The sequence below is a fragment of the Gadus morhua genome, chromosome 12 (assembly GCF_902167405.1).
Source record: "Gadus morhua chromosome 12, gadMor3.0, whole genome shotgun sequence".
In the NCBI taxonomy this organism is placed as follows: domain Eukaryota; kingdom Metazoa; phylum Chordata; class Actinopteri; order Gadiformes; family Gadidae; genus Gadus; species Gadus morhua.
The window spans coordinates 16,033,363-16,177,541 of record NC_044059.1 but is presented as its reverse complement, the minus strand read 5'-3'; the positions used below and the strand labels follow the sequence as shown (position 1 = coordinate 16,177,541).

The 144,179-nt window shown below is 45.6% G+C and overlaps 1 protein-coding gene and 3 long non-coding RNA genes across 4 annotated transcripts; 1 reads left to right on the top strand and 3 right to left on the bottom strand.

Annotated features, from left to right (window-relative positions):
- Positions 1-18,505: 18,505 nt before the first annotated feature.
- LOC115555171 (uncharacterized) lies at positions 18,506-19,725 on the bottom strand. Its single transcript, XR_003978835.1, has 3 exons — positions 19,577-19,725; positions 18,856-18,973; positions 18,506-18,766 (listed from the first exon to the last, which is right to left on the bottom strand). It is a non-coding gene; the product is annotated as an uncharacterized LOC115555171 (long non-coding RNA).
- A 234-nt stretch (positions 19,726-19,959) lies between these two features.
- Positions 19,960-20,584, bottom strand: LOC115555170 (uncharacterized). Its single transcript, XR_003978834.1, has 3 exons — positions 20,448-20,584; positions 20,185-20,253; positions 19,960-20,055 (listed from the first exon to the last, which is right to left on the bottom strand). It is a non-coding gene; the product is annotated as an uncharacterized LOC115555170 (long non-coding RNA).
- Positions 20,585-51,861: 31,277 nt separating this feature from the next.
- On the top strand, positions 51,862-53,032 carry LOC115555168 (uncharacterized). Its single transcript, XR_003978833.1, has 2 exons — positions 51,862-52,386; positions 52,869-53,032. It is a non-coding gene; the product is annotated as an uncharacterized LOC115555168 (long non-coding RNA).
- A 16,526-nt stretch (positions 53,033-69,558) lies between these two features.
- nrd1b (nardilysin b (N-arginine dibasic convertase)) lies at positions 69,559-142,053 on the bottom strand. Its single transcript, XM_030371859.1, has 31 exons — positions 141,902-142,053; positions 141,110-141,325; positions 140,640-140,904; positions 140,427-140,508; positions 140,073-140,226; positions 133,715-133,788; positions 133,545-133,640; positions 133,231-133,353; positions 132,949-133,006; positions 132,737-132,810; positions 132,453-132,522; positions 132,268-132,345; positions 96,641-96,761; positions 96,501-96,559; positions 96,325-96,379; positions 96,076-96,180; positions 95,672-95,795; positions 84,090-84,176; positions 83,725-83,844; positions 79,746-79,797; positions 79,304-79,454; positions 78,977-79,104; positions 76,185-76,347; positions 75,764-75,795; positions 75,414-75,552; positions 75,138-75,185; positions 74,909-74,961; positions 74,713-74,796; positions 70,583-70,790; positions 70,191-70,280; positions 69,559-70,109 (listed from the first exon to the last, which is right to left on the bottom strand). The coding sequence occupies exons 2-31, from the start codon at positions 141,301-141,303 to the stop codon at positions 69,900-69,902; spliced, it is 3,297 nt and encodes a 1,098-aa protein (XP_030227719.1). The 5' UTR covers positions 141,304-141,325; positions 141,902-142,053; the 3' UTR covers positions 69,559-69,899.
- Positions 142,054-144,179: the final 2,126 nt, after the last annotated feature.

The window sequence follows — 144,179 nt, the reverse complement described above, 5'->3', positions numbered from 1 at the left end:
GGTTTCCCCTTGATGGTTTCCCTCGAGTTTAAAGAATATTCCTTTGGCCAATTAGAAGATATACAATTTCCTTGTTTATTGCGCCCCCTAATGGCGAATTTTTCCGATTTTTTTATCGAACGACGTTAAGGTTAACACCAACATGTGTGTAAAATTTGGACTCGATCCGATGTCTAATTTTGGATTTCTTTGGATTTTTGATATTCCACGTCTAATTTAGCTAATAAACCAATATTCAAAACGCTACCGTTTCGTCGTCAAAGGTCGCATCAAAAAAGTGTTTCATGCATTCTTTGCGTGTGCGTCTGAAGATGTCGTGTGCAAAGTTTGGTGTCGATTGGTCAAGAAATGTGGGAGGAGTAGGGAAAAAACAGTTTTGCGGTTTTCGCGATTTTGCGAAAAAAAATTATAGACGCAAATGGGCGTGGCCTAGGCCAAAAGATGCAGCAGACTCCAGTGCATCTGTGTGTACCAGTTTTTGGACTGTGGGAGATTCGGTGTGGGAGTTATAGCCCCAAACGCGTATTCCTTGGTATAGCGCCACCTAGTGACCGGCGTGTCTGGATTTGGTTAACTGAGTAGCGGTGCCGGACCTGAATCTAGTCATGCAATTGGCGTGTCGTCACCATTTACGGTTTGGGCTGTGGTACCACTTCTAAGGGGAGGTAGTATAAAAATAATAATAATCCTTACAAAAACAATAGGGATCCAACCTGTTGGCTTGGACCCCTAACTAGAACTGCAAGCAGTTATGCAGGGGTCCAAGAAGTGTGCATTTTGCCGGCACAACGCGACAAGAAATGTGCATTTCGCCGGCACAACGCGAAGCAAGTATTCAAAACGCTACCGTGAACAACATGTGGATACAAAGGTTTTGACTGTGGGAGCTTCGGTGTGGGAGTTATAGCCCAAAACGCGTTTTCAGAACATTCCATTGGCCAAATAGGAGATAGACAATGTCGTTGTTTTTTGGCGCCGCCCTGTGGCGAAATTTTAATTTTCCAAAGACAATTTTCCTTTGCCAAATAACTCCCGCCCACATTAATAATTCTTGGCCATATTTTCTATATAGATTCGAGTTTGCCCCTTGATGGTTTCCCTTGAGTTTGAAGAACATTCCTTTGGCCAATTAGAAGATATACAATTTCCTCCTTTATTGCGCCCCCTAATGGCGAAATATTCCGAATTCTTTATTGAACGCCATTAAGGGTAGCACCGACATGTGTCTAAAATTTGGACTTGATCCGATGTCTAATTTTGGTATTTTCTGAATTTTTGCGTATCGACGTAAAACGTAGCTAATAAACAAATATTCAAAACGCTACCGTTTCGTAGTCGAAGGTCGGATAAAAAAGTGTTTGAGTTTTTCTTTTCGTGTTCGTCTGACGATGTCGTGTGCAAAGTTTGGTGTCGATTGGTCAAGAAATGTGGGAGGAGTAGGGAAAAAACAGTTTTGTGGTTTTCGCGATTTTGCGAAAAAAAATTATAGACGCAAATGGGCGTGGCCTATGTCAAAAGATGCAGCAGACTCCAGTGAATATGTGGGTACAAGTTTTTGACTGTGGAAGGTTCGGTGTGGGAGTTATAGCCCCAAACGCGTATTCCTTGGTATAGCGCCACCTAGTGGCCGGCATGTCTGGATTTAGTCGTCTGCGTAGTCCGAAGAGATTTGGATCTGGTCATGTAATTGGCGTGTGTGCACCATTTACGGTTTGGGCTGTGGTACCACTTTTAGGGGGGTAAGTATAAAAATAATAGGAAGAAAAATCCTTACAAAAACAATAGGGATCCAACCTGTTGGCTTGGACCCCTAATAACTAGAACTGCAAGCAGTTATGCAGGGGTCCAAGAAGTGTGCATTTCGCCGGCACAACGCGACAAGAAATGTGCGTTTCGCCGGCACAACGCGAAGCATGTGTTCAAAACGCTACCCTGAACCTGTGGATACAAAGGATTTGACTGTGGTAGGAGTAGCGAGAAGTCAGTGTAGCGTTTTCGCGGCGAAATTTTTTAGAAGATATACAATTTCCTCGTTTATTGCGCCCCCTAATGGCGAAATTTTCCGAATTTTTTATCGAACGACATTAAGGCTAGCCCCGACATGTGTGTAAAATGTGGACTCGATCCGATCTCTAATTTTGTTTTTTTTGGATTTTTGATTTTCCACGTCAAATTTAGCTAATAAACCAATATTCAAAACGCTACCGTTTCGTCGTCGAAAGTCGGATCAAAAAACTGTCTGAGGGTTTCTTTGCGTGTGCGTCTGAAGATGCCGTGAGCAAAGTTTGGTGTTGATTGGTCGAGAAATGCTGCAGGAGTAGCGAAAAAACAGTTTTGCGGTTTTCGCGATTTTGCGAAAAAAAATTCCAGACGCAAATGGGCGTGGCCTATGCCAAAAGATGCAGCAGACTCCAGTGCATCTGTGTGTACAAGTTTTTGGACTCTGGGACGTTCGGTGTGGGAGTTATAGCCCCAAACGCGTATTCCCTGGTATAGCGCCACCTAGTGGCCGGCATGTCTGGATTTGGTCGTCTGCATAGTCTTCACGTACCTGGATCTAGTCATGTAATTGGCGTGTGTGCACCATTTACGGTTTGGGCTGTAGTACCACTTTCTTGGTAGGAAGTATAAGAACTAGAACTGCAAGCAGTTATGCAGGGGTCCAAGAAGTGTGCATTTTGCCGGCACAACGCGACAAGAAATGTGCATTTCGCCGGCACAACGCGAAGCAAGTATTCAAAACGCTACCGTGAACAACATGTGGATACAAAGGTTTTGACTGTGGGAGCTTCGGTGTGGGAGTTATAGCCCAAAACGCGTTTTCAGAACATTCCATTGGCCAAATAGGAGATAGACAATGTCGTTGTTTTTTGGCGCCGCCCTGTGGCGAAATTTTAATTTTCCAAAGACAATTTTCCTTTGCCAAATAACTCCCGCCCACATTAATAATTCTTGGCCATATTTTCTATATAGATTCGAGTTTGCCCCTTGATGGTTTCCCTTGAGTTTGAAGAACATTCCTTTGGCCAATTAGAAGATATACAATTTCCTCCTTTATTGCGCCCCCTAATGGCGAAATATTCCGAATTCTTTATTGAACGCCATTAAGGGTAGCACCGACATGTGTCTAAAATTTGGACTTGATCCGATGTCTAATTTTGGTATTTTCTGAATTTTTGCGTATCGACGTAAAACGTAGCTAATAAACAAATATTCAAAACGCTACCGTTTCGTAGTCGAAGGTCGGATAAAAAAGTGTTTGAGTTTTTCTTTTCGTGTTCGTCTGACGATGTCGTGTGCAAAGTTTGGTGTCGATTGGTCAAGAAATGTGGGAGGAGTAGGGAAAAAACAGTTTTGTGGTTTTCGCGATTTTGCGAAAAAAAATTATAGACGCAAATGGGCGTGGCCTATGTCAAAAGATGCAGCAGACTCCAGTGAATATGTGGGTACAAGTTTTTGACTGTGGAAGGTTCGGTGTGGGAGTTATAGCCCCAAACGCGTATTCCTTGGTATAGCGCCACCTAGTGGCCGGCATGTCTGGATTTGGTCGTCTGCGTAGTCCGAAGAGATTTGGATCTGGTCATGTAATTGGCGTGTGTGCACCATTTACGGTTTGGGCTGTGGTACCACTTTTAGGGGGGTAAGTATAAAAATAATAGGAAGAAAAATCCTTACAAAAACAATAGGGATCCAACCTGTTGGCTTGGACCCCTAATAACTAGAACTGCAAGCAGTTATGCAGGGGTCCAAGAAGTGTGCATTTCGCCGGCACAACGCGAAGCATGTGTTCGAAATTGAGAAACGGCGTATGCCAAAAGATGCAGCTGACTCCAGTGAATCTGTGGATAGAAAGGTTTTGACTGTGGGAGGTTCGGTGTGGGAGTTATAGCCCAAAACGCGTTTTCAGAACATTCCATTGGCCAATTAGGAGATGTATTATTTCGTCGTTTTTTTGCGCCCTCTTGTGGCGAAATTTTCCAAAGACAATTTTCCTTTTCCAAATAACTCCCGCCCACAATAATAATTCTTGACCATAATTTTTAAATAGACTCGGGTTTGCCCCTTGATGGTTTCCCTTGAGTTTGAAGAACATTCCTTTGGCCAATTAGAAGATATACAATTTCCTTGTTTATTGCGCCCCCTAATGGCGAAATATTCCGAATTCTTTATTGACCGCCATTTAGGGTAGCACCGACATGTGTCTAAAATTCGGACTTGATCCGATGTCTAATTTTGGTATTTTTTGAATTTTTGCGTTTCGGCGTAAAACGTAGCTAATAAACCAATGTTCAAAACGCTACCGTTTCGTCGTCGAGGGTCGGATCAAAAAAGTGTTCAAGCGTTCTTTGCGTGTGTGTCTGAAGATGCCGTGTGCAAAGTTTGGTGGCGATCGGTCAAGAAATGCTGCAGGAGTAGGGAAAAAACAGTTTTGCGGTTTTCGCGATTTTGCGAAAAAAATTTCCAGACGCAAATGGGCGTGGCCTATGCCAAAAGATGCAGCAGACTCCAGTGCATCTGTGTGTACAAGTTTTTGGACTCTGGGACGTTCGGTGTGGGAGTTATAGCCCCAAACGCGTATTCCCTGGTATAGCGCCACCTAGTGGCCGGCATGTCTGGATTTGGTCGTCTGCATAGTCTTCACGTACCTGGATCTAGTCATGTAATTGGCGTGTGTGCACCATTTACGGTTTGGGCTGTAGTACCACTTTCTTGGTAGGAAGTATAAGAACTAGAACTGCAAGCAGTTATGCAGGGGTCCAAGAAGTGTGCATTTCGCCGGCACAACGCGAAGCATGTGTTCGAAATTGAGAAACGGCGTATGCCAAAAGATGCAGCTGACTCCAGTGAATCTGTGGATAGAAAGGTTTTGACTGTGGGAGGTTCGGTGTGGGAGTTATAGCCCAAAACGCGTTTTCAGAACATTCCATTGGCCAATTAGGAGATGTATTATTTCGTCGTTTTTTTGCGCCCTCTTGTGGCGAAATTTTCCAAAGACAATTTTCCTTTTCCAAATAACTCCCGCCCACAATAATAATTCTTGACCATAATTTTTCAATAGACTCGGGTTTGCCCCTTGATGGTTTCCCTTGAGTTTGAAGAACATTCCTTTGGCCAATTAGAAGATATACAATTTCCTTGTTTATTGCGCCCCCTAATGGCGAAATATTCCGAATTCTTTATTGACCGCCATTTAGGGTAGCACCGACATGTGTCTAAAATTCGGACTTGATCCGATGTCTAATTTTGGTATTTTTTGAATTTTTGCGTTTCGGCGTAAAACGTAGCTAATAAACCAATGTTCAAAACGCTACCGTTTCGTCGTCGAGGGTCGGATCAAAAAAGTGTTCAAGCGTTCTTTGCGTGTGTGTCTGAAGATGCCGTGTGCAAAGTTTGGTGGCGATCGGTCAAGAAATGCTGCAGGAGTAGCGAAAAAACAGTTTTGCGGTTTTCGCGATTTTGCGAAAAAAATTTCCAGACGCAAATGGGCGTGGCCTATGCCAAAAGATGCAGCAGACTCCAGTGCATCTGTGTGTACAAGTTTTTGGACTCTGGGACGTTCGGTGTGGGAGTTATAGCCCCAAACGCGTATTCCCTGGTATAGCGCCACCTAGTGGCCGGCATGTCTGGATTTGGTCGTCTGCATAGTCTTCACGTACCTGGATCTAGTCATGTAATTGGCGTGTGTGCACCATTTACGGTTTGGGCTGTAGTACCACTTTCTTGGTAGGAAGTATAAGAATAACTAGAACTGCAAGCAGTTATGCAGGGGTCCAAGAAGTGTGCATTTCGCCGGCACAACGCGAAGCATGTGTTCGAAATTGAGAAACGGCGTATGCCAAAAGATGCAGCTGACTCCAGTGAATCTGTGGATAGAAAGGTTTTGACTGTGGGAGGTTCGGTGTGGGAGTTATAGCCCAAAACGCGTTTTCAGAACATTCCATTGGCCAATTAGGAGATGTATTATTTCGTCGTTTTTTTGCGCCCTCTTGTGGCGAAATTTTCCAAAGACAATTTTCCTTTTCCAAATAACTCCCGCCCACAATAATAATTCTTGACCATAATTTTTCAATAGACTCGGGTTTGCCCCTTGATGGTTTCCCTTGAGTTTGAAGAACATTCCTTTGGCCAATTAGAAGATATACAATTTCCTTGTTTATTGCGCCCCCTAATGGCGAAATATTCCGAATTCTTTATTGACCGCCATTTAGGGTAGCACCGACATGTGTCTAAAATTCGGACTTGATCCGATGTCTAATTTTGGTATTTTTTGAATTTTTGCGTTTCGGCGTAAAACGTAGCTAATAAACCAATGTTCAAAACGCTACCGTTTCGTCGTCGAGGGTCGGATCAAAAAAGTGTTCAAGCGTTCTTTGCGTGTGTGTCTGAAGATGCCGTGTGCAAAGTTTGGTGGCGATCGGTCAAGAAATGTGGGAGGAGTAGGGAAAAAACTGTTTTGCGGTTTTCGCTATTTTGCGAAAAAAAATTCTGGACGCAAATGGGCGTGGCCTATGCCAAAAGATGCAGCAGACTCCAGTGAATATGTGCGTACAAGTTTTTCACTGTGGGAGGTTCGGTGTGGGAGTTATAGCCCCAAACGCGTATTCCTTGGTTTAGCGCCACCTAGTGGCCGGCATGTCTGGATTTTGTCGTCTGCGTAGTCCGAAGAGATCTGGATCTAGTCATGCAATTCGCGTGTCGGCACCATTTACGGTTTGGGGTGTGGGCATAGTTTCAGGGGGGTAAGTATAATAATAAAAAAATCCTTACAAAAACAATAGGGATCCAACCTGTTGGCTTGGACCCCTAATAATCCTTACAAAAACAATAGGGATCCAACCTGTTGGCTTGGACCCCTAACTAGAACTGCAAGCAGTTATGCAGGGGTCCAAGAAGTGTGCATTTCGCCGGCACAACGCGACAAGAAATGTGCGTTTCACCGGCACAACGCGAAGCACGTGTTCAAAACGCTACCCTGAACCTGTGGATATAAAGGTTTTGACTGTGGGAGCTTCGGTGTGGGAGTTATAGCCTAAAACGCGTTTTCAGAACATTGGCCAAATAGGAGATAGACAATGTCGTCGTTTTTTGGCGCCGCCCTGTGGCGAAATTTTCCAAGGACAATTTTCCTTTGCCAAATAACTCCCGCCCACATTAATAATTCTTGGCCATATTTTCTATATAGACTCGGGTTTGCCCCTTGATGGTTTCCCTTGAGTTTGAAGAACATTCCTTTGGCCAATTAGAAGATATACAATTTCCTCGTTTATTGCGCCCCCTAATGGCGAAATTTTCCGAAATTTTTATCGAACGACATTAAGGTTAGCACCAACATGTGTGTAAAATTTGGACTCGATCCGATGTCTCATTTTGGATTTCTTTGGATTTTTGATTTTCCACGTCTAATTTAGCTCATAAACCAATATTCAAAATGCTACAGTTTCGTCGTCAAAGGTCGGATCAAAAAAGTGTTTTTCATGCATTCTTTGCGTGTGTGTCTGAAGATGTCGTGTGCAAAGTTTGGTGTCGATTGGTCAAGAAATGTGGGAGGAGTAGGGAAAAAACAGTTTTGCGGTTTTCTCGATTTTGCGCAAAAAAATTATTGACGCAAATGGGCGTGGCCTATGCCAAAAGATGCAGCAGACTCCAGTGAATATGTGCGTACAAGTTTTTGACTGTGGGAGGTTCGGTGTGGGAGTTATAGCCCCAAACGCGTCTTTCCTTGGTATAGCGCCACCTAGTGGCCGGCGTGTCTGGATTTTGTCGTCTGAATAGTCTTCACGGACCTGGATCTAGTCATGCAAACGACATTAAGGTTAGCACCAACATGTGTGTAAAATTTGGACTCGATCCGATGTCTAATTTTGGATTTCTTTGGATTTTTGATATTCCACGTCTAATTTAGCTAATAAACCAATATTCAAAACGCTACCGTTTCGTCATCGAAGGTCGGATCAAAAAAGTGTTTCATGCATTCTTTGCGTGTGTGTCTGAAGATGTCGTGGGCAAAGTTTGGTGTCGATTGGTCAAGAAATGTGGGAGGAGTAGGGAAAAAATAGTTTTGCGGTTTTCGCGATTTTGCGAAAAAAAATTCTAGACGCAAATGGGCGTGGCCTATGCCAAAAGATGCAGCAGACTCCAGTGAATATGCGTGTACAAGGTTTTGAATGTGGGAGGTTCGGTGTGGGAGTTATAGCCCCAAACGCGTCTTTCCTTGGTATAGCGCCACCTAGTGGCCGGCGTGTCTGGATTTTGTTATCTGAGTAGCGGTGCCGGACCTGGATCTAGTCATGCAATTGGCGTGTCGGCACCATTTACGGTTTGGGCTGTGGACCCACTTTTAGCGCGGGAAGTATAATAACTAGAACTGCAAGCAGTTATGCAGGGGTCCAAGAAGTGTGCATTTCGTCGGCACAACGCGACAAGAAATGTGCGTTTCGCCGGCACAAAGCGAAGCATGTGTTCAAAACGCTACCCTGAACCTGTGGATACAAAGGATTTGATTGTGGTAGGAGTAGCGAGAAGTCAGTGTAGCGTTTTCACGGTGAAATTTTGTAGAAGATATACAATTTCCTCGTTTATTGCGCCCCCTAATGGCGAATTTTTCCGAAATTTTTATCGAACGACATTAAGGTTAGCACCAACATGTTTGTAAAATGTGGACTCGATCCGATGTCTAATTTTGGATTTCTTTTGATTTTTGATATTCCACGTCTAATTTAGCTAATAAACCAATATTCAAAACGCTACCGTTTCGTCGTCAAAGGTCGCATCAAAAAAGTGTTTCGTGCATTCTTTGCGTGTGCGTCTGAAGATATCGTGTGCAAAGTTTGGTGTCGATTGGTCAAGAAATGTGGGAAGAGTAGGGAAAAAACTGTTTTGCGGTTTTTGCGATTTTGCGAAAAAAAATTATGGACGCAAATGGGCGTGGCCTATGCCAAAAGATGCAGCAGACTCCAGTGAATAAGTGGGTACAAGTTTTTGACTGTGGGAGGTTCGGTGTGGGAGTTATAGCCCCAAACGCGTATTCCTTGGTATAGCGCCACCTAGTGGCCGGCATGTCTGGATTTGGTCGTCTGCCGTCATCTCACGTACCTGGATCTAGTCATGCAATTGGCTTGTGTGCACCATTTACGGTTTGGGCTGTGGTCCCACTTCTACGGGGGAATAATAACAAACACTACAAAAACACAATAGGGATCCAACCTGTTGGCTTGGACAAAAACAATAGGGATCCAACCTGTTGGCTTGGACCCCTAACAAGAAGTGTGCATTTCGCCGGCACAACGCGACAAGAAATGTGTGTTTCGCCGGCACAACACGAAGCAAGTATTCAAAACGCTACCGTGAACAACATGTGGATATAAAGGTTTTGACTGTGGGAGCTTCGGTGTGGGAGTTATAGCCTAAAATGCGTTTTCAGAACATTGGCCAAATAGGAGATAGACAATGTCGTCGTTTTTTGGCGCCGCCCTTTGGCGACATTTTCCAAAGACAATTTTCCTTTGCCAAATAACTCCCGCCCACATTAATAATTCTTGGCCATATTTTCTATATAGACTCGGGTTTGCCCCTTGATGGTTCCCTTATAGTTTGAAGAACATTCCTCTGGCCAATTAGAAGATATACAATTTCCTCGTTTATTGCGCCCCCTAATGGCGAAAAATACCGTTTTTTTTATTGAACGCCATTAAGGTTAGCACCAACATGTGTGTAGAATTTGGACTCGATCCGATGTCTAATTTTGTATTTCTTTGGATTTTTGATATTCCACGTCTAATTTAGCTAATAAACCAATATTCCAAACGCTACCGTTTCGTCGTCAAAGGTCGCATCAAAAAAGTGTTTTCATGCATTCTTTGCGCGTGCGTCTGAAGATGTCGTGTGCAAAGTTTGGTGTCGATAGGTCAAGAAATGTGGGAGGAGTATGGAAAAAGCAGTTTTGCGGTTTTCGCGATTTTGCGAAAAAAAATTATTGACGCAAATGGGCGTGGCCTATGCCAAAAGATGCAGCAGACTCCAGTGAATCTGTGCGTACAAGTTTTTGAATGTGGGAGATTCGGTGTGGGAGTTATAGCCCCAAACGCGTCTGTCCTTGGTATAGCGCCACCTAGTGGCCGGCGCGTCTGGATTTGGTTATCTGAGTAGCGGTGCCGGACCTGGATCTAGTCATGCAATTGGCGCGTGTGCACCATTTACGGTTTGGGCTGTAGTCCCACAAGTACGGGGGGAAGAATAATAATAATAGGAAAAATCCTTACAAAAACAATAGGGATCCAACCTGTTGGCTTGGACCCCTAATAATCCTTACAAAAACAATAGGGATCCAACCTGTTGGCTTGGACCCCTAACTAGAACTGCAAGCAGTTATGCAGGGGTCCAAGAAATGTGCATTTCGCCGGCACAACGCGAAGCATGTGTTCAAAACCAATTGGCGTGGCCTATGCCAAAATATGCCACTGACTCCAGTGAATCTGTGCATATAACGTTTTTGACTGTGGGAGCTTCGGTGTGGGAGTTATAGCCCAAAACGCGTTTTCAGAACATTCCATTGGCCAGTTAGGAGATATATTATTTCGTCGTTTATTTGCGCCTCCTTGTGGCGAGATTTTCCAAAGACAATTTTCCTTTGCCAAATAACTCCCGCCCACATTAATAATTCTTGGCCATATTTTTTATATAGACTCGGGTTTGCCCCTTGATGGTTTCCTTATAGTTTGAAGAACATTCCTTGGGCCAATTAGAACATATACAATTTCCTCGTTTATTGCGCCCCCTAATGGCGAAAAATACCGTTTTTTTTATTGAACGCCATTAAGGTTAGCACCAACATGTGTGTAGAATTTGGACTCGATCCGATGTCTAATTTTGTATTTCTTTGGATTTTTGATATTCCACGTCTAATTTAGCTAATAAACCAATATTCCAAACGCTACCGTTTCGTCGTCAAAGGTCGCATCAAAAAAGTGTTTCATGCATTCTTTGCGCGTGCGTCTGAAGATGTCGTGTGCAAAGTTTGGTGTCGATAGGTCAAGAAATGTGGGAGGAGTATGGAAAAAGCAGTTTTGCGGTTTTCGCGATTTTGCGAAAAAAAATTATTGACGCAAATGGGCGTGGCCTATGCCAAAAGATGCAGCAGACTCCAGTGAATCTGTGCGTACAAGTTTTTGAATGTGGGAGATTCGGTGTGGGAGTTATAGCCCCAAACGCGTCTGTCCTTGGTATAGCGCCACCTAGTGGCCGGCGCGTCTGGATTTGGTTATCTGAGTAGCGGTGCCGGACCTGGATCTAGTCATGCAATTGGCGCGTGTGCACCATTTACGGTTTGGGCTGTAGTCCCACAAGTACGGGGGGAAGAATAATAATAATAGGAAAAATCCTTACAAAAACAATAGGGATCCAACCTGTTGGCTTGGACCCCTAACTAGAACTGCAAGCAGTTATGCAGGGGTCCAAGAAGTGTGCATTTCGCCGGCACAACGCGACAAGAAATGTGCGTTTCGCCGGCACAAAGCGAAGCATGTGTTCAAAACGCTACCCTGAACCTGTGGATACAAAGGATTTGACTGTGGTAGGAGTAGCGAGAAGTTAGTGTAGCGTTTTCGCGGCGAAATTTTGTAGAAGATATACAATTTCCTCGTTTATTGCGCCCCCTAATGGCGAAATTTTCCGAAATTTTTATCGAACGACGTAAAGGTTAGCACCAACATGTGTGTAAAACTTGGAGTCGATCCGATGTGTAATTTTGAATTTTTCGGGATTTTGGATATTCCACGTCTAATTTAGCTAATAAACCAATATTCAAAACGCTACCGTTTCGTCGTCAAAGGTCGCATCAAAAAAGTGTTTCCTGCATTCTTTGCGCGTGCGTCTGAAGATGTCGTGTGCAAAGTTTGGTGTCGATTGGTCAAGAAATGTGGGAGGAGTAGGGAATAAGCATTTTTGCGGTTTTCGCGATTTTGCGAAAAAAAATTATAGACGCAAATGGGCGTGGCCTATGCCAAAAGATGCAGCAGACTCCAGTGAATCTGTGCGTACAAGTTTTTGAATGTGGGAGATTCGGTGTGGGAGTTATAGCCCCAAACGCGTCTGTCCTTGGTATAGCGCCACCTAGTGGCCGGCGCGTCTGGATTTGGTTATCTGAGTAGCGGTGCCGGACCTGGATCTAGTCATGCAATTGGCGCGTGTGCACCATTTACGGTTTGGGCTGTAGTCCCACAAGTACGGGGGGAAGAATAATAATAATAGGAAAAATCCTTACAAAAACAATAGGGATCCAACCTGTTGGCTTGGACCCCTAACTAGAACTGCAAGCAGTTATGCAGGGGTCCAAGAAGTGTGCATTTCGCCGGCACAACGCGACAAGAAATGTGCGTTTCGCCGGCACAACGCGAAGCACGTGTTCAAAACGCTACCCTGAACCTGTGGATATAAAGGTTTTGACTGTGGGAGCTTCGGTGTGGGAGTTATAGCCTAAAACGCGTTTTCAGAACATTGGCCAAATAGGAGATAGACAATGTCGTCGTTTTTTGGCGCCGCCCTGTGGCGAAATTTTCCAAGGACAATTTTCCTTTGCCAAATAACTCCCGCCCACATTAATAATTCTTGGCCATATTTTCTATATAGACTCGGGTTTGCCCCTTGATGGTTTCCCTTGAGTTTGAAGAACATTCCTTTGGCCAATTAGAAGATATACAATTTCCTAGTTTATTGCGCCCCCTAATGGCGAAATTTTCCGAAATTTTTATCGAACGACATTAAGGTTAGCACCAACATGTGTGTAAAATTTGGACTCGATCCGATGTCTCATTTTGGATTTCTTTGGATTTTTGATTTTCCACGTCTAATTTAGCTCATAAACCAATATTCAAAATGCTACAGTTTCGTCGTCAAAGGTCGGATCAAAAAAGTGTTTTTCATGCATTCTTTGCGTGTGTGGCTGAAGATGTCGTGTGCAAAGTTTGGTGTCGATTGGTCAAGAAATGTGGGAGGAGTAGGGAAAAAACAGTTTTGCGGTTTTCGCGATTTTGCGCAAAAAAATTCTAGACGCAAATGGGCGTGGCCTATGCCAAAAGATGCAGCAGACTCCAGTGAATATGTGCGTACAAGTTTTTGACTGTGGGAGGTTCGGTGTGGGAGTTATAGCCCCAAACGCGTCTTTCCTTGGTATAGCGCCACCTAGTGGCCGGCGTGTCTGGATTTTGTCGTCTGAATAGTCTTCACGGACCTGGATCTAGTCATGCAATTGGCATGTCGGCAACATTTACGGTCTGGGCTGTGGTACCACTTTCTTGGTAGGAAGTATAAGAATAACTAGAACTGCAAGCAGTTATGCAGGGGTCCAAGAAGTGTGCATTTCGCCGGCACAACGCGACAAGAAATGTGCGTTTCGCCGGCACAACGCGAAGCAAGTATTCAAAACGCTACCGTGAACAACATGTGGATATAAAGGTTTTGACTGTGGGAGCTTCGGTGTGGGAGTTATAGCCTAAAACGCGTTTTCAGAACATTGGCCAAATAGGAGATAGACAATGTCGTCGTTTTTTGGCGCCGCCCTGTGGCGAAATTTTCCAAAGACAATTTTCAATTTTCCAAAGACAATTTTCCTTTGCCAAATAACTCCCGCCCACATTAATAATTCTTGGCCATATTTTCTATATAGACTCGGGTTTGCCCCTTGATGGTTTCCCTTGAGTTTGAAGAACATTCCTTCGGCCAATTAGAAGATATACAATTTCCTCGTTTATTGCGCCCCCTAGTGGCAAAATTTTCCGAAATTTTTATCGAACGACATTAAGGTTAGCACCAACATGTGTGTAAAATTTGGACTCGATCCGATGTCTAATTTTGGATTTCTTTGGATTTTTGATATTCCACGTCTAATTTAGCTAATAAACCAATATTCAAAACGCTACCGTTTCGTTATCGAAGGACGGATCAAAAAAGTCTTTCATGCATTCTTTGCGTGTGTGTCTGAAGATGTCGTGTGCAAAGTTTGGTGTCGATTGGTCAAGAAATGTGGGAGGAGTAGCGAAAAAACAGTTTTGGGGTTTTCGCGATTTAGCAAAAAATATTCCCAGACGCAAATGGGCGTGGCCTAGGCCAAAAGATGCAGCAGACTCAAGTGCATCTGTGTGTACAAGTTTTTGGACTCTGGGAGGTTCGGTGTGGGAGTTATAGCCGCAAACGCGTATTCCTTGGTATAGCGCCACCTAGTGGCCGGCGTGTCTGGATTTTGTCGTCTGAATAGTCTTCACGGACCTGGATCTAGTCATGCAATTGGCATGTCGGCACCATTTACGGTCTGGGCTGTGGTACCACTTTCTTGGTAGGAAGTATAAGAACTAGAACTGCAAGCAGTTATGCAGGGGTCCAAGAAGTGTGCATTTCGCCGGCACAACGCGACAAGAAATGTGCGTTTCGCCGGCACAACGCGAAGCAAGTATTCAAAACGCTACCGTGAACAACATGTGGATATAAAGGTTTTGACTGTGGGAGCTTCGGTGTGGGAGTTATAGCCTAAAACGCGTTTTCAGAACATTGGCCAAATAGGAGATAGACAATGTCGTAGTTTTCTGGCGCCGCCCTGTGGCGAAATCTTCCAAAGACAATTTTCCTTTGCCAAATAACTCCCGCCCACATTAATAATTCTTGGCCATATTTTCTATATAGACTCGGGTTTGCCCCTTGATGGTTTCCCTTGAGTTTGAAGAACATTCCTTCAGCCAATTAGAAGATATACAATTTCCTCGTTTATTGCGCCCCCTAATGGCGAAATTTTCCGAAATTTTTATCGAACGACATTAAGGTTAGCACCAACATGTGTGTAAAATTTGGACTCGATCCGATGTCTAATTTTGGATTTCTTTGGATTTTTGATATTCCACGTCTAATTTAGCTAATATACCAATATTCAAAACGCTACCGTTTCGTCGTCAAAGGTCGCATCAAAAGAGTGTTTCGTGCATTCTTTGCGTGTGCGTCTGAAGATGTCGTGTGCAAAGTTTGGTGTTGATTGGTCGAGAAATGTGGGAGGAGTAGCGAAAAAACAGTTTTGCGGTTTTCGCGATTTTGCGAAAAAAAATTCTAGACGCAAATGGGCGTGGCCTATGCCAAAAGATGCAGCAGACTCCAGTGAATATGTGTGTACAAGGTTTTGAATGTGGGAGGTTCGGTGTGGGAGTTATAGCCCCAAACGCGTCTTTCCTTGGTATAGCGCCACCTTGTGGCCGGCGTGTCTGGATTTTGTTATCTGAGTAGCGGTGCCGGACCTGGATCTAGTCATGCAATTGGCGTGTCGGCACCATTTACGGTTTGGGCTGTGGGCCCACTTTTAGCGCGGGAAGTATAATAAAAAAATCCTTACAAAAACAATAGGGATCCAACCTGTTGGCTTGGACCCCTAATAACTAGAACTGCAAGCAGTTATGCAGGGGTCCAAGAAGTGTGCATTTCGCCGGCACAACGCGACAAGAAATGTGCGTTTCGCCGGCACAACGCGAAGCATGTGTTCAAAACGCTACCCTGAACCTGTGGATATAAAGGTTTTGACTGTGGGAGCTTCGGTGTGGGAGTTATAGCCTAAAACGCGTTTTCAGAACATTGGCCAAATAGGAGATAGACAATGTCGTCGTTTTTTGGCGCCGCCCTGTGGCGAAATTTTCCAAGGACAATTTTCCTTTGCCAAATAACTCCCGCCCACATTAATAATTCTTGGCCATATTTTCTATATAGACTCGGGTTTGCCCCTTGATGGTTTCCCTTGAGTTTGAAGAACATTCCTTTGGCCAATTAGAAGATATACAATTTCCTCGTTTATTGCGCCCCCTAATGGCGAAATTTTCCGAATTTTTATTCGAACGTCGTTAAGGGTGGCGCTAACATGTGTGTAAAACTTGGAGTCGATCCGATGTGTAATTTTGGATTTTTTTGGATTTTTGATTTTCCACGTCTAATTTAGCTAATAAACCAATATTCAAAACGCTACCGTTTCGTCGTCGACGGTCGGATCAAAAAAGTGTATACGGTTCCTTTTCGTGTGTGTCTGAAGATGTCGTGTGCAAAGTTTGGTGTTGATCGGGCGAGAAATGTGGGAGGAGTAGCGAAAAAACAGTTTTGCGGTTTTCGCGATTTTGCGAAAAAAAATTATGGACGCAAATGGGCGTGGCCTATGCCAAAAGATGCAGCAGACTCCAGTGAATATGTGGGTACAAGTTTTTGACTGTGGGAGGTTCGGTGTGGGAGTTATAGCCCCAAACGCGTATTCCTTGGTATAGCGCCACCTAGTGGCCGGCATACCTGGATTTTGTCGTCTGCATAGTCTTCAGGGACCTGGATCTATTCATGCAATTGGCGTGTCGGCACCATTTACGGTTTGGGCTGTGGGCACACTTTCTTGGTAGGAAGTATAATAATAATAAGAAAAATCCTTACAAAAACAATAGGGATCCAACCTGTTGGCTTGGACCCCTAATAATAATCCCTACAAAAAAAATAGGGATCCAACCTAACCCTTGAACTGATGTCATTCAGGTTGTGTGTATGATACATGCCAAATAAACATATCTACAGAAACTGGAGCTTGTCAGCTTTCAAATGAAGTATCATACATCCATCTAGGACTTAGGGTTACTGTGTTATAAGCTTTTCCATTTGGGTATGTGTATAGGCGAAAAAAACCAAAATACTGCCGGGCCTTAACAGGCTAGGGTAGGAGTTAGCTATATTTATAATGTACATGTGATGTACTCAGCAGGTTATGTTGCCCACCGCGGTGAAGTTAGTTTTAGGTTGGATATTCGACGGATATTCAGTCCAGTTCCAGCCGCGACTTCAGAGATTTGCCCGACAATAGCAGCAGGAGAACGGTTAGCGCACCTCGCAGAGCCTCGCGGTGAATCGCTGGAAACTGATTTAGGGACCGTCAATAAATTACTTCACGTAAATATATCAATACAAAATACTTAAAAGTATTTTCAATAGCTTCCATGCCATGTGACCCAGTGACTCCAAACCAGTATCCAATTGTAGAACTAAACTCTAAGAAGAGGACACACCACTTTTTATGGTATTTTAGTGCTTTCTCTATTTTATATGAATATTAATATGCAGGAATGATCATATTTCTTTCAATAGCTTCCATGCCATGTGACCCAGTGACTCCAAACCAGTATCCAATTGTAGAACTAAACCCTTAGAATAAGACACACCACTTGTTATAGTATTTTATTCCTTCCTCTATTTTATATGAATATTAATATGCAGGAATGATCATATTTCTTTCAATAGCTTCCATGCCATGTGACCCAGTGACTCCAAACCAGTATCCAATTGTAGAACTAAACCCTTAGAATAAGACACACCACTTGTTATAGTATTTTATTGCTTCCTCTATTTTATATGAATATTAATATGCAGGAATGATCATATTTCTTTCAATAGCTTCCATGCCACGTGACCCAGTGACTCCAAACCAGTATCCAATTGTAGAACTAAACCCTAAGAATAAGACACACCACTTGTTATAGTATTTTATTCCTTCCTCTATTTTATATGAATATTAATATGCAGGAATGATCATATTTCTTTCAATAGCTTCCATGCCATGTGACCCAGTGACTCCAAACCAGTATCCAATTGTAGAACTAAACCCTTAGAATGAGACACACCACTTGTTATAGTATTTTATTGCTTCCTCTATTTTATATGAATATTAATATGCAGGAATGATCATATTTCTTTCAATAGCTTCCATGCCACGTGACCCAGTGACTCCAAACCAGTATCCAATTGTAGAACTAAACCCTAAGAATAAGACACACCACTTGTTATAGTATTTTATTGCTTCCTCTATTTTATATGAATATTAATATGCAGGAATGATCATATTTCTTTCAATAGCTTCCATGCCACGTGACCCAGTGACTCCAAACCAGTATCCAATTGTAGAACTAAACCCTAAGAATAAGACACACCACTTGTTATAGTATTTTATTGCTTCCTCTATTTTATATGAATATTAATATGCAGGAATGATCATATTTCTTTCAATAGCTTCCATGCCACGTGTCTTAAGGATCAGCACAATCAAATAAATCAAATCAAACAAACAAAGTAAAATATAATAAGTAAAGACTAGGCTACATTCAGCCAAACCAAAGTCCTTTGGTAATGCTAATGGTCGGTAATGGTTTGGTAATGGTCGACACCATACCTCACGTAACTGAGGGACTAGGACAGCACATCATAGTTTCTGTCCCTCTCGCCTCCCCTATCCAACTAACACACATCGCTTATCTGTTAAGGTACGGCCACACTGCACGCGCGTTGGCGTTGAAAATCAGCATTTTTGCATGGGGAACCATTGGTGCAGGCGCGTAGACGTGTTACACACGTTAAAGCGGTGCGTTAGTGGCGTTAGACGCTGCTTGACACAGCGGTGCGACGTTGTACTTGTAAAACAGTGAATAAACAAACACCGTGCAGCAATCACTTATTTCCTAAAAATGATTATGCTTTATGCAGCGGCAATACGCCTTTAGCTTTGATATTTCAGCGCAACTGCGTAATTGAAAGACTAGGGAAATGTTTGGTGCGGCCACAATACGGACGCGTGAGGACGCGCCAATAGCGGCGGCGTCAGAGTCTACATCACAATTCTACATTGGAACTGCTGCTTCACAACAACTCACCCAGTCTGTAATGGGAGGTCCAGATCCCGGAGGCTTCACGGCTGCACACATTGCGCAACAAGTGTGCTCATCAAAGACTGAAACAAAATAGTAGAATTTTTTTTTATTTATTCATTTACATAGTATATTGTAATTATACTATATGTGTGCTTTACAGTATATGTACCTGATGCCTTTAGGATTTCGAGAGCCAGATCTCTCCTCTCCTTTTTCATGGCCTTTTTGGATGTCTCAAATTTAACATCTGGGATCTGAGGAAATGCCTCCATCACTGCTTTTGCCATCTAAACAAAAAACACTTCTGTGGGTGTTTCTCCATTGGATATTAAATACACAGATACTGACATCAAACATGGGAAACATTTTACTGAAGAATTTGACTAGAATGTGACTAGAATGCCTCCCAAAACATTTAACCGATTTGTAACTTGTCAACTGTGGCAACCCGGCCGTTGCCAATTAAGAAGATGAGGAGCACCTGAGGAACCGGTGGAGAAGCAGCTTAAATAGCCTGCTGCTCCACTCATTCGGGGCTCTCTCAGCCATGTGGCTCGTGCTGAGAGGGAGCGACGGTCGCGGGAGAAGCCGGGAGCGGGAGCCATGCTGACCTCACGACGGACCGGACCCGGAGATCCCTCACCCTTTTTACCCCATAAGTGGAAGAACTTTCGTTGTCTTTTGTTTTACTTTTTTTAAGTGGTTATACGCAATAAAAACCATTGACCTACACCCTATTTGGTCTGTCTCCTTCGGAAACCTCAGCCGCCGACGATCGGGGTTGCCACACAACACATTGCATTTTACGTTTGCCTAATGTTATGAAATGTAATAATCTTTCACACACATTTCGTACATGACATAATGAACACAAAATCTCTTTAGCTTACCTTGACAACAATGACACCGCAGCTACTTCCATCCTGTTGAACTGGGTGGCTCATAACTCCCCCTTTCCACCTAATATCCAACCAGTCTTCTTTGCCATGGCGTGTCCTCCGCATCCTTAAGTATTCCCTGAATAACGTTAATTTTAATACACTTTAAATAGGGATTTTGTTACAGTTGGTAACTTAAGTGAATAAACAAAGTTTGATGGACTGGTGCAGATCAGCCATAAATGTTACTCACTGAATACTTACCTCTACACAATTCTCATTTACAGCAGTTGTCAGTGTTGTATGTGAATATTAATGTAAATAACTGTTATTCACTTTAAACATTTAGATATATTTGTATTAGAATTTTCAAAACTAGCTGAAATGTTGATTTACTGTATTCTTTTAGCAGCATGTTCAGAGTCCTCAAGCTCTGATGACAATCGTGCTGGATCCATCAGAAATACTGTGCTGGTTTCTGCATTAATGTACTGTGACAGAACAAAGAGGAACATAACTATTAATATTACACTAATAGTTCAGTGGTGTGCATTAAAAGACTAATAATACAGAATACAAAAGTATCAAATAAAAAAACCAACAATAAAATAATTACAAACCAGTAAGTTCCAGTGGTTGCCGTTGACTAGCACAAATGACAGAACAGCTTCATAGTTGTCAAAGTTTACCTACAAGACCAAAAGGATGAAAACAAACACATAGAGAGGCTAAAATAATCAATAATCTCAGGTAATGTACTTGATTTGAATTTTGACTTGTTGATTCTCAGACAATTTTTTATTCCATGTAGCTAATATGACCGTGAACCCACCCCCACATCATCACCATGCACAAGCAGACCTACAATCACCAAACACATTACCTTTGGTAAACTGTGACGAGGTAGTTCAGTTCTGTCACTGAACAAAATCCCACCTGCTGAGTAGTGATTCATAATGTAGACGGTGTCCACCACATTGAATGTGTGGGCAGCAACATGAAACAGGCCCTCAATAACCTGGCAAAAACAACAAGATAAAATAAATAAATGATAATTATCCAATTAATAAACTTTCTAAAATTGGCTGTACTTTCCAGCATTTTAAGAGTATCAAAGTATCTGAACACTCTTGATATAAGTCTTAAAATGCTAGATAAAGTAAATGTCACAGTGCCGAGTGAAACTGATACTTAAAATCACACAGTCACGTACCTCCCCTGTCAACCACTGGTATGGTCGAAGTGAGCATAGCTCACTATGGTGGATAAGGATGCTGCGCCCCTTAATCTGTGAAGGGAGTAGTGCAACAACCATTTCTGTGTCCCTCTTTTTCCACAGTAATGTTAACTGCAAGAAAGAACTACAAGGAAATGCCAATTTAATATTGACACTAGAAATGAAAAGGTCTTGGAAAACAAAGCCTTATCTTTGGAAAACGGCACAATTCTAGCATATACATAATATATATATTAGCATATAATATTTTTCCTTTTAGTGCTACCATGACAAAGTTTCCACTAGGCAATATAACATTTGAACCGGCAGCCCTTTAAGCGGATACACAACTTAGGTGGTTTCAGATGTAGTTTAAAAATCAAGCTTGTGCTGCTACAAAACAGTTTTGTCTTTTATACCCAACTTTGTAAGGTTGGAGGGAGAATTGTCTTGTTTTGTCACAGTATGTATACATACATACTACAATACACTACATGTTGTGTATTGTGCAGATTAAACAATTACTCAACTTATGTATGTGCTCTCTATTTGATTGTATTGCCGTTATTTCTCTTTCCTACTTTGGGACCACAATAAGAATAAGAATGGCATTTTGTGTTTATCTTTTCAAGTTTTGCCTTTCATAGCAGAGCTGCAATGTCAAATTGTTCTGTTCAAATAAATTTAGATCAAATAAAATGTTTGCCTTTATTTGAATCTGATACTGCCACGAAATATATACTATATCTATGTATCTAAAGAACCATTTAAACACATATTAAGTGTTAAACAATATTTACCTGTGCATCTTTAACTTGTTGATCCTGAGCCTCTTTTCTTTTCTTCACTTCTTTGGCATGTAGGCTCCTGGGGTTTGGTAGTTTTTCTGGTGGATTGAAGTACTTGGACTTGGACTTGGACTGACCTGTAGAGCTGTCCCGCTTCTTCCACTGTTCTTCATGGTCATCATCTGGCCTGCGAGAACTTGTGACTGTTTTATCCAGAATCTGAATTGGCAGATTATGTTGCTCAACGTGCTCTACATATCTTCCCTGCATTGAGGCAAACATTTTGGATATGAACTCTGCAGGTCTCAGGTACTTTTTTTTTAACAAGATAGAGTGTTTGACCAAACCAAACCAGAGTTCAACATGGCAGTTGGTATCCCTGGTTTTTTCTCTTCCATTTGTTTCGATGGTTGTGCATTTTCCATGCCGTGACAGATCCCCAAGCAACAAACCACCCCACAATGGGAAAATTCCCATATAGTTTTTAAACAGCACATTGATGACACCAGGACAGAGGTAATGGTTGTTTATGCCAATGCCAACAGGATCTTCTGTTAGGATGTCACACTGTGCTTGGTCACGACTGGCTTGAAAAGCATGCGTAAAAGGTGACTTTCCAACAGCACTGTTAGCAGATTTCTCAGTGTTGCTTTCCTCCTCTCCCATCACATGTCCACTTTCTTCCAGCTTTATGTCCTGGATTTTCAAAACACACTTGTCGAGGTATGTTTTGCTCTGTTTCACCAAATGAGTGTACTCCTCTGCATCAAAAAGCACACACATATGATAAAAAACCTCATGGGCCACCTGCATACTTGTGCAGTTCAGGAGGTAAGCAAAACTGAATGTTGCATATTCTTGTATGCCTCTGTCTCCTGTTTTCCTGCCAAATGCTTGTGACACAGCCTTCATGATATGTGCAGAGCACAGATGCAGCACAGTGAACTTGGGAATCTGTTCACTTTGTCCAGACACTATTCCAAATGCTCTGATGAGGTACATTGAAATATTCTCCTTGTTGAAGGACAGAAGCACGCTGTTAATTAGAGCCCAACTATAATCAGTCTCAACCTGTGTTATTCGTCTTTTTGTTGTATGTGACAACTTCCTCTGGAATTCCATTAGCCAATAGGAAATGGATGGAATGGAATGGCTGTTGGTTATGAGTTCTGTGACGGGCAAAGGAGGCTTATCCTTGCCCATGCCTGGCAAAACTAGAGCATAATACAGTACCCTTTTGTTTTGGTCAGGAATTTTCTGCACCACACCACCTGTAGCATCAAGGTAGAGGGCGGTTGGTGTTTGTTTTAAATGTTGAGCTAAAATATTGATTCCAGTATCAGTTTGTAAATGTACAGCAAAAGGATCAATTTGCAGGCGCTGAAGATAGCCTTTTGAGGATGCATGACTGCTGCTCTCTTCAATGACCTTTTGTGTAAGCATGAGTTCAAGCATTACATCATCATGGAGCCTTGCACTCTTTTTAACCTCAGATGAAATTGTCTTTAAGACATCCTTGGTGAGGCTTCTGGTGAAATTACCAGCCATGATCTCTTCCACAGGTGTGTTTTTTAACATGCTGTAATAATAATTGCTGACACCATTGATTACAGCTTTAGCAATCTTTCCTCTTCGTAGGTATTTGGCTGGCCTAAATTTTCTTTGGTTGTTACGGTGTCTGACTTCACCAAAGCGCAAAACTTTAAAACATATTCTTTTATCCGTTGATTTTGGGCTGCTTTTTTTTGAAAAACTGTAGACAGCCTTGCATCATTCAAATGTACAGCGTGCTGAGGCACGGAAAAATGGGGATTTTATTTTACGGCTGTAACTTGTCTTCACATGCTGATACTTGAAAGCAAGTGTACAAGATGGATTTTCTTTTAAAAATTCATCATACAGTACATCAGTCCATGGAGGACGTAGACGTTTCTGCCCATGTTTTGGTTTTAATTTGTTCCATTGTTTTCTAGTGATTGTAATTCTGAACATTTTTGGCCCTGCTTTGCACCTTCTGTAGCCTGTTTGTTGATCTGATTTAGTGCATTTTGATTCTTTTCCTTTCCTTTTCCTTTTTTGCTTAGTCTGGTCCACAGTCTCCTGACATTCCTCTCTGCTCTCTTTTACACTGTCGCTGTCAGTCTGAATATATATTTCTTCATCTGCATTGTCCCTGTCTTCTTCACTTGATGGTGTCTGCTCTTCTTCACCTTTCTTGCTCAAACTTTCTCCATCCTGCTCAGTAGCCTGAAATCCTTCTCTCTTATTTGTTTGGGTCTGTGTATTGTTTATTTCGGGACCTTCTCTGTTCTCAACAGTCTCTAGATCAGACAATATATACATGTCTCTACCATCTGTACTGTCCCTGTCTTCTTCACTTGATGGTGTCTGCTCTTCTTCACCTTTCTTGCTCAAACTTTCTCCATCCTGCTCAGCACCCTGAAGTCCTTCTCTCTTCCTTTTCTTGGTCTGTGCATTGTTATTTTCAGGACCTTCTCTGTCCTCAACAGTCTCTGTATCAGACAGTCTACTCATGTCTCTACCATCTGTACTGTCCCTGTCTTCTTCAATTGTTGGTGTCTGCTCTTCCCCTTCATCTTCCTTATTGTCCCTTTCTCCATCCTGCTCAGTACCCTTTCGTCTTGTTCTCTGCCTTTTCTTTTCTAAAAATTAGGACATTGTTGGAGATATTATAATGGAGATATGGCTAACAAGATACTTACAACACCATTTAATTTGTAAATTGAGTCAAAGTATAAATGACAATATGACAATAGATAATAATAACAAGAATAAGAATAATTAATTGTATTTTTAGGGCGCCTTTCATGACACCAAAGGTCACCTTACAATGCATAGATAAAAACAGTAAACAGTAGCAGTAAAAAATAGGGGTGCAACGGATCACAAAACTCCCGGTTCGGATTGTGTCACGGTTTTTGAGTCACGGGTCGGATCATTTTCGGATCAACAACAACAATAAAGATAACAAGACAAATGTGACTTTAAATAAAATCTTCAAATGTGTAAAAACAAAATAAAGTGAAAAATTAGGTAATAATTCAATTCAAAAGGATAGTCAATATTTAAAAAATTGCAATCCGAGGCATTATTCCTTCTTCTTTTTAACATGGATACTAAATAATCCCTAACCATGATTTTACAATTCAGGATGTCTGCATTGCCTTGGGAGAGTGTTGACTCTAAACGCTCCCCACATCTTCTTTTTTTTCATCAAGTATGGTAGCGAAATACAGTTCCTGTCGTGTTTTACTTGGCATTTTGTAAATCCATTGATTTCGGTTGGAAGACTCATTGCTCATAGCAAAGGAAGGTTGGTTGTAGTCTTTTCGCTCGGTTCTAGCCCTACTGTTGATACGGAGAAACGAGCGAAAAAACTACAACCAAACATAAACATATCCGCTTCCGGTTCCGGTTTCCGTTTAAATGGGATTTACGGAACGCCAAATAAAACACAACAGAAACTGTATTTCGCTACGATACTTCATGATGTTGTTAATACCGGAATTGTCCTTTAAACATGCGCTGATCATGTGAACGAACAACTGTTTTTTTTTATCAGCCGATCCGCGGATCACTTGCGTCCCGAACCTTGAGGGTTGATCACGGGAAACCCGTGAACCGTTGCACCACTAGTAAAAAAGTATCACATCAATAAAGACAGGAAAACAAGAGACATGAGAATGAAGGATAGGAGGAAAGTGCACGGAACAATGATCATGCACCCTAGAGCATGCGTCATGGCAAACACGATTCTAACCAGGCACGGCGTTATGGGTGGGCCCGACGGACCAGGGACCAACCACTGTTTAACGGGCCCACCCGAAACTTTTCTTGAAAAAATAAATAAAAATCTTCTGAAATGCTTCATTTTTTCAATTCAGCAACCTTTGTTGATATCGATGCTTGATCCGATTTGCGCAAAAGGGGAATTATCTTCGTGGATAACCGTGATTGGCGTTATTATCTCGTAGTATAGGCTACAATTGAATGCATCTTCTTTGTAGGCCTATTATAAGCCAAGCTCAGTCTGTTGCTAATGATATCGAAATATTGTTGAAAACTTAAAACAATTAAAAAGAAATCTGAAATATTCTGCCTCATGTTATACGAGCATAAACAAACTATGTGGGAAATATTCGATTCCTGACCACTTTTACAGTCTATAGGCCTTAGGTCTACAGACCTAATGGCCTAAAGCCATTACGCACAGCCAGGTGCGTAATGGAGATTCCAAAGCGCCCTTTGGTCAAAACCGATTTTTACACGGCCGGACCCTACTGGCGGTTTCTTTTTTATGTAAATGCGATAAGACGCTCCCCGGTACAAGAGGGGGTGCGGGGGGGGGGCTTGGTTTTTAATTTAAGGACCACACACAATTGGTCTGGCCCATCCACAACTCGAATCCTGGCGCCGTGCCTGATTCTAACTCCATACTCAACAAAGTAAATTAAGAACAGTAGGGTTACCTGCATGAAGCACAGCTGTGCGGACTCCTCTTCTGTCTTCATCCCAGATGACCCTTAACCACTTTAAACATTTGTGGTAATTGCCTTTTGTGGTGTTTGCCAAGGCAAGTGAAATTGAGGACCACTGCTCAGATGTAACATTTACTTTAAATCTGTGATCAATAAAGGACCTGAGAACAACATCCGTACCACCAGCTTTTTGCCAAAGGTCTGTAGCTCTTTTTCTCTAGCCTTCTTTGAAGCGCACCATTTTCAGCAAGTCTGACTGCCTGCTTCTTACGAAGTTCTCTGTGATTTTCCAAGTTCGGGTTCATTATCGCCACCTAATGATGGTAATAATTATTACATATCTTGCTTCCTCCAGCAATGGTGAAACACATATAGCCTTATACATATGCTATTATACATATATAGATATTAGTGCTGTCAGTTAAACGCGTCATTAACGGCGTTAACGCAAACCAATTTTAACGGCGTTAATTTTTTTAGAGCGTGATAAACGCCATTTATTTATTTAAAAAAAAGAAGAAAAAAAAAGAAGCAGTATCCTGACTGCTACGTTCAAGGGATTATGTTTGTATGTTCATCGTTAAATTGCACTAAAGGCTTTTTTTTGTATCGTCCTGTTTTGATCAATATATGCCAATGTTGTTATCAATAAAAAAACATTTGCAGAAGGCAAGCCGATGCACTTCTCCATGTTGATAAGAGCATTAAAATGAGAAAAATGAATGGGACAAAGAAATCAAGGGATATTTAGCATAGAAAAAAATAATCGTGAGTTAACTAGGACATTAATGTGATTAATCGCGATTCAATATTTTAATTCCTTGACAGCAATATATATATATATATATATATATATATATATATATATATATATATATATATATATATATATATATAGTATAAATAATAGACACACACAAAATAATAGATGGACACAAATTGCTGCTTGAAAATATGTGAACCTCTTGAGCGTTATTTTAATTATTATTATAATTCTATATTGAATCAGAATCAGTTTACTTTTACAATTGGATACTGGTTTGGAGTCACTGGGTCACATGGCATGGAAGCTATTGAAAGAAATATGATCATTCCTGCATATTAATATTCATATAAAATAGAGAAAGCACTAAAATACAATACAAAGTGGTGTGTCTTATTCTTAGGGTTTAGTTCTACAATTGGATACTGGTTTGGAGTCACTGGGTCACATGGCATGGAAGCTATTGAAAGAAATATGATAATTCCTGCATATTAATATTCATATAAAATAGAGAAAGCACTAAAATACAATACAAAGTGGTGTGTCTTATTCTTAGGGTTTAGTTCTACAATTGGATACTGGTTTGGAGTCACTGGGTCACATGGCATGGAAGCTATTGAAAGAAATATGATAATTCCTGCATATTAATATTCATATAAAATAGAGAAAGCACTAAAATACAATACAAAGTGGTGTGTCTTATTCTTAGGGTTTAGTTCTACAATTGGATACTGGTTTGCAGACATGGGGGACTCGAGTCACATGACTTGACTCGAGTCAGACTCGAGTCGCAAATTTGAGGACTTGAGACTTGCTTGACAAACACTGATAAAAGACTCGACTTGACTTTGACTTGGTCTTCATGACTTGAGACTTGACTTAGACTTGAGACAGATGACTCGAAATGACTTTTCTAAAGTTAGATTATAGGTTGGATATGTGATTTGCGATATGCCAGCAGATTTTGAAAAGACGCAACTCAAACGGTCCTACCCACTCTACTTCAACGCTGACTCTGACTCCACCCATTCCAAGTACATGGACGCTCAATCACACAAGAGCGCGAACACAGATGCGCGAGAGTGGGCCAGGGCAGGCTAGCTAGGTTGGAGTTTAGGGTTGTATTCTAGCGCTAGGTCGAAATGTGGATTAGCTAGTAAACTAGCTCCAGTAGCTACCGCAGGATAACAACAAACAGAAGCTTGCTCTGGGTCACGAGCTTTGAGTACGTGCACGTGCACGAAGAGGTCTCGCGCGGGGGGGGGGGGGGGGGGAGTGCAGTACGACCTTTTGATTGACGTACTTACTGTCCAATGCCACTCGGTGTTTCTGAAAATCATTGGCAGGAGTTTTTCGAGCCCTGCCCGTTCCACAGATGATTAACTTGTTTAATTTTCATGTCAGTAGGCTACTTCTAACTCAGTGGTTTTAAGTGTCTTTTTGTCAAGGTGGAGGTACGAGTTATAGCAGTCCCTGCATCAAGTGCACCTGTTGAACGTGTGTTCAGCCATGGTGGGGTGATAATGTGACCGCATCATTCAGAACTCAGTGACAAAGTACTGTCAAATTATTTTTTTTGCAAATGCAATGCATTGTAAGTCGATGTATGTTGCGAGGCAGCAGGATTGCTACCAGCTTTCAGCTTTCTTGTGTATTACTATTTCCCCTTCCTACAGTATGTGTAGGTGATATTACTTTTGAAATATTATTTTTTTTCATGTCTGATGCCATGTGTTGCAAATAATATTCTACATGTAGGGAGATTGAGTGATTGACTTGAACTGTTGTCGTATACAGCTACCTAGAGGTTATATTTGATTCTGTTCATAGGTTGGAGGTAATGATCATAAAAAACATTTTCAAACTATGCAAATAATGGTTTTGGAATGTTTTGAATAGTTTGAGTTATTGTTATTGTTAAGACATTGTTATTGTTAATGTTGAAATAAAACTCAACTTATGAACCACTCTCCTTACCAATTTTTAAATGTGGAAACTGGGTTAGATCATCAGATTTTTGTATGACTTGACTTGTGACTTGCTTGACCTGAGCAATGACTTGACTTGTGACTTGCTTGATTCTCACCACAGTGACTTGGGACTTGCTTGAGACTTGAAGGTTATGACTTGAGACTTGCTTGTGACTTGCACATGAATGACTTACCCCCACCTCTGCTGGTTTGGAGTCACTGGGTCACGTGGCATGGAAGCTATTGAATGAAATATGATCATTCCTGCATATTAATATTCATATAAAATAGAGGAAGCACTAAAATACCATAAAAAGTGGTGTGTCTTATTCTTAGGGTTTAGTTCTACAATTGGATACTGCTTTGGAGTCACTGGGTCACGTGGCATGGAAGCTATTGAATGAAATATGATCATTCCTGCATATTAATATTCATATAAAATAGAGGAAGCACTAAAATACCATAAAAAGTGGTGTGTCCTATTCTCAGGGTTTAGTTCTACAAGTGGATACTGGTTTGGAGTCACTGGGTCACATGGCATGGAAGCTATTGAATGAAATATGATCATTCCTGCATATTAATATTCATATAAAATAGAGGAAGCACTAAAATACCATAAAAAGTCGTGTGTCCTATTCTCAGGGTTTAGTTCTACAATTAGATACTGGTTTGGAGTCACTGGGTCACATGGCATGGAAGCTATTGAAAGAAATATGATCATTCCTGCATATTAATATTCATATAAAATAGAGAAAGCACTAAAATACAATACAAAGTGGTGTGTCTTATTCTGAGGGTTTAGTTCTACAATTGGATACTGGTTTGGAGTCACTGGGTCACGTGGCATGGAAGCTATTGAATAAAATATGATCATTCCTGCATATTAATATTTATATAAAATAGAGGAAGCACTAAAATACCATAAAAAGTGGTGTGTCTTATTCTCAGGGTTTAATAATACAATTAGATACTGGTTTGGAGTCACTGGGTCACATGGCATGGAAGCTATTGAATGAAATATGATCATTCCTGCATATTAATATTCATATAAAATAGAGGAAGCACTAAAATACCATAAAAAGTGGTGTGTCCTATTCTCAGGGTTTAGTTCTACAAGTGGATACTGGTTTGGAGTCACTGGGTCACATGGCATGGAAGCTATTGAATGAAATATGATCATTCCTGCATATTAATATTCATATAAAATAGAGGAAGCACTAAAATACCATAAAAAGTGGTGTGTCCTAATCTTAGGCTTTAGTTCTACAATTGGATACTGGTTTGGAGTCACTGGGTCACGTGGCATGGAAGCTATTGAAAGAAATATGATCATTCCTGCTTATTTATATTCATATAAAATAGAGGAAGCACTAAAATACCATAAAAAGTGGTGTGTCCTATTCTCAGGGTTTAGTTCTACAATTGGATACTGGTTTGGAGTCACTGGGTCACGTGGCATGGAAGCTATTGAATGAAATATGATCATTCCTGCATATTAATATTCATATAAAATAGAGGAAGCACTAAAATACCATAAAAAGTGGTGTGTCCTATTCTCAGGGTTTAGTTCTACAAGTGGATACTGGAAATATGATAATTCCTGCTTATTAATATTCATATAAAATAGAGGAAGCACTAAAATACCATAACAAGTGGTGTGTCTTATTCTCAGGGTTTAATAATACAATTGGATACTGGTTTGGAGTCACTGGGTCACATGGCATGGAAGCTATTGAAAAAACTGCAAGTATTTTGTATTGATATATTTACGTGAAGTAATTTATTGACGGTCCCTAAATCAGTTTCTAGCGATTCACCGCGAGGCTCTGCGAGGTGTGCTAACCGTTCTCCTGCTGCTATTGCCGGGCAAATCTCCGTGAAGTCGCGGCTGGAACTGGACTGAATATCTGTCGAATATCCAACCTAAAACTAACTTCACCGCGGTATTTTGCCCAACAGTCACGGAAGGAGCGGAGGTCCTGAGCGATGAGCTGGCGTATAGGCTTCGAGACGGACTTCAAGGCTGGTTCCCAGATGGACGGAGTAGTAAAAGGTAAGTAAAAATAATCTGTATTATATTTAAAATAATCGAGAATTTTTAACCGTCTGTGGTAAATGTGTAGATCTCGTCTCAACAGGTCACGGTCTGGGAGTGACGGTGTCGCGATGAAGGTGAGGCCTCGTTCGAGGATCTCCTGTTCTGACGGGGACAGATGAAGAGCAGAAAGGTTAGTGACGTTAGATATTGAGGACGGAGGGGACGGCGCTGCGCCTGGTGGTCTAGCTATAAATCCAGCTGTCTTAGCCAGTCATCCAGCATAAAATTTGCTGTTTCTGGAGTCCAATGGATATTGTCATTGGTAGTCTGGAATTTTAGCGTTGACAAGGTGTTGAGATAGCCAGCACGTGAGTCTACCCCCTCGATATTATCCCTCACAAAGTCATTAAAGGACTTGACGCAACGGAGTTGGGTGGGGGATAGCCTGATAGATACCGTTATCAGGGGAATTACAATGCGAGCCTGAGGGAATGTTTCTCTGGCCGTCCTAATTAGACGTTGTGTGTCCTTAATTATTGTGATGGGAGTCTGTTGTCTCAGGCAGTTGTTTATGCCGATAGACAATAGGATGAGCTTAGTTTCGGACCTGGGAGATGTATGTTTCTGCAGGATAGCTGTTAAATGTCTTAGTGTGGCTCCTGGGAAGCTATCAATCTGTATGTCGTCCATCTTTCTTTTCGGGATGCGGGCCAGGTTGGAGCGCCCGTGAAAATTATGTTTTTTCTAATAGCCAGGGACCACATGGTGGCTTTGCGGTTTGTAGGGGGGTGTATGGAGGGCTGGTGGAAGGAAGCACTAAGCCTAGGGGACGAGAAAAGGGAAGGAGAAGTCGTGGTTTGGCGACTCGGACCTTTCCCCACTGGGGCCAGGGCAACAACCGTAGGAGTGGTCAGAGGAGGAGTGAGGGGGCAAGGGTGAATCTCCACAAAACCTGTGAGTGCGTCAGAGTTCTGAATTGAACCATTCTTATTAATGATTATCTTGTTCACTGTAATGGAAGGTGGTATCGCCTGACCAGGAGGTGGAGTGGTCAGTGCCGGCGAGGAGGACGACGGACAGAGTCGCTTCCGGGTCGCGGCACCTGCGAGGGAGAGACGGTTGGGTCTAGGGGCTGAGGAAGTGGGAATGGGGACTGGGGGCTCCGGGTCCGGCGCGTGAGAACCAAGGCTCGTCTCCAGGACGCAAGGAGGGTCAACGACTGCCGAGGGGGTCCGCACCGGTGGGACGACCGGAGGAGGACGTGGCCTGGTCACTGGTAAGCGCTGTGGGCTTTGTGGTAGCGGGACGCGGCTAGGTCGCGGTGGTTGAGGGGTAGATGTAGAAAAACGTCGGGTTGAGTTAGGGAATAGAGTTGGAAGGGTAAGAAGGGAAGGAATAGTTAGTGGCCTGGAGGGTAGCATTAAAGTGTTTCGATGCTTAAAAGGTGCCATGGAGGACTGTGGTCGACTGGGAAGTGGTGGAAAGGCCCCAAGGTCCGAGAGGAGTAGCGGAGTGGCAGGCGGTGGTGGATCAGGGGCAGACAGCAGCAGCCGAAGTGCGGAGATGGAAGACGGAGTTAGGCATCTGCCATAACGCTGGTGGGCCCACCGGAGGGCTCTGTCGAGGGCCTCATTGTTAAATGGCCCCAGGTGAGTACGGATCTTAGCTATAGTGTGTGTATAATGTTGTATTAAGGTTTTTAAATTTATAATCATGTACTCCAATGTGTTATCTTTGATCTGGTTTAAGACCAGATCATCAGGTGCCGCCGGTTTAATGAATGCTGAGAGTTGAGCCACTTTCCTAGCCATCCCTAATGGTGGGATACCTGTTCTGATAGATTCTTCTAGAATTTCTGTATGGTGGATAGATTGTAATATTTGAAAATAATGTTTGATTAATTTCGGGTCTAGATCGGTTGAAGGACTCGTGCCGACCGGAGTCAATTTTATGAGTCTCTGTGGGTCTGTAAGGTGAGTGGGCCTACCCAATAGGCTAAACCTATTTCTAAAATCATTAGCCATTTCGTTAAAAACTAAAAATGGAATGAAAATAAAAAAGGCCCAGGCCTATTAAAAGAAAGAGGAGGGGGTTTGGGAGTAGGAGTTTAAAAAGGAAAGGGTTAGGGTTAGGGTTAGGGTTAGGGTTAGAGTTAGATGGTTGTTGTTAGACGTCGATCGTTAATTGTTGACTGTCCTAACCTGCCAGTGCCTCCTACAGTCTCCTCGGCTCTCCTTCCCTCCCTACCACCATTGCCTGCTCTCCTTCTGAGTCCCACTGGGACCTCTGCTACATGGAATGCACCGCCGCATGGTCTTCACTGTTCCAACGCAGGTTATATTGCTGTTTATGTGCTATGACCTCATGTGCTGCTTGTGCTTCTACCTTGTACATACTTATCTGGTATTTATTTATTTATACATTATGAGGTTGAGATAAGTTCCCTCCCTTACACCATCACCAATTCTTTCTCTGAACCCCACTGGGACTCCAGCTACATGGATTGCATTACCACATGGTCTTCACTGTTCCAATGCAAGTTATATTGCTGTTTATGTGCATGACCTCATATGCTGCTTGTGCTTCTACCTTGTACATACTTACTGCTCTCTCTCTGAGTCCCACTGGGACCTCGGCTACATGGACTGCACCATCGCACGGTCTTCACTGTTCCAATGCAGGTTATATTGCTGTTTATGTGCTATGACCTCATGTGCTGCTTGTGCTTCTACCTTGTACATACTTATCTCTCATTTGTTTATATATATTTATATATTATGAGGTTTAGATAACTTCCCCCCATTACACCATCACCAATTCTTTCTCTGAGTCCCACTGGGACCCCAGCTACATGGACTGCACTACCACATGGACTTCACTGTCCAAATGCAAGTCATATTGCTGTTTATGTGCTATGACCTCATATGCTGCTTGTGCTTCTACCTTGTACATACTTACTGCTCTCTCTCTGAGTCCCACTGGGACCTCGGCTACATGGACTGCACCATCGCACGGTCTTCACTGTTCCAATGCAGGTTATATTGCTGTTTATGTGCTATGACCTCATGTGCTGCTTGTGCTTCTACCTTGTACATACTTATCTCTCATTTGTTTATATATATTTATATATTATGAGGTTTAGATAACTTCCCCCCATTACACCATCACCAATTCTTTCTCTGAGTCCCACTGGGACCCCAGCTACATGGACTGCACTACCACATGGACTTCACTGTCCAAATGCAAGTCATATTGCTGTTTATGTGCTATGACCTCATATGCTGCTTGTGCTTCTACCTTGTACATACTTACTGCTCTCTCTCTGAGTCCCACTGGGACCTCGGCTACATGGACTGCACCATCGCACGGTCTTCACTGTTCCAATGCAGGTTATATTGCTGTTTATGTGCTATGACCTCATGTGCTGCTTGTGCTTCTACCTTGTACATACTTATCTCTCATTTGTTTATTTATATATTATGAGGTTTAGATAACTTCCCCCCATTACACCATCACCAATTCTTTCTCTGAGCCCCACTGGGACCCCAGCTACATGGACTGCACTACCACATGGTCATCACTATCCCAAGGCAAGTCATATTGCTGTTTATGTGCTATGACCTCATATGCTGCTTGTGCTTCTACATTGTACATACTTACTGCTCTCTCTCTGAGTCCCACTGGGACCCCGGCTACATGGACTGCACTACCACATGGTCTTCACTGTTCCAATGCAAATTTCATTGCTGTTTATGTGCTATGACCTCATATGTTGCTTGTGCTTCTACCTTGTACATACTTTCTGTTATTGATTTACATGCTGGGAGATTAAGATAACTTCCCTCCCCTACACCATCGCATGCTCTCTCTCTGAGTCCCACTGGGACCTCGGCTACATGGACTGCACCATTGCACGGTCTTCACTGTTCCAATGCAGGTTATATTGCTTTTTATGTGCTATGACCTCATGTGCTGCTTGTGCTTCTACCTTGTATATACTTATCTGCCATTATTTACATGTTGGGAGGTTAATACTACTTCCCTCCCCCGCACCATTACCTGTTCTTTCTCTGAGTCCTACTGGGACCTCTGCTACATGGTCTGCATCGCCGCATGGTCCTCACTTTTCCAATGCAGATTATTTTCTGTTTATGTGTTATGGCCTTATGTGCTGCTTGTGCTCCTACCTTGTGCATACTTACCTACTCATCCTCCACATGTTGTTAGGTTCATGTGCTGTATTTTGATCCATTTATCAAGTGTGATCCCGTTGTGAGTACCCACCTGCCTTTGGTCCTTTAAGCTTGTGTTTCATGTTTCATGTTAGTATTTGTGCCCCCTCCCTCAGAACTGTGCCCCTCGCCTTGGCCCCTACCTCAACTCACCTGGCCCCGTCCCCCTTTGACTTCTACCACAGACCGAACCATCGCTAGGATTCTTATCCTCCTCCCTGGCCCCCATCCTGACCTCTCCCTAGCTGACTTTGACCTTTACCCTGACTCCCCTGATCCTTACCTACCCTTCCCCATCCCCTATCCTAACCCCAACCTCCTCCCTCACCTGACCCCTACCCTAACCCCACCCTCCCTGGCCCTAAACATAACCTCTCCCGCCCCCCACCCTAACCCCAACCCCCCTCCCTTACCAGGCCCTAACCCCAACCCCACCCTCTTTGGCCCTAACCCTAACCTTTCCTGCCCCCACCCTAACCCTAACCCTAACCCCCTCCCTTACCAGGCCCTAACCCCAACCCCACCCTCTCTGGCCCTAACCCTAACCTCTCCCACCCCCCACCCTAACCCTAACCCCCTCCCTCACCAGACCCTAACCCCAACCCCACCCTCTCTGGCCCTAACCCTAACCTCTCCCATCCCCTGCCCTAACCCTAACCCCAACCCCAACCCCTACCCCCACCCCCCAACACTAAACCTATCCTCTCCCACCCCTGACCCTAACCCCAACCTTTCCCTTCCCTACCCCACAAAAACCCCCTTACACGACTTCCAACCCAGCCCCCGGCCCCCCACAAAGGATCCCCCTTTATTATTTTTCTTACCATATTTGTGTCATTTTATTCTGCCCCCATGCCCCAGCCCCAGTCCCCCTTCGTCCCCCTACTCTTTTTTATTTTTCATATATTTAAGCCATTAACAAACAATAATGCGGTTTAATTTGGTTTCCAATTGCACCCTTGGTATTTATTCAATTGATGTCCTATGGGCCCCCCCTTCCCTGCCATTCCTTTATTTATTCCCCATCCCCTACGCACCTGAAAGGTGCTTTAATGTACCCTCCAAACCCGGAGGGTTGTTTGATTTAACCCACCGTTATATAAAAAGCCTTTGATCTGGGCCTATTTGGCGACACCTAATGGCCGCGTAGAGCTAAGACACTCTGGGGCCATTTTGGCCCGTACTCTTTTTAAGTTCTTGGCTCGGATGGTAACCCTTTGTGTTTGGTTCTCCGTGGGTTTGTTTCGTGTTCTGCCTTTACTAATTATCGCTACGCATTTGAATTTCTGTCACCCTTAATACCGCCCTTATTTAATTAATATGATTACGTTTCTGCCCATGGGGGCCGCCATCTTGGATCCCCCACCACGGTTCTCCAGCTCCATCTCCTGGATGTTCAATGGTAGTGTAACATATAAATATAACACTATACACTTTCAGTTACGGTGCGGTTCAATTCGAATTTACGATCCTTCCCTTCACCACAGCATTTATTTATTTATTTACCCCTTTAATTATGTAATCTAAATATGTATACCATGTGTTTATAAGGATGCTCCTGATGTTTGAACCGTTTTTACGGTCACTTTATTACTTAATATAATATTCGGGGCACGTTCCGGATTTTTTTATGCTTTTATTCTTTTCTGTTATTTGTTTTTGTCCTCCACTGCAATAATTTAATGCAACGGCGTCATTTTATTATGTGTTTATTTTTGATTCTGTCGCGAGCTGTCCTCCCAACGCCGCCCGGTCTGGGGACAACCAGCAACCACTACTGGCGACTCCGGAAGGTGCAGGCACCGTGGTCCCTCTCACTCCACCTGCTGGTGACTGGGAGACACAACCACATTAAGATACATTGTTGCATTAGGCACAATTACATTCGAAAATCTGACCTCTCTATTGGCCCAATTCAAAGCTTATCCTCCTGACCTCCAATTGACTCTTCATCTGACCCCCCGATTGGCTCTCCACCCCAAATTTCTAATTTGTGGTGTTGCACTGGCCCCCCCATTGGACACCTCTGCCCCAGACGTCAAATGTCCCCTCCCTCTATTGTAACTGTCTATAAAAGTATTTGTTTCTGTGCTGTCTTATTCGTGCTTAGTTACCTCGGCTTGATAGGATTCTCGATCATACGGTCTGTCTCTATTGCTATTTAAAATGTACCTGATGAAGTCAATTTATTGACGAAACGTTGTACTAGCCTGCAGCAGCCAAATTTCCTGAAATAAAAACGGATATTGGCTGGATCACACTTGTCTTATTTAAAAACCTACAGTTTAGCATAGTTTCGTTCCGCTATCGTTCAAGCTCCTACACTGCTAGAGGAGAACAATGCATCCCGACTACCACCCAGCCGATGGGGAGTGGACCCTGGTCCAACGGGGCCGTAGAAGACGGTCTCCTCGTGAACCCACCCACCCCCCTCCGTTGATGAGCCTTTCCACGTGGGCTGCACCTGTCCCGGAGGATCGTTTCCGCCGACGTGATGACGGGCGTGAACGCCTCTTGGCCCCGCGCCACTCGTCTCCAGGGCGAGGTGAGCAACACGCCAGGCCCGAAAGGTACTGGTCTCCCCACGGGCCTGCTCGCCACCACTACCACGGATCCTGGTCTGAGGCCTACAGACCGGTCTACGCGCCTCCCCACCGACCGGCCTACTCGCCTCCCCGCAGACCGGCCCACTCGCCTCCTCACCGACCGGCCTACTGTCCTCCTCGCCGTTATGCCTACTCACCTCCTCACCGGGCGATGCAGAGGCCTCCCCAGCGCCACGCGCCTGAAGCGCGTCGGGCTCCTCGCCGCCCTGCCTGGGCCCCGGGCCCCCCCGCCGGACCCCGGAGAGCACAGCCACAGGTGAGGCCTCCACCCCCACGTCCTGACCCGCGACCCCGAGACCGGCCCCGACCTCCACGACGTCCGGAACCTCCGGTGGCTAACGCGGCGCGCACTGGGTCTGCGCGTCCGCCTCCACCCAGTCAAGCGCCGCGCGCACGCGCCCCTGCCGCTCAACTCTCCGACGATCCGGACTTCAGGCGCAAGAACAGGCTGATCCTGGCGGCCTTGAAGGCCTCTCACCACCTCGCCAACTGCGAGGGTCCTGAGCCCCTGCCCGTTGTTGCCAGGTTCGCTGAGAATTTGAGGGTCTCCATACGCCCTGCGGTCCCCAACGCTGCTACCGCGCAACTCATAGATGGCAACGCACGCAACTGGGAGCACACCACGAGATGCTGGTGCTCCGCGACCACTACAAGGCTGCCTTAGATGAGAAGGTTAGTGCGCTCCTCCTGTTGTCAGACCCCATCTGGCGCCCCAACTTCGTTGTGGCGTTGGCCTGGGCTCAACGTCATTTCGGAGAACGCCTGCGCCCGGAGACGGTGGAGGCGCTGCGCTCTCGCCTCCGAGACACATTGGACACCCCGGTTCGACTGGTCCAGCTGTTCCCGGACATCGCGCCTGGCGCTGCGCTGCCGCGCTTCAACCCACCTGATGCATCGCCGCCGCCTGCCCCCGGCTTCCGGACCCCTGGGCCCGGTCCGGTTGACCTCAACATGGGGGCGGGGCCTGCTGACCGGCGTTCCAGGCTGCCGTCACCCACCTTTTCGTTGGCCTTCTCCTCTTCTCCGTCTTCTCCGCCTCTGTGCCCCCCCATCCCCCCAGCCTCCCCCCCTTCCTCCTCTTCGTCTCCTGTGCCCCCCACCCCCTCTCCTCCACGACCTGCAGTCCCGGGACCCCCTCGGAGCAACACACCGCTGGCCCGCAGGACCAGGCTCGCGTCCTGCCGCCTCCGCAGACGCACCGCAGCCACGCGCGCTCCGGGACCCTCCTCGCCATCCTCCGCACCTGCGCCTCTGCACGGGGTCCTGACGCCCGCTGCTGTTCCGGTCAGGGTCATCTCTCCGACTCCCTCTTCCTCTCTTCCTCTACCGCCCTCCGGCTCGACACCCACGCATGGGTTAGCCCGGGCCAACGCTGAGAGGAACGACGCGGCTGCTGACGCGCGGGGCCCCGCCAGCCCCGCCCTCCCGATCTCTACCCCGACTGTGACTCTCGCCAGACCCACCCGTCACCCCAGCACGGGTAAGAAATGCCAGGAATGGCGCTTGCAGTCGAGGAAACCGCTTCTGGTTATAGGGGATTCTAATGTCACGCGCTTCGCCGAATATGGCTTACCTGGTCTTCAGATCGACGGCTACCCTGGCGCGTCCTTTCGTCATGCCTCCGCGGTTCTGGCGAAGACCGCCGTCGACCCCAAGGTCCGCAAACTGGTTCTGGCGTTCGGAATCAACGAGAGGGGTAACAAAACAGAACGGGTTTGTGTGGGTAATCTTCAATCCGCAGTCAAATGGGCGCGCATCGCGTTCCCTTGCGCAGCGATCCTCATCCCGGAGATTAATTACTCTCGCGCGCTCCCGTTCAGGGAACAGGAGCTTCTCTCAAAATTAAATACCTTTATCTCCACCCGCTATGAATCCATCCCCGCTCTGCCCAAGAAGTCCTTTGTGACTGAGAGGGACAATGTCCACTGGTCTCGGGACACGGCAGCGCTCCTCTTTAGCCAATGGGTTAAGTTTTTAAACTGAGCGCTCCCGTGTCCCGAGACACGCCTCGAGGGAGCCGCTCCGTTATAAATCTCTCTCCGTCTTTCCGATTGACCGCGGCGCAGTTTTCCCTTCTTGACAAAGGACTCACGTTCATCCCTTCGACCGACATAAACCCCTGTGAGCTTTACCAACAGGTCCGCTCGGATTTACAACAATATCACCGTAGGGTTAAACTCGCTGTTTACTTTAGAGATCACCCCCCGTCTGAGAAAACACCCTTTACTTACAAGTCGTCGTGGGTTCCGCCAGATGATGATATCCCAGTTGAGGTGACGCGTCTGATCAGTGATGACCTCCTGTACTACGCTGACTCCTTTAGGATCAACCCGGCCCCCGCTAACCTCCTCCCCGAGGAGTCGGAGGCTCTCCGACAACTGATTGGAAACAAAAGCATAGTCATCAAGCCCGCCGATAAAGGCAGCGCTGTTGTCATCATGGATAGGTCTCAGTATATATGGGAGGGCCATAGGCAGCTGCACGATGCGCGCTATTACTAAAAACTTGAGGCTCCCATATATACTGAGACCGTTCCGATGATCTTTGAATTGATTCACTCCCTTTGGAGAAAAAAATACATTACGCACAAACAACGCGATTACCTTCTAGGGGATGCCCAACCCAGGCCCAGGCTCTTCTACATGTTGCCCAAAATACATAAAGAGCCTGTGGCCTGGAGTGAGCCCTTTAAAATCCCCCCGGGACGACCCATCGTCTCTGACTGCAGCAGCGAGACATACCAAACGGCAGAGTTTCTCGATCATTACCTTTATCCTTTGTCTATCTCCCACGCGAGCTACGTGAAGGATACCTATGATTTCGTTACCAAGGTGCGTGCTCTCCGGATCCCCACGCACGCCTTCCTCTTTACGATGGACGTTGACAGCTTATACACCAATATTGATATTGCTGGGGGCATGCGCGCCGTGCGCAATGCTTTTAATCTTAACCCTGACGTCACGCGCCCTGATGACGAACTCCTCCGCCTGCTTGAGATTAACCTTACTAGGAATGATTTCCTCTTTGACGACCAATTCTTCCTTCAGGTTAAGGGTACGGCTATGGGGAAGAAATTCGCCCCCTCCTACGCTAATCTCTTCATGGCCCAATGGGAAACCTCTGCGCTCGCCGCCTGCCCGCTGCAACCTCTCTCCTACATGCGCTATTTAGACGACATCTGGGGCGTTTGGCAACACTCAGAATCGGAATTCCAACTTTTCTTAAAAATCCTCAACACACACGATCCATCCGTCACACTTAAATCATGTCAACACCTCTCCTCGGTCGATTTCCTGGACACCACCACGTTTAAAGGTCCTGACTTCGCGATGTCCCTCACTCTAGACGTCAAGGTCTACTTCAAACCCACTGACACGCATGCGCTCTTGCATGCGAACAGCTTCCATCCCAAACACACATTCGCTGGACTCCTTATGTCGCAACTCTTACGGTTTCAACGCATCTGCTCCAGAACTTCTGACTTCTGGGCGGCTGTCAAAATTCTATTTCAAGCCCTTTCTCTTAGGGGTAGCCTACTCGCGCTCGGCCCACCGTCTCTCCCTTAAGGAGTTTAAATTAGTGCGTCCACCCGTTGAGGGACAGCGCATCCCCTTGGTAACGACCTACTCCACCTCCTCCTCTCGCCTGACCCGATGTGTCAGAAATAATTTCCAGTGTCTTCTGGACTCCACCACCTACCTTCCTGGTTATAATATTATTGCGGCCTACCGTCGGAACAAAAATATAAGGGATCTTCTAATTAGGGCCAAACTACGGCCCCTGGTGGAGCCTAAAGTTGACAGACGCTCCTATTTTTATAATTTCGTTCCGTGGGCCCACAACAAAAATAATGGAGATGTCTTTCCCACTGACCGGCACTCGGACATCAACACCAAAAATTGTGTGTACCTCATCCGTTGCCTCGCATGCGATCTCCAATATGTGGGGGAAACGGGAAACACCATACGTGTCCGTTTCCACCAACACAAACACAACATCAAACGCAAAAAGGACACTCACCTTCCTTTGGTTGCGCATTTTGTGGAGCACGGATGGCTGGCCCTTTCCGCGTCGGTGCTCGAAGCCAACCCTTTCTGGTCTGCTGCTCAACGGCGCAGAGCTGAGAGGCTTTGGATTGACAGGCTGGGGACCTGGCAACCCCTTGGTTTGAACGTTGGGGTGGGTAGGGGACCACCGGGGGGACGTCTGATGATGGCCCGTGTCGTTAATTGTTGACTGTCCTAACCTGCCAGTGCCTCCTACAGTCTCCTCGGCTCTCCTTCCCTCCCTACCACCATTGCCTGCTCTCCTTCTGAGTCCCACTGGGACCTCTGCTACATGGAATGCACCGCCGCATGGTCTTCAACTTCCAACGCAGGTTATATTGCTGTTTATGTGCTATGACCTCATGTGCTGCTTGTGCTTCTACCTTGTACATACTTATCTGGTATTTATTTATTTATACATTATGAGGTTGAGATAACTTCCCTCCCTTACACCATCACCAATTCTTTCTCTGAACCCCACTGGGACTCCAGCTACATGGATTGCACTACCACATGGTCTTCACTGTTCCAATGCAAGTTATATTGCTGTTTATGTGCTATGACCTCATATGCTGCTTGTGCTTCTACCTTGTACATACTGACTGCTCTCTCTCTGAGTCCCACTGGGACCTCGGCTACATGGACTGCACCATCGCACGGTCTTCACTGTTCCAATGCAGGTTATATTGCTGTTTATGTGCTATGACCTCATGTGCTGCTTGTGCTTCTACCTTGTACATACTTATCTCTCATTTGTTTATTTATATATTATGAGGTTTAGATAACTTCCCCCTATTACACCATCACCAATTCTTTCTCTGAGCCCCACTGGGACCCCAGCTACATGGACTGCACTACCACATGGTCTTCACTATCCCAAGGTTATATTGCTGTTTATGTGCTATGACCTCATGTGCCGCTTGTGCTTCTACCTTGTACATACTTATCTCTCATTTGTTCATTTATATATTATGAGGTTTAGATAACTTCCCCCCATTACACCATAACTAACTCTTTCTCTGAGTCCCACTGGGACCCCGGCTACATGGACTGCACTACCACATGGTCTTCACTGTTCCAATGCAAATTTCATTTCTGTTTATGTGCAATGACCTCATATGTTGCTTGTGCTTCTACCTTGTGCATACCTTTCTGTTATTGATTTACATGCTGGGAGATTAAGATAACATCCCTCCCCTACACCATCGCATGCTCTCTCTCTGAGTCCCACTGAGACCTCGGCTACATGGACTGCACCATTGCACGGTCTTCACTGTTCCAATGCAGGTTACATTGCTTTTTATGTGCTATGACCTCATGTGCTGCTTGTGCTTCTACCTTGTATATACTTATCTGCCATTATTTACATGTTGGGAGGTTAATACTACTTCCCTCCCCCACACCATTACCTGTTCTTTCTCTGAGTCCTACTGGGACCTCTGCTACATGGTCTGCACCGCCGCATGGTCCTCACTTTTCCAATGCAGGTTATTTGCTGTTTATGTGTTATGGCCTTATGTGCTGCTTGTGCTCCTACCTTGTGCATACTTACCTACTCATCCTCCACATGTTGTTAGGTTCATGTGCTGTATTTTGATCCATTTATCAAGTGTGATCCCGTTGTGAGTACCCACCTGCCGTTGGTCCTTTAAGCTTGTGTTTCATGTTTCATGTTAGTATTTGTGCCCCCTCCCTCAGAACTGTGCCCCTCGCCTTGGCCCCTACCTCAACTCACCTGGCCCCGTCCCCCTTTGACTTCTACCACAGACCGAACCATCGCTAGGATTCTTATCCTCCTCCCTGGCCCCCATCCTGACCTCTCCCTAGCTGACTTTGACCTTTACCCTGACTCCCCTGATCCTTACCTACCCTTCCCCATCCCCTATCCTAACCCCAACCTCCTCCCTCACCTGACCCCTACCCTAACCCCACCCTCCCTGGCCCTTAACATAACCTCTCCCGCCCCCCACCCTAACCCCAACCCCCCTCCCTTACCAGGCCCTAACCCCAACCCCACCCTCTTTGGCCCTAACCCTAACCTTTCCCGCCCCCACCCTAACCCTAACCCTAACCCCAACCCCACCCTCTCTGGCCCTAACCCTAACCTCTCCCACCCCCCACCCTAACCCTAACCCCCTCCCTCACCAGACCCTAACCCCAACCCCACCCTCTCTGGCCCTAACCCTAACCTCTCCCACCCCCTGCCCTAACCCTAACCCCAACCCCAACCCCTACCCCCACCCCCCAACACTAAACCTATCCTCTCCCACCCCTGACCCTAACCCCAACCTTTCCCTTCCCTACCCCACAAAGACCCCCTTACACGACTTCCAACCCAGCCCCCGGCCCCCCACAAAGGATCCCCCTTTATTATTTTTCTTACCATATTTGTGTCTTTTTATTCTGCCCCCATGCCCCAGCCCCAGGCCCCCTTCGTCCCCCTACTCTTTTTTATTTTTCATATATTTAAGCCATTAACAAACAATAATGCGGTTTAATCTGGTTTCCAATTGCACCCTTGGTATTTATTCAATTGATGTCCTATGGGCCCCCCCTTCCCTGCCATTCCTTTATTTATTCCCCATCCCCTACGCACCTGAAAGGTGCTTTAATGTACCCTCCAAACCCGGAGGGTTGTTTGATTTAACCCAGCGTTATATAAAAAGCGTTTGATCTGGGCCTATTTGGCGACACATAATGGCCGCGTAGAGCTAAGACACTCTGGGGCCATTTTGGCCCGTACTCTTTTTAAGTTCTCGGCTCGGATGGTAACCCTTTGTGTTTGTTTCTCCGTGGGTTTGTTTCGTGTTCTGCCTTTACTAATTATCGCTACGCATTTGAATTTCTGTCACCCTTAATACCGCCCTTATTTAATTAATATGATTACGTTTCTGCCCATGGGGGCCGCCATCTTGGATCCCCCACCACGGTTCTCTAGCTCCATCTCCTGGGGCCGGTTGCACCAACTGGGCGTAACCCTGGTCGTAACTACGCCTGGTCGTAACTTGGCGTTCTAAGTCCAACCTAACCGTTACGCCGGTTGCACCAACTGGGCTTAGCGTTCTTTTCACTAAGACCAGGCGTAAATCCTACGCCTGGTCAGGGGCAGGCGGTAGAGTTGAAATTCCAGGCTGTTTCTATAGCAATTACATCCAATCCAATGCAGCTTTACCACCATCCTTGCAACGCTTCGCTAAACTGCATTTCAAAGCACAGCCGGCGATATGATCAGTGTTCACAGATCGACTGCCTGTCGGGAAGATATCGCTGGCCGATTAGTCCGTTCTCAACTTATAATCAGTTGTGAATGTTGTTTTAACTATGTTTATATGTTTTATATAGGCCGACACATTAAACAAATCTCTCCTACAGAACCATTCCCGTCTAAATGCCTGCTCGTCGTAAACCACACATTACAAATACATATTTTAATTATATTCGTTTGCAGTGTTTTATTGTTAGGCATTAACACAATTGATGAATGACAATGAGTGAACGAATGAATTATTTATTTCGGTGTCCAACAGCATGTCAAGTAAAATAGTAAACAGCTGTTGTCAAGAGGTATCCTAGCAACGCGGTGATATGCGCATACCATGGAACATTCACATGGCCGCGCATGGCTAAGACCGGGCATAGTTAAGACCAGGCGTAAGTCCCGTTGGTGCAACCGGCGTTAGTTCCATTCTAACGCCAGGTCGTAACTAAGACCTACTTAGCAGTTACGACCAGGCTTAGTTACGCCCAGTTGGTGCAACCGGCCCCAGGTTGCTTGATGGAACGTATGATTTCGCCACTGACTGCGGAGAACGAAGACGCTCTGCGGCCATTTTGGTCCGAACTCTTTTTAAGTTTTCGGTTCAATTTGATAACCCTTTGTGTTTTGTTCTCCGTTGATTCGTTTCGTGTTATACCTTCACTATTTATCGTCACACATTGGCATTTCTGTGACCCCCAATACCGCTCTTATTTAATGTTATGTTTACGCTTCTACTTACGGAGGCCGCCATCTTGGATCTCCAACCTGAATATAACTTGGAGTCACTCAGCACCCCCTGTTGGTGACTCGAATTGATTATATTACCACGGTTCTCCAGCTCCATCTCCTGGATGTTCAATGGTAGTGTAACATATAAATATAACACTATACACTTTCAGTTACGGTGCGGTTCAATTCGAATTTACGATTATGTAATCTAAATATGTATACCATGTGTTTATAAGGATGCTCCTGATGTTTGAACCGTTTTTACGGTCACTTTATTACTTAATATAATATTCGGGGCACGTTCCGGATTTTTTTATGCTTTTATTCTTTTCTGTTATTTGTTTTTGTCCTCCACTGCAATAATTTAATGCAACGGCGTCATTTTATTATGTGTTTATTTTTGATTCTGTCGCGAGCTGTCCTCCCAACGCCGCCCGGTCTGGGGACAACCAGCGACCACTACTGGCGACTCCGGAAGGTGCAGGCACTGTGGTCCCTCTCACTCCACCTGCTGGTGACTGGGAGACACAACCACATTAAGATACATTGTTGCATTAGGCACAATTACATTCGAAAATCTGACCTCTCTATTGGCCCAATTCAAAGCTTATCCTCCTGACCTCTAATTGACTCTTCATCTGACCCCCCGATTGGCTCTCCACCCCAAATTTCTAATTTGTGGTGTTGCACTGGCCCCCCCATTGGACACCTCTGCCCCAGACGTCAAATGTCCCCTCCCTCTATTGTAACTGTCTATAAAAGTATTTGTTTCTGTGCTGTCTTATTCGTGCTTAGTTACCTCGGCTTGATAGGATTCTCGATCATACGGTCTGTCTCTATTACTATTTAAAATGTACCTGATGAAGTCAATTTATTGACGAAACGTTGTACTAGCCTGCAGCAGCCAAATTTCCTGAAATAAAAACGGATATTGGCTGGATCACACTTGTCTTATTTAAAAACCTACAGTTTAGCATAGTTTCGTTCCGCTATCGTTCAAGCTCCTACACTGCTAGAGGAGAACAATGCATCCCGACTACCACCCAGCCGATGGGGAGTGGACCCTGGTCCAACGGGGCCGTAGAAGACGGTCTCCTCGTGAACCCACCCACCCCCCTCCGTTGATGAGCCTTTCCACGTGGGCTGCACCTTTCCCGGAGGATCGTTTCCGTCGACGTGATGACGGGCGTGAACGCCTCTGGGCCCCGCGCCACTCGTCTCCAGGGCGAGGTGAGCAACACGCCAGGCCCGAAAGGTACTGGTCTCCCCACGGGCCTGCTCGCCACCACTACCACGGATCCTGGTCTGAGGCCTACAGACCGGTCTACGCGCCTCCCCACCGACCGGCCTACTCGCCTCCCCGCAGACCGGCCCACTCGCCTCCTCGCCGACCGGCCTACTCGCCTCCTCGCCGTTATGCCTACTCACCTCCTCACCGGGCGATGCAGAGGCCTCCCCAGCGCCACGCGCCTGAAGCGCGTCGGGCTCCTCGCCGCCCTGCCTGGGCCCCGGGCCCCCCCGCCGGACCCCGGAGAGCACAGCCACAGGTGAGGCCTCCACCCCCACGTCCTGAGCCGCGACCCCGAGACCGGCCCCGACCTCCACGACGTCCGGAACCTCCGGTGGCTAACGCGGCGCGCACTGGGTCTGCGCGTCCGCCTCCACCAAGTCAAGCGCCGCGCGCGCGCGCCCCTGCCGCTCAACTCTCCGACGATCCGGACTTCAGGCGCAAGAACAGGCTGATCATGGCGGCCTTGAAGGCCTCTCACCACCTCGCCAACTGCGAGGGTCCTGAGCCCCTGCCCGTGCCTGAGAATTTGAGGGTCTCCATACGCCCTGCGGTCCCCAACGCTGCTACCGCGCAACTCATAGATGGCAACGCACGCAACTGAGAGCACACCACGATGCTGGTGCTCCGCGACCACTACAAGGCTGCCTTAGATGAGAAGGTTAGTGCGCTCCTTCTGTTGTCAGACCCCATCTGGCGCCCCAACTTCGTTGTGGCGTTGGCCTGGGCTCAACGTCATTTCGGAGAACGCCTGCGCCCGGAGACGGTGGAGGCGCTGCGCGCTCGCCTCCGAGACACATTGGACACCCCGGTTCGACTGGTCCAGCTCTTCCCGGACATCGCGCCTGGCGCTGCGCTGCCGCGCTTCAACCCACCTGATGCATCGCCGCCGCCTGCCCCCGGCTTCCGGACCCCTGGGCCCGGTCCGGTTGCCCTCAAAATGGGGGCGGGGCCTGCTGACCGGCGTTCCAGGCTGCCGTCACCCACCTTTTCGTTGGCCTTCTCCTCTTCTCCGCCTCTGTGCCCCCCCATCCCCCCAGCCTCCCCCCCTTCCTCCTCTTCGTCTCCTGTGCCCCCCACCCCCTCTCCTCCACGACCTGCAGTCCCGGGACCCCCTCGGAGCAACACACCGCTGGCCCGCAGGACCAGGCTCGCGTCCTGCCGCCTCCGCAGACGCACCGCAGCCACGCGCGCTCCGGGACCCTCCTCGCCATCCTCCGCACCTGCGCCTCTGCACGGGGTCCTGACGCCCGCTGCTGTTCCGGTCAGGGTCATCTCTCCGACTCCCTCTTCCTCTCTTCCTCTACCGCCCTCCGGCTCGACACCCACGCATGGGTTAGCCCGGGCCAACGCTGAGAGGAACGACGCGGCTGCTGACGCGCGGGGCCCCGCCAGCCAGCCCCGCCCTCCCGATCTCCACCCCGACTGTGACTCTCGCCAGACCCACCCGTCACCCCAGCACGGGTAAGAAATGCCAGGAATGGCGCTTGCAGTCGAGGGAACCGCTTCTGGTTATAGGGGATTCTAATGTCACGCGCTTCGCCGAATATGGCTTACCTGGTCTTCAGATCGACGGCTACCCTGGCGCGTCCTTCCGTCATGCCTCCGCGGTTCTGGCGAAGACCACCGTCGACCCCAAGGTCCGCAAACTGGTTCTGGCGTTCGGAATCAACGAGAGGGGTAACAAAACAGAACGGGTTTGTGTGGGTAATCTTCAATCCGCAGTCAAATGGGCGCGCATCGCGTTCCCTTGCGCAGCGATCCTCATCCCGGAGATTAATTACTCTCGCGCGCTCCCGTTCAGGGGACAGGAGCTTCTCTCAAAATTAAATACCTTTATCTCCACCCGCTATGAATCCATCCCCGCTCTGCCCAAGAAGTCCTTTGTGACTGAGAGGGACAATGTCCACTGGTCTCGGGACACGGCAGCGCTCCTCTTTAGCCAATGGGTTAAGTTTTTAAACTGAGCGCTCCCGCGTCCCGAGACACGCCTCGAGGGAGCCGCTCCGTTATAAATCTCTAATACATAAAGAGCCTATGGCCTGGAGTGAGCCCTTTAAAATCCCCCCGGGACGACCCATCGTCTCTGACTGCAGCAGCGAGACATACCACACGGCAGAGTTTCTCGATCATTACCTTTATCCTTTGTCTATCTCCCACGCGAGCTACGTGAAGGATACCTATGATTTCGTTACCAAGGTGCGTGCTCTCCGGATCCCCACGCACGCCTTCCTCTTTACGATGGACGTTGACAGCTTATACACCAATATTGATATTGCTGGGGGCATGCGAGCCGTGCGCAATGCTTTTAATCTTAACCCTGACGTCACGCGCCCTGATGACGAACTCCTCCGCCTGCTTGAGATTAACCTTACTAGGAATGATTTCCTCTTTGACGACCAATTCTTCCTTCAGGTTAAGGGTACGGCTATGGGGAAGAAATTCGCCCCCTCCTACGCTAATCTCTTCATGGCCCAATGGGAAACCTCTGCGCTCACCACCTGCCCGCTGCAACCTCTCTCCAGACCCGGCGCCAAGGGCGGGCCAGACCGGGCCGGGCCCGCCCATTTGGTGTCTTTGCCCCCCCCCCCCGCCCATTTGATGTCTTAATAAAAATAATTAAAAATAAAATGTATTTTACTTTATTTTATTTTTTAAGCTAAGATATATATGATGTCAGATACTATTTCAAATCTCAAAAAATAATTGTTAAACTAAATAAAAAATGTGTAGAAAATAGAGACTGTGATTGACATGTGTGTAAACCTATCACTATTCAGAATGCGTCAGACGGAACGACAGCGTTAAGCGGCAAATTCAAATCAGTAGCTTTTGAAAATGGATATCAGACGCTGGTTAAAAACTAATGGAACTTGTCCGGAAAAAAAACCTGCAGTTACAGTTAGTAAGCCTAAAGTTAGCTTAAACCCTGACCGGGCTGAGCCTCTTGCTGGAGCTGGATTTGAGTTCACACCGCTAGCTGAAACAACGCAGCCGCCACTAGCCCTCTCCTCCGAGACCTTGCCTTTTACCTCTGACTCCGACCTGCCAACACCTTCCGCCTGCTCCTCGCCTCCACCAGCATCCAGCTCTACTTTACCTGTCCCATCGCCGCTGTCACCACACCTGCTACTACGAGCAGCCTCCGCCTCAACCTCCGCCTCCGCGGCCTCCAACTCGCCTCCATCACGGGGATCCGGCTCAACAGCCGGTACTGCTGCTGCAATAGGGCCAGCTACACACGCTCTAAGAGCATCAGCCCCGGACGATCTTGGCACGAGTAAACCCAACCAGGTGAAACTGGATACGTTTCCAGCCAGATTGTTTTCTGGGAAGAAGCGCAATTTTTTCCAGTGCGTGGTATCACAACAAACCATGGCTAGAGTATTCAGTGAAAGCGGATGCAGCCTTTTGTTTCCCATGCAGAAAATTTAGTACGTCATGTGATGCAGCTTTCACCGTTAAAGGTTTTTGTGACTGGAAACACGCTTTAGAGACTGATAAAGGACTGCTCAGGCATGCCGCATCAAAAGAACACATCTCATGCGAGACTTTGTGGAGGGAGAGACAGATGCGAGAAGCAAGAGGTCAGAAAATAAGTACGCTGGTGCACACAGATCAGCTTGCTCGGAACCGATACTACGTGTCTACTATTGTCGACATGATAGCATTTTTAGCTGTCAACCAACTCCCTTTCAGAGGGGACCACGATTCAGTCGAAAGCATGTCAGAGTCAGGCAGTGGGCTGTTCCTGTCACTGTTTCTGTATACCTTGCAGAAAGACGCAGAGTTGGCCAAAATAATGGAAACTATTCCCCGCACGGCCACCTACACCTCTCATGACATACAGAACGAAATAATGTAATTGATGAGCACCTTAGTGACGGAGCATATTGTTGAAGAGGTGGGGGATGAGTTTTATTCGATCAAAGTTGATGGAACAAGGGATCCTAACGGCCGGGAAAATATCTCAATTGTTCTTCGGTTTATTGACGCACACACCAGTGAAATAAGAGAGCGGCTTTTGACAATAGCCACGGCAGAGGAGGGGGATGCTAAGACTCTGACACAGACCGTTATTTCCGAACTCACTAAGGCTGGATTGAGCACCGAAAAAAATACTTAGCCAAGTGTACGACGGGGCCTCCGTGATGTCGGGAAAACATGGTGGAGTACAGAAACTCCTTCAAGAGGAACTGAAGAGAGAAATCCCCTATGTCCACTGCTTCAATCATCAGCTCCATTTGGTGGTGGTGCAGGCAATGTCCGCAGAGCAGCCTGTCATAGATTTCTTCAGTGTGTGTAACCTGTTGTACAAGTTCATAAGAAGACCCACAGTCGCTTGTCATTATATAGGGGAGACGCTAAAACGTCTGCTTGACCAACGCTGGACAGGTCATTTGGCCACAGTGCAGGTGATAAGCAAAGCACATGAAAACATTTCCCAGCTGCTAACAGAACTCGACACACACTTGTTCCCAGCCGATGTGAGAGTGGAAGCAGTGGGACTGCTGCGCGCAATTTCCAAACCCAGTTTCAGATTTATTGCGCTTCTGATGAGCAAGATTCTGACCCTGTTTGAAGCACCAAATAGACTGCTCCAGTCAAAAGATATGGATCTTCACACAGCTGTCCAACTGGTGAACGCCGCTACAAAGTGTATCGAGGGCCTCCGCACCGAAACCGAGTTCAGTACGTTATGGGATCAGTGTGCAGAGCTAGAGGAGCAAGAGGAGACGCACAGAAACCAACACACGTCTACAAGATTTCGTTGTTGAGCAGTCTGTGGGTGCACGAATTGACCAGGAAAACACAGCAAAACAACAGAGACTCAGACTGTATTATGGATGTATAGACGCAGTGTGCGGAGAGATGGCACGGCGCTTTGGAGAGCGCAACAGCGCGCTGATAGAATCACTGGCTTCACTTGACCCAGAGAGTGACACTTTTTTGGACGCAGAAAAAGTGAGGCCCCTCTTAGATTTGACCGGCACAAAACTTATCGATGCGGAGTTTGTGGTAGCTCGACAGTTCCTTCGCACCCAAATGGAAGGCTCCACGCGCGCAGAGGATGAAAACTGGACTGTGAAAACACTGTTCACCACTTTCCACAAGACCCTGGAAGCAATGCCCAGTGTCATGGTGGCATTTAAGTCTGCTTTAACATTCGGAGCCTCCACTGCCACATGCGAAAACTCATTTTCCTCTTTGAAGAACATCTTCAGTGATCACAGGCGGAGTATGCTGCATCCACGGAAGGCCCACCTCATCCAGCTCAGTTTTGAGAAGGACTTGACTCGAAAATGCATGGAGCAGTGGAAGGACCGTTTGCTAAGGAGGTTCCATTCCACAGGGAAAAGGCGTCTCCAGCTTTACTAGCATCAATCGGTGATTTAACTATTTTCATTATGATTACATGTCACGCTGTTCAATCAGTGTTGCAGAGAATGGGGTTGTTGCAGGAGGAGAGCCCTATTGTGGGAGCAGATAGGCAAACACTGTTGATTCGCTTTATTTTTTATCTCATTTCATGCGCATCAGCCTGCTAGGCCTACTTGCTCCGTGTGTGTTTGCAGGAGCCGCGATAACTCCTCATCCAAACAGAGGATGGTGGAAAGTACCGGTATTCTCCGTTTCATAAGACTACTCATATTAAATTGTAACGATTTTAAAAAGAGAACAGTTAGTCTAAAACAGTTAACCAGTGTTTAACATAGGCAGTGGACAAGATGACGATCAGCTTTTTTTTCTCCCCTGCTCACAGCGTTCTCTCTCAAAATAAAATCTAATAAAATCAAAAAAAATCTCCCAGCTCATAAAAAATAATTTTTGCCTCGTCAACTTATTTTTTTTATTTGTTTCCTTTACAGGACCACTTTCAGAACTGAACAGGGTTTCCCGTGCATCCTTTTCCCTCTCCACACAAAGTTCAACGTTCTCTCTCCCATTGCACACACGCATGCCCCGGCCGCTCCCGAGAGCACAGAGAGTGAACCGATAAAAAAATAAAAATAAACACAACTTGTTATGGTAATTGTTTTGGTTTTTGTCGCTCATTTCCTACAAATTCTGGTGAAAAGAGACGAAGTCTGTTCACATGCGACAATGTTTTTGCCGAGCACATGATTCAATGTTGCGAATGTTTTGTATGTTTGTTTATTTGCGCACACAATGCAAATGTGATTTATATTTGGCTGTTTGTGTGTGTTAATGTGTATTATTTGCCAGCGGCGTGCGTTAATGCTGTTGGCCATGCATGCTGCTGTGGACTGTCGCAATTGAGTTTTTTGTAGGCTACACCTGTCTGTCATAATATTGATGCGGGCCCTCCCACAAAATCGACGTGCCCCCTGTATAGATTTGCTCTGGCGCCGGGTCTGCCTCTCTCCTACATGCGCTATTTAGACGACATCTGGGGCGTTTGGCAACACTCAGAATCGGAATTCCAACTTTTCTTAAAAATCCTCAACACACACGATCCATCTATCACACTTAAATCATGTCAACACCTCTCCTCGGTCGATTTCCTGGACACCACCACGTTTAAAGGTCCTGACTTCGCGATGTCCCTCACTCTAGACGTCAAGGTCTACTTTAAACCCACTGACACGCATGCGCTCTTGCATGCGAACAGCTTCCATCCCAAACACACATTCGCTGGACTCCTTAAGTCGCAACTCTTACGGTTTCAACGCATCTGCTCCAGAACTTCTGACTTCTGGGCGGCTGTCAAAATTCTATTTCAAGCCCTTTCTCTTAGGGGGTACTCGCGCTCGGCCCGCCGTCTCTCCCTTAAGGAGTTTAAATTAGTGCGTCCACCCGTTGAGGGACAGCGCATCCCCTTGGTAACGACCTACTCCACCTCCTCCTCTCACCTGACCCGATGTGTCAGAAATAATTTCCAGTGTCTTCTGGACTCCACCACCTACCTTCCTGGTTATAATATTATTGCGGCCTACCGTAGGAACAAAAATATAAGTGATCTTCTAATTAGGGCCAAACTACGGCCCCTGGTGGAGCCTAAAGTTGACAGACGCTCCTATTTTTATAATTTCGTTCCGTGGGCCCACAACAAAAATAATGGAGATGTCTTTCCCACTGACCGGCACTCGGACATTAACACCAAAAATTGTGTGTACCTCATCCGTTGCCTCGCATGCGATCTCCAATATGTGAGGGAAACGGGAAACACCATACGTGTCCGTTTCCACCAAGACAAACACAACATCAAACGCAAAAAGGACACTCACCTTCCTTTGGTTGCGCATTTTGTGGAGCACGGATGGCTGGCCCTTTCCGCGTCGGTGCTCGAAGCCAACCCTTTCTGGTCTGCTGCTCAACGGCGCAGAGCTGAGAGGCTTTGGATTGACAGGCTGGGGACCTGGCAACCCCTTGGTTTGAACGTTGGGGTGGGTAGGGGACCACCGGGGGGACGTCTGATGATGGCCCGTGTCGTTAATTGTTGACTGTCCTAACCTGCCAGTGCCTCCTACAGTCTCCTCGGCTCTCCTTCCCTCCCTACCACCATTGCCTGCTCTCCTTCTGAGTCCCACTGGGACCTCTGCTACATGGAATGCACCGCCGCATGGTCTTCAACTTCCAACGCAGGTTATATTGCTGTTTATGTGCTATGACCTCATGTGCTGCTTGTGCTTCTACCTTGTACATACTTATCTGGTATTTATTTATTTATACATTATGAGGTTGAGATACTTCCCTCCCTTACACCATCACCAATTCTTTCTCTGAACCCCACTGGGACTCCAGCTACATGGATTGCACTACCACATGGTCTTCACTGTTCCAATGCAAGTTATATTGCTGTTTATGTGCTATGAACTCATATGCTGCTTGTGCTTCTACCTTGTACATACTTACTGCTCTCTCTCTGAGTCCCACTGGGACCTCGGCTACATGGACTGGACTAAATCTACTAAAGCCACCAACGAATCTCGAGAGGAGCTCAAGGAAGATGTTTTAGGACTAAACCTACTAAGGCCACCAACGATTCTCGAGAGGAGCTCAAGGAAGATGGTTTTAGGACTAAACCTACTAAAGCCACCAACGAATCTCGAGAGGGGCCCGAGGAAGGTGTTTTAGGACTAAACTACCAATTTTTCCCGATTGGAGCCCAGGTTTTAACGTTGACGCAACTCTCGTGCCTAAGTACACCGCATGACCCCGAGAGTTGCCTTTATTTTAATCACGCTTAAGACTAAGCCTATTACAAGTACCAACGTTTTCCCAAGAGAAGCTCGGGGTTTGGATTTCTAAAACTAAACTAGAAAGAAAAAAAGAGTCTGAACCGAGCGCTACGGTGTCAGAGTCCTTAAGATAAAAATCTATTGCTATGAAGGCCGCAGTTTTTTGGAAGCAGAAGAGCAGGGCAGAGCAGAGCACACGACACCACTTCAACAGCAGAACACCCAAAAAAGACAGACTGAGCTCTCTCTGAAGATCTCCCTGCTTTACTCTTCTGATAACAAAAGATCCTTTAATAAACGTTCCCGAGTTTCCCTTATTTTGCCCGAGGGGCAACACAAGAAGCTTGAAGTCATGCACATGTTATCACGTGCCGAGTGTTCATACATCATGGGGTCTAAAGGGACACATGTTCTTTGTATTCCTCCAATGTTTCTCCTCAAGGAGATATGTTTAAGCATTCAATTTACTTCATAAAAAGGGTATATAATGTAACTAGTTGGCTCTATGATAAGACATTTTAAGGCACACAATTTTAACGCATAAGAATATCTAAAGTAGGCACTCTACTTTCTCATAAAATATAAGGCACACAAGAATTTATAAAGTAAGCAATTTACTTTATCACAAGAAATGATAAAGCAAACAATTCACTTTATCATAAGATATATGAGGTACCCAAGAAATTATAAAGCAAACAATTCACTTTATCATAAGATATATGAGGCACACCTATATATATGGTGACCTTGTTGACAGCATGGTGTCACAGCATGATTCTGGAACGGCTAGGTGCATCAACATAGTGAGTCCTAACGGGACACACGTCACTCTCTATCGATAATTTTAATTTGTTGGATCGAAGAGACACTTTACCTGCTGCTCAGCTTTCAGACGGGGCAAGAACAGATCAAACGACTCTATCCTATATATGGCAAGACAACTTACCCTTTTAATGAGCTCTGGTCGTATGATCCGCTCACGTCCCGTCCTCCGGCCCAGCAGCTGGCGAGTCTCTACTCGATTCTGTTCATGACGCCAATTTGTGGTGGAATACCGAGATATAAACACTTCGACTAACTTAAGAGAGGAAAAGAAATCGAGGGGTCCGGAGCAAGTATGACAAAAATACTTTATCGTTAAAAAAGACAACAACAAGGCTGATTGGTTTGCAAAGCACTGGTGGTCAACAGATCTCGGCTTCCTCTTTATTCACACACACAAAGCAGTTTCTTGTTTGAGGTGTCCGCCCACAATCAATAATAAATTCTTCTAACTAAATGTTCAACAAGATAATCTAGAACACCAGGCAGAGGTCAGCACGCATTGTACGTAGCTTCCTGCTCCTGTGGGGAGCTCCAACTTAGCTCTGATCCCAGACTCCCTGGCACCGTGTCAAGCCCTGGACCAGAATCCAGAGGCGCTTTAAATGTTTTCTACCTTTAGATATATAGGCCTAATAATAATCATGGTTTACCATAGAATATAATCATTAATTTCTACCACAACAGCAGCCCACTAATCCTCCAATTACCCCCCCTTATCCAATCCATACTGTTCAGCCTAACTCCCTGGCCTACACCAGTTAGGCATATCCCACCCCAGCACCCCAAGTACCCGTGCCAAGCTTTCAACCACCCAAAGTAATGAACATTACGAGTAATCCCCATGCTGCTGGGCAGACCCTCCAACGGCCAGATTATGGACCTAACCCCCAAATGCATATGTCACAATCTACAGTTCATATTACACTGGATGTAATTTATGCGGCTTTTGACCACACAGCTCCTACCCATGCCCCTGCCCCAGCCTATCTACCGACATCTGCATCATACCCTCAAGCCGGCATGTATCCCAATGTCTTCCCCCAGCCCACACCCTTTCATCCATCATCCATCCCACATATGCACCCCAGTCTTTCTGAGCCACTACAAAGACCACCTAGCAGAGCTCTCACCAACCCGGGCCTTCCACCGGCTGCCTATGGTGGTTTCATGCAAACTCAGGTGAAAAATGTCCAATTCTTCACTGGTAATGCAGACAGCAATATTCTGGTAGAGGACTGGGTCCGTGACATGCAGTATCTCCTGGAGGCAGTTGAGCTCCCCATGCACCTTCGCTTCTCTACTGTTGTGCAACACCTGAGTGGTGAGGCCAGGAAGTTGGTTCTGAATCTACATCCCAACAACCAAACCCCTGAGAAAGCATTTATGGAAATGAAGGCTGAGTATGGGGACTCACACAGCTCCATAGATCCACTAGCTGACTTCTACGAGCGTAGCCAGAGGACAGGAGAGTCACCCTGCTCTTATGCTATTGTACTGGAGGCAAAGCTGCGGGCTGTGGAAGAATGTCAAATAGGGGGGAGACCTTTCCCAGACCGCGATAGTAAACTCCCCCGACAGTTTTTAAGAGGGCTTAATGATGAGGAGGTCTATGTAAGGATCGCACCGATGAAGCCCAGGCTTTGGAGTTTCCGAGAGCTACAAGATGAGCTCAGGAACCTAGCAAAAGAGACTAAAAAGTTCCAGTCGCAACATAAGGCAGAGAAAACATATGCACAGGTGCATGTTACACCAGAGGTGTAACATGCACCTGTGTGGTCAGAGTTGACAGAGATGGTCAGAGTTGACAGAGATGGTCAAGAGATTGGCTGCTAACCAAGAGGAGCAGATGGCCAAGCTGTCTCGCCTGGAATCAAAAATTGAAGCCCCACCCACTGTTCCCCAATTAAGAGTCCAGGCACCTGCTGGCACTGCAAACCAGAACTCAAGTTTTGCATGCTACAGGTGTGGGAAGCAAGGTCATACAGCCCGTGTCTGCAGAGCGGTGCTCCCTGATCCAAATCTATCCTGGACTCGCCAACAACAGCCTGTGACACTTGCAGTGGAGAACACACCAAATTCAGCTCAGCATTTAAATGCCTAGAGCCTGTGGTCGCAGGGGAAACCATGGGCGAGCAGCAAGACCCCCACAGCAGAGTAAGGAAACTGTCGGTGATGACACCCCATTGGTGGGTCCTAGGAACGAGGGGGAGGTAGAGGTCAATGGGATGAAGTGCAAAGCTCTCATTGACTCTGGCTTTCAGATAACCAGTATTATTCATGGATATTGGTGCAACCACCCAATCCTTAAGAACCAAAAGCTGCAGCCTTGTAAAATACCCATAGAGGGTGCAGCAGGTCAGAGTGTGCCCTACTATGGTGTCCTGCACATTAATTTGAAAAAAAAAGCACTGGGGAAAGAGTTCAAGACTGTGCCTGCCTTTGTTGTCCCTGATTCTGAGTACCGCTCCTCTGTTCCTTTGCTCATGGGAACAAATATCATCCGTGCCTCCAGGAGGCACCTCAGAGCAGCCTACGGCCAGCAGTTTCTTCATAGGGCTAAGGAAAACCAAGCAGAGTGGTACACCGCTATACTGGAGATTGACAGCACTGACTATGGTGCAGCGGATGACATGGTGGGCCCTGCTGTGTATACTGGCCGTAAGATACGGATTCCTGCAGGGAAAGAAAGAGACTTAAGGTGTGAGATAAAAGCTGGTCCACGGCGAAAGACGTATACTGCCCTGATTGAAGGCAACTCCTCCCTACAGCTTCCCCAGAATCTCCTGGTTGCTAAAGTCTATGCTGATGTAAAGAGAGGCTGTGCCCCCGTCAGGCTGATGAACCTGTCCCAGCATGCTTTTGTGATAAGGCCACACACACATCTGGCCAATGCATTCCTGGGGGACCATGTTGTGGAATTTTCAGACGACAAGCAGAGTAGCTGTCACAGCAATCGTAGTAAGGAGGCATGCCTGAGTCTGGACCAAGTAGTTGCAAATTGTAAGGTGGACGTAAGTGAAGCAGCGGTCGAAAGTGAACACCAGCGCTCCCTCCTTAACCAGCTAGTGGAGAGGAATGTAGGTGTTTTCTCCCAGCATCCCCTGGACTATGGCCACACAAAAACAGTGCAACATGACATACCCCTGGTTGACCCTAAGCCTTTTTGACTGCCGTACCGCAAGATTCCGCCTGCACAGTGGCAAGATGTGAGGAAACTGTTGACGGAGATGGAGGTAACAGGAGTCATCAGGCCTAGTAAGAGTCCACGTGCCTCCCCAGTAGTGACTGTCACTAAGAAAGATGGGTCACTAAGGTTGTGCGTAGACTACAGGAAGCTAAACTCCTACAGCACGAGATATGCATTCCCCTTGCCCAGAATAGAGGAGGCTCTGGAAGCTCTGGGCCAAGCAAAGTACCTCTCCACACTTGACCTCACATCTGGTTACTGGCAGGTGGAGGTGGCAGAGCATGACAAGCACAAGACAGCATTCAGCACTCCCATGGGGCTGTTTGAGGCCAACAGAAAGCCCTTTGGGCTGCAGAATGCTCCGTCCACCTTCCAGAGACTCATGACCTGCTGCTTTGGGGATTTGAACTTCACCCACCTTCTGATCTATCTCGACGACCTCATAATTTTCTCCAAAACTTTTGAAGAACACCTGGAGAGATTGCAGCTAGTTTTCGCCAGGCTTCAGGAACATGGCTTGAAGTTGAAGCCCTCCAAGTGCCATCTTGTGAGGAAAGAGGTGCAAACCCAGAGAAGATCAGCAGGGTAAAGGACTGGGAGAGGCCCACTAATCGGAAGGAAGTACTGCAGTTCTTGGGGTTCGCTGGATATTACAGGCGGTACGTTGAAGGCTACTCAAGTATAGCTGCTCCTTTATACCGCCTCACATCTGGTGATCCCAGAAAGAAAATAAGGGGAAAGAAGAGATTGGGTCCTGAACCCCCCTTTTTGTGGACTACAGAGTGTGAAAAAGCCTTTCAGTCCCTAAGACAAAAGTTGACAACTGCTCCAGTGCTGGCCTATCCAGGTTACAGCCAGCCTTTTGTGCTTCAGACTGATGCATCGGGAGAGGGGCTTGGTGCGGTCTTGGCTCAATTCCAGGGTGGAACCGAGACGGTCGTAGCTAGAGATGTCCCGATCTCATTTTTTAGCTCCCGATCCGATTCCGATGTTTTCATATTGCTCCCAATCCAATCCCGATATTTCCCGATACTGGTTTTCCGATACCGATTTCCGATATCACTTTTTGTGTTGGCAAACAACATTTAATTTCCTGTACGTTAAGAAATAGACAGGCATCCAAGCTGTGCTCAATAGCTTTTATTCTCTCACGTTAACATAACATAACATAAGCATTACTTGTAACCATAAAATAAACATAACATAAAGTAAAGTTTTGGTTACTTAACTTATTTGAGGCAACAAGTTTCAACCCTTTTTTCAAGTAAGCTTATTATTTGTTACAATGTGGGTGTGTAATAATAGTGTAATAGAGCTCCTTATTACCTCCATTTTAATCTACTGCACTGACATCTTCAGTGTAGTGCAGGTTTTTTTTTAATGAAAACCAACATCTGCACTATCTCGGCTGACAACCGGTTCCTTTTCTCATCAAAGACATTCGACACTGCACTAAACAGTCTCTCACTGTCCACCGATGTACAAGGTGCACAAAGAAACTTTGTGGCTGTATCAGCCAGTGCGGGTCGCTGTGTAGCATGTGCCCGCCAGTAGTGTAGAGGATTCTCTGAGCTTGGGATGGTTTGTTCAGCCAGCATTGAGAAGAGCCGTGTAATAATCCATAATAACGAAGGTTTAGAAGTTAAATATTTGAAAGTTGTAGAATAAATTTATATAATTGATATTGGAGTTAATTTGCTAGAAATGTACTTACAATGTTTAGTCAGTTAATCATTTACATATTTATGTCACACAATTATTAATTACATGTTTACATGTTTACATATTTAACACAGTCAGGATATTCTGTTGAATCTGCCTCTCTGATACCCTCACGTTTACCTCAGTCTAAATTCTAGCTTCTGATTGGTTAGTTCAGTCACGTGATGGGTCCGAAAAAAGGAAGTGTTTGAAAATAGATTAACGGCGATATTTTTTTTATCGCCCGATAAAAGTTTTGCGTTAACGCAGCCATTAACGCCGATAACGGCCCACCACTAATATATATATACATAAAAAATATGTATAGATAAAAAATATGTATCGGCCATGAAATTGAATGAGATCGGCCGATCCCGATTTACCTTAAAAACCCAGTATCGGGCCCGATCCGATCCGGGGATCAGGACATCCCTAGTCGTAGCCTATGCGAGCAGAGGCTTGAGCCCAGATGAGTCAAGGTATCCTGCGCATAAACTAGAGTTTCTTGATCTGAAGTGGGCCGTGACAAGTTTTATGACCATCTATATGTGCCTCCATTCTCTGTCCAAACGGACAACAACCCACTCAAATATGTGATGTCCTTTGCAAAGCTGGATGCAACAGGCCAGCGGTGGGTGTCTCGGCTTCCTGCGTTCGACTTTGACATTCAGTATCGATGGGGACGGAGTAACGCAAATGCTGATGCTCTCTCCCGTATGTCCAGCCAGGAGGTCACGCAGGTCCTACGAACCTGTCCTCAGCGGGTAACTACCAGTGAGAATGAGCGCGTAGAGGCACTGCCCACCCAAGAACCAGGCGGCTCCCCTGGAAAGACCACTGAAGACACTCAACCACCAAACCCTCAACGGCCAACGTCTAGTGAGCCCTATAAAGAGGTGGGGACAGAATCACTGCCTGCCATGACAAAACAGGAGATCCGTGTGGGGCAGAAGGAGGACCCTGTCTTTGGCCCTGTCTTGCACTTTAAATCTTTAAACCAGAAACCAAACAGCAGCGAGAGATTAAGTGGTGGTGGGCAAGTGTGCCTTCTAAGAGTGGAGGAGATTGGTGATAAGGGACGGTATCATGTACCGCCGCATCCAAGACGGCCAAAGGGGAGTAGTGGAGCAGTTGGTGTTGCCAGAGAAGCTACATGCAATGGTCAAGACTGCTCTCCACGATGACTCAGGGCATCTAGGATTTGAGAGGAAGTTGCAGATGATGGGAGAGAGATTATACTGGCCAAGAATGTTCCAGGACATCAAGGCTTGGTGTGAGCAGTGTGAATGGTGCTGTCTCAGGAAGACTCCAACTGCAGGCCTCAGGGCTCCCCTGGTCAGTATCCACAGCAGTGCCCCCATGGAGCTTGTGTGTGTGGACTTTTTTGTGCCTGGAGAAGTCGAAGGGTGGCATTGAAAATGTTCTTGTGGTTACAGACCACTTTTCCCGCTATGCACAGGCCTACCTGACAAAATACCAAAAGGCCTGCACAGTGGCTAAAGTTCTGTGGAGAAACTTCTTCTGCCGGTTTGGTTTCCCCCAAAAGCTTCATGCAGACCAAGGGCGCAACTTTGAAAGTGCTATTGTTAAGGAGCTGTGCAAGTGTACTGGCATCACTAAGACTCATACAACCCCCTACCACCCCCAGGGCAATGGGACCACTGAAAGGTTCAATCGTACCCTCATGAACATGCTGGGGACGTTGGAGCCTCTCTTAAAGCCCCGCTGTCATGAGCATGTCGACGCAATGACACATGCCTATAACTGCACACAACACGATTCCACTGGGTACACACCATACTACCTGATGTTCGGTAGACATCCCAGGCTCCCAGTCGACCTGGTCTTCGGGCTTTCTACACCCAATGAGCCATGCGAATACAGTGAGTATGTGCAAACTCTGCATGACAGTCTCTCACAGGCCTACGCCCAGGCTAATCAGACTTCTCGGAATGCGAAAGTTTGTCATGTGGAGGGCCGGCAGAAACTCTGTGACAAATGGGAGTCACGTCGATACATTGTGGTGAAGAAACAGCCCAGCACGCCTGTGTATGTGGTGCGATCAGAAGATGGTGAAAGGGAGAGAGTGCTACACCGCAACCTCCTTACACAGTGTATGTTCCTTCCAGTGGAACAGGCTGGTGAAGTGACAGGAGAGGAGGTTGAGTCGGATACAGCAGAGGATGAGGAGATGTACAATACAGAGGAAGTTGTGGAGACCGTTCTACCTTGGACAACAGACGGGCAGGTGGATGGACACACAGTAATGGAGGAAGAGGATTTGGTTGATGGACAAATGGATCAAGGAGAGGAGGAAAAGACAAGTGCTAGGAGAAACCCACAGAGGACCCGAAGTCCCCCGAAAAAGTTATCTTGCGAGTCACAAATCTTGATGTCAGAGGACGGCCGGAGAAAGAGAGAAAGAGGATGGGAGTTGTGGCAAAGGGCCAAGGCAAGAAGAGCAGCAGGGCTTACGTAAAACAATGAAGCCATATCCCGAGAGGGCCCTTGGTGCACACACATTCTCAATATAGGACACATAGTCATCACGGTTTTTGTTTGTTTTCACTGACTGCTGTTTAACTGACTGTTCTGTGCATAGCAATCAGTGTTCTGTTTTGCTTATCCTGATGACTGGGGTGCCATCAAGTAAAGAAGGGGTAGATGTAAGGTTGTTAATTAGACAGGCCACCATGTGGCGCCGTTTACCGCGATCTGAATATTGTGTCCCTTGTGGGCCAACGTAGTTCGTGTGTGCGCGATCTAGTTTCATGTTTGACTCTAATGGTTCCAAGGTGAGCAGTGTTTTAGTTATCTTGCACAATCTATGTTTTAAATATAAGTTTAAACCACCCATCCGTTCAGTTTGTTGGGTCAATATGTTGCATAGGATGTGCGTTTACCTGTTCAGTGTTATATGTGATGTGTGTGTTTGCGTTTACTCCTTAATTTAATGTTTTCGTCCTTTTCTTCTTTTCTTTGAAAGAGAATGTTTATTTAATTATATAGTTAATGGTTGCATGTATTTATTTTTACATTTTGTTGGGTCAAAGAGTATTTTCTAATTCTTGTTCCATGTTTGACCCTAATGGTTCTAAGGTTCCAAGTTCCAAGACGACTATTGAAGTATTTCCACTGTTGGGGAATGACTTGCCAAGCGTCTGCCACAGTCCCGAACAACTGTGTCCCGTGGTCCTTTTCTACCCATCACACAAACAATCGAACACAACGCAGAGTCCAAGGGTCATAGAGAGGCAGCGGGACATTTGGGTTACATAAACATATTCATTTGAGTGTCATTAATGTGCCTATCAGCCCATTAAATAAATAAATAATAATAAAGTGTTTCTCAGAACAGAAAGACAGCGAATGAAAAGCACTTTGGTTATTATAGCTTAACTCGGCTTAAGGCAGGTTGACAGGTGTGGCGTTTACCATTTTCAGCTGGAAACAGTTCAGTCCCGTTGGCAAAGGCTCGACCTCCAACGAAGTAAGCAGTAGGGTTGGACTTAGTGATTCGTTTCCGTGATTCAGTTCGCCAAGAGGAGTCGTTCGCGAATCATCGTTCGTTCGTTCAGTCGAGTTTCCGGTAGCAGTGAATTGAATCATGCACGGTTCTCTGAGTCAGTCAGACTCAGCTCCTCGTCGTTCGTTCGTTCAGTCGAGTTTCCGGTAGCGGTGAATCGAATCATGGAATGCACAGTTCTCAGACTCAGCGCCTCCCTCGTTCTCATTCTCAAACGTCAACATTACAACTTCAACCAAACGCAGCAGGATGGGGGTGTAGTTGATTATTGGATGTTTAACATATCAGCAAGATAATAGACTTGATTTAGCAATGATGGTGGGGATCCTGGGTGTTTATGGCTCTCATTAACAGAACCATGTGCAGCCCAAGACTAAATCTAGCTGCCAAAATTAACACTGCCTTCAAAACGAGAGCTGCTTAATTGTGAAAAATGCATTAGACTGTAATCAGAAAACGCAGTTATATGCTATAGACCCTAGAGTATCTGTGGTTTAAAGGCTGGGACAAATTTCAAATTACAAATCTGTAAATGTTGAAAGTATGGACCGTCGCGATTCCCATTGAAAACGAATGGTGCAGTGACTAGTCTTCACAACGAGAGCTGGTAGGTTGTGAAAAATGCATTAAACTGTAATCGGACAACGCGGTTATATGCTATAGACCCTAGAGTATCTGTGGTATAAAGGCTGGGATGAATTTCAAATTGCAAATATGCACACTTATAGACCGTTGCGATTCCCATTGAAACGAATGGCGTAGTGACTAGTCTCAAAACGAGAGCTGGTAAATTATGAAAAATGCATTAAACTGGAATCAGACAACGCGGTTATATGCTATTGACCTAGGGTATCTGTGGTATAAAGGCTGGGACGAATTTCAAACGACAAATATCTACACTTTATGTTGAAAGTATAGACCATCCCGATTCCTATTGAAACGAATGGCGCACTGACTAGTCTTCACAACGAGAGCTGGTAGGTTGTGAAAAATGCATTAAACTGTAATCGGAAAACACGGTTATATGCTATAGACCCTAGAGTATCTGTGGTATGACGACAGGGGACGAATTTCAAATTGCAAATATGTACACTTATAGACCGTTGCGATTCCCATTGAAACGAATGGCGTAGTGACTAGTCTCTGGGAGGAGCCAACTCTAGTAAGCAGCCTTCCCTTCTTCTTGCGCTTTAGCCACCAGTGGCCACAGCTGCATCCTTCACTCTCTGACTGCTGGGGACAGGTCTTCGGCAAAACGTAGCTTGTTGCTTTGAAGGAAGGTTGACTTCTTAGCAGCTTTCCAGATAGCGTTGCGGTATATACGGGCACCAAACTGTAGAATTATCCCTCGAGGCTTGGTGGCATATTTCATTGGTTGGCCGAGGCGTTGCACTGAGTCAATAACATCGGGGAGTCTGGCCTTGTGCTCCGGCAGGATGGACTGACAGATGCGTATCACCTCTTGGAAATCATTCTCTCCACACTCTTTCACAGGTGCATCTGCCATGCAGTAGTCGTGCAGGTTGTTCATAAGCGGATTCTCCGTCAGTACCTGCATGCTGCCGTAGTTGTGGTATGCCAGCTAGTGATGCTGTTAGCCAAAGTCTTTTTATCCCCCCCACGCATGTTGTTAAGAGGTGAGAAATCTGCACGATACAAGCTTAATAATAAGTTGACACAATGCACTCAACTCTGCATTAAGATACCTCCAACACTATACTTTAAATAACAATTTTTCACTAACTACTGAAGGTGAACAGCTCCGAAGCGTACGTGCACTCACACCGCCATCTTGAGCAGCCTTCTGCGTCAAAATGACGGAACATGAACGTCTAAAAGAATCAACCATCATACCACATACTTCAATATTGATTGACGTAACGTCTGTTGGCATGACTTTGCTCAGTTTTAAACGTTGTGTACTGGTACACCAGCTCTAGATAAGGGGAAGTGTTGCCTTCCGTACAGTGGCAATACTGTATGCTTCTCATAAATAAAAGCAAAAGGATAGTAGGTGATGGGCATCAAGGAAATAAAGGCATGCAAACTTGAATCTGATCCTACTAAGTTCCGTTTAGTTCCGACTGGTTTCTATCGGATACCTGCAATGAAGAACTCTTAGATTCCCAACCGGCTGTTTCCCAAGTGCACATGAACGGTCGGTGTAGGGAACACGCGTAAGCGTGAGCATCATCACTGGCGAGCCGTCTCGTTATCACCAGGAGAGTAAACGCGACTTTACTTCAGCACAAAACTCTCCAACCCAACAGAGTGTTCACAGGACTTTCCTCCGAGCTAAGGTCCGAAACTCCCGGAAACCCTGAGCGTGTTGCAGGCGGCATTAACCTGATAAGTTTGCACCCTTATCGCTAGTTTTGGAAAAAAAACACTCGGGACAGACAGGAATTCTCAAAGCTTTTATTTGTAATAAATCTATACATTTTTCTCCAGCTATGATCGCAAAATTATGTCATAACAAACCTACCAAGTGAGTTTTCAGGAGGTAGGCTGCAAATCTAGAACATTTACGCTATGCCAATTAACACAAAAAATAAAATACTGGTAAACCATATTTTACCAAGCAGACTGCCATTAACCTGTATAAATTTCTTCAGTCGGCAGCCGATAATGGCTCTTAAGTTTGGCCCTTGAAAGAATCGAGGCCAGAATATAAAGGGACCCTATTTGACCACAAGTTGTGAAGTTGATTAGCCATTACAGACTATTCAAAACCTACCCTATTGCTGAATGTACCTGCCAGACTAATCAGTCGACTCTACCAACTGGCAGGTTGATGTAGCTGTTAATATACATCTGGGTGGACACTCCCCTTTGTGATGTCACTAAAGGGAAAGTTCTTGGCATGACTTGTAATGGCCAATCACACTCACCTGGTGGCAAAGTAAGAGCCCTTAACATGCTTATGCAAAACCCTTGAATTGCATTGCTGCACAAATTTGAACATGCAGCATTTAGCCCATTTAGCGGAGTTTTTCTGGCATTCCTGTGGAGGTTGGGGGCATTGAGCCGGAGTGGGCGGTGTTCAAAGCCTCCATTGCTGAAGCTGCGGTGGCTAGCTGTGGCCTCAGGGTCTTAGGCTCCTCAAGGGGCGGTAACCCTCGGACACCGTGGTTGACACCGGTGGTCAGGGAAGCTGTCCGATTGAAGAAGGAGGCCTTCGGGGATATGATATCCTGGAGGACTCCTGACTCGGTTGCAGGGTACCGACAGGCCCGAAGGGCTGCAGCTGCTGCCGTGTCGGAGGCTAAGCAGCGGGTGTGGGAGAAGTTCGGAGAGGCCATGGAGAAGGACTTTCGGTCGGCACCAAAGTGTTTCTGGAAGACTATCCGGCACCTCAGGAGGGGGAAACGGGGAACCATCCAAGCTGTGTACAGTGAGGATGGGACTCTGTTGACCTCAACTGAGGAGGTCGTCGGACGTTGGAAGGAACACTTTGAGGAACTCCTGAATCCGAATAACACGCCCTCTATGTTGGAGGCAGAGCTCGAGGTTGATGGTGTTTCGTCGTCAATTTCCCTGGTGGAGGTCACTGAGGTAGTCAAACATCTCCGCAGTGGCAAAGCCCCAGGGATTGATGAGATCCAGCCAGAAATGCTAAAGGCTCTGGGTGTTGAGGGGCTGTCATGGTTGACACGCCTATTCAACATCGCGTGGGAGTCGGGTACAGTGCCAAAGGAGTGGCAAACCGGGGTGGTGGTTCCCCTGTTCAAAAAGGGGGACCAGAGAGTGTGTGCCAATTACCGGGGTATCACACTTCTCAGCCTCCCTGGTAAAGTCTACTCCAAGGTGCTGGAAAGGAGGGTTCGGCCGATCGTCGAACCCGGACGTGGAACTACGGACCAGCTCTTCACTCTCGCAAGGATCCTGGAGGGGGCCTGGGAGTATTGCCCATCCGGTCTACATGTGTTTTGTGGATCTGGAGAAGGCGTATGACCGGGTCCCCCGGGAGAAACTGTGGGAGGTGCTGCGGGAGTATGGGGTAAGGGGGTCTATCCTCAGGGCCATCCAATCCCTGTACTCCCAAAGCGAGAGCTGTGTTCGCGTCCTCGGCAGCCAGTCAGTTTTGTTCTCAGTGGGTGCTGGTCTCCGCCAGGGCTGCGCCTTGTCACCAATCCTGTTTGTGATATACATGGACAGGATATCGAGGCGTAGTCGTGGTGGGGAGGGGTTGCAGTTCGGTGGTCTGAGGATCTCGTCACTGCTTTTTGCAGATGATGTGGTCCTCATTGGATCATCGGCCTGTGACCTTCAGCACTCACTGGATCGGCTGGCGGCCGTGTGTGAAGCGGCTGGGATGAGGATCAGCACCGCTAAATCTGAGGCCATGACTCTTAGCAGGAAACCGATGGATTGCTTACTCCGGGTAGGAAATGAGTCCTTAGCCCAAGTGAAGGAGTTCAAGTACCTCGGGGTCTTGTTTGCGAGTGAGGGTACTATGGAGCGTGAGATTGGCCGGAGAATCGGAGCAGCGGGGGCGGTATTGCGTTCGCTTTACCGCACCGTTGTAACGAAAAGAGAGCTGAGCCGCAAGGCAAAGCTCTCGATCTACCGGTCGATCTTCGTTCCTATCCTCACCTATGGTCATGAGGGCTGGGTGATGACCGAAAGGACGAGATCGCGGGTACAAGCGGCCGAGATGAGTTTTCTCAGAAGGGTGGCTGGCGTATCCCTTAGGGATAGGGTGAGAAGCTCAGCCATCCGTGAGGAACTCGGATTAGAGCCGCTGCTCCTTTACTTAGAAAGGAGTCAGCTGAGGTGGATCGGGCATCTGGTAAGGATGCCCACTGGGCGCCTTCCTTGGGAGGTGTTTCAGGCACGTCCAGTGGGGAGGAGACCTCGGGGAAGACCCAGGACTAGGTGGAGAGATTATATCTCAACACTGGCCTGGGAACGCCTCGGGATCCCCCCGTCAGAGTTGGTCAATGTGGCCCGGGAAAGGGAAGTCTGGGGCCCCCTGCTTGAGCTGCTCCCCCCGCGACCCGACCCCGGATAAGCGGACGAAAATGAGATGAGCATTTAGCCCATGAAATAGAAAAAGATGTCATGTAGGAACGAGAGATTTCAGACACTTTCGGACTCACTCTTCTTGATGAAAGTAGTTTGTGATTACTGATTTTGATTTATTATTATTGAAACAAGTGCCTAGTTGCCAATTAAATGAGGGGCTGCAGAGGATTGAGGTTAGGGCGTGTGGCTTGAGGAAGAGCTATAGGTTGTGGGTGTGATTTGAGGGCATGATTAGTAAAGGATATTGCAATCAGGCTGATGGTTGTGGCTTGGGGAAGGGCTTATCGATGAACATGTCATTAGGGGGCTGGGTTGTGGAGGATCTTGCAGTTGGGGCATGAATAATATTTTTTTTTGTAGTTAGGGGTGTGGCTATTGGAGGATATTGTTGTAGGAGTGGAGAGGTGTGGCTGGTGGTTAAAGGGCGTAGCTAGTGGAGGATCTTATGGTAGGGGTGCAGGGGCAGGGCGGAGGTGAATGCGCGGATATCCATGATCATAGTGGTGGTGTCCTTCAGCGGCGAGGTGGCAGGGAGGAAGGTGAGCTGGGAAACCTCGCCGTACATGGAGGGGGCGTCGGCGTGATGGCCACACCCGGCTGGCTGTGCTAGGTCGCCCTCAGTTTCTCCAAAGCCCACCACCTGACATTGACACCACGCATATTAATATATGCACACTATAAATAAAAACCAAAAAGTGGAGAAAGTCAAGGAGGTTCTTACATGCACGCTGAGCTTCCTGCTGGCGTCACAGTGATGTTCTCTGAACCAGGAGATCAGCTCCTCCTTGGTGATGAGTTTCAAGGCTTCGATCTGGACGCAGAGGGAGCAAGGAGGCAAGTGTTTTATAGTAGAAGCCCATGAAAAAGGTGAGCTGACAAATTAAGATCAGGCAATGTGCTAACATTGCATGAAAAAGGTCATGGCAAAAGATCAAACTTGCATGCGGCTGTCATCAGGTGGGAATGCAAGTATGTCAAAAAAGTTTATCTGGCTGTGCCCTTATACCTTAGCGCTTTCTTTGGTTGAATACATGAATACGTGTCTATATATGACTAGGTTATTGAATATATGCATACTGGGAATGTGGGAATGTGTCTGTGTGCATCTCCCACCTCTTTGTGCAGCCGGTGGAAGACGTACTGCTGGGTGAAGACCTCAAACCAGTGTCTGTCCACCTCCTCCCCCAGATGAGAGTCCTCGCACTCCTTCAGCTTCACCAGCGCCGTCACCTGGGTCTTAAAGGCCTCCTCGCTCAGCGACGCCATTTTTTCACCAAAACCCGCCAGGAACTCCTCAATCTTACCCTCCACGAAGTCAGTGCTGTGGATCAGCATTTTTAAGCATACATTGTTTAGAGTGGGCTTTGACGTTTGGGCGATTATGTTCCTATAATTCATGTCACAGCAGTTTGGTGGTAGAAAGTAATACCAGGATATAAAGCAGTGGTTCTCAACCTTTTTTGAGCAATAGCCCCCTTGACCTTACTCTGATCCTCTGCCCCCCACCCCCCCCCCCCAGTAAAAAGTAAGTAGTAAATAGGCTATATCCATTACCAACCCCAATAACACTCGTGCTATATTGCTTAAATAAAAAGAATTGCCCATTTCTGTGCCGTTTTGGTTACTTATGGAATTATAAGAAAATGTCCCTATGAGCCTGTTTTATTAGTAAGCAGATTTAGCCCTTATAAGCAATAGGAGGCCGGTTGGATAAGAAAAAAAAACGACCACATCAGCAGGCTACAAGACGTGTAATTTTATCATGGACACAACACGTGAACAACATATGCATATCACCTGAATAATCAAGTGAATAACAGTTAACTATCAAACCATTCAGGATACAGATCGCACAATATATATTTTGTATTTGAAATGCCACAGTCTTTTCGTAGAGTCTACTCTCAGAGCAGCTGGAACTGAACAACAGCAAGAGGAAGGATGAAAACGGGCTATGAAACAAAATTTGGGAGAGCCCTGTGCTTGATGGCCCACTGCCAGCATCTTGACTTCTGGACATTGTGAGGTCAATCCATAATTGATGTAATTGACATTGTACTGGCGGCACTTTTTCTTGCTAACCGCCATGTTAGATTGTGTTTTGTTGGTTATTGAACTGTTGAAAAATATTTGAAAACCATGAGAGTTTAAAATAAAAAAAACAAAATCTATTTTGAAATCTCTCACCTTCCCAGCGCCCCCCTAGGTTGTGCGAGCACCCCCGTTGAGATTCCATGATATAAAGAATGCACATTTTCCATGTTTGATTATTTAAAGGTGCCATGGCATGAAAATCTCACTTTATGAGGGTTTCTAACATAAATATGAGTTCCCCTAGCCTGCCTATGGTCCCCAAGGGGCTAAAACTTACGTTCGGTGTAAAACGAGAACTAGGTGTTCTGCTCGCCTTTGAAAAATACGGAGGCTCAAGCACGCTGATTTGGAATGTGGTTTCCTATGTCGTCACAATGCAGTAAGCTCCTCCCCTTACTCTGCCTGGCCCGCCCAGAGACTTGGCCCGCCAATGCAATAGTATCTGTCTGCGTCCTGCAAGACGGAGGCGTAACTTGTAGTAGGAGGCGTAACTTGTAGTCGGAGGAGGCGTAACTTGTGGTAGGAGGCGTAACTTGTAGTCGGAGGCGTAACTTGTAGTCGGAGGCGTGTCTAGTACTTTTCTAAATCACAGAAGTGATCTGTATGTAGCAGTGGTGCGCGGGTACATAAATGACCGCAACTCGGACTTCAAATATTAGGCCTTATATAAAAATAATGCACCCGACCCGCTCATTTAAAAATATGCTCTTGATTAGCTTAATCTTGATATGCTCTTGATTAGCTTAATCATAGCCTTACTTGAAACTGACATCCCTGAGTCATATGCATTTAAGAAAAGAAGCCTATTACAATTTTACAATGACATGTAATGCATATAGCAGTTTAACGTGGGGAACCTGCTTAAATTTAGCCTACTTAATCCCTTTATACCTTTAACAAAAAGACTGCAGATTAATAATTCAAAGAATTAGACAGCAGATTAATAATTCAAATAATTTGATTGAATACATATTGTTATTGATCGCGAGATAGAAAACAATATCATGAGATAGAAAAAAATGAATTAAAATAAATATTATTGATAGAAACAAGACAAGAACAATGTCACTAACATGAGGATAGTTATGAGAAAGCCTTCATATTATAAGCGTTCACATTACAAGCTCTCATTTTATATATATTTGCCAGTCTTCAATACATGGATTTCTCAGGTACGTTATCACTGTTGCACTGTGCAAACTCGGGGCAGAAAGAAGCAAGCAACATCTACTAGCCTGTACAGTATAGAGTATTTTGTGACTGTTCAGTGTGCATCTCAAACGTGTGCATCGAACTAACTTCACCGAGGTGGCGAAAGCTGGGGTTTCTTCCAACGTTAAAACAGTAGGCCTAAGCGTTCGAACATTTCGTAAAGAATGTTAAACAGTATCACAACCACAAGTAGTCTGAATTCTTGTTAATCCACTTCTTTTTACTTACCGACATGAATATCTGAAGATCCGACTTCGAGAAAGATCTCGTGTTAACCGTGATTTACAAGGCTTTTTTTTTCCGCGAAAAGAGAAGATCTCGCGTGGACCGCGATTTAGAACAGTACAAGTTATGCCTCCTAGTACAAGTTACGCCTCCTACTACAAGTTACGCCCACTACAAGTTACGCCTCCGTCTTGCAGGACGCAGAAAGACCCTACTCCGCCAATGAGACACGACCGTGCTAGCGCCACTTGTGTTTGTGTGTGTGTGTGAATACACACGCTGTAACGCAAGTGTTTCTTGTCGGTTCTTTGACGTCTCTTGTATTTCCACAACGAGACTGTAGTGGGGGTTATCTCTATGCCATGGTTGAGAAGGAATTGGGGGAAAGGAACTTTGGCTTTGACTCCCTGAAGTACATGAACTGTGACATGTCGCCGGTTGCCGCGAGGCACTACCGCCGCGAAGCACCACCGCCCGGCAGCGGGCAGCCGGCAGCGCACGGTTCAGTCTACTTCAGATTGATGTGAAAGTGGAAGAACCAGAGATGTCGCAGAACCCGACAAAGTCTTTTGTGATTCATAATATCGTCTGGAGGCGCACACAGCTTTTGGCCGTGATAATATGTATTATATGATATAGATATCTATTCTATGATATTATTTGGATATAGAGCTCCAGAAACTGAACACGTCAGACTCTCGTCTCTGGTATTTCTACAACGAGACTCGTAGTGGGGGTTATCTCTGCCATGGTTGAGAATGAATTGGGGGAAAGGAACTTTGGCTTTGACTCCCTCAAGAACATGAACCACGACATGGAGGAGAAAGGGATTGTTGGCGGCGAATGTCTCCCGCTTGAGCCCCGCTTCCCGCTGCCGAGGGACCACCGCCTCGGCGCTGCAGGAGGCGGAATTGCCTAAGCGCTGCCCTGCAACAATCCCTTTCTCCTTCTTGTCGCGGTTCAGTCTACTTCACATTGATGTGAACGTTGAAGAACCTGGAACGTCAGAGAACCCAACGCGGTCGTTTGAGATTCATAATATCGGCTCACACAGCTTTTGGCCTTGATAATATATATTATGTGATATAGATATCTATGTAGGCTATATGATATTATTTAGATATAGAGCTCCAGGACTTACAGAACATGGCTAAAGGCTGTGTGTGCCTCGCCATTGCGATACATCCACTGTAAACAGAGCGCATGGTACCGTGGCTGCAAGCTGCTCAGGGCCACACACCCACCCTCCTCCTTGACCCGCCTCGCTCCTCCTCATTTGCATTATAGCTAAAGACACCAAAACAGCACATTTGGGAGAAGCTCAATGTGCGACTGGCTCGGAGTGGCTGTAACTCTGCACCACGGCTGAATTTCGGGAACGTCTTTGAATACTGTGTTGGTGGCCCACTAATACCTATATTAAAGCATCCATAAAATAGCATGTCATGGCACCTTTAAGAAGAACAGAACTTTCTTATCTGGCAAAGCCACAATTGAAATGGGAAGCGGTTTAATGGATAGGCGACAGTTTTATTGCTGTGCCCCCTGCAGTCAACACTACGCAACTACACATTGCTTTGCTGTTGGCAACAACATACAATATAGCATAAACAGAAGCTTCAGGTTATAGTTCAAACGTTTCTGTGTGAGTGAGAGAGAGAATTGTGATGTAGTCAGACCTGGTTTTGCTAAGCATCTGAGACTCGACTCACCTGTACTTTGTGGCCTGCGTTTCAACAGTGACCGAGTAGCCAAGTACTCCAGAGGTGTTCCTGCAGCTGGGGTACACCTGATACCTGTAGGGTCAAAAGGTTCCGGTGTTCTGTTCATTATTCACAGTCTTTTTGTGTAGTCCATATAGATTGATTTGGAGGTGGTGTCATGGGTGGAGCTGGAGAAAAAGCTCACCCTAGCGTCTCTTTAGTCCTCAGGAAGTCAAAGCAAGGCTCCTCCATGTGCATCTGAAAACAGAGGTCAGGGGTTGTCAGTGTCACCAACACTGCTTGTTTGACAGTTGACTCACAGTCACAAGGATAAGCAACTTTCACTAACTGATGAAATTAGATTACACTTCATTGCTTTTCAATTTTTTCAGGAGATCACATTCCATACACAGAAAAGGGAGGGAGGTACCCACCACCAGCAGCTCCATCAGAGTATGTTCACGTAGGTTCTTCAATCCAGACTAAAACAGAGGGAAAATATACATACATTCTGTCATTAAACACAGACATTCATCCATTTACATTCTCATCCCAATTCCTGCGAGTACTCTATCCTAACAGGTAGAAGCCATTACAGTACTGGACAAACGGCACCCTTGGGGGTATTAGTCAGTACATGACCAGGTAGTAGTCAGTGGTACCCTACAAAGTATCATTTGCAGCCTAACAGGTATTAACCAGCACCCTACCTGGTAGTATACGGTGACCTCAGAGTTGGCATCTCCCATGTTGAAGGACTTTATCTTACACAGGTGATGTTTCTCGGGGATCTCCAGCACGCGGAACAGCACAGGGACCTCTATTGCCAGCGGGTGGAACTGCAGCTTGCTGTCAACAGGAGAGACAGAGAGAAGATAGCATGAGCCATCACACTCACAACCCTGGCATCCATGTCAATGCGATGCTGTACCAGTTTAACTTAAACACAACTCAACCATTCGATGTGTTTCTTTATGGAAAGGGAATTCTAAGTCTAGCAGGGGATGCGATAGATCGGAGCAGTCTGAACAGGGAACAGAATACAAGATCTAATACTTACTTTGTTAAGTACTGCAGGATCTGTTTGGACTCCTGTGTAGAGAAGAGAGGAGGTCATCCCCATGCTTCAACCCTCCACACCAACTCACCACACGTGTGTGTTTGTGTGTCAAGGTTGGATATTTACAGTTTTCAATAATGGCTTTTTATGCCCCCTTGTAATACTCTTGTGGATTTGTTAACCATTTCCTGGGCAATTTTATCAAATGTGGAAGCATTTGTTATTTTCCATGTTTAATGACGTACAATATTCAATTTCTTCAATCCAAAAAAAATCATTGCATATCCTTTGCAAATACAGGGATCAACTGATTCTCAAAACCGATGAGTAAATCAAATTATTTTTTAGCCACAAAAATACTCTGAGCCCCCGTTAATCCTGACCCTGGTGTGTGTGTGTGGTAGTGTGCTAGTGTTCTGACCGTGCTGGTGAGGTTTCCCTGCACCAGACCCTCAGCGTACAGCTGCTCCTTCAGCTCTCTGCTGAAGGCCAGCAGGTCCTCCACGCTCACCCCCTCCACCAGGGCCTGGTACTTCTGTACAAGGGACCAGCGGCTGGGCTCCAGAACCAGCAGACGCACGTCTCTGGAGAGGCGGGGAAACAAAAAAAATCAAAAGGAAAATGAGGAATGAGGAAATAAGGAATAAGGAAATAATAGAGCATAAGAGAGTGAACTCATGAGTGTGTGCACGTGTGTACCTGGCAGAGATGGGACAAAGTCACTTTTTGGCAAGTCCCAAATAAGTCAAGTCTTAACAGTCAAGTCCGAGTCAAGCCCAAGTCAAGACAGGGTAAGGCAAGTCGAGTCAAAGTCAAAGTAACACCAAAGCCAAGTCAAGTCCAAGTCCCAAACTTTTTCAAGTCCTGAATGTATTTTTACTTAATGATGTCATTATTAGGCTATTGATCATAATTTCAACATATCACTCTAATGTACAGTGTCATTTCTTATCAATAAAGATATAATATGTTCATTGTTTCTGTCTTCAAATGTGTTATGATATGCGCATGCGCTGAAATCTTATGTTGTGTCAGAGGGCAAGTGAGAGTGGACGGTGGGTTTGAATTGTTTTAGTAGGCTACGGAAGGCACCACTGTAACCCTAAAGTTGGTAAAGCTGTGCCTTGACTAGTGTGGCATATGAGCTATGTATGGATGTCTAAAAGGACTGCTTGAGTGGATTTCTGTTACAGTATGCCACAATTTTCTTTAAAGGTCCCATGACATGAAAATCTCACTTTATGAGGTTTTCTAACATAAATATGAGTTCCCCTAGCCTGCCTATGGTCCCCCAGTGGCTAAAACTTGCGTTTGGTGTAAAACGAGCACTAGATGTTCTGCTCGCCTTTGAAAAAACGGAGGCTCAAGCGCGCTGATTTGGAATGTCTTTATTTATGTCGTCATAAAGCATCTAAGCTCCTCCCCTTACTCTACCTGGCCCGCCCAGAGACGTTGGCCCGCCAATGAGACACGACCGTGCGAGCGCCTCATGTGTGTTACATAACACGTCGGACTCTCGTCTCTGGTATTTCTACAACGAGACTCGTAGTGGGGGTTATCTCAGCCAAAGTTGAGAATGAATTGGGGGGAAGGAACTTTGGCTTCGACTCCCTCAAGAACATGAACCACGACATGGAGGAGAAAGGGATTGTTGGAGGCGAATGTCTCCCGCTTGAGCCCCGCTGAGGGACCACCGCTGGAGGCGGAGGTGCCTAAGCGCTGCCCGGCAACAATCCGTTTCTCCTCCTTGTCGCGGTTCAGTCTACTTCACATTGATGTGGACGTGGAAGAACCAGGAACGTCGGAGAACCCAACGCTGTCGTTTGAGATTAATAATATCGGCTCACACAGCTTTTGGCCGTGATAATATATATTATATGATATAGATATCTATGTAGGCTATATGATAATATTTAGATATAGAGCTCCAGGACTCCCGTGTGTTCTAGAATATTTACAGAACACGGCTAAAGGCTGTGTTAGCCTCTCCATTGCGATACATCCACTGTAAACAGAGCGCATGGTACCGTGGCTGCAAGCTGCTCAGGGCCACACCCCCGCCCTCCTCCTTGACCCGCCTCGCTCCTCCTCATTTGCATTATAGCTACAGACGCCAAAACAGCGCATTTGGGGGAAGCTCAATGTGCGACTGGCTCGAAGTGGCTGTAACTCTGCACCACGGCTGAATTTGAATACTGTGTTAGTTGCCCACTAATACCTATATTAAAGAATACATAAAATAGCATGTCATGGGACCTTTAAGGAAATTTTCCTTACCTTCCGCCTGTGTCTTCAGTAGTAGAAGCTGAAGTAGTAGTAGCTGATGTAGTAGTAGTAGTAGCTCTAGTAGTAGTTTAAGTAGTAGTAGTATTAGTAGATGAAGTAGTAGTTGTAGTAGCTGAAGTAGTAGTAGTAATAGCTGAAGTAGTAGTAGTAGCTGAATTTGTAGTACTAATGGTTGTAGTAGTTATGGTAGTAATGGTATTCTCTTTAAGAGAATAGCGTAGCCGGTGCGTGATTAAAAGTAGCCCGATAGGGTGGTAGAAATGCCCGATCTGGCAACACTGCCTGAACGTCCTCAAAATGTAGCCCAATAGTGCGGTAAAACCCGCACAATCTGGCAACACTGCTGAACATCCTCACGCTCCAGCGCCAACGTTATCAATGAAACCAAATGAAACTAAGCCGATATGAAACTTAAACTGTGATTCTGAAGAAAGCATAAATTATGTCAAAATTCTGTTTTGATATTATTGAAGATACGAGTGTGTAAATTTGTTAAATTGTTTTAACAAAAAAAGTCTTAAGTGTCAGAGGCTGGCCAGACGGCTTCAATGGTACCAACTCAAAATGCAGGCGATATAAAACTAAAACTGTTATTCTGAATATAGTATAAAGTTCGTTTTGATATTATTGAAGATACAAGTGTAGATTTTTCTTCGCTCGCTGACGGTCATGTTCACGTTCTTTGGTGTCTAGCCCTCCAGGCGGGAAATAAGTTAGTTAGTTATATCTAAAACAATAAATGTTTTTGACTCAAGACATGTCGAGTCATTACAAGTCAAAGAGGCAAAGTCCGAGTCAAGTCTCAAGTCAATAGCAGTCAAGCCTAAGTCGAGTCGCAAGTCATGCGTAATTTTCTCAAGTCGAGTCTGAAGTCATCAAAATCATGACTCGAGTCCAAGTCATGTGACTCAAGTCCACATCTGGTACCTGGCCAGGCGCTCTGGGTTGATGAGGATGTTGAAGTAGGTCTTCTTCATCTGCTGGAAGAACATAGAGAAGACCTCTTCTTCTACGATGAAGTCCGCCAGGTGGTCCACGAGGAGCTCCAACAGCAGCTGGACACACACACACACAGACACTCAGTTTACAAGGTTTGGGGACAATTATAAAGTGCTGTTCCAATGATTACCTCATCTTTTTATGTTTGGGTTTGTGTTACTACATGTGCAAAATGTGCATCTCTCAGAAAATGTCTAGAGTCATTAGTGTCTAGAGTTTGAACTTGAACACACTTAAGTGTGTGTAGGTGTCTACCGGCAGCTTGTGGTTGAAGCCCTTGAGCCTGAGCAGCAGGCCGTGCTCTGCAGCCACAAGCTTGTATTCCAGCTGGGCCACCTGGGCCTGGTAGGCGGGCTCGGCCAAGTTGTGGGCGAGGATGTTGACAAACAGGTCGAACAGGACCAGGCTTGGGGGCGGGGTGGACATGTTACTTCTAGCATAGTCAAAACATTAACAGCTGCACATAGAAATGGGAGCCAAGATCCATTGCCTTTATATAATATAGTCATTTAGATCTAGACATGTTAAGATAAACTGTATATGTGGCATAAACTATCAATAATTGTTTACGTTCATGTCCTTACTACTCATTGTATAAGTAGATATTTTCTCTGACATTTACGTCGATTTTGCATGTTATTCAAAATGATCGATCAATGGTCACATTCTCTCCACTCACTAAATGTAAGGGTTTTACCTCTTGGGGCTCTTCTGAATGACCGGGGACACCAGGTGGAAACGGACATATGCTGAAAGACAAGATGAACCATGAAATTTGCAGAAGAACAACTGGCTGTCAAAACTTTTGCAAGGTATTCACCTATTGTTTACTATTCTTATTAAGCAGACACCATCCAAACTCATGGTGGGGACATTGGGGTTCAAACCCTATACCTTTTGGCTGGTGGTCAAACCACTAGAATAGCCCAACCCTAACCACTAAACTACCCTGATGCTAACAAGTCTGTCTTACAATTACTCTAACTCCACATACAGTATTTAAACTTGTGCGTCTGTGATTGACAATGGACTACTCTTAAAATCCAACAACCTTTTCTTATCTTCTTTAGCATAGGGTACACTGGACCTTCCTTTATGAAAGGAGAGGAGATAATGCTGTCCCACAATACCTTGCGGCAGGAACATAAAAACATTTCCCCATCGGGCCGTTCATGGAAACAAACAACCCTTATTTTCATACGATCATACTAATTGGTAGCCTGGCTCCCCCCGCCTAAGTACTTCCGCTCAATTAGAGTTTCCCTTCAGTACTAGGTCTTGGTCTGCGGTATGTTAGTGGGTTTTCTACATCTAAATTTTCTGCGTCCAATCAGCGAACAGAGGGAGTTGCTCAGATCAATGACGTCAAAGTCAGCCCTTTTTATTTTTTTATTTTCTCTTCCTTTTCTTTTGTCCCTGCAACTACCACTTTACACATACACATAGGCACACACCATCCCCACTCACGTATAACATGACTAACCCATTCCTACACCCTAACCGTGACCACTTAATGTGTGGTCTCTGTTCCCAAACACAATCCCATTGTGTTTTATATATACACACATATACACACATATACATATATATCTATACATATACACACTAGTGGTGAAACGGATCAGTGTGTCCACGGTTCGGTTCAGATAACCGTTTTGGGCCTCGGTGTCGGATACGGTTCGGATTAGGATCATGTCCGTGATAGTAAAAAGGCGGACTTTTTTTTGACGGAGGGTTTGGGGGAGAAACACAAAAATGAATGAGACCCACAGGCTATTTGCAATGTTTTAATTGACTGCAATCAGACAACTTGCAAGGCTTTTTTGTGCAATAAATGTTCCCCTAAATGCATTTGAAAACATGGTGCACTGAGTGTAACATGTAAGGGATAACGGCCGACGAGGCTTAGAACTCTGGTGATACTGACGGTCCGAATCCACAGGGTATTTTTGTTGAAAGGCCGACGAGATGGATGTTTGAATGGTCTTTGAAGATGAGCCCAGATCTTTTCTAGCTGTTCCACTCACATTAACTGGGTGGCTGCTGCGAAGGTGTCCTGCCATATTCAAAGTGCTACCCGAGGAGTAAACGAAGGACGAGAAACAGTGTTTGCATACTGTCCTTTGCTTGTCAACTGTCTTTTTCCCCTGATCATCGCACTCCACACTAAAACCGAAATGATCCCACACGGCTGACTTTAATGAGGCTGGTGCTTCCTCAAATTTCCTCTTATTGTCATTTCCATTCATCTTTTCCATTCATAAATTGTCATGGACCGCTTAAAGTTTAAAGCCCAGTTTGTTTTGAACGCTGACAGGCTGAAGGGAGGGGCGGGAAAAGTCTCATTGGCTCGGGCAGCACTGGAGAGAATGCATTCCGCTGGGTCCTAAACACCCTTTGTATCGGACGTAGGCTACAGTAGGCAAAATACGCTACATAAGGCAATGCCTTCATGAAACCGAAATCCGCGGATCTCCAGAATGCTCCGAACTGTGGTAAACGAACCGAACGGATTCGGATACAATTCGAATCCGCTGCAGGCCTAATACAGACACACATATAAATATAGATACATATATATTATATACACACACACACACACACACACACACATATATACACACACATATATATACACAATACACACACACACACACATATATACACACACACACACACACACACACACACACACACACACACACACACACACACACACACACACACACACACACACACACACACACACACACACACACACATACATACATATTTATATGTATATGTGTGTGTGGCACTGGGTGGCACTGGGCAGATCCAATAGTTTAGTACAACGGACACTAGGGATGGGCCGATAGTCGATTCTATTGACTATCGACGATAGATGGATTCCATCGTCGATCGTCTCAAGTAGCCGATAAAAAGCCGATAATTATATTTTAATAATTATTATTATTTTTTTTATTATTATTATTTTTTTTTAAAAAGCGCTGTGGTAGCTATTTTTTCAACTTAAAAAGCCCCGCAAATTGTAATTGAAATTAACTGGCACCGGTGGAAAACATATTATGTAGCGCTGACCTGCCGTATTCACTCATGCGAGAGGAGAGGGGAGGGGCTCGAAACCTACCGGTCTGCTCGCACGGCGAAATGACATCACACCCCGCTGCACCATTTCCGGGTCACAGCTGTGGTACATGAGCTGTGTTCGAAATCGTTCCCTATTCACTCACTCACTATTCCCTATAGTGTTCATGATATAGTGCACTACATAGGGAACGTACAACGAGAATTCGGACACTACGCTGAACATTTCTAAACGTAATTTGCGTCAGTAAATGCGCCGGGTATTTGTGTGACGCAGACAGATGCGCCCAGATTGTGTAAACAAACCGGGCACTCTAGAGGAAAGCTGGAGGTCGTATTGATGTTGAATGTTACATTTCCTTGAACAAGGTTTTTCTTATTAATTTTGAATGTTTCATTTTCTTGTTAAATCCCAAATAAATTGTTGATATTTCTAAACGAAAGCCAGAGACTCCATCATTAAATGTAGTCGTTTTCGCCGCTTCCGGTTATTGAGCTTCTTCTTCTCCTCCTGAAAAACACGACTGCATTGCATTGTGGTATATGGGAGTAACACGTAGGGAACATCATATGTACACTCACATTTTGGGTATTTTAAGTGCACTATATAGGGCATGAAATTAACCAGTGAGAATTCGAACAACACTACAAAATAGTTAGCACCCTATATAGTGCACTATATCCGTGATAGGGAACGATTTCGAACACAGCTACGAGCTGTGTGTCATCAGCGTGTGTCATCATGACAGCGCCGCCGGCGCCGACGCATCGAAACTTAAATCAGCGGAGGCTCACGGCTCACGCTGGTCCAAGGGGAAGACCATCGTATTTGTTTTTAAGAACAATTTTGAAAAATAAAAACGCGATTTTTTTCAAAGTGATAAATTATTATAAATAATTCATATTATAAAATTATAAAGATGACCCCCCCGATAGTATCGACTATCGGCGATCGCTAGGGGGCGCTATCGGACGATGGAAGATTGTAGACGATTGCCCAACCCTAACGGACACCCGCCTTTAAGTGAGTTAATGTTTGCCAATTGAGTAGGTCCAGACTCTCTATACAAATGCAATGAAGTACGAGAGTCTGGTAGGACCAGGCTAACTAATTGGTTTCTATTTCCATATATATGAGAGGACAGAAGTGTGAGCGTGAGCAACCATTCTCAATGTGACAACTATTTAGTTTCTATTTTGTAACTGGGAGCCTTTATTGAAAGTGTTTATTTCAATTCCCACCATGGTAATAAAGTGGTATTTTTCACCTGGTTGTCAACATTTATACGCCCAGGCCCCTGCAAGAAACTACACGATAAGAACGCAGAAGTATCCAAAATCCTTGGTCCATCTTCGTCCATTACATCCGCCGTCGCATAATGACTGAGCTTAGTAAGTGCAGTCGGATTGTCTTCGCACCGCGACAGCCTTTTCCTCAGTTCTTAAGAATTCTCCTTCACGTCTTTCCTTGACCTCATGATGCTTTCCATCGAGGTCAAGGAAAAGAAACCGCAGGTCCAGTCTTATCCGATTGGTCTTGGCTGCCCCCTAGTGGATAGAGTATAACGTCAAGCCCAAGTTAGTCTTACCTTTAGGGATCTTGAACTTGTTGTCCTTTTTGTACCAGAGACAACCTCTGTCGCTGCTGGAGATTTTGACGGGAAACTCGCTGTCGGGACAGTCCAGCGATCTCAGCTCAAAGTCTGTTGCTGTAGCAGGAAGCAGGTAGGTTTAGTTGCATTCAGTTACTCGAGTAGTCAACTCAAACTACTGTCTCACCTTATTATAGTGTTGACTATTTTTAAGGGTTACGTTGACACTTGTTAACCAGATACATTTCAACTAGTTAACTAGTTGTGTTGGTTCTATTATTTACAGACAGGCCATTGCCGGGTGTGCTCCATGTTTTTGCATTCTGGGTCAGTAATGGTAGGTACTGCTCTTCCAGACTGACCAATGAACTTGTTTTCTTCTGGTAGGTGGAGGTCTGAGTTCAATGCAAGTTCTTCTTTCCAGCGCCCTGCCCACTCCTCTGGGATGTCTGAAGGAGACAGAACAAAGCAGAACCAGTTGGTTGGCAACGAAACAATCAGAACCTGTCTCACAGAACCACACCATAGGCATTTTTACACTGCTACAACTGGTACGGTCGCGGCTTGGCACACCCTGCAATTTCACTGTCTTGCCTGTGTAAAACGCAGGGGCTATATTCCGCCCTAGTCAAGGAGCCGGCTTTCTTGGTTCATTGGAGCAGTTGGGACTATGCACGGAGAGTAGAGCTCTTTAGAATAATTTGCGTACTCTGTTTTATTATATTCAAGCCACTCGCATGCAAGAATGAGTAGACGACATCTGGGTGTAGGCTACAAACGCGATTAACTATTTACAAGTGCAAAAACACCAACATATTTTTATTTTTCCATCTTTCCTCGTCTTCGTTAAATGTGACTGCATCACCTACTCTCCAATGATGGTCAGCAGCTCGCCAAAATCACCATCTCTTCAGTCAGAACTACTAATGTTGATATCACTGCGTGGTCTCGGTCATAGAGACAACGCAACAACACTTCTACCCAAGGCCCTCCCCTGGTACCGCTATGCTGTCTATTTGCATTTACATGAAAATGAAATGCCACATATGTGTAGGGTTCGAGAGGGGAAATTCGGGTGCGAATTCAAGCCAGTATATTACCTCGGTCAGTGTAAACACACGCAACATGCCGTGAAAAAGGCGGGTATAGGACGGGCATATTTGGCAGTGTAAAAATGACAAGTGTAAGACAGAATCAACAAACATACTCAGTGATGTTGATAGGTTTTCAATGTAGTGAGTCCACGGGACCCACAGGTGGCGAGTTGGGTGGGTGCCTGAGAAATTCAATGGGTCCCGACTCCCCAGTTTAAAAAATGTGTTTCTTTTTTATTAGGGGTCCAAGCCAACAGGTTGGATCCCTATTGTTTTTGTAGTGTTTATTATTAGGGGTCCAAGCCAACAGGTTGGATCCCTATTGTTTTTGTAAGGATTTTTCTTATTAGGGGTCCAAGCCAACAGGTTGGATCCCTATTGTTTTTGTAAGGATTATTATTATTCCGACATGCTAATCCTAAAAGTGTGCCCACAGCCCAAACCGTAAATGGTGCCGACACGCCAATTGCATGACTAGATCCAGGTCCCTGAGTTCTAAGCAGACGACCAAATCCAGACACGCCGGCCACTAGGTGGCGCTATACCAAGGGAAAACGTGTTTGGGGCTATAACTCCCACAACGAACCTCCCACAGTCAAAAACGTGTACCCACATATTCACTGGAGTCTGCTGCATCTTTTGGCATAGGCCACGCCCATTTGCGTCTACAATTTTTTTTCGCAAAATCGCGAAAACCGCAAAACTGTTTTTTCCCTACTCCTCCCACATTTCTTGACCAATCGACACCAAACTTTGCACACGACATCTTCAGACGCACACGCAAAGAATGCATTAAACACTTTTTTGATCCGACCCTCGACGACGAAACGGTAGCGTTTTGAATATTGGTTTATTAGCTAAATTAGACGTGGAATATCAAAAATCCAAAGAAATCCAAAATTACACATCGGATCGAGTCCAAATTTGACACACATGTTGGTGTTAACCTTAATGTCGTTCGATAAAAAATTCGCCATTAGGGGGCGTAATAAACGAGGAAATTGTACATCTTCTACAAAATTTCGCCGCGAAAACGCTACACTGACTTCTCGCTACTCCTACCACAGTCAAATCCTTTGTATCCACAGGTTCAGGGTAGCGTCGTGCCGGCCAAACGCACATTTCTTGTCGCGTTGTGCCGGCAAAATGCACACTTCTTGGACCCCTGCATAACTGCTTGCAGTTCTAGTTAGGGTCCAAGCCAACAGGTTGGATCCCTATTGTTTTTGTAAGGATTTTTCTTATTAGGGGTCCAAGCCAACAGGTTGGATCCCTATTGTTTTTGTAAGGATTTTTAGGGGTCCAAGCCAACAGGTTGGATCCCTATTGTTTTTGTAAGGATTATTATTAGGGGTCCAAGCCAACAGGTTGGATCCCTATTGTTTTGTAAGGATTATTATTCCTATACTTGCCCCCCTAAAAGTGATACCACAGCCCAAACCGTAAATGGTGCCGACACGCCAATTGCATGACTAGATCCAGATCTCTTCGGACTACGCAGACGACAAAATCCAGACACGCCGGTCCCTAGGTGGCGCTATACCAAGGAACACGCGTTTGGGGCTATAGCTCCCACACCGAACCTCTCAGAGTCCAAAAACTTGTACACACAGATGCACTGGAGTCTGCTGCATCTTTTGGCCTAGGCCACGCCCATTTGCGTCTAGGAATATTTTTCGCTAAATCGCGAAAACCGCAAAAATGTTTTTTCGCTACTCCTCCCACATTTCTCGACCAATTGACACAAAACTTTGCACACGGCATCTTCATTCGCATACGCAATGAAATTATTGAACTTTACTTCGACGACGAAACTGTAGCGTTTTGAATATTTGTTTATAAGCTAAATTAGACGTGGAATATCAAAAATCCCAAAAATACCAAAATTAGACATCGGATCAAGTCCAATTTTTTGAGACATGTCCATGCTCCACTTAATGGCGTTCGATAAAAAAATCGGAAATTTTCGCCATAAGGGGGCGCAATAAACGAGGAAATTGTATATCTTCTCATTTGCCAGAGGAATGTTCTTCAAACTCAAGGGAAACCATCAAGGGGCAATCCCTAGTCTATGTAGACAATATGGCCAAGAATTATTAATGTGGGCGGGAGTTATTTGGAAAAGGAAAATTGTCTTTGGAAAAATTCGCCACAAGGGGGTGCAAAAAAACGACGACATTGTCTATCTCCTATTTGGCCAATGGAATGTTCTGAAAACGCGTTTCAGGCTATAACTCCCACACCGAAGCTCCCACAGTCAAAACCTTTATATCCACATGTTGTTCACGGTAGCGTTTTGAATACTTGCTTCGCGTTGTGCCGGCGAAACGCACATTTCTTGTCGCGTTGTGCCGGCGAAATGCACACTTCTTGGACCCCTGCATAACTGCTTGCAGTTCTAGTTCCTATACTTGCCCCCCTAAAAGTGATACCACAGCCCAAACCGTAAATGGTGCCGACACGCTAATTGCATGACTAGATCCAGATCTCTTCGGACTACGCAGACGACAAAATCCAGACACGCCGAACACTAGGTGGCGCTATACCAAGGAATACGCGTTTGGGGCTATAACTCCCACACCGAACCTCTCAGAGTGCAAAAACTTGTACACACAGATGCACTGGAGTCTGCTGCATCTTTTGGCCTAGGCCACGCCCATTTGCGTCTAGGAATATTTTTCGCAAAATCGCGAAAACCGCAAAACAGTTTTTTCCCTACTCCTCCCACATTTCTCGACCAATTGACACAAGACTTTGCACACGGCATCTTCATTCGCATACGCAATGAAATTATTGAACTTTTCTTTGATCCGACCTTCGACGACAAAACTGTAGCGTTTTGAATATTTGTTTATAAGCTAAATTAGACGTGGAATTTCAAAAATCCAAAGAAATCCAAAATTAGACATCGGAACGAGTCCAAATTTTTCACACATGTCGATGCTCCACTTAATGGCGTTCGATAAAAAATTCGGAAATTTTCGCCATTAGGGGGCGCAATAAACGAGGAAATTGTATATCTTCTACAAAATTTCGCCGCGAAGACGCTACACTGACCTCTCGCTACTCCTACCACAGTCAAATCCTTTGTATCCACAGGTTCAGGGTAGCGTTTTGAACACATGCTTTGCGTTGTGCCGGCGAAACGCACATTTCTTGTCGCGTTGTGCCGGCGAAACGCACACTTCTTGGACCCCTGCATAACTGCTTGCAGTTCTAGTTAGGGGTCCAAGCCAACAGGTTGGATCCCTATTGTTTTTGTAAGGATTATTATTCCTATACTTGCCCCCCTAAAAGTGATACCACAGCCCAAACCGTAAATGGTGCCGACACGCTAATTGCATGACTAGATCCAGATCTCTTCGGACTACGCAGACGACAAAATCCAGACACGCCGAACACTAGGTGGCGCTATACCAAGGAATACGCGTTTGGGGCTATAACTCCCACACCGAACCTCCCAGAGTCCAAAAACTTGTACACACAGATGCACTGGAGTCTGCTGCATCTTTTGGCCTAGGCCACGCCCATTTGCGTCTAGGAATATTTTTCGCTAAATCGCGAAAACCGCAAAACAGTTTTTTCCCTACTCCTCCCACATTTCTTGACCAATCGACACCAAACTTTGCACACGACATCTTCAGACGCACACGCAAAGAAACCCTCTGACAGTTTTTTGATCCGACTTTCGACGACGAAACGGTAGCGTTTTGAACATTGGTTTATTAGCTATGTTTTACGCCGAAACGCAAAAATTCAAAAAATACCAAAATTAGACATCGGATCAAGCCCACATTTTAGACACATGTCGGTGTTACCCTTAATGGCGTTCAATAAAAAAAAATGATTTTTTCGCCATTAGGGGGCGCAATAAACGAGGAAATTGTATATCTTCTAATTGGCCAGAGGAATGTTCTTCAAACTATAAGGGAACCATCAAGGGGCAATCCCGAGTCTATTTAGAAAAAATATGGCCAAGAATTATTAATGTGGGCGGGAGTTATTTGGCAAAGGAAAATTGTCTTTGGAAAATGTCGCCACATGGCGGCGCCAAAAAACGACGACATTGTCTATCTCCTATTTGGCCAATGGAATGTTCTGAAAACGAGTTTTAGGCTATAACTCCCACACCGAAGCTCCCACAGTCAAAACCTTTATATCCACATGTTGTTCAAGGTAGCGTTTTGAATACTTGCTTCGCGTTGTGCCGGCGAAATGCACATTTCTTGTCGCGTTGTGCCGGCGAAATGCACACTTCTTGGACCCCTGCATAACTGCTTGCAGTTCTAGTTATTAGGGGTCCAAGCCAACAGGTTGGATCCCTATTGTTTTTGTAAGGATTTTTAGGGGTCCAAGCCAACAGGTTGGATCCCTATTGTTTTTGTAAGGATTTTTTTATTAGGGGTCCAAGCCAACAGGTTGGATCCCTATTGTTTTTGTAAGGATTTTTCCTATTATTATTATTATTATACTTCCCCCCGTACTTGTGGGACTACAGCCCAAACCGTAAATGGTGCACACGTGCCAATTACATGACTAGAACCAGGTCCGGCACCGCTACTCAGATAACCAAATCCAGACACGCCGGCCACTAGGTGGCGCTATACCAAGGAAAGACGCGTTTGGGGCTATAACTCCCACACCGAACCTCCCACAGTCAAAAACTTGTACCCACATATTCACTGGAGTCTGCTGCATCTTTTGGCATAGGCCACGCCCATTTGCGTCCATAATTTTTTTTCGCAAAATCGCGAAAACCGCAAAACTGTATTTTCACTACTCCTCCCACATTTCTTGACCAATTGAGACAAGACTTTGCACACGGCATCTTCATTCGCATACGCAAAGAAATTATTGAACTTTTCTTTGATCCGACCTTCGACGACGAAACTGTAGCGTTTTGAATATTTGTTTATAAGCTAAATTAGACGTGGAATATCAAAAATCCCAAAAATACCAAAATTAGACATCGGATCGAGTCCAAATTGTACACACATGTTGGTGCTAACCTTAACGGCGTTCCCTAAAAAATTCGGAAAATTACGCCCTAAGGGGGCGCAATAAACGAGGAAATTGTATATCTTCTAATTGGCCAATGGAAAGTTCTTCAAACTCAAGGGAAACCATCAAGGGGCAAACCCGAGTCTATATAGAAAATATGGCCAAGAATTATTAATGTGGGCGGGAGTAATTTGGCAAAGGAAAATTGTCTTTGGAAAATTTCGCCACAGGGCGGCGCCAAAAAACGACGACATTGTCTATCTCCTATTTGGCCAATGGAATGTTCTGAAAACGCGTTTTAGGCTATAACTCCCACACCGAAGCTCCCCCAATCAAAACCTTTATATCCACATGTTGTTCACGGTAGCGTTTTGAATACTTTCTTCGCGTTGTGCCGGCGAAACGCACATTTCTTGTTAGGGGTCCAAGCCAACAGGTTGGATCCCTATTGTTTTTGTAAGGATTTTTCTTTTTATTCTTCCCGCCTTGAAAGTGGGTCCACAGCCCAAACCGTAAATGGTGCACACGTGCCAATTACATGACTAGAACCAGGTCCGGCACCGCTACTCAGATAACCAAATCCAGACAAGCCGGCCACTAGGTGGCGCTATACCAAGGAGAAACACGTTTGGGGCTTTAGCTCCCACACCGAACCTCCCACAGTCAAAAACTTGTACCCACATATTCACTGGAGTCTGCTGCATCTTTTGGCATAGGCCACGCCCATTTGCGTCGATAATTTTTTTGCGCAAAATCGCGAAAACCGCTAAACTGTATTTTCGCTACTCCTCCCACATATCTTGACCAATCAACACCAAACTTTGCACACGACATCTTCAGACGCACACGAAAAGATAACGAAATGGTAGCGTTTTAAATATTTGTTTATTAGCTACGTTTTACGTCGAAACGCAAAAATTAAAAAAATACCAAAATCAGACATCGGATCGAGTCCAAATTTTACACACATGTTGGTGCTAACCTTAAAGTCGTTCGATAAAGATTTCGGAAAATTACGCCCTAAGGGGGCGCTATAAACAAGGAAATTGTATATCTTCTAATTGGCCAAAGGAATGTTCTTCATACTCAAGGGAAACCATCAAGGGCCAAACCCGAGTCTATATAGAAAATATGGCCAAGAATTATTAATGTGGGCGGGAGTTATTTGGCAAAGGAAAATTGTCTTTGGAAAATTTCGCCACAGGGCGGCGCCAAAAAACGACGACATTGTCTATCTCCTATTTGGCCAATGAAATGTTCTGAAAACGCGTTTTAGCCTATAACTCCCACACCGAACCTCCCACAGTCAAAACCTTTGTATCCACACGTTGTTCACGGTAGCGTTTTGAATACTTGCTTCGCGTTGTGCCGGCGAAACGCACATTTCTTGTCGCGTTGTGCCGGCGAAATGCACACTTCTTGGACCCCTGCATAACTGCTTGCAGTTCTAGTTATACTTCCCGCGCTAAAAGTGGGCCCACAGCCCAAACCGTAAATGGTGCCGACACGCCAATTGCATGACTAGATCCAGGTCCGGCACCGCTACTCAGATAACAAAATCCAGACACGCCGGCCACTAGGTGGCGCTATACCAAGGAAAGACGCGTTTGGGGCTATAACTCCCACACCAAACCTCCCACATTCAAAACCTTGTACACACATATTCACTGGAGTCTGCTGCATCTTTTGGCATAGGCCACGCCCATTTGCGTCTACAATTTTTTTTCGCAAAATCGCGAAAACCGCAAAACTGTTTTTTCCCTACTCCTACCACATTTTTTGACCAATCGACACCAAACTTTGCACACGACATCTTCAGACGCACAAGCAAAGAATGCATGAAACCCTTTTTTTATCCGACCCTCGACGACGAAACTGTAGCGTTTTGAACATTGGTTTATTAGCTACGTTTTACGCCGAAACGCAAAAATTCAAAAAATACCAAAATTAGACATCGGATCAAGCCCACATTTTAGACACATGTCGGTGTTACCCTTAATGGCGTTCAATAAAAAAAACGGAATTTTTCGCCATTAGGGGGCGCAATAAACGAGGAAATTGTATATCTTCTAATTGGCCCAAGGAATGTTCTTCAAACTATAAGGGAACCATCAAGGGGCAAACCCGAGTCTATATAGAAAATATGGCCAAGAATTATTAATGTGGGCGGGAGTTATTTGGCAAAGGAAAATTGTCTTTGGAAAATTTCGCCACAGGGCGGCGCCAAAAAACGACGACATTGTCTATCTCCTATTTGGCCAATGTTCTGAAAACGCGTTTTAGGCTATAACTCCCACACCGAAGCTCCCACAGTCAAAACCTTGATATCCACATGTTGTTCACGGTAGCGTTTTGAATATTTGCTTCGCGTTGTGCCGGCGAAACGCACATTTCTTGTCGCGTTGTGCCGGCGAAATGCACACTTCTTGGACCCCTGCATAACTGCTTGCAGTTCTAGTTATTATTCCCCCCTAGGAGTGGGTCCACAGCCCAAACCGTAAATGGTGCCGACACGCCAATTGCATGACTAGATCCAGGTCCCTGAGTTCTAAGCAGACGACCAAATCCAGACACGCCGGCAACTAGGTGGCGCTATACCAAGGGAAAACGCGTTTGGGGCTATAACTCCCACACCGAACCTCCCACAGTCAAAAACTTGTACCCACATATTCACTGGAGTCTGCTGCATCTTTTGACATAGGCCACGCCCATTTGCGTCTAAATTTTTTTTTAGCAAAATCGCGAAAACCGCAAAACTGTTTTTTCCCTACTCCTCCCACATTTCTTGACCAATCGACACCAAACTTTGCACACGACATCTTCAGACGCACACGCAAAGAATGCATGAAACACTTTTTTGATGCGACCTTTGACGACGAATCGGTAGCGTTTTGAATATTGGTTTATGAGCTAAATTAGACGTGGAATATCAAAAATCCAAAGAAATCCAAAATTAGACATCGGAACGAGTCCAAATTGTGCACACATGTTGGTGCTAACCTTAATGTCGTACGATAAAAATGTCGGAAGATTTCGCCATTAGGGGGCGCAATAAACGAGGAAATTGTATATCTTCTACAAAATTTCGCCGCGAAAACGCTACACTGACTCCTCGCTACTCCTACCACAGTCAAATCCTTTGTATCCACAGGTTCAGGGTAGCGTTTTGAACACATGCTTCGCGTTGTGCCGGCGAAACGCACATTTCTTGTCGCGTTGTGCCGGCGAAATGCACACTTCTTGGACCCCTGCATAACTGCTTGCAGTTCTAGTTATTATTCTATTTCTTCTAGGTTTCATCTTTTTCTTTGGTGGCATTTTTGCGTTCTCTCTTGCCTGTTTCTCGAGAAAAATGAGATCTCGTTGGAAGCGCGATGTATGCGCAGGCGCCGTTTGGGCATAACAATATGGCGGCTGCCGTTCAATGTAGTTATCACCACCATCGGATTATGTTTAATTTATTTCATTACAGCACGTCCCCTAAAAGTTACAACATAATCGACACGAATGAGCACAGCATCGAGCAGTGGAAACGTGGGTTTATTTACTATGAAGTAGGGCCCGACCGATATGGTTTTTTCAGGGCCGATACCGATACCGATATTTATGAAAATGGGAGGCCGATAACCGATATGTGCAACCGATAAATAGAAGAAAAAAATTCTCAAATAAATTAAAAATGGCACACACTGACTCGAACTTCCATTAAGTGTTTTTAATAGTAAACATTTTAAGTACAGGGAGCTGCCAGCAGCATTTGTAAAATAAAGCCGAACTTAACTTAGAATAACTTAACATAGAATAATAGCATAAGCAGTTGCAATCTAATACAGACATATTTAGAAAATAAATATTTGATACAAACTAAATCTATTTTCAGACATTGTAAAAAAACAAACATAATAATTGTACATATAAATTGTGAATAATTTATAGTATGTCTCTATATAAAAATAGTCAAAATCATATAGATAAGCCTGTATATTTCTGTAAATATACGGCACTAGTAGTTTACTTAAAGTAAAAAAAAAAAATGCAAACTACAGCACGTATAACCACCTCCTGATTCAAGAGTTTATTTTACGTCTAGTGGCTGTGCTGGGCTGCTTGTCTGCCTCTGGGTGGCGAGGTGAAACGAAAGCATTTAGGTATAATCTTTTCATGTCACAAATAAAGGCGAATTACAAAGAAGTATTTGGATCATTGTACCTAGCGCACATCAAATGCCAGCACTTTGAGATCACACCAGGCGTGATTAAATGGTCAAAGGGCCTGGGAACGCACAATAAAGAAACTAATAGACTGAACGTACAATGTGCCTTTAGGGCCTGAGTCGCGTAGCGTAGTGTTCATGAAGTTGTTTACCTAACACCAAGTTAGTTAGCGCAAGCCAAAATTAGCTACCAGAGATGCTGTCGTATCTCTGTAGCTACTTGCTGCTAGCTACTGCTAGCCTGTCTGTCTACCCGTAACAAGATGTTACACCAGTTTGCAACGCAGCGACTGACCAAAACTTAATTCTATTTAACTTAATTTGAGGGACATTGCGACCAATCACCGTTGGTTCTACCGTGCTGGGTAACTTGTTAGGGAACAAGGCTCTCACCAGAGCCGTAAATGGGAATGTATACAAGGCTCTGGCTGCAGATACTCGACCCTATATGCTGGCTCTTACTCAGGCAGGTTATAAAGTAGCTAACAGGCTATCAAGTAGCTAGCAGGCTCTAAATGGTTCGTCTCAGGAACAAACACAAACACGTTTTATTTGGTCTTCATTGACCATGGCTTTCAGTCCACCTTTCGTGTAGAACTACAGACACGTTCACGTTCCATGTGGGGTTTTAACAATAACTGTAGTAGGACTATACACCATGTTGAGACTGCTCTATGTACAACCTTTTCAGTGAGGAGTATTCGCTGTCATTCTGGTTGTCCTTGCGTGAGCTAAGGTTTGTGTCGTTATTACACAGATCAAATGGATCGGTTTCACAAATTAATAAACACCTTGTGGTGCCGTGCTTCTGCAACGTTGGTGTGTTTGTGACATATTGCAGGGGATATTGCTTCGTATATGCTTACCTCGAAGGAAATGTGTTTTCTCTGCTTTAAGTTGTATTCGCAGCACCGTCCTTAGCCCCACTTGGCCGTCTAGAAACCGCTCACGAGTCACAGGGAGCGTGAAGGCACCCCGCCCCCGCTTGCAGCCTTGCGTGTTGATTGGTTGTATTCCGTGTGCCAAACAAATCAGATGCTGTGACGGGCGGGGCAACTTGGCAAGGCTCATGAATTCCAAGTGGCAAGAGCGGAAGGCGCGTTCAGAACGAAACGGCTGCAAAATTGGTTGTGAAAACTTATCGGTGGGAATTTATGGAAAGTATGGCCGATACCGATATCCCCAAAATGTTAAATATCGGCCCGATATATCGGTGCGGCCGATAATCGGTCGGGCCCTACTATGAAGTTCGTATTTTTAATTGTTGAAATGAAATCAGCGGTGACGAGCTAGTTGTTTTGGTAGCGGCTAAATTAGCATGTCGCGATACTTTGTACAGGGGATCACGTCTGCGCCGAGTAGATGCGCAGAGGGTTGAAACAGCGCTTGTCCGGTCTGCTCACAAGAAGGTTTCTTTGGCCAGTTACTGTGATTAAACACGAGTTGTTTAATGTTCACAATGTATCGTTTTTCATGGGGAAAATGAGATGCGTCCCCGGGACGCATGGATAGTGAGTTTAGTGCGTCCTTTCAGATTTTAATGCGTCAGCGACGCAGGACGCGTACCTAGCAACATCACTGCATACTATACATTTTGATCAGTTAATACAATCTGCATGCAGTGTGTGTGTGTTACCCTCTATGCTGTAGCTGGTGGTGAACCAGCGCTCCCTGAGGGGACAGTTGCCCTCGTGTTCCGGGGACAGCAGCAGCAGGTTAGCCCTTTCTGGAGTCAACCATCTGAGGGCCTCACTAATCACCTACACACACACACACACACACACACACACACACACACACACACACACACACACACACACGATTCCAAAGCGACTTGCAATGAATTCCGATCAAGGTCCTTGAAAAGCAGGCTGAGGTTAAGGGCATATTGCTAAAGGATGCCAAAAGCTTAGAAATTGGGGATCAAATCTTTAAAGACATATCAATCTTAAGAGAAGGTTCTGATTTAGCAATAGCATGTTAGCTCTGCTTCTGGGTTGAACACATTAAACACAGGGAAAAGGTTGGAGGTCACTGTACCTGGGGGTTGTACTCAAACATAAGCTGGTCTCCAGTCAAGAAGTCCTCCTTGGGAAACAGCTGCATGTTCTCACAGATGTTCTCCACATACATGATGGGATCCGTCTGTCAGGAAACACACAGAACCAGTAAGAACCAGTCAGACCTAGTGAGAACTAATCAGAAACAGTTCGACTCATTATGACCAAGTACAACACAATAATAGCCAGCAAAACCAACGACAACCATTAGACTCTTTAACTTCCTGACCTGTTCCTGATAGTGGAACTCATTTGCTTCAATCTTCTGGATTTCCTCATAGATCCTGAACAGAGAGAGAAAGGGCCCACAACATCCTCATTAGTTATTATTTATCAAGTCTTCGAAAATGAATAAATGGTTCAAAGAACTATTTATTGGAGTATGCGGGCCTTTCGTGTATGTACCTCTGCTGTGGTCCGAGGGTCTGCAGCATCTTCATGTATTGAAACACTAAGTGAACCACCTTAATGACATGAATGAATTTACCAATTACCAATTACTTCCATACTCACCCACTTTATTGTCAATAATCGTGTGTGTGTACCTCATAGACATTTTGGAAGCCCTGGTCTGTCAGGGTGATGGAGATGGAGAAGATGGAGTAGGTGGAGTTCTGGTCAAAACCTGTTTCATTGTTACCTCCGAACAGAGCCAGGGCCCAGCACCTACCGCGCACACACACCCACACACAAACACACACACACAAACACACACACACACATTAACTTACATGGGAAGATTACTGATCCAAACATTGAAGGAGGTATGTTTTTTTTGTCTCGAAATCGATAGACTGCCTATTAGGGCAGTGATGGAGAAATACTTTGAAAGACTATTTGCGTTTGGTTTCCTTAGTTCACAGAGTTGTAACCGTCGCAATACAAATTTGTGTACATGTCCAAGGCTCCCAAAAAAAATAACAATTAAAACCTAAGTTTGTGATACTGTTTACAAGTGGTAAAAAAGCTAAGTGTTAAAGCAGGTGTCCATATACAGGTCAAAGCAACATCCTAAATCCACAATATTGACACTTACTAGAAACATCTACTATGGTGATATCAGGGATATTGGGATATTACTAAAGTAGGTGTTCACAGTTGAACCCCTCAATTTCTAGTGTTTGTATAACTTTGTTTCCAATTGCACTTCTTTAATGCCTTGTGTTATTAAGGTCCACTAATCTATCATGCCTTGCGATGTACAGGCCTTTGTAAAAATGTAATCTATTTAGTACGAGTATGAGCTGTGGTCTCATTTTTATGGATGGTAGGGTGGAGAATGCAGTCTGGGTCATGGCTGGAGGGGTACCAAGTGGACGAGATGCATTTCATTGGAAGAACCTGGAGCCGGGCTTTGATAGTAAAAATGAAATCCTCCTCGCCAATTTACACGTTGGAAAATATGGGTTGAGAAAGGGAATGATTTGCAGATGATAATTTTCCTTGGAGACTAAGGCTTGTCCAGTTCTGTGCGCTTTGTGTGAGGTTTATGGAGAGGATAGTAGCTCTGGCTGCTGTTGATGGTAGCTCGCAACGCTAGTTATGCTCGTTTCTGAGCTTTTAGGTTGCTCGGGGGTGGATGAGCAGAGGCGCAATGATGTCCTCAAGCGCGACTGCTGCGCTGTCCGGCCTCGTCAACTTAAATTGTAGTCCAGTTCAGTGGCACAGGTCGTTAAAATCAAGCCAATCTGGCCTAACGCAAAATCCAGCTGATTTGATGTCCAATTTGCCATTGCTCCTAACTTTAAATCCCAGGAACTGCTCCTCATTCTCTTTTGCCAATGGGACTTTCCATCTTTCGCGACGTTGAATAAATTATGCACGGGCCATCTCTCTCTCCGTTGGATCGCTGTTGTTAAGCTTATTGAGTATATGGCATGTTCTAGTTGCTATGTATTTTCACTCGATGTTTGGGACACCCAACCCGCCATCCCTCCGGGACTGGAAAATTATGTCTCTGGTGTTTAGCCTGGTCCACTTCCTTACTTGTCGCACATTCTTGTCATTTAATTCTTTCAATGTGGTTTGTGGAATGTGGAGATTAGCGAACCGTTGCTGAATTTTAGCCAGTGCTATTTCTGTAATGGCCTTCAGCTCCATTATGATGGGTAAAGGGCTGAAATCAATGAGGTCAAGCCTGTTGGAATAGTCGCTGGTGAGCCGTCAGTTGCTCTTCTCAGTTGCCTGCTACATTGAATTTGTGTCCAAGATATGGGTAGGTTTCGTGGCGCGAGTACACTCTTAATGGTTTCTGTAGTATTGTGAATGACAGTTGTTTGTCTGACTTTGATGAATACCAGCGGTTTCCTCCGCTAGGCCTCTCAAGCAACAAGATGGCGTCGCGAGTACAGCGCGAGGCTCTGCGTCTCCCCAGTTGGTTGCGATCTTCCCACGTTACAACTATGGGAACATATTGTACAGTAGACAAGAACTTTTGGATATCCATGCTTACTGCATTAGCGACTTATACCAAGATTTACAACTTCCAACGGAGATAGCCAAAGCACCCTGGTCCAGCATACCAGCTCTCCCGGAAAAGAGGGCCCGGAGGCGGCGTCGGGAACGTAAACAGAAGCGGGGGAAGCGGGGTGGCTTACGAGCTAGGCTAAGGCTAACCCCGCATAAGCTACCACTACCAAGCTTGTTCCTAGCCAATGTGCGTTCACTGGCGAATAAACTGGGTGAAATACGGCTCTGGACTACCTCTCATCAACGGATTATGGACTGCAATATAATGATCTACACTGAAACATGGTTGAACAACCGCATCCCGGACACTGCAATTGAACTACAGGGGCGGACTATGTTCAGAGCTGACAGATCAACTGAAGACTCCAGTAAGACCAGAGGCGGTGGTTTATGCATTTATATCAACAACGCATGGTGCATAAACACTGTCACGATCGGGAGTCACTGTTCTGAGAACCTGGAATATCTGTCTGTTAAATGCCGGCCTTTTTACCTACCCAGAGAACACTCATGCATTGTTATTATGGCCGTTTACGTACCCCCTGATGCTAATGCCAAACTAGCAATGAAAGAGCTACATTCTGCTATTAGCACACAACAAACTGCTCACCCAGAAGGGGTATTTATTGCTGCAGGGGATTTTAACCATTCAAACCTGAAGTCAGTACTCCCCAAGTTCCACCAACATGTCTCCTGCCCGACCAGAGGGGACAGAATGTTGGACAAAGTGTATACAAACATCCCCGACGCCTACAAGGCTATACCACTCTCCCATCTGGGTCAATCTGACCATATTTCCCTGCTGCTGCTGCCCAGATACACTGCCCTCATTAGCCGGGTGAAACCCACTGTGAGGACTGTGAAGATCTGGCCCGAGGGTGCAGAGGCCGCTCTACAGCTTGGATTTCAGCGCACAGACTGGAGTCTGTTCGCCACCAATGCCACCTCTGACTCTCAGCTGGACATTGAGACATATACCTCCTCTGTTCTGGAATATATTAAAAAAGGCGTAAATGACAACTCATAAGCAGAGATATACCCCAATCAGAAGCCTTGGATGAACAAGGACGTCCGTCTACTGTTAAAGGCCCGCGACATTGCTTTTCAAACTGGCAACGCAGAAGCCTACAGCACATCCAGGGCTAACCTGAAAAGGGGAATACGGACCGCCCAACACAGCCACAAACACTTCAATAACTCAGACCCCGGACGTATGTGGCAAGGAATACAGGCCATCACAGATTACAGAAGAGCAAACTCAACCCCCCTTACCACCACTACCGACTTTGCTAACGAGCTTAATCACTTTTATGCCCGCTTTGACCGTGACAACAGCACTACGCCTGTCAAAACTACCCCACCACCTGGCGAACAACCCCTCAGATTCACTGCCTCTGACGTGCAGTCAGTGCTGAGCAGGGTGAATGTAAGGAAGGCAGCTGGCCCGGATGGCATCCCTGGGCGCGTGTGGAGAACGTGCGCTGAGCAACTATCTGGAGTCTTCACCAACATATTTAACCTGTCACTGGCCCAGGCTGTTGTTCCCGTGTGCCTCAAGACCACCACCATCGTCCCCGTGCCCAAGCAATCTAACCCAGCGTGTCTGAATGACTATCGACCGGTAGCATTGACCCCCATCATCACCAAGTGCCTTGAGAAGCTAATCTTAGCTCACCTCAAGCCCAGCCTTCCTCCTGCATTAGACCCCCACCAGTATGCATACCGTGCCAACAGATCAACTGAGGATGCCATATCCACAGCCCTTCACTCTGCCCTCCTGGACAATAGCAATTCCTATGCTAGGTTGCTATTCATCGACTTCAGCTCAGCTTTCAACACAATCATACCATCTGATCTGATCATGAAACTACACAAGCTTGGCATCAGCATATCCACCTGCAACTCGATATTGGACTTTCTGATCAACAGACCACAGACGGTGAGGTTAAACAACCTCTCCTCCACTACACTTCCTCTACACACTGGTGTACCACAAGCGTGCGTGCTCAGCCCTTTACTGTACACCCTCTTCAACCATGACTGCTCCCCCATTCACAACTCCAACTCCATCATCAAATTCGCAGACGACACAACAGTGCCCGGCCTGATCAGGAATAATGATGAATCAGCCTACAGGGAGGAAGTCCAGCACTTGGCAGCTTGGTGCGCTGGTAACAATCTTGTGCTCAACACCACCAAAACCAAAGAACTCATTGTTGACTTCCGGAAATCAAAGGCAAGCATACACACACCCATTCACATCAACGGGGCTGAAGTGGAACGGGTCACCAACTTCAAGTTCCTGGGTGTCCATATTTCACAAGACCTCTCCTGGTCACTCAACACCTCCACTCTGATCAAGAAAGCTCAACAACGCCTCTTCTTCCTCAGAAAACTGAAAAAAGCTGGACTCTCCCCTCAGATCCTCCGGAACTTCTACCGCTGCACCGTTGAGAGCATCCACACCAACTGCTTCAGGGTGTGGTATGGTAACTGCACTATGGCTGATAGGAAAGCCCTACAGCGAGTCGTTAAAACTGCTCAGAAAATAATTGGCACATCACTCCCTGCCCTCACTGATCTTCATCATTCACGGTGTCTGCAACGTGCAAACAAAATCATCAAGGACCACACACACCCCAGTCATGCCCTGTTCTCTCTCCTCCCGTCCGGGAGACGTTACAGGAGCCTCAGGAGTCGCACCAGAAGGCTCAGAAACAGCTTTTTCCACAACACTACAACACTGCTCAACACAAAGACCCTACACTAGCCCCCCCCCCCCCTTCTTGAACATGGACTATGGTCAGCAGAGGTGGGTAGGAACGCGCTACATTTACTCCGTTACAAATACTTGAGTAACTTTTTGGATAAATTGTAATTTTAGGAGTAGTTTGATTGCAACATACTTTTACTTTTACTTGAGTAAATATTTGAAGAAAGAACGGTACTTTTACGCCGTTCCATTTGGCTACGTGACGGTCGTTACTTTGTTTTTTTAGATCTTTTCTTTTATTACATGCAAGATCTATTTCTATCACGTGAATATTCCTTAGCCCAAGTGAAGGAGTTCAAGTACCTCGGGGTCTTGTTCGCGAGTGAGGGTACTATGGAGCGTGAGATTGATTACCGCACCGTTGTTACGAAAAGAGAGCTGAGTCGCAAGGCAAAGCTCTCGATCTACCGATCGATCTTCGTTCCTAACCTCACCTATGGTCATGAGGGTTGGGAGATGGCCGAAAGGACGAGATCGCGGGTACAAGCGGCCGAGAGGCAATTGAATAACGCCTGCACACACACACAGGCACGCACGCACGCACAACGCAGAGTGGTAATCGGGAGAGTTGGGAAAATTCCCTGTGGCCCGTTAACGGGGGGCGCCGGGTCAACGTCGACTCGCAACCAATTCGGTTTTGTCTAGAGGAGTAACTGAGCGCCCCCTCCCGAAGTGGCACAGCCCAGGTCGGCATTGAACTGCGATTGGTCAGAAAGACGTTACAGCTAATGACAACATTGAACTCTCATGCAGGCTCGAACAGAGTGACACACAAACACACACACACACACACACACACACCCACACCCACACCCACACACGTTGATGTATTTAATTTTGCAAAGATTTAATTAGGGGTCCAAGCCAACAGGTTGGATCCCTATTGTTTTTGTAAGGTTTTTTTTTCCTATTATTAGGGGTCCAAGCCAACAGGTTGGATCCCTATTGTTTTTTTGTAAGGATTCTTTTTATTATTATTCCCCCCTAGAAGTGGGTCCACAGCCCAAGCCGTAAATGGTGCCGACACGCCAATTGCATGACTAGATCCAGGTCCCTGAGTTCTAAGCAGACGACCAAATCCAGACACGCCGGCCACTAGGTGGCGCTATACCAAGGAAAGACGCGTTTGGGGCTATAACTCCCACACCGAACCTCCCACATTCAAAACCTTGTACACACATATTCACTGGAGTCTGCTGCATCTTTTGGCATAGGCCACGCCCATTTGCGTCTACAATTTTTTTTCGCAAAATCGGAAAAACCGCAAAACTGTTTTTTCCCTACTCCTCCCACATTTCTTGACCAATCGACACCAAACTTTGCACAAGACATCTTCAGACGCACACGCAAAGAATGCATGAAACACTTTTTTGATCCGTCCTTCGATAACGAAACGGTAGCGTTTTGAATATTGGTTTATGAGCTAAATTAGACGTGGAATATCAAAAATCCAAAGAAATCCAAAATTAGACATCGGATCGAGTCCACATTTTACAAACATGTTGGTGCTAACCTTAATGTCGTTCGATAAAAATTTCGGAAAATTTCGCCATTAGGGGGCGCAATAAACGAGGAAATTGTATATCTTCTACAAAATTTCGCCGCGGAAACGCTAGACTGACTTCTCGCTACTCCTACCACAGTCAAATCCTTTGTATCCACAGGTTCAGGGTAGCGTTTTGAACACATGCTTCGCTTTGTGCCGGCGAAACGCACAATTCTTGTCGCGTTGTGCCGGCGAAATGCACCCTTCTTGGACCCCTGCATAACTGCTTGCAGTTCTAGTTATTATTTTTCCCCCCTAGAAGTGGGTCCACAGCCCAAACCGTAAATGGTGCCGACACGCCAATTGCATGACTAGATCCAGGTCCCTGAGTTCTAGGCAGACGACAAAATCCAGACACGCCGGCCACTAGGTGGAGCTATACCAAGGAAAGACGCGTTTGGGGCTATAACTCCCACACCGAACCTCCCACATTCAAAACCTTACACGCACAGATTCACTGGAGTCTGCTGCATCTTTTGGCATAGGCCACGCCCATTTGCGTCTACAATTTTTTTTCGCAAAATCGCGAAAACCGCAAAACTGTTTTTTCCCTACTCCTCCCACATTTCTTGACCAATCGACACCAAACTTTGCACACGATATCTTCAGACGCACACGCAAAGAATGCATGAAACACTTTTTTGATGCGACCTTTGACGACGAAACGGTAGCGTTTTGAATATTGGTTTATTAGCTAAATTAGACGTGGAATTTCAAAAATCCAAAGAAATCCAAAATTAGACATCGGATCGAGTCCAAATTTGACACACATGTTGGGGCTAACCTTATTGTCGTTCGATACAAATTCGGAAAAATTCGCCATTAGGGGGCGCAATAAACGAGGAAATTGTATATCGTCTACAAAATTTCGCCGCGAAAACGCTACACTGACTTCTCGCTACTCCTACCACAGTCAAATCCTTTGTATCCACAGGTTCAGGGTAGCGTTTTCAACACATGCTTCACGTTGTGCCGGCGAAACGCACATTTCTTGTCGCGTTGTGCCGGCGAAATGCACACTTCTTGGACCCCTGCATAACTGCTTGCAGTTCTAGTTAGGGGTCCAAGCCAACAGGTTGGATCCCTATTGTTTTTGTAAGGATTATTAGGGGTCCAAGCCAACAGGTTGGATCCCTATTGTTTTTGTAATGATTTTTATTATTATTATTATTATTATTTCCTGCTAGAAGTGGGCCCACAGCCCAAACCGTAAATGGTGCCGACACGCCAATTGCATGACTAGATCCAGGTCCGTGAACATTACGCAGACCACAAAAATACAGACACGCCGGCCACTAGGTGGCGCTATACCAAGGGAAAACGCGTTTGGGACTATAACTCCCACACCGAACCTCCCACAGTCAAAAACTTGTACCCACTTATTCACTGGAGTCTGCTGCATCTTTTGGCATAGGCCACGCCCATTTGCGTCCAAAAACCGCAAAACTGTTCTTTCGCTACTCCTCCCACATTTCCTGACCAATCGACACCAAACTTTGCACACGGCATCTTCAGACCTACACGAAAAGAAATGCTGCATTACTTTTTTGATCCGACCCTCGACGACGAAACGGTAGCGTTTTGAACATTGGTTTATTAGCTACGTTTTACGCCGAAACGCAAAAATTCAAAAAATACCAAAATTAGACATCGGATCTAGCCCACATTTTAGACACATGTCGGTGTTACCCTTAATGGCGTTCAATTAAAAAAACGGAATTTTTCGCCATTAGGGGGCGCAATAAACGAGGAAATTGTATATCTTCTAATTGGCCAAAGGAATGTTCTTCAAACTATAAGGGAACCATCAAGGGGCAAACCCGAGTCTATATAGAAAATATGGCCAAGAATTATTAATGTGGGCGGGAGTTATTTGGCAAAGGAAAATTGTCTTTGGAAAATGTCGCCACAGGGCGGCGCCAAAAAACGACGACATTGTCTATCTCCTATTTGGCCAATGGAATGTTCTGAAAACGCGTTTTAGGCTATAACTCCCACACCGAAGCTCCCACAGTCAAAACCTTTATATCCACATGTTGTTCACGGTAGCGTTATGAATACTTGCTTTGCGTTGTGCCGGCGAAATGCACATTTATTGTCGCGTTGTGCCGGCGAAATGCACACTTCTTGGACCCCTGCATAACTGCTTGCAGTTCTAGTTTTTATACTACCTCCCCTTAGAAGTGGTACCACAGCCCAAACCGTAAATGGTGACGACACGCCAATTGCATGACTAGATTCAGGTCCGGCACCGCTACTCAGATAACCAAATCCAGACACGCCGGTCACTAGGTGGCGCTATACCAAGGAATACGCGTTTGGGGCTATAACTCCCACACCGAACCTCCCACAGTTCAAAAACTTGTACACACAGATGCACTGGAGTCTGCTGCATCTTTTGGCCTAGGCCACGCCCATTTGCGTCTATAATTTTTTTTCGCAAAATCGCGAAAACCGCAAAACAGTTTTTTCCCTACTTCTCCCACATTTCTTGACCAATCGACACCAAACTTTGCACACGACATCTTCAGACGCACACGCAAAAAATGCATGAGACACTTTTTTGATGCGACCTTTGACGACGAAACGGTAGCGTTTTGAATATTGGTTTATTAGCTAAATTAGACGTGGAATATCAAAAATCCAAAGAAATCCAAAATTAGACATCGGATCGAGTCCAAATTTTACACACATGTTGGTGTTAACCTTAACGTCGTTCGATAAAAAAATCGGAAAAATTCGCCATTAGGGGGCGCAATAAACGAGGAAATTGTATATCGTCTACAAAATTTCGCCGCGAAAACGCTACACTGACTTCTCGCTACTCCTACCACAGTCAAATCCTTTGTATCCACAGGTTCAGGGTAGCGTTTTGAACACATGCTTCGCGTTGTGCCGGCGAAACGCACATTTCTTGTCGCGTTGTGCCAGCGAAATGCACACTTCTTGGACCCCTGCATAACTGCTTGCAGTTCTAGTTAGGGGTCCAAGCCAACAGGTTGGATCCCTATTGTTTTTGTAAGGATTTTTATTAGGGGTCCAAGCCAACAGGTTGGATCCCTATTGTTTTTGTAATGATTTTTTTTATTAGGGGTCCAAGCCAACAGGTTGGATCCCTATTGTTTTTGTAAGGATTCTTTTTATTATTATTCCCCCTTAGAAGTGGGTCCACAGCCCAAGCCGTAAATGGTGCCGAAACGCCAATTGCATGACTAGATCCAGGTCCCTGAGTTCTAAGCAGACGACCAAATCCAGACACGCCGGCCACTAGGTGGCGCTATACCAAGGAAAGACGCGTTTGGGGCTATAACTCCCACACCGAACCTCCCACATTCAAAACCTTGTACACACATATTCACTGGAGTCTGCTGCATCTTTTGGCATAGGCCACGCCCATTTGCGTCTAAAAAATTTTTTCGCAAAATCGCAAAAACCGCAAAACTGTTTTTTCCCTACTCCTCCCACATTTCTTGACCAATTGACACCAAACTTTGCACACGACATCTTCAGACGCACACGCAAAGAATGCATGAAACACTTTTTTGATCCGTCCTTCGATAACGAAACGGTAGCGTTTTGAATATTGGTTTATGAGCTAAATTAGACGTGGAATATCAAAAATCCAAAGAAATCCAAAATTAGACATCGGATCGAGTCCACATTTTACAAACATGTTGGTGCTAACTTTAATGTCGTTCGATAAAAATTTCGGAAAATTTCGCCATTAGGGGGCGCAATAAACGAGGAAATTGTATATCTTCTACAAAATTTCGCCGCGAAAACGCTAGACTGACTTCTCCCTACTCCTACCACAGTAAAAATCCTTTGTATCCACAGGTTCAGGGTAGCGTTTTGAACACATGCTTCGCTTTGTGCCGGCGAAACGCACATTTCTTGTCGCGTTGTGCCGGCGAAATGCACCCTTCTTGGACCCCTGCATAACTGCTTGCAGTTCTAGTTATTATTATTCCCCCCTAGAAGTGGGCCCACAGCCCAAACCGTAAATGGTGACGACACGCCAATTGCATGACTAGATCCAGGTCCCTGAGTTCTAGGCAGACGACAAAATCCAGACACGCCGGCCACTAGGTGGCGCTATACCAAGGAAAGACGCGTTTGGGGCTATAACTCCCACACCGAACCTCCCACAGTCAAAAACTTGTACGCACATATTCACTGGAGTCTGCTGCATCTTTTGGCATAGGCCACGCCCATTTGCGTCTAGAATTTTTTTTCGCAAAATCGCGAAAACCGCAAAACTGTTTTTTCCCTACTCCTCCCACATTTCTTGACCAATCGACACCAAACTTTGCACACGACATCTTCAGACACACACGCAAAGAATGCATGAAACACTTTTTTGATCCGACCTTCGACGACGAAACGGTAGCGTTTTGAATATTGGTTTATTAGCTAAATTAGACGTGGAATAGCAAAAATCCAAAGAAATCCAAAATGAGACATCGGATCGAGTCCAAATTTTACAAACATGTTGGTGCTAACCTTAATGTAGTCCGATAAAAATTTCGGAAAATTTCGCCATTAGGGGGCGCAATAAACTAGGAAATTGTATATCTTCTAATTGGCCAAAGGAATGTTCTTCAAACTCAAGGGAAACCATCAAGGGGCAAACCCGAGTCTATATAGAAAATATGGCCAAGAATTATTAATGTGGGCGGGAGTTATTTGGCAAAGGAAAATTGTCCTTGGAAAATTTCGCCACAGGGCGGCGCCAAAAAACGACGACATTGTCCATCTCCTATTTGGCCAATGTTCTGAAAACGCGTTTTAGGCTATAACTCCCACACCGAAGCTCCCACAGTCTAAACCTTTATATCCACAGGTTCAGGGTAGCATTTTGAACACATGCTTCGCGTTGTGCCGGCGAAACGCACATTTCTTGTCGCGTTGTGCCGGCGAAATGCACACTTCTTGGACCCCTGCATAACTGCTTGCAGTTCTAGTTATTATTCCGACATGCTAATCCTAAAAGTGTGCCCACAGCCCAAACCGTAAATGGTGCCGACACGCCAATTGCATGACTAGATCCAGGGCCCTGAGTTCTAAGCAGACGACCAAATCCAGACACGCCGGCCACTAGGTGGCGCTATACCAAGGAAAGATGCGTTTGGGGCTATAACTCCCACACCGAACCTCCCACAGTCAAAAACTTGTACCCACATATTCACTGGAGTCTGCTGCATCTTTTGGCATAGGCCACGCCAATTTGCGTCTAGAATTTTTTTTCGCAAAATCACGAAAACCACAAAACAGTTTTTTCCTACTCCTCCCACATTTCTTTACCAATCGACACCAAACTTTGCACACGACATCTTCAGACGCACACGCAAAGAATGCATGAGACACTTTTTTGATGCGACCTTTGACGACGAAACGGTAGCGTTTTGAATATTGGTTTATTAGCTACGATTTAAGTCGAAAATCAAAAATCCAGAAAAAAAAAAATTTAGACATCGGATCGAGTCCAAATTTTACACACATGTTGGTGCTAACCTTAACGGCGTTCGATACAAAATTCGGAAAATTCCGCCCTCAGGGGGCGCAATAAACGAGGAAATTGTATATCTTTTAATTGGCCAAAGGAATGTTCTTCAAACTCAAGGGAAACCATCAAGGGGCAAACCCGAGTCTATATAGAAAATATGGCCAAGAATTATTAATGTGGGCGGGAGTTATTTGGCAAAGGAAAATTGTCTTTGGAAAATTTCGCCAACAGGGCGGCGCCAAAAAACGACGACATTGTATACTACTATTTGGCCAATGGAATGTTCTGAAAACGCGTTTTAGGCTATAACTCCCACACCGAAGCTCCCACAATCAAAACCTTTTTATCAACAGATATAAGTATATAAGTATAATTCCTTTTTGCATGGGCAATTTGTGTAAATGAAGTGTAAAAATAAACAATATGAGATGTTTTTCAATTTTTATTCACGCTTAAAACACACACTATTTACACACTATTTACATTGTCCTCTGTTTCCTGAGATTTCAGGGGTTTGGAGGTCATTCAGTGCTAGATAGGAATGAAAGAAATGTTAATATTCCATGAAAGAAATGTTAATAATCCATGAAAGAAATGTTACATAAGACTTGAAATGACTTGAAATCTCCAACCAAATTAAAACACATAGGCATAATATAAATATGTCTGTAAGACTTAGTCTAATGGGTAAAATCATAAGAATTTACAGGGGTTTGGAGGTCATTCAGTGCTAGATAGGAATGAAAGAAATGTTAATAATCCATGAAAGAAATGTTAATAATCCATGAAAGAAATGTTAATAATCCATTTGTAATAGTCATTTGGATTGGGATGCACATTTTGTAAACTAGGTTAATAAATGAGTAGGAGTATAGTCTAATGGGTAAAATCATAAGACTTGAAATCTCCAACCAAATTAAAACACATAGGCATAATATAAATATGTCTGTAAGACTTAGTCTAATGGGTAAAATCATAAGAATTGAAATCTCCAACCAAATTAAAACACATAGGCATAATATAAATATGTCTGTAAGACTTGAAATCTCCAAACAAATTAAAACACATAGGCATAATGTAAATATGTCTGTTAGTCTGAGTGTTCTGTAGTTGGGAGTTGGCTGAAGGCCTTCATGTAATTAAGTTGTTTTGGTTGGTAATCTGCATTTTTTGCTCAGTGTAGCGTTAGGGTCTGTGTTATTTTATTAATTATATAAAGCAAAACCCCTCTTCCATTTTAAAATAGTATGTACATAATAGGCCTCCATCTTTGTTATACTTTTAAAATGTCACTATATAGCCTATTTTATAGCTTTTACACTGATATTTGAAAACAGGAATTCGAAATGCAATTATTGATTGCATTTTTCGTAAATAGTTAGTTGGAAGGAATCTGTTTCTTAAAGTTCTATCTCTTTTTATTTGAACTGCCTGTATGTCCTCTTGATTATAGTATTACAGTGTGTACCTTGGTTATCAGCTATCATAGAATGGTGTCCAAATGGCTGCATGTGTACGAAATAGGATTTGAACCAAGTGTTACAATAAAAAAAGCTAGATATAGAGTGGGTGACTTTATCAGTATACTCAATCTAGATGGCCACAATAATAACCGCTCTTAGATGGGTTGTAGATACTAAGTTTTATAACAGATAATTCAATACGTGAAGATTTGGTGACAGAGGTAAAGCATCTTCTTTTAAATATTATAAGCCTTGGTTTAGTTATTCAGTTCTGTTGGATTCCAGCCCACCATGGAATATATGGCAATGAAATTGCTGATAAATTAGCTAAAAGATACTAACCTAATTAGGAGAATTTAACCTTAAGTATATATTTTTTATTTTTATTTATTCATTTATTTTGTTATTTGTTTTATTTTGTTTATTTTGTTTCGTTAGTTTGGTTTTTTCTTTGAATTTGTTTTTATGATTTAAAGTATAATTTGCCAACGTCCTTGTCACAAACTCCTGTGTAGGAGTAGTTGTTTTGGTAGCTTTCTATTTACAAACGGTTTGGTTTCTTAGTTCTGCCTCGTTAGGGGTCCAAGCCAACAGGTTGGATCCCTATTGTTTTTGTAAGGATTTTTTTAGGGGTCCAAGCCAACAGGTTGGATCCCTATTGTTTTTGTAAGGATTTTTCTTATTAGGGGTCCAAGCCAACAGGTTGGATCCCTATTGTTTTTGTAAGGATTTTTATTATTAGGGGTCCAAGCCAACAGGTTGGATCCCTATTGTTTTTGTAAGGATTATTCTTTTTAGGGGTCCAAGCCAACAGGTTGGATCCCTATTGTTTTTGTAAGGATTATTATTAGGGGTCCAAGCCAACAGGTTGGATCCCTATTGTTTTTGTAAGGATTTTTATTTTTTAGGGGTCCAAGCCAACAGGTTGGATCCCTATTGTTTTTGTAAGGATTTTTCTTCCTATTATTATTATACTTACCCCCCTAAAAGTGGTACCACAGCCCAAACCGTAAAAGGTGCACACACGCCAATTACATGACTAGATCCCGATCTCTTCGGACTACGCAGACGACAAAATCCAGACACGCCGGTCACTAGGTGGCGCTATACCAAGGAATACGCGTTTGGGGCTATAACTCCCACACCGAACCTCCCACAGTCAAAAACTTGTACGCACATATTCACTGGAGTCTGCTGCATCTTTTGGCATAGGCCACGCCCATTTGCGTCTATAATTTTTTTTCGCAAAATCGCGAAAACCGCAAAACTGTATTTTCGCTACTCCTCCCACATTTCTTGACCAATCGACACCAAACTTTGCACACGACATCTTCAGACACACACGCAAAGAATGCATGAAACACTTTTTTGATCCGACCTTCGACGACGAAACGGTAGCGTTTTGAATATTGGTTTATTAGCTAAATTAGATGTGGAATATCCAAAATCCCGAAAAATTCAAAATTACACATCGGATCGAGTCCAAATTCTACACACATGTTGGTGCTAACCTTAATGACGTTCGATAAAAATTTCGGAAAATTTCGCCATTAGGGGGCGCAATAGACGAGGAAATTGTATATCTTCTAATTGGTCAAAGGAATGTTCTTCAATCTCAAGGGAAACCATCAAGGGGCAATCCCTAGTCTATATAGAAAATATGGCCAAGAATTATTAATGTGGGCGGGAGTTATTTGGAAAAGGAAAATTGTCTTTGGAAAAATTCGCCACAAGGGGGTGCAAAAAAACGACGACACAATATATCTCCTAATTGGCCAATGGAATGTTCTGCAAACGCGTTTTGGGCTATAACTCCCACACCGAGCCTCCCACAGTCAAAACCTTTGTATCCACAGATTCACTGGAGTCAGTTGCATCTTTTGGCATAGGCCAAGCCCATTTGTTTTGAACACATGCTTCGCGTTGTGCCGGCGAAATGCACACTTCTTGGACCCCTGCATAACTGCTTGCAGTTCTAGTTTATTTTTATACTTACCCCCCTAAAAGTGGTACTACAGCCCAAACCGTAAATGGTGCAGACACGCGAATTGCATGACTAGATCCAGATCTCTTCGGACTACGCAGACGACAAAATCCACACACGCCGAACACTAGGTGGCGCTATACCAAGGGAAAACGCGTTTGGGGCTATAACTCCCACACCGAACCTCCCACAATCAAAAACTTGTACCCACATATTCACTGGAGTCTGCTGCATCTTTTGGCATAGGCCACGCCCATTTGCGTCCATAATTTTTTTTCGCAAAATCGCGTAAAACGCAAAACTGCCTTTTCCCTACTCCTCCCACATTTCTTGACCAATCAACACCAAACTTTGCATACGGCATCTTCAGACGCACACGAAAAGAAAAACTCAAACACTTTTTTCATCCGAACCTCGACGACGAAACGGTAGCGTTTTGAATATTGGTTTATTAGCTAAATTAGACGTGGTATATCAAAAATCCAAAGAAATCCAAAATTAGACATCAGATCGAGTCCAAATTGTAGACACATGTTGGTGCTAACCTTAATGTCGTTCGATAAAAATTTCGGAAAATTTCGCCATTAGGGGGCGCAATAAACGAGGAAATTGTATATCTTCTACAAAATTTCGCCGCGAAAACGCTACACTACTCCTACCACAGTCAAATCCTTTGTATCCACAGGTTCAGGGTAGCGTTTTGAACACATGCTTCGCGTTGTGCCGGCGAAACGCACATTTCTTGTCGCGTTGTGCCGGCGAAATGCACACTTCTTGGACCCCTGCATAACTGCTTGCAGTTCTAGTTTGTTATTGTTTTAGTTCAAGGGTTATACCTTTTTTTTTAAAGACCTTATTTATTTTATTTAGAAGGATGTTATTTACATTATCTTTATTTGAACATTGCTGTTTTATATTTTGTTGGTGTCTATTTTGTACCGTTTGTGTTGCTCTGTTTATTTAAAAAAATAAATCGGAGAAACTCAGTACTTGTACTCTTGAGTACTTGAGTAGTCTTTTCACTGCATACTTTTTTACTCTTACTTGAGTAATTATTTTTACGAGTGCTTTTACTTCTACTTGAGTAATTCTAATCTTAAAGTAACAGTACTTTTACTTGAGTACATTTTTTAGCTACTCTGCCCACCACTGATGGTCAGTCTGACTACCTCAAACCACCTATGCACTTTACTTATGCACTTCAATATGCACTTTATATTCATACTGCATTCTATGGACCCTTCAGAACTATATGCACTTCAAAATTAATGTGGATCAACTGTATTAACCATTTATGTATTACTTTCACTTTATATTCATAGTGCATTCTATGGACCCTCAGAGCTATATGCACCTTATAAACTGACTGGATATTTTTAACTTTGTTGACCAGCTGCTATCTGCTATCTGTGTCTTATTATTATCATTATTATTCTTATGGCGCTGCTTTAACAAAAACGTTTTATTGATTGCACTACTGGTTAGATGCTAAACTGCATTTCGTTGTACTGGTTGTCCTTACTTGTGCAATGACAATAAAGTTGAATCTAATCTAATAGAAGATGACGCACTTCGTTGTTTCACCTCCAGTTTGGACCACTGCAAAAACATCTCCGTGCAGCTATGCATCCGTTGGATGAGCGTTGCGTGTCTGGATGCAATCTGTACGTCATCGGCGTACCCTTGGACTAGGTTAGGAGAGCGCACCCCTGCCGGCACACACTGTTGTAGCCACCTCAGCCAACTATTTATGGCGACGATAAAATTGACCGCAGTCCATGGGCACTAGGGCTGGGCGATATATCGATATTTTTTCAAACGCGATATGAAACGAGACCATATCGTCAATATCAATATAATTTAATTTGCGTTGAAATTACAGCACATTTGTTCCAAATAACACCAGTTTCGAACTGCGCCTGCCGCCTGCTATTTCGTAACTCTGCTTATGTCTCTCCCGCTCTGCCTCCGGCTCACACACACAGTCTCTGCCCCTGTCGCAACCAAAGGATTGCAATTCTGTGCATAATATTCCGGAGGTGCACACAGCTTTTGGCCGTGATATTATATATTATAATGTTCTCAAATACGAGGCGGAGGCAGTGTCTAGTCCACGGTTTATTCAACCATCAAACTGTATTCAATTCTGAACGGTAGGAATAGTAATTGTAAATCGAAACGGTAGGTAGGTAGGTATAGTAATAACGGTAACTCCACAGTAACTTCAAGTTTTCTCACTCCGCGAGACCCAAACATAAAACATTAAAGGTCCCATGACATGAAAATCTCACTTTATGAGGTTTTCTAACATAAATATGAGTTCCCCTAGCCTGCCTATGGTCCCCCAGTGGCTTGCGTTTGGTGTAAAACGAGCACTAGCCGTTCTGCTCGCCTTTGAAAAAACGGAGGCTCAAGCGAGCTGATTTGGAATGTCTTTAGGTCTGTCACAAAGCATCTAAGCTCCTCCCCTTACCCTGCCTGGCCCGCCCAGAGACGTTGGCCCGCCAATGAGACACGGCCGTGCGAGCGCCACATGTGTGTGTGTGAATACACACACTGTTACGCAAGTGTTTCTTGTCGGTTCTTTGACGTCTCTTGTATTTCCACAACGAGACTGTAGTGGGGGTTATCTGAGCCATGGTTGAGAAGGAATTGGGGGAAAGGAACTTTGGTTTTGACTCGCTGAAGTACATGAACTGCGACATGCCTCCCGTGTGTTCTAGAATATTTACAGAACACGGCTAAAGGCTGTGTGCGCCTCGCCATTGCGATACATCCAGTGTAAACCGAGCGCATGGTACCGTGGCTGCAAGCTGCTCAGGGCCACACCCCCACCCTCCTGCTTGACCCGCCTCGCTCCAACTCGCTCCTCCTCATTTGCATTACAGCTACAGACACCAAAACAGCAGGGAAGCTCAATGTGCGACTGGCTCGGAGTGGCTGTAACTCTGCACAACGGCAGAATTTCGGGAACGTCTTTGAATACTGTGTTAGTTGCCCACTGATACCTATATTAAAGAATACATAAAATAGCATGTCATGGGACATGACATGCAACTTCATAATATTTAGGAGGCGCACAAAGCTTTTGGCCGTGATGTTATATATTATAATGTTCTCAATTACGAGGCGGAGGCAGTGTCTAGTCCACGGTTTATTCAACCATCAAACTGTATTCAATTCCGAACAGTAGAAATAGTAATATCAAATCTGCGCGCCCTCTCCTGGAACCGTCACCTTATCGTGGTGGAGAGGTTTGCGTGTCCCTGTGAACCTGAGAGCTGTGTTGTCTGGAGCCTTGTGCTCCTGGTAGGGTCTCTCATGGCAGAGTGGTCTCAGGTGAGGGGCCAGACTAAGAATGGTTCAAAGAACTCCAATGAATAACGTAAAAAGAGGAGATGTGACCCGGCCCGGAGGAAGCCCGGGGCCCCCGTCTGGAGCCAGGCCCAGACGGAGGGCTCGATGGCGAGCGCCTGGTGGCCGGGTTTGCCACGGAGCCCGGTCGGGCACAGCCCGAACAAACTACGTGGCACCCCCCCTCTCTTCATCCCATGGGCCGTCCACCTGTGGGAAGACCCGTTGGGGTCGGGTGCGCAGCCACATGGGTGGCAGCGAAGGTCAGGGGTCTCGACGGACCAGACCCGGGCGGCAGAAGCTGGCTCTGGGGACGTGGAACGTCACCTCGCTGTGGGGAAAGGAACCGGAGCTTGTGAGGGAGGTGGAGCGCTATCAGTTAGATCTGGTGGGGCTTACCTCCACGCACAGTCTCAGCTCTGGTACCGTACTCCTGGATAAGGGTTGGACTCTATTCTTTTCCGGAGTTGCCGAGGGCGTGAGGCGCCGGGCGGGTGTGGGGATACTCATAAATCCCCGGCTGAGCGCCGCGGTGTTGGAGTTTACCCCGGTAGACGAGAGGGTCGCCTCCCTGCGCCTAAAGGTTGTAGGGGGGAAAACTCTGACTGTTGTTTGTACGTATGCACCAAACAGCAGCTCAGAGTACTCGGCCTTCTTGGAGACCCTGAATGGAGTCCTGTATGGGGCTCCAGTAGGGGACTCCGTAGTTCTGCTGGGAGACTTCAACGCCCACGTGGGCAACGATGGAGACACCTGGAGAGGCGTGGTGGGGAGGAACGGCCTCCCTGATCTAAACCCGAGCGGTCGTTTGTTATTGGACTTCTGTGCTAGTCATGGATTATCCATAACAAACACCATGTTCGAACATAAGGGTGCTCATAAGTGTACCTGGTACCAGAGTACCCTAGGCCGAAGATCGATGATCGATTTCGTGATCGTGTCATCTGATCTGAGGCCGCATGTTTTGGACACTCGGGTAAAGAGAGGGGCGGAACTGTCAACCGACCACCATCTGGTTGTGAGTTGGATCAGGGAATGGGGGAAATTTCCGGATAGACCTGGTAAGCCCAAACGAGTAGTGCGGGTGAACTGGGAACGTCTGGAGGAGGCCCCCGTCCTAGGTATCTTCAACTCACACCTCCGGCGGAGCTTTTCTGGCATTCCTGTTGAGGTTGGGGGCATTGAGCCAGAGTGGGCGGTGTTCAAAGCCTCCATTGCTGAAGCTGCGGTGGCTAGCTGTGGCCTCAGGGTCTTAGGCTCCTCAAGGGGCGGTAACCCTCGGACACCGTGGTGGACACCGGTGGTCAGGGAAGCCGTCCGACTGAAGAAGGAGGCCTTCCGGGATATGATATCCTGGAGGACTCCTGACTCGGTTGCAAGGTACCGACAGGCTCGAAGGGCTGCAGCGGCTGCCGTGTCGGAGGCTAAGCAGCGGGTGTGGGAGAAGTTCGGAGAGGCCATGGAGAAGGACTTTCGGTCGGCACCAAAGTGTTTCTGGAAGACTATCCGGCACCTCAGGAGGGGGAAACGGGGAACCATCCAAGCTGTGTACAGTAAGGATGGGACTCTGTTGACCTCAACTGAGGAGGTCGTCGGACGTTGGAAGGAACACTTTGAGGAACTCCTGAATCCGAATAACACGCCCTCTATGTTGGAGGCAGAGCTCGAGGTTGATGGTGTTTCGTCGTCAATTTCCCTGGTGGAGGTCACTGAGGTAGTCAAACATCTCCGCAGTGGCAAAGCCCCAGGGATTGATGAGATCCAGCCAGAAATGCTAAAGGCTCTGGGTGTTGAGGGGCTGTCATGGTTGACACGCCTATTCAACATCGCGTGGGAGTCGGGTACAGTGCCAAAGGAGTGGCAAACCGGGGTGGTGGTTCCCCTGTTCAAAAAGGGGGACCAGAGAGTGTGTGCCAATTACCGGGGAATCACACTTCTCAGCCTCCCTGGTAAAGTCTACTCCAAGGTGCTGGAAAGGAGGTTTCGGCCGATCGTCGAACCTCAGATTGAAGAGGAACAATGCGGTTTTCGCCCCGGACGTGGAACTACGGACCAGCTCTTCACTCTCGCAAGGATCCTGGAGGGGGCCTGGGAGTATGCCCTTCCGGTCTACATGTGTTTTGTGGATCTGGAGAAGGCGTATGACCGGGTCCCCCGGGAGAAACTGTGGGAGGTGCTGCGGGAGTATGGGGTAAGGGGGTCTATCCTCAGGGCCATCCAATCTTTGTACTCCCAAAGCGAGAGCTGTGTTCGTGTTCTCGGCAGCCAGTCAGTTTCGTTCTCAGTGGGTGCTGGTCTCCGCCAGGGCTGCGCCTTGTCACCAATCCTGTTTGTGATATACATGGACAGGATATCGAGGCGTAGTCGTGGTGGGGAGGGGTTGCAGTTCGGTGGTCTGAGGATCTCGTCACTGCTTTTTGCAGATGATGTGGTCCTCATTGGATCATCGGCCTGTGACCTTCAGCACTCACTGGATCGGCTGGCGGCCGAGTGTGAAGCGGCTGGGATGAGGATCAGCACCGCTAAATCTGAGGCCATGACTCTTAGCAGGAAACCGGTGGATTGCTTACTCCGGGTAGGAAATGAGTCCTTAGCCCAAGTGAAGGAGTTCAAGTACCTCGGGGTCTTGTTCGCGAGTGAGGGTACTATGGAGCGTGAGATTGGCCGGAGAATCGGAGCAGCGGGGGCGGTATTGCGTTCGCTTTACCGCACCGTTGTAACGAAAAGAGAGCTGAGCCGCAAGGCAAAGCTCTCGATCTACCGGTCGATCTTCGTTCCTATCCTCACCTATGGTCATGAGGGCTGGGTGATGACCGAAAGGACGAGATCGCGGGTACAAGCGGCCGAGATGAGTTTTCTCAGAAGGGTGGCTGGCGTCTCCCTTAGGGATAGGGTGAGAAGCTCAGCCATCCGTGAGGAACTCGGATTAGAGCCGCTGCTCCTTTACTTAGAAAGGAGTCAGCTGAGGTGGTTCGGGCATCTGGTAAGGATGCCCACCGGGCGCCTTCCTTGGGAGGTGTTTCAGGCACGTCCAGTGGGGAGGAGACCTCGGGGAAGACCCAGGACTAGGTGGAGAGATTATATCTCAACACTGGCCTGGGAACGCCTCGGGATCCCCCCGTCAGAGCTGGTCAATGTGGCCCGGGAAAGGGAAGTCTGGGGCCCCCTGCTTGAGCTGCTCCCCCCGCGACCCGACCCCGGATAAGCGGATGACGATGAGGATGAGGATGAGGAATCTGCGCACGGAGTATCAAATCCCCCCCCCCCCTCGACAAATATCGATATTTATCTTATATCGATATTCTGCTTGAAGATATCGAGATATGACTTTTGGTCCATATCGCCCAGCCCTAATGGGCACCCTATTTTAATTCCAATTTGTAGCAATATTAGGTCGGATAAGGTGTTCTTTTAAATAACCTGGAGGAAAGATGCTCTGTATACATCAACAATTATTTCAGTGTTGGCTTGGGGAAGATTTATCTCTTTCAGTGTGTATAGCATGACACTGTGTGGTAGAGTGCCGAAAAAACTGCATAAAACTTGCTTGAGTCATGCTTGAAAACATCTATATCGGTCTTTAGGCAGAAGGCGTGTATCATTCATCCCTTGCCGGCTGATGTAGTCCTTTTGACTTGGGGAGAGTATTTAGTTTTCTGTAAGCCATGGTAGAATGCGTGCAAGTAGGCATTTTGTAAAAACTTTATAGACTGTCTGCAACGATGAAATGTCTCATGTAAACGGATCCATGTAAAGGGTTGTTGTCATTTTTTAGGGATTCTATGTATGAAAGCCCCTTTCCATGATTCAGGAACTTTACCGTTCAGTAGGCACACATTAAATATATGTGCATGAGACTTGCATCGTGGCCTTTAATGTCTCGTAAGTTACTACATCGGAGCCACTCGCCTTATTATTGGGTAGGGAGGTTATGACTTTTTATACCTCTGTCTCTGTGAAGGCCTGCATATGAAGCTCGCAGCCTGGGGGGGGGGGGTCAATGATAATTTGGGATTGCCACGTTGCGTCCAGAAGTTGGACATGATCTACTTCGCCGCATTTATCGGTCTGATATTTATGGACCAGATCGATATTACTTACTGCGGGGATTGGATTTGGGTATGTGCTACTGTTTAGAACTATACCAATTGCTTTTGATCTGCTTTGTAGCCATATATAAGAATTTTTTTTCTTCCCACCTGTATCGGGTGCTGACGTTCTGTGCTTTTGTTGGTTTGCTGCGGTTGTATGACATTCCGAATGAAGCGTAACTGCGTCGCTATCCACTCTTGGAGGGAGTCCGGAAGCCGGGTGTCGGGGAGAGTTTGGTAGATGATACGGAGAGAAGATACGGTTGATCTTAATCCATTTGTCGGTGTTTCACCTGCGAAGTCGAAGCCCAGTTCTCTTCCAATCGCTTTGTATCCAAACTTTTCCTGAACGTCCTCTCTTCATGCTGGAATAATGTCCACTCGTCTGGGGGCAGAAGTCGGGTGTACACGGAAAGTCAGGCCGTCCTGCTGCCATCTGCGCCGGGTCATGAACGCACCAACTTTGTTGCCTGATTCTACCAGTGAGTAATGCGGGTTTAAACGCCAACTTTAAAGTGATGATTATGCACATCGCAAACAGTAGTTTGATCACTTCCATAATAAATCCACAACGTTTACTTTCCTGCGCTATCTAGGGATGGGTCAGAATTAGAGATGTCCGATATTATCGGCCCACCGATATTATCGGCCCGATATTAGCATAAAAATGTAATATCTGTCAATATCAGTATCGGATTTTTTTTGCCTCAAAACCGATTTTTTATTTTTTTATTTTATTTTTTATAGCTCAAATAAATGTTTTCAAAATTGTGCAGTACAGTGCACATTGTAATTGACTCATATTTGTGCATTTATTCAATTAAGGTTATTGAGTTTTAGTTAAAGAAACATACTGCTATGTTGCACATAGTTGTTCAGGTACAATGTTTTATCATTTGTGAAGTCAAGTTTGCCCTATTTGTTGTGGGCATTGTCAAGATTATCTCAGGGAGAGTGTAATCCAAACTGTTGTCTGAGACCATTAAAAAAATTAAAATAAACATGGCACTTTTCCCTTAAATTAAGTTGAAGTATTTTTCTTATTTTGCACAGACAATGTTAACATTTGGAAAGCCTTGTTGCATTCAAGAATGCATCCAGTGGGGCATCACAATAACATTAAGCATGTTGTGTTAATTCCACAACAGGAGATATGTAATGTTACCTAAATTAGGTTTGAGGAAAAATAACCCAAATATCGACATCGGTATCGGCTGATATCGGAATCGAAAATTTAGAGTTGGACAATATCGCATATCGGATATCGGCAAAAAAGCCAATATCGGACATCCCTAGTCAGAATATTCGATGATTGGTTCCTGAGGGTCAAAGACGATTTTTAACAATTGGACCGTTAAAGGTCCCATGGCATGAAAATCTCACTTTGAGGTTTTCTGAAATCCTGCTTGCCTTTGAAGAAATGGAAGCTGAGGCGCGCTGATTTGGAATGTAGCCCCATAGGTCGTCATAAGGGGCCAAGCTACCACCCCTTCCTCTGCCTTGCCCGCCCAGATAACCGACAGGGGACAGCGGGCAGCAGGCGGTTCAGTCTATGTGGAATTAAATAAGTGGAAGTGGAAGAACCAGAGACGTCGGAGAACCCAACGCAGTCGTTTGTGACCCATAATATCGTCTGGAGGCGCACAAAGCTTTTGGCCGTGATAATAGGTGTTATAGGATATGTAGGCCTATTAGGCTATATGATATTATTTAGATATAGAGCTCCAGGACTGTAATGCAAGTGTTGTAGGCCTACACTTCATAACTTGGATAACCGTTCTGCTGTTGGTGTTATGGCGCATAACACGTCGGACTCTCGTCTCTGGTATTTCCACAACGAGACTCGTAGGTGGGGATATCTCAGCCATTGTTGAGAAGGAATTGGGGGAAAGGAACTTTGGCATTGACTCCCTGAAGTACATGAACCAACCATGGAGGAGAAAGGGATTGTTGCCCGTGCTTGTCTCCCGCATGAGCCCTGCTTCTCGCTGCCTGCTGCCGAGGGACCACCGCCTCAGCGTTGACCGCTGCCCTATGCAGGAGGCGGTGGTGCCTAAGCGCTGCCCGCTGCCAAGGCGGCAAGGCTCCGGCGGGAGAAAATCGTGGGCAACAATCCCTTTCTCCTCCATGTCGTCGTTCAGTCTACTTCAGATTGACGTGGACGTGGAAGAACTCTGAGAACCTGACGCAGTCGTTTGAGATCCATAATATCGTCTAGGAGGCGCACACAGCTTTTGGCCATGATAATATATATGATAAGATATAGATATCTATGCATCATATGATATTATTTAGATATAGAGCTCCAGGACTCCCGAATATTTAAAGATCACGGCCAAAGGCTGTGTGCGCCTCGCCATTGCGATACATCCACTGTAAACCGCGCATGGTTCCGTGGCAGCAAGCTGCTCAGGGTCACACCCCCACCCTCCTCCTTGACCCGCCTCTCTCCTCCTCATTTGCATTAAAGCTACGGACACCGAAACTGCACTGTTGGGGAAAGCTCAATGTGAGACTGGCTCGTAGTGGCTGTAATTCTGCACCACGGCTGAATGTCGGGAACGTGTTCAAATACTGTGTTAGGGGCCCAATAAGATCTATATGAAAGCATCCATAAAGTAGCATGCCATTGGAACCTTAACATTTTTTCCCATTCAAATAAACAAAAAATAACAGACAGAACTAATGTTTGTTCTGTCGCAATATTAGCTTTATTATTATTAATCATATACAGAAAAACAATATACACAATACACAAGCATAAGTAAGGGATGATGCCAGACGAGGTCTCCATTATCAGGAATTAATGGACGACGAATCGTCCGTCGCGCATTGGATGACGGTTGCCTCCGTGAAGTCCATTAATTCCTGATAATGGACACCTCGAAGAGGCAGTGAATGAAGTATTGATTACAAAGAGATTTATTAGATGGGCCTACCTAATAAACCATTGGAACACACAAGACTAGAAACCATAGCAAGGCCGGTAAACAACCCCCCAGAAGCCAAATCCCTATGAGAGCTCCCTGCGCTACGGCCATCCGGAGGCGCACAGAGCTTTTGGCCGTGATATTATGTATACAATTATAATATATACTATTATATATAGAGCTCCGGGAGTCGCAAACGGCAACAATCACTTTCTCCTCCATGCTGCAGTTCACCCCGAACTGCACTGCACTGAGTTTGACGGTTGAACGGTGATTGGCTGTTAGGTTACACACGTCACTCAGTGGCCACGCTGTTGAATGGCTGATTGGCTGTCATCACGCGAAATTCGCTTCCAAGTTGAAATATTTCAACTCGAGCGAATTTGTCGCGCCACATATCCTCATGAACGCGCTCGCCTATCCACGGCGAAAGTGTGGCGCGACAAATGAAAAGCCGGTTTTCTCTCGTGAAAAAATCTACGTTCACTTTGTATGGGATTGTGAGAAGGTGAAATCCTCCCCCTTCTCATTCTCTCGCATTAGAGAAATTATTATTATTATTATTAATATTATTATTATATTGTGTGTACATATATATATTTATTATATTGGGCTGGTTTAAAATTGGTCTTCCGTCCCGGTATGGGGCAGTGTGGTAAGGGAGCTTAGGATCAGGGTATCAGGGAATAGCCCAGGGGGGTGTTGATAGAAACAGCTGTTTTGTAAATATCTTTAGGTTGTGCACAGGGTGTGGGTATATATGTATTTGGTGATTGTTTATTTAGTGTCATGTTTATTTAGTATTCACACAATGTACTTTCTGTTCAGTTATGTTGGATTGGTAGCTTTAGGTAAATAATGTTCCCCCAACTAATGGTCTGGCCCATACGGCCGTGATTGGTCCAATTGCCATTTCCCTATTTAAGGGCTTTCTCATTTGGTGTTTGGGGCTGAAGGTGGTGCTGGCTTGACGTGAGGCCAGTACGAAAGACTTATGTTTTGATTAGGTTATGCTATGCTTTGTTATCCGAGTTTTGTTTGCTGACTGATGCAGCCATTTCCTTTGCTTTTGGAACATTGCTCTATTTTTTTGTGAATGTTTTAATGAGAATTAAACTTCACTGTTCTTAGTCCTCAGTCCATTGCCCTCATTTTTTCCCACACTCGAAATTTCCAGTTGGCCATATCCCAGATACGTGGGGCGACCACGCCGGTCCCTCACATTTGGTGGCAGTGGTGGGATCTTTTTTTTCGACGCCATCTGAGAAACTGGAGAGACGAGGGGGAAGACGAGGACTCGGTGGACAGCGAGGACGAGGACGAATCTGGCGGCGAATGGAGCAGAGGCTGTCCCGAGGGGTTCTACTGGAGATGGAGGAGGAAGACGGCCATGGAGAGGACCAGGCATCCGGCGGAGACCCGCTTGAGGGGTCTGACCTTGCCACGGTGCGTAGGCTCTTGGAGCGGGAGGCGTCCAAGCAGGGGCAGCACTGGAGGAGTGTCCATATGCAGCTGAACCAGCTCAGGGAGGACGTCGAGGCTGACCGGAGGCCTTCATCTGCACCAGATCCAGCACCAGCTCCGGCATCAGCACCTGCACCAGCACCTGCACCAGCACCTGCACCAGCAGCGCCCGTGACCTGGCCCAGGGCGGCCATTCCCAGGCTGGAAGAGGATGACGACATTGAGCAGTACCTCATAACGTTCGAGAGGTTAGCAATGGCTTATCGTTGGCCAAGAGAGGATTGGGCAGTCTTTCTAATGCCCTACCTCACCGGCAAAGCACTCAGCGCCTATGTGGCGATGAATATGGATCATGCCACTGACTATAACCGAGTGAAGGAGGCCATCCTTCACAAGTATGCAATCAACGAGGAGGTTTACCGGAGGAGGTTCCGCGAACCGGACGTCAGACCTGGTGAGTCCCCCCGAGAGCTGTACACCCGCCTCAGGGATCTCTTTGAAAAGTGGATCAGGCCGGCGGATAAATCAGTCTAAGAAGTGGCAGAAGTGCTCATCCTGGAGCAGTTTCTCCGGACCCTGGCTCCAGACATCCGAATCTGGGTGAAAGAGCACCAACCCCAGAGTGGCCAGAGCGCAGCAGAGCTGGTGGAGAACTTCATGGCGGCGCGGCGAGGCCAAAAGAGTTTCCGACAGGAGTCCTACTCTCTTCCAGCAGCCCAAAGTAGGTCTGGGGGTTTTGGTCATGCGGGTGGTCCAAAGACTAATGAGCCCAATAGAGTGCCTGCCCAGAAGTCGTATAGGTATGACAAGCCTAGAGTAGTGCAAGGGCAGAAGCCCGGAGGACCGGTGGTCTGCTTCTATTGCCGTGAGGAGGGTCATATTAAGCCTGATTGTCCCAAATTGAAGCCTAGACTCTCTGGCCATAGCTGTATCCCGAGATCAGGGGAGGGTGATACAGGTTTTGGGGGAAGACTGCAGACTACCACTGTCCTAGTTAATGGGAAGGAAGCCACTAGTGCAGCCCCACCTAGTGAAGGCAAGGGATTTTGTTCAGGGTAGGAACCTCAGGATTCTTTGTGTTGATGGGGATGAACATGAGTACCCCACAGCTGAAGTCTACCTGGAGGTCAGAGGGCAGGCGTACCAGATGATTGTTGGTGTGGTAGAGAGGCTGAGCCATGCGGTCGTCATAGGCCAGGATATATACTGGTTCTGCCAGAGCTGGTGCAGGCCAGCAAGCCAGTTAATGTGGTGGTCACCAGGTCCCAGAACCGAGCAGGGGCTCCTGAAGAAGAGACAGAAGAGCCTGCTGAGCTAGCTACCCTAAGGGACATGCCTTTTGCAGAAGGAGAAACCGCTCCTCCTGCCAGAGTGAGGGGTAGAAAGACCCGCATTCAGGTCAGGCGGGATAGGCTAGTAGGCACGGTGGAGAGAAATGCTGAGTTATCACTTGCAGAACCAGATGCAGATTGGGGTGAGATGCAAATTTCGAACAGTTACAGAGAGAGGATGAGAGTTTGCTAAAAGCTTCTGACAAGGTCAGTGAAGTTGATGAGACCTCCACAGATGTACCTCCAGCTTTGTCGGGGGAGAGCTACCGGGTAAGAAAAGGGCTGTTGTACCATCAGCCAGGAGAGGGCAGGGCAGAGCAGCTGGTTGTGCCTAAACAGCTCAGAGAACGGGTGCTAGCTATGGGTCATAAAATACCTTGGTCAGGTCACTTGAGTAATGCCAAGAGCTATGAAAGGATTGCAGCCAGGTTTTATTGGCCAGGGCTCTATATCGATGTGCAGCAGTATTGCAAAACCTGTCCCGAGTGCCAGGTAACTAGCAATAGGAGAACTAGCCCTTACCCACTACAGTCACTCCCTATAATAGAGGTTCCCTTTTCCCGCATAGCAATGGACCTTGTTGGACCCCTGGAAAGGACCAAAACAGGCTACAGGTATATATTAGTAATCTGCGACTATGCTACCCGCTACCCCGAGGCCTTCCCGCTGCGCAGGATTTCAGCCCGTCCAATAGCACAGGCCCTGTTGCAACTTTTTTCGAGGGTAGGAATTCCCCAGGAGGTCCTCACTGACCAGGGCACTGCATTCCTTTCAAAGACCTTAAAGCAGGTGTACAGCTTATTAGGCATTAAGGGCATTCGGACCACTCCTTACCACCCTTAGACAGACGGCCTTGTGGAGCGCTATAATCAAACGTTAAAGGGCATGTTGAGGAAGTTTATTGCAGTAAATGGGAAGGACTGGGACCACTGGCTGCCCTACTTGCTCATTGCCTACCGGGAGGTTCCCCAGGCCTCCACTGGCTTCTCACCGTTTGAACTGCTCTATGGCCGACAGGTGAGGGGCCCGTTGGATGTGCTGAGAGAGGCATGGGCGGGACCTGAGACGCCCATGACCCAGAGCCTGGTAGCTCATGTCCTCGAAATGAGGAACAAGGTGGAGGAGATGACTGAGCTAGTGCGGTCCAACATGGAGCAAGCCCAGTCACAACAAAAGACCTGGTATGACAAGTCTGCCAGGAAGAGGGTCCTCCAACCGGGCCAGAAAGTTCTGCTTCTCCTGCCCACCTCGGAGAACAAGCTGCTTGCTAAGTGGCAAGGGCCTTACGAGGTGGTGCGGAAAATGGGTCCGGTGACCTACGAGATTGACCTTCCTGGCAGACGGAAACCCAGGCGGACCTTTCATGTCAACCTTCTGAAGGAGTGGCATGAGAGGCCACCGGAACTGCAGCTCAGGGTGCAGGCTGTGGCGGAGGAGGAGTGTCCAGAGCAGTTCTTCCCCATCAGCCAGCAGTCCTCCACCCTGGACCTGTCTCACCTGACCTCCCGCCAGCAGAAGGAGCTAGCGGGGATTGCCTCCTGGCCTTTTTCAAGAAAGGCCGGGGTTCACGACCATTGTGGAACACTCCATTCCCCTCAAAGACACTACCCCTGTGCGCAAACGGATGTACCGGGTTCCTGAGCGTCTCCTGCCGTGCCTCAAAACCGAGGTGGAGGAGATGTTGGCTTTGGGGGTGATTGAGAGGTCTTCCAGTGAGTGGAGTAACCCGGTGGTGCTGGTGCCCAAGAAGGATGGCACTATGCGCTTTTGTATTGACTTCCGTCAGGTGAATGCCCAATCACACTTTGACGCTTACCCAATGCCACGGCTCAAGGACTTGATTGAGCGCCTGGGCAAAGCGTCCTTCATCACTACCCTGGATTTATGCAAGGGGTACTGGCAGGTGCCCTTGGCCAAGGAGGCCAGGCATTGCTCAGCCTTTCGGAACCCACAGGGGCTTTTCCAGTTTCTGGTAATGCCCTTTGGCCTGCAGGGGGCACCAGCTAGTTTCCAGCGACTGATGGATATCGTCTTGGCGGGCACAGACAGCTTTGCGGCAGCCTACCTGGACGACATTGTGGTGTACAGCGTCACCTGGGAAGACCATCTGCGGCACCTCGATGACGTGCTGCAGCGCATCCAGCGGGCGGGGCTGACCATCCACCCGCTCAAGTGTGCGATAGCCCAGGAGGAGGTGAAGTACCTTGGCCATATTCTAGGCCAGGGTGTGATTCGGCCACAAAAGGACAAGGTCCAGGCGGTACAGGAATGCCAACGCCCCAAGACTCAGAAGGACGTGAGGTCGTTCCTGGGTCTGGTGGGTTGGTATCGCCGGATTGTGCCAGACTTCACCCGACGAGCAGCTCCCTTGACTGACCTGACCAGGAAGTCAGGCTTCGCCAAGATACAGTGGGGGGAGGAGCAGGAGCGGGCGTTCCTGGATTTAAATGGGGCGCTCTGCAAGGATCCTGTGCTCCAGAGCCCGGACTTCGAACAGCACTTCACTGTCCAGACCGACGCATCTGGTGTTGGTCTTGGGGCTGCTTCAAGGGGAGGGGGACAACATGAAGCCTGTAGCTTATGTAAGCCGCAAGTTGTTCCCCAGGGAGACCAGGTATGCGTCAGTCGAGCTAGAGTGCCTAGCTGTCAAGTGGGCACTTGACACTTTGAAATACTACCTGCTGGGTAGAGACTTTACACTAGAGACTTATCACCGCGCCTTGCGGTGGCTGGGGAGCATGAAGGACTCAAATGCTTGCATCACCCGCTGGTTCTTGGCACTGCAGCTGTCACGTTAAAATTGTACCGGGGGCGAAAATTTTACCGGCCTACGTCACCAGTTGTTGACAACTTGACAACTGATTTGATTGGGTTGTCCGTTGCCGGGCAGGTTTCAAAAAACTTTCGGCTCATGTTTCCAAAGACGAAATAACATAATACAGATTACGGATCGCTAGATAACACTTGTTTTTACTTTATATTTGTATTGTATTGAATTGTTCAATCAAATTTAGCTAGTAAACTGAGTGTTTAAAGCAGGTTTCAAAAACCATTCGCACTTATGTTGCCCTAACCCACCAAATAACATAATAACTAGAGCTGTCAGTTAAACGCGCTATTAACGGCGTTAACGCAAACCAAATTTAACGGCGTTAAATTTTTTAACGCGCGATTAACGCAATTATTTTTTTTCTTTGGCTCAAAACAAAGAAGCAGTAGCCTGACTGCTTTTTTCAAATGACATTTGTTCACAGCAGTCGTTTAATTGCACTATAGGCTTTTTTTTTGTATCGTCCTGTTTTGATCAGTGTATATGCCAATGTTGTTATCAATAAAAAATCTTTTGCACAAGGCAAGCCGATGCACTTCACCATGTTGATAAGAGAATTAAAATGAGAAGAATTATGGGACAAAAAAATCAAGGGATATTTAGCATAGAAAAAGAATTTGCGATTAATCGCGATTAATTAGAGTTAACTATGACATTAATGCGATTAATCACGATTAAATATTTTAATCGCTTGACAGCTCTAATAATAACGGATCGCTAGATAACACTTGTTTTTACTTTATATTTGTATTGTATTGAATTATTTAATCGAATTTAGCTAGTAAACTGAGTGTTTGAAGCAGGTTTCAAAAACCTGTCTTGTCACGCTCAATGAAGGAGTGAACGAGCATGAAAGTTCGCGAATGTTCAAGAACCTTTCTACGTCATTCGACGCGATCGCCCGTTGCCAGGCAACAGACGATCGCGTCGTCTGTTGCCAGGCAGGTTTGGAATTTGTCAACAACTGATGACGTAGGCCGGTACAATTTTCGCCCCCGGTACAATTTTAACGTGACACAGCCATTTCGTTTCACGGTGCAGTACCGAGCGGGAAGGCAGAATACTGTGGCAGACTTTTTGTCTCGCCATCCTGTTGGCGAAACTCCGGAGGTGGTGGGAAATGTGAGGTGAAATCCTCCCCCTTCTCATTCTCTCGCATTAGAGAAATTATTATTATTATTATTAATTTGTGTGTATATATATATTTATTATATTGGGCTGGTTTAAAATTGGTCTTCCGTCCCGGTAGGGGGCAGTGTGGTAAGGGAGCTTAGGATCAGGGTATCAGGGAATAGCCCAGGGGGGTGTTGATAAAAACAGCTGTTTTGTAAATATCTTTAGGTTGTGCACAGGGTGTGGGTATATATCTATTTGGTGATTGTTTATTTAGTGTCATGTTTATTTAGTATTCACACAATGTACTTTCTGTTCAGTTATGTTGGATTGGTAGCTTTAGGTAAATAATGTTCCTCCAACTAATGGTCTGGCCCATACGGTAGGGCTGGGCGATTAATCGAATTTTGATCGCGATTACGATTTTAGCGTCAAACGATCAGAAAATTAACATAATCGAGTTATCCGATTTTTTGTTAAATATTATTATTATTTTTATTTTTTTATTTTAATGATTTATAGAAAGGTCAGAACAGCTGGACACATATCTGTTTATAATTTTAGATTGGAACATTTTATTTTTGACCATTTTGTGTATTTTTTTAAGGCGTAATTTCAAAGTTCTCAGTTACAACGTTTTTTTTGGGAGAGACTTGGTGAATAAATACAACACGTTTTCAGACTCAAAGATAATCGTTTGAATAATCGTGATTACAATATTGACCAAAATAATCGTGATTATGATTTTTCCCATAATCGAGCAGCCCTACCATACGGCCGTGATTGGTCCAATTGCCATTTCCCTATTTAAGGGCTTTCTCATTTGGTGTTTGGGGCTGAAGGTGGTGCTGGCTTGACGTGAGGCCAGTACGAAAGACTTCTAGGGAGTCGATTCTAGGGAGTGTGGGGGCCCTAGGCAGAGGATTGTTGATGGGGGGGGGGGGGGGGTATGGAGCGATTGTTGACGGGGGGGAAGGGGGGGGTATGGAGCGATTGTTGACAGGGGGGGGGGAGCTTTTGAAAATTTGCAAGACAATCCTCGCTTTTCTTCACCCCGTGGCACAACATTTTAAAAACACTGTAAACTAAGTCACCAAACGCTATATTTTCTTTCTTCTCAGACACTCTCAGATTCACTGAACTGATACATTTGGTTCGGGAGAAGAGATAAAAGCCCGCCTATACTGTAAACTGATTGGTTGACTTACCGATCCAGGCCAATCAGGAGGCGCCTGAGGCTCACGTGCACACTGCCTCATGCACAGTTTCTAGATCCCTCTCTGTTGTGCTGCGCGCTCGCTACACAGATGCGAACGCGGTTAGGAGCACGTCTGTCTCCTGTGAGCGGTCTTGCTCGCTCGCTCTCCATTCCGGGAGATTTTAAGTAATTTAACATTTTCGACAAGGAGGCGCTGGGTTGAAACAAGGAGGCGCAGCGCCCCTCTTTCCCGGTTTAGATTAACCCCTGGGTTAAGCTATGTTTTCTTATCTGAGTTTTGTTTGCTGACTGATGCAGCCATTTCCTTTGCTTTTGGAACATTGCTCTATTTTTTTGTGAATGTTTTAATGAGAATTAAACTTCACTGTTCTTAGTCCTCAGTCCATTGCCCTCATTTTTTCCCACACTCGAAATTTCCAGTTGGCCGTATCCCAGATACGTGGGGCGACCACGCCGGTCCCTCACAGGGATCTTGTTGCCCCGTCGCGTTTGGTGTGAACGCACAGGAAAAAGTGGGCAATTTGGCTTGCAGATACAACTGAATGGTGCGCATCTGGGGGAATTTAGAAGTGGGTAAACGCAATGCTGACTGAATAATAAGTGGGTATACGCCGTACACCCACGTATACCCTGGACTACACCAGTGCTGCCAACCTAGCGGACAGTCCCCGTGTCCTGCCCGACAATTGCTGGCGCACCGTCCGTAACCAGCATATTGATACGCTCCAACCCCAACTGGTTCTCTCTGAAGAATGAAATTACTTTTTCTCACCTGTCATGTGTCCAGTGGGATTAATCCAAGTAGACCCTCACAAAAGCACTCGCCATCAGAAAATTTAACATAGAGGCACAGCTGTGCTCCATCGCTGCTGTCGGTTGATTCATCAACAGCTAGCAACATCACCTCCGCTTTTTTGAGTTTGTCCAGAAGAGTCTCAAAAACATCCGATGCAAGGGTTTCTACTATCCTTGATGTTGACGTGTCAGAGATGGGAATTTTCTTGATTGAATCAATCACGCTGTTTCGGGTTTTCTCATCTCTATCCACCTCCTCGATCGATGCAAGCATACACTCTTTGACGGTCTCAGCATCTGTAAACTGCCTTTTATTTTTGCCTAATGTCCAGGCGACTCGTAGTGATGCTGATGTTGCTCTCTCTTGTTCTGAACATCGGTTAGGGTTCGGCGTCTCTGTTCATAGCATGAAGTTAGCCCCAAAATCTTCTGGCGGCGAGCATCAGAGCCCAGTGGGAAAGTGGTGTCCAAGTTAGCATGATTTATCTTAAAATGCCTTCTCAGTTCTTTACACACCAATATACACTCGCTGCAGAGTAAACCCACAGGCTTCCCAATGGCAAATCCAAACAAATACTTCCGTGTCCATTCGCTATTGAATTGTCGGTTTTCTGAGTATACTTTTCACTTTTTCAGAATAGAAAGCTACATTGTGTTGATTCAACCAGGCAGAACGATCATCAAAACAACATTAGGCGCGAACTTCGAAGTGGAGTGCGCCAAGCAGTTGAGAGGAGCAATGCAAAAGCTCACTAAGCAGAGCGTAGCGGGAGCGTGCGGGGAGGATTGTTGTGGCCGCCGCCTTGCGGAGCAAGTCTACGCTGTGCTGCGCGGAGATGAGAGAGGGCAGCTCATATCGGCCCCTTTTTTCACTAAAAGGGCCAGTAAATATTCCTCCGCGGGCTGGGTCTGGCCCGGGGGCCGCCAATTGAATAGCCCTGGTCTATAGCATATAACCGCGTTTTCTGATTGTCTTAATGCATTTTTCACAATTTACCAGCTCTCGTTTTGAAGGCTGAACAGACAATTTGATTAGCAGGACTACTTAGTAGGAACCTTTTTTTTGCGTTTTTGCCGATGATCCATGGCTGCCATGTGAAAGTCAGCACACATCGATTAATCAATTATTCGTTCATACCACCCACTGATTATTCAACCATGAAAATGTTGACTTATTCACATCCCTAGCGTTATCAGCGGCAGCCACGACGGGTGCGTGCTTAGGATGGTGAGGCAGCGTTTGCTCTGGTCGCCATGTTACAGAGACACACACACACACTCCTCTTTCATAAATAATGACTCACTTCTTCCTGAGCACTGACAGGATGCTGCCCTTCCCCTCGTGGCCAATCAGCCATGAGATGTAGTGAAGGGGTTTCACTCTGCCAGAGAACACATGGAAGGACAGCACAACAGGCAGGGATGTTATCGCTCTGCAGAAGACCCAATAGGAATCCTCCACTGAAGCCACCTGTGGACCAGGACTTACCTGTAGTGACGGGCCTGGGGGGGCACGGCCCAGCTGAGGGTGAGCCCATGCACCTTCCTCACCGGGACCACTGGGGGGGGGGGGACACACACACACAAGTTAATATTTATTTAGAACTCAATATACCATACTATACAAAACTAAATGTAACAATACTCAAAGTAATACAATCAAGAATAAGTAGTGTCAAAATCAGCAAATCATTACATTTTAGTAGTAGCTAGTATTACTTATTGCAACTGATGCCTTGCTTAGTAACAGTTAGCCGGGGTTTGGACCCTTACCCCTGTACATCTTGTTAAACGCTGGGGTCTCGAAGGGCTCCTGGAGATGAGAGAAGTCTGGCTTGGGTTTACCGCTGAAACACACAGAATGACACACCCAAACCTGTATCACATACCTGTAATAGATTTAAATGATGACTTATAACACGTACCCGAATCCCTCACACAAAAACACACACACACACACACACAAACAGCGGTGTCCATCTTACTTGTTGGGCACCTTGTCAAAGATCTCCCTCACCCACTCCTCCAGCGTGTCCAGGGTCTCTGCAGAACACAGAGCACAGAACAATCAACTCCACCCACCTGGGACACAGCCACACACATACCATGAGTTGACCAGAGTTATGTAGTGGTTTGGGCGACAGCACCATTTGATTGGATGGATAGGGCAAAGGTACCTTTTGGCGGCTAGGTTCATTCAGAGGGCGGGGCTAATAATGTTTAATTGGCAAGCGTTGGACGACCAGGATCACACCGGGCAATAGTACCTTTTGATTGGACGGTGAGGGTCATGTAGTGGGCGGAATAGAAGCGTTTCCAGAAATCTCTGAGCCGCTGATAGGTGTTGATCTGTTTCTCTTTGGGCTCTTGTTTTAAAGTCTGGGCGTTGCCTGTCGGAAGAACAACAAGAGGCAGTATGGGTTTAATGGTCGACAGAAAGAGAATCTTCAAGAGAGTAACCTTAAATTGTTTTTGGGCAGAACTTTTTGCATCATAATGGTAAGTTGTGTCACTATAACTAATAAAATCAGGGCCTTTTTCTACGGATATATACTATTCAGATTGAGGTTAGGCTGCTCACCCCAGCCGAACTTGGCCATGGGGTGACCCGGCCTGGCCAGGCTGCCGAACAGCATCTCCTTTCGGTGAGAATCTGACGGACGAGCCAACTGGTACTCTGGAGATCACAAGAACAGGAAGCCAATAAGATGGACGGACAGGAAGCCAGTAGGAACAGAGACAGAGACTCACCACTGTCCACTGCCTCCACCTCTCTCTCGATGGCTTCCTCAATCATCAGAGGGCAGATGAAGAACTGAGCCCACCTGGAAGATGAATACATGATATATCAGAATCAACCTTTAACCACCAATAAGCTGAGCAGCTAGCAGAAGCCAACAGCAGCTAGCATCAAACGACCAGCGGTATTTTCTGTGTTCCGCTGGCTACACCATAGAACAAGGGTCTTCAACTAAAATTGGACAAGGTAGTTACTAAAAATTCCTTCCAAGAAAGGCCCGAACCTCTAACCTACAACCTCCTAATAGCTTACTTTCGTCAAATGCAATCAACCCGGCATATTTCCTTATAATTTCAGATGTATTTATTTTCAGTAAGACTAAGTAACACATATTAACATTTCAAGTAAACAAAACGGGTACATTAGGCCTGCATTTCAAGTAAACAAAGTGCATTAGGCCTACATTTCAAGTAAGCAAAACAGGTATCCCATCTGTAGTGTCTGAGACAACCTTTTTTAGATCAATCCCCCTCTTTGACAGCATCTCCTTAATAGCCTCATAAATATCTTCTCGTCTTGTGTGTGTCTCAAGTGGCGTTAGACCCAACAGGTCCTCACAGATCTCTTTCTTGTCTTGATGAAAAAAAAAAATCGCACATAAACCAAAAGCTGGGCATTATCCGTTACATCTGAAGACTCATCAATGGCTAAGGATATGCATGCATGGGACTCTCTGAACAGCCGCATCAAGCTGTGACAGTGCGTCATCTGATAACATTTCGGATTTCTGGTCGTCGTTGAAGCTGACATTGGGATTTGCTTTATTTGTAACGTCTCGGCATCAGCGTTCCAAGCACTCCTTCACAACAGTCGCGTCACTGATTATTTTTTTATGTTGCCCCAAAATCCATGCAATCTTAAGTGAGCATTCTTTTGCACGTTGCTGGCCTGTAAATGAGTGTGTGAATAATCGCGTAGACCTCTCCTACTGAGGCCTACATTTCCGCGCTCTTAATTCTGGGGATACTTTATTGGGGATCTGTGTTTGGATTCATAATGCCGCTTAATATTCCCACTTTTTATCAGCGCCACGGTTACAACACATAAAATACAAAGTACTGTTTAGTACTGCCTTGCAGGAGAATGAAGATCTATTGGTCAGTCCATTCATCTTTAAAATGTCGGTTTTTTATGGTCAACTTTCCTAATTTTCGAGCAAGCCATTTTCTCATTCCAAACGCTCTTCTGGTAAACCAAAGATGTCGAAACTTTTTTCAAAGGGGGCCATATTTGAACAATTTAAATGCCTCGAGGGCCGAATGCCTCTCCCGTCATATCTTTGGACCATAATAAAGTCACATGCAAATTAATTGCATTTCATCATTTTTATTTGACGATATGCAATAGACTTCAATTTGACCAAAACGAATGCTAGAAGAAAAAAACTCTTTCACAACTTGTATATCACACCACACAAGGAACAAGCATTGAGGAATAGCTGTCCAAGTTAATTTGAGAAGACATGTATGATTTCATGACTACTTTTTGACCATACCAAATTCACATAAACTGTATTACAAACAATTGCAGTCAAATAAAAATATTGTCTTTTCTTCAATTTCATTAACTCAGAACAATAGGAAACTAACAAATTTTACCATAAAAAATGCACATGCAAAAAAATAAACACAATAGGTCTAGAACATTTCCAGATCACACCACACAAGCAAGAAGTGAGAAATAGCCCGTCCAGGTTAATTTCAGAAGACATATTTCAAATGACTACTTTTTGACCATAACAAAGTATCAGGAACTGTACAGTCAAACAACAATAGCCTATTGTAATTCTTTAAAGTGGCAGTGTAAGGGTGCACTCACACTAGGCCATCTGGCCGTGGCCGTGGCCGTTTTTAAACCTAACCGTGCTCAAATCTGCCAGTGTGAGTGTGGCCAGTCTGGCCAGGCCAGGCCAATTTGGCCACTTGGGAGAGGTGTGCTGCTACGGTACGGGCCGCTATGGTACAGATGCTAATGAGCCGGCACGGCTACGCAACCTGAGCTGGATGACGTAGAGTCCATGCGACGACCACGGCCATAATAAAGGCGACAAGCCTTCTTTCCCATTAAACGGTAAACATCGCGTCAAGCGGTTCAACTGTTGGTGTGTTCTCTGTGTTGATGTCCATTGTTGTTAAAACTCTGACTGCCGGCAGACTTTATTATGGTCCATGCAGCGGACGCTTGGTGATGACGTGTTACGACGTGATGACGTGTGTACAAGAGCCTACCGTGGCCAGGCCACAGTTGCGACGGCCAACGGCCACATGGCCTAGTGTGAGTGCAGGCCAGAGAACAATGGGGCCATTTGAGCACGGTTAGGTGTGAAAACGGCCAACGGCCACGGCCAGATGGCCTAGTGTGAGTGCACCCTAAGCCAAAAGGTGAGAATAGGTTTCTACTAGTGCTGTCAGTTTAACGCGTTATTAACAGTGTTAACGCAAACCAATTTTAACGGCGTTCATTTTTTTATCGCGCGATTACCGCTCTTTTTGCTTGGCAAACTTTGTCGTTTTTTCTACTGCTGTCTAGCAACAACTATTCACGTTAGAACAACTACAACACCATACCGGATCTAGCTACCCCGGAAACAAAACAACAAGCACGCCGCACAAACTTGTTGGGGCAAGCAAGGATACGAGCGGGTGAAAAACTCCATCAAAGTGTGTGTGGTGTTTGTGTGTCACTCTGTTCGAGCCTGCACAAGAGTTAAATGTTGTCATTAGCTGTTACGTCTTTCTGAACAAGCGCAGTTCAAGGCCCACCTGGGCTGTACCACTTCGGGAGGGGCAGCTCAGTTACTCCCCTCTAGACAAAATCGACTTGGTTGCGACGTCGACAGTTTTTGAGTGTTGAGTCTGTTGAGTGAGTGAGGTTGCTGGCGCACAGCTCAGGCTTTTCTGCCGACTCTCCCCGATTACCAATCCGCCACCGCGTGCGTGTTATTCGATCGCCTGGTAATGTGTTTAGGCAGTACGGTAGGAATATTCATACTGGTTTAAATAATAAATGTTATAGTATTGCCCATCTTTGCTGAGCCAGAGTTTTGTTCGAAAGTTCAGTGATTGAAACAAGTAAAAGCCTGGGCTATTGAAGTTTTACGGTAGGTCTACCACTGTCATGCACCTCCCCGATGTCAAGTAGACCGGGTTGAATTCACTGCGGGTCTCTCTTATATCCATCTTATCAAATATATTTTATTACTGTCCTTCTCAACCCTCTCTGATCTCACTAAAAGGCTGGCAGCAAAAAAAAGTGTGATTAATCACGATTAATCGCGAGTTAACTATGACATTAATGCGATTCAATATTTGAATTACTTTACAGCTCTAGTTTCTACAAATTAATTCAGTGTTTCTTTCAGATTTGTTGAATGACAAAAATAGCAGGTAATGAATACTGTGAAGTTAAGAAGCATATTTGTCCATGAAGCTTACATTTACCCACTCAGAAACTTCAATTTAACATTTTACATGACGGAGAAACAGGCAACTTACTGTTTACTAATGAGAGGGGTGATACTGAGATCTGGTTGCAGGACACGGGTCAGTCTGGTTTGACAGCAGTGGTCAAGATGCGTAAAATGTCACGCAGGTGGGCGTCAGTTAGTCTGGACCTCAAGCGGTTCTTGTTCAAGTTCATAACAGAGAATGTTTGCTCGCACAAATAAGTGGAGCCGAACAAGCTCAGCATTCTCTTTGCAAACGTTCGCATCTCTGGGAATCTGCCTTTTTCCAGCTGACAAAAAAAGTCAGTAAGTGAGAGCTGCTGCTGTCTCATCATGGCACTGTAGTTCAATTAGCTCCAACTGCAGCGGATGTGGGCAGTATCCGGGTCCACGGAGAAGGGAGATGAGAAAAGTGAAATATCCTTTTCCATGCCATAAAAGTCCCGTTCAACTCTGCGGAGAGAGATGCGTTGATAGCTGCATATCTCTCCGTTGAAAAATTGTCCATGACCTCGCGCAGCGCAGGGAAAAGTGCGGCGCTGGGCTCCCTCTGTGACAGGTGTCTTTGGAAATGCTGGAGCTTGCTTCAAAAGGCCTTGATGTGTGCAAACAGCTGGCTCACCACTGCATCTTTCCCTTGTAGACTGATGTTGAGCACATTCAAATGCTTTGTGATGTCGACTAAGAAAGCCGAATCTGCCAGCAAGATAGGATCCGACAGTTCTTGCAACGGTTTTTCCTTTTCAGCCAAAATATTTCCAATTTCCCTTCTGAGAGATAAAAAGCACTGCAGCACTTACCCGCGGCTGAGCTGATTGGATGACGGATCCATCGCTGCCGAAAAAGTTAAAACATTTTCCACTTTTTGACGGAGCGAACGGATCCACAATGCATTGCGCGTCCGTCCCCATTCAAAGTCAATGGGGATCAGTCAACGGACAGATGCAGTGGGCATGAGGCGTGAGAGGATGAAGAGGGCAAAACGGAGTGCAGTATGGAGCCACTTTAAGTTGGTTAATGACGACAAAGACACCAAATGCATGCATGTGGAAGTATTTTAAATTACAACAAGTCCACAATTTTGTTGAATTACCTCCTAAATATGTCACATTCAGCCGTGCTACAAGCAGCGAGTGGTTCTCAGCCTACAATCACCACAGCGTTGGGACGAAGGGTATGTGACTCCACGAAAGTAGAGGGCATTACCCAGTGGATATGTAACATGGTTACTACAGACATGCTGCTGATAAATGTTGTTGACGGACAGAGATTTCGAGAGGTAATAAAGTACAGCGAGCCAGGGTACAATATCCCCTCTAGAACAACCATAACAATCCCGCGTGGAAGCAAGCTACGCCAGGAAGAAGGCTGTGTTGAAAACACAACTTGCAACCGCGAATGTCGCCCTCACAACAGACTGTTGGACTTCCTTGACTGCAGAAAGTTACATCACAGTTTTTGCGTGTATTCACTGCAGCTGGCCTAACTTAACAGGCTGCGCACACGACTTACTCCTGACCATGTTGATATGCTGATATTCTTGAACAAAAATAGATAGGTCTATCTATGCGATTAGGAGCACTAGGGATGTTTTTGTTTTGTTTTACGAAGACAGACACAACTATCATCAGGCAGCATATATTTTAAGTTAACTAGAGCTACGACAGTCCAGTCCTGGTCTATTAATGTTATTGTGATAGTCACATTTCCCAGTTTAAGCGGGGATTATAAATCCTGCTAATAGTCCACATGTGACACCTTATTTTCTTTTAATTATTTTCATGTTAAAGTAGCCTACATAGTATTGTATTCTTATATTCAGGAATGTATGTTTTTTATGCTGCCGCTATTAATGTTTCCAATGTCGCAGATGAGAGAATGCCTAATTTATTTTTATCTTAAAGGTTGGGTATGGAATTCTCTTTTTTGGCCATTTTTGCAAAATTACTTGAAATCCTTATTATAACCCACTTACAGCCACTGAGTTAGAACTGACATGAAAATTAAACAAGTCAATCATCTGTGGAACGGGCAGGGCTCGAAAAACTCCATCCAATGATTTCCAGAACCACCGAGTGGCATTGGACAGTAAGTACGTCAATCAAACAGTCGTACTGCACACCCCCTCCCCCGCTCCCCGCGCGTGACCCCTTCGCGCACGTACTCAAAGCTCGTGACCCAGAGCAAGCTTCTGTTTGTTGTTATCCTGCGGTAGCTACTGGAGCTAGCTAACTAGCTAATCCACATTTGGACCTAGCACTAGAAGACAACCCTAAACCCCAACCTAGCTAGCCTTGCTCGCCCTCGCGCATCTGTGTTCGCGCTCGTGCATGATTGCGCGTCCATGTACTTGGAATGGGTGGAGTCAGAGCCAGCGTTGAAGGAGAGGGGGTAGGACCATTCGAGTTGTGTGTTTTCAAAATCTGCTGGCGTTTCGCAAATCCCATACCCAACCTTTAAGTAGCCTGTGTAATATTTTGATATTTTCTATTCAGAATATGTTTGATATGCTACCAAAATGTTATTCCCTGCCCTCAAGTGAGCCCAGAATAATATTTGATTGAGGAATATGATTTTAATTTTTTCTTTATCATAAGGAAGATAGCATTTTATGTTACGTGTACAGTAGATAGAACCTATTCAGAGGGAAATTCAGTTTCTCAGAAGAATTGCCGCTTATCAATTAATCGATCATCGATCAATAAGATGAAACAACTATCGATTAATGAATTACTGGATAATTTGCATCCCTAGTCCGGATAGGACCGTCACTTGGTCCGGACCCGGGCCGCGGTCCACCGTTAGGAGATAACCGCCATAGAACATCAGCGTGGCTTGCGGGGCTACATCATCTAGCCTCTGACCTGTCCAGCGCTTGTCTGAAGTACTTCCTCTGGACATCAAACTGGAAAATGGTCCTCTCACAGTCGGTGGAGGCGTTATCGCTGCCCCCGTGCTTCTTGAGGAATGCATCAAAGCCGTTCTCAGCGGGGTACTTCTCACTGCCCATGAACACCACTAGGGGGAGACAGACACTAGTAAAGATGTCATAAGGACAGGGAGACAGAGAGAGATAGACAGTCTGAATGGTGTATAGACAGACAAACATACAGACCAATAGAACACAGACGCATAATGAGAATGCTAGAACAGCTAGGAGACACAGACAGGCAGCTAGAAGACACCGACAGACAGCTAGGAGACACAGACAGACTCACTGTGCTCTAGGAAGTGGGCCAGGCCTGCTAGGTCTTCCGGATCGCTGAAACTTCCGACGGCAATACATAGAGCAGCTGCTGACTGGACACACACAACACACACACACACACACCACACACACACACACACACACACACACACACACACAAGTGAGACAAACACACACGTGCACTCGCACACACACACACACACACACACACACGCACACGTACCTGCTTCTCACTGCTCGCCCTCTTCCCTGCTTCCTTCTCCTCGTTCAGCTCCTCAAAGTCGCTGTCCACCTCCTCCTCTTCCTTTTCCTCTTCTTCCTCCGTCCCCTCTCCCGAGTCACCCTCGTCGTCCTCCTGCCGCGGCTCCGCCGTCGCCTCCTCCTCCTCCTTATAATCTTGATCAGCCTCCACTGCCGTGCCCCCCCACTCCCCGTCCTTCAGCTCTGAGATGAGCAGCGCCCGCAGGCCATTGGCCAGCTGGATGTACCTGGGGGTGAGGGAGGGGGATTTGTGCTGCTGAATTTGTGATTTCAGGCACCGGCGTATTCTTGACGGAGGTATAATTTGGCATTTAGCGCCACCATCCTTCCATGTGTCGATATCAACATAAACCTCATCAATACAATTGCCACGGAAACCCATGCCCTGGGGTTGATGCGATTGGTTACTGGTTGCCCTGATTACCAGCTTACCTGTACTTCTTGGGGTCACTGGGAGATTTGACGATACCGGGGTCTCCCATGTCAGAATGCACAACTCTTGCTGCTCCAGCACCAGCCCCGAGCGGATCCATTTCCTCTGCTACCGGAGGAGGCTCACCTTGCTCAGATAAAGGCACCTGTCCCGGCCCGCACCCGCCACTCACACACTTCATGCTTAGAGGCATTTCCACAGGGTCGTCTGTCGCACTGGTAGGACAGAGTACCACGCATGCAAGTAGGCATTACCACGCATGCATCTAAACGTTGGACGGGAATTTATAGGAGATCAAGCCAGTTGACCATAATCACAGTGAATTGGAAATTAAGTATACAGAATAGACTCAACCATTGGTTATCGTTTGGATATTACGAACTTTACTTCCTACTATCCGTTATAGTGCCGCTTTTCATGCCAACAATCGCTAATCTAATTTCTGCTCAGTAACACTTCAACACGGAGTTCCTATTATGCCATCGATCTACTGAGACAGCTCACTATAGCATCGCATCGTATCCCACGTGTGGCATTATACACACTTTGACCATGTAGTACGAGCGTAGATTATGCCAAGTGTGTCATCAAGAACATGCATGGCGGGCTATTGGAGGGCTATGGACGTCTTAAGGCAGACTTAAATGCTTCGGTAGTCTTACGGACAGGCTAGCTTCACACCATTAGCTTTAAGTAGTTGACAAGGAGCGCCCGTGAAATCAACAACCAAGGAACTGTCAAACGCCTTGGCAGCGATACACAGAGATGGCTACAGTTTCCTCAAAACTCACCTTTTTGCTGAGTTTATGCTATCTGTGTTTGTAAGTAAGTGGCCTGTGCCTGACACGTATTGTCAACCTAACTGGAAGGAAGTTGCATTGAGCCAAAACAAAGCCTGCGATTAGCGCACCGCCTCGACGGAAGAGATGTTATTGGCTAAAGCGCAAAGCGCGTCTCCACAGCGTTGCGTCTTACGTAGGACACGCAGATTGGAAGCTATGAAATGAACCCCTTTTTGTTTCAATTGTGTTGTAAGAGTAATGGTGATCTTCATATGGGTTTCAATTTTACATCTCTGGTGATGCACTTCTCCCCTCCTCCACCTATTAAAGGGGAACTATGCAACTTTTTTGCCTTAATTTACCTTAATATAACAAGTTAAGAGTCACTTTGATGGTTCTAGAGTGGGGAAGTCACGCCCCTTCCGGTAGAGCTCATGGGACCTATGAGATCGAAAAATATGAATGGGTGTCAATGGAGAGAAAATAATTATTTTCTGGTCCCAGTCTTTATATGCCCTGGATTACAAATATGTTGTTTGTGGATTTAAATGATAATTTTTCATGCAAAGAAAACTAAAGATTTTCGTGAAGAAGTTTGATAATTTTAGGTTTTATGTGAGGCCGCTTTGTGAGCATATGATATACGTCACCACACCCGCACTTGGAACTCGGCACAGAGATGGCGATCTCTCTGCTCCACTTCACCACTTTTTTTCAAGGAAAGGATTAAAGCATAGAAAGACGTGAAAACCACTATAAATCGGGGCATGTGGGGAGTTTTAGTTATGTGCCATCTCTATGTGCCATCTCTGTGCCGAGTTCCAAGTGCGGGTGTGGTGACGTATATCATATGCGTCGAGAGCAGCGAAGAGCTGTAGTTCACAAAGTGGCCTCACATAAAACCTAAAATTATCAAATTTCTTTACGAAAATTTTTAGTTTTTCTTTGCATGAAAAATTATCATTTAAATCCACAAACAACATATGTGTAACCCAGGGCATATAAAGACTGGGACCAGAAAATAATAATTTTCTCTCCATTGACACCCATTCATATTTTTCGATCTCATAGGTCCCATGAGCTCTACCGGAAGGGGCGTGAGTTTGCCACTCTATAACACTGTATTGGATCCCCCAAGCGCATCTTGGCGGGAAAAAGGGAAGATGCAAGTTTCTGCCATGGACATATTATAGAACGGACGGGTCCCTCAGCCCAGAAGCAGATGTCTCCGTTCACTCCAATACAAGTGGGGAACAGTAATGTGTCTCAGAGAAAAATGTCTGGATATCAATCAAGGCTCATAATTATCTTTATGCCAAGTAGGCCTACTAAAAAAAACAAAAAACGCCACCTCAAGCGTTTTATTAGCCGTTTTTTCGAATTATTTTTTGCTGGAGAAGGAGGGGTGGGCAGCTGGAAGAAGTCGTATTGAAACAAATATTGTTCAACCTGGCATCCGAGAGGGCCTAGTTCAGTGCTCCGTTAACGTGTCCGATTTTTAGACTGGTTCAGCTGCTGCTCAATAACTCTCACGGTCCTCTGCTTGCGATCATTGCGATTCACCATATATTGATCAATTTATTCAAAATATCCAAAGACAAAGAACAGGTGCATTACGGTATCATTTTATATTATTGTTAATAGTCTAATTAACATTTCAGTGGTGTTGGTATTTAATTTTTATTTTGCTTGTTTAGCTATGTATGACAGTTATTAATGTTGGTGTATTACAATTATTTATGTGTGCAGCCACTCCAACGTCGTTGCTGGTTGATATGTAACCATTTATTTGTGCATAAGTTGTTGATTGCATTTTTTGTAAAGTAAGTTGGAAGGATTCTGTTTAAGCAATAACATTGACCTGTATTCTTTCTAGGCCTACATACATTTACTATGTTGGTATTATATTATATTGTTATATTGTTGGTGTTATATGGAGCAATCTTTCATATTTATAAAGTTCAAAGATCAATAGTTATATCTATTTTTATTTGAACTGCCTGTATGTCCTCTTGATAGTATTACAGTGTGTACCTTGGTTATCAGCTATCATAAAATAGTGTCCAAATGGCTGCATGTGTAAGAAATAGGACTTGAACAAAAAGTGTTACAATAAGGAAGCTTTTATTACAGAAATCCTCCCACCCCCAATTTTAACAGAACACATTTTTGTTTTGTTTTGTTATTTACTTTTTGGGGACAACTACATACAATGTGGAGAAGAGAGTAGGTCAGTTTGGCTGGGGCAGAAGAGTGGAAGGGGGGGAAGAAGTAGGGAAATGAATGA

Coding starts and splice junctions, on each gene's coding strand:
- nrd1b (XM_030371859.1), bottom strand. CDS start 141,303: ATGCCTCTAAGCATGAAGTGTGTGAGTGGCGGGTGCGGGCCGGGACAG. Junction 133,641..133,714: donor GGTGGAGGCAGTGGACAGTG/GTGAGTCTCTGT, acceptor TGTGATCTCCAG/AGTACCAGTTGGCTCGTCCG. Junction 70,791..74,712: donor ACGCAGGCCACAAAGTACAG/GTGAGTCGAGTC, acceptor GCTGATCCACAG/CACTGACTTCGTGGAGGGTA.